The 144,179-nt window shown below is 41.3% G+C and overlaps 2 protein-coding genes across 2 annotated transcripts; both read right to left on the bottom strand.

The window, feature by feature from the left end:
* Nucleotides 1-14,288: 14,288 nt before the first annotated feature.
* Nucleotides 14,289-17,182, bottom strand: VENTX (VENT homeobox; the record flags this gene model as incomplete). Its single annotated transcript, XM_081954078.1, has 3 exons — nucleotides 14,289-14,606; nucleotides 15,279-15,514; nucleotides 16,684-17,182. 3 exons carry the CDS (start codon nucleotides 17,180-17,182, stop codon nucleotides 14,289-14,291), a joined length of 1,053 nt encoding a protein of 350 aa, XP_081810204.1.
* Nucleotides 17,183-28,358: 11,176 nt separating this feature from the next.
* On the bottom strand, nucleotides 28,359-119,551 carry KNDC1 (kinase non-catalytic C-lobe domain containing 1). Its single transcript, XM_081955335.1, has 30 exons — nucleotides 119,159-119,551; nucleotides 108,103-108,301; nucleotides 97,855-97,913; nucleotides 87,082-87,228; nucleotides 83,070-83,187; nucleotides 80,297-81,243; nucleotides 74,849-74,963; nucleotides 73,364-73,435; nucleotides 73,213-73,274; nucleotides 71,293-71,451; nucleotides 70,942-71,019; nucleotides 67,356-67,431; nucleotides 67,020-67,182; nucleotides 65,385-66,289; nucleotides 64,881-65,025; nucleotides 61,029-61,108; nucleotides 59,926-60,260; nucleotides 57,025-57,118; nucleotides 56,831-56,928; nucleotides 52,401-52,621; nucleotides 50,347-50,460; nucleotides 47,902-48,049; nucleotides 47,527-47,709; nucleotides 44,629-44,790; nucleotides 40,741-40,823; nucleotides 39,835-39,985; nucleotides 38,130-38,252; nucleotides 37,940-37,999; nucleotides 32,181-32,338; nucleotides 28,359-31,529 (listed from the first exon to the last, which is right to left on the bottom strand). Exons 1-30 carry the CDS (start codon nucleotides 119,222-119,224, stop codon nucleotides 31,301-31,303), a joined length of 5,550 nt encoding a protein of 1,849 aa, XP_081811461.1. The 5' UTR covers nucleotides 119,225-119,551; the 3' UTR covers nucleotides 28,359-31,300.
* Nucleotides 119,552-144,179: the final 24,628 nt, after the last annotated feature.

Below are 144,179 nucleotides of genomic sequence, written 5' to 3'. Positions count from 1 at the left end.
GGCACTTTGTCCCACTAAAGGACTGGACAACACAGAGACCCATTGCCTTTACAATACACTTATCCCCATTTCTTTGCCAATTAGGATTCCTGGCCCACCCATTTCCCTCCTGGTTTGGAAAATTTAAAGCACAGTGAGGGGGCTTTGCTTTGAAGGGGTAATAAGACTGGGGAGTGGAGGGGGCTAAAATTCAGTTGATGAGAGTAAATCTAAATCTCATTAGCTTCTAGCCTGAGATCTGAGTGTCAAAAAGCCAGCATGATAAAATACCCTGGGAAGAGATTTGTAAACAATTTTTTTCCATAATCACACAAGGGCTTAAGGACTGCTTTTCTGATCTCTCTGGCACCAGAACCAAAGGAGAATTCTGCTTAGAGGCATTCCAGCATTGGAGAAGCTGCCACAAAGAGGAAGGGAGGGGGTCAATTTATTTTTCCAAAGCAGGTAGGACAAGAAACAATGGATGGAAATTAATCAAGGAGAGAAGCAACCTGGAATTGAGGAGAAACTTCCTAACAGTGAGAACAATTCACCAGTGGAATGGCTGGCCTTCAGAAGTTGTGGATGCTTCATCCCTAGGGGGGGAGGTTTTTAAGAAGTGACTGGACAGCCACATGTCTGAAATGGTATAGGATCTCCTGCTTGAGCAGGGGGTCCGACTAGAAGACCTCCAAGGTCCTTCCAGCTCTATTCCAATTGACTTTTGGGGCATGGCTATACTGATGATGACTTTGGTGGGGTTTACAGGATTGCTGCTGTTTAACTGCTCAAGTCACTCCCCCAGTTGTATGCGAATGTTTTTTCCCTTACAGTTGGCTTCAGATTTTCCCATGATGGTTTGCCACTTATTTTGGCCATGCTTTTTGATCTTATGTCGTGGCTGGAAGACTGTTTCATTTCATGGTGGTGGAGATTTAGTTGTTGCTATTTCTCTCTCCCATCCTGCAGTCTGTCTCATTCCTGAACTAATAAAACATCCCAATGGTAAGCCATAAGTTATGGACATCTTGAACTGCTCCATCCCAATGTAGCTCAACATGCAAAAGCAGAGGTGCTATATCTAAAATGTCCCAAAGTAAAGCATTCTCCACTTTTCAATTGATCCGTCTATTCTCAATTTACTGGATGAAAGATACCACAGACAAGCTATAATATGGTGGTCGTATTTGGAGAGTGAAAATGGCTCTTACAACTTTTTAGCTGCATAGCATAATTGTTTTTTTAGAATAGAATTCTTCATTGGCCAAGTGTGATTGGACACTCAAGGAATTTGTCTTTGGTGCATATGCTGTCAGTGTACATAAAAGAAAAGATACATTCATCACGAATCATAAGGTACAACACTTAATGATAGTCATGGAGTACAAATAAGCAACCAGGAAACTATCAATATCAATATAAATCATAAAGATACAAGTAACAAAGTTACAGTCATACAGTCATAAGTGGGAGGAGGTGGATGATAGGAGCGATGAGAAGATTAATAGTAATAGTAATGCAGACTTAGTAAATAGTTTGACCCTGGTGGGGGAATTATTTCTTTAGCAGAGTGATGGCGTTCGGGGGGGAAAAACCTGTTCTTGTGTCTTCTTGTCTTAGTGTGCAGTGCTCTATAGCGTCGTTTTGAGGGTAGGAGTTGAAACAATTTATGTCCAGGATGCGAGGGGTCTGTAGTTATTTTCACAGCCCTCTTTTTGACCCGTACAGTATACAGGTCCTCAATGGAAGGCAGGTTGGGTGTAACAGTTTTTTTCTGCAGTTCTAATTACCCTCTGAAGTCTGTGTCTGTCTTGTTGGGTTTCAGAACCAAACCAGACAGTTATAGAGGTGCAGATGACAGACTCAATGATTCCCCTGTATAAGGTTCCCCTGATGTTTATCCACACACCTATAGATCTGTCACATATCATCCATGTATGCGATGACTGAAACCGAGGAATGTTTTGGCCCTTATAAATGCAATGGGTGTGAAGGGTCCCACTCTTTGGACTTTGTGGTTCATTCAGTGCTTCTTCAGTTTTTCCATAATTTACGGTTTGACAAGGTATCTCCATTGTAGCACAATCCTGGGACTGTCCTTTTCCTGTCAGTTCCTTCCACCCTCCTTTTGCCACCCCTTTTCACAACCGGCTGTCCCTTGACAGCTTCCCTTCCTTTTCACATGTTGTTGCCTCCATGCTGAAGCCAACTGGATGAGATCCAGATCCTTTCCTCCCCTCCCTCCCCACTTTTCTACCTTTTCCAATTGCACAATGGCTGCCTATCAATACTTAAAAAGTCTCTCCAGCTCCTTGGAAAAGGGGAAGGGGTTTTCCTGGTTAATAGACAGTTAATTGCACATCAAAGGAAGCGATAATATATGTCAATTAGGCCTAATGACTTGTAGGGTGAGAACTCCCCAGGTACCACTGGATCTAAAATGGATTCACAAGACTGTGGCAGAGCTCCAGGGTTGGCTCCAGTGTGTCTGGGGACATCAGGGTTTGGCTTAAACAGCTCAACTCCCTGCTGGCTTGTCTGGACAAATGGTAGCAAAAAGCTACTAATTCACAGGAGACCCAAGTCAAGGATTGCAGTCTTCTATTCCACTCACCGCCATCTTCTTTTCTTGGTCCTCAATTTTTCTTTCATTTGACCTTTTTTTGTTATGAAGTCATATTAATCGCCGGTCAATGACAGTAATGGATTTGCTTGATTGACTGAAAACCCAAGTGGCCTGCCTGATTTCACTGTATTTCCAGGAGGTTGGTTTTTTTAGTCAAGTGGCAATCAAGGATGGAGAGAAGGGGCAAGGATCCAGGGAGCAGATCTAAATGTAAATGACATGCCATGCTTTCATTGGGAGTGTTAGGTGCCATTTCATTTGGGAAACTTTTATCGCATCCTCCCAAATCAAATCAATCTTTATTGCTGCCATTAACCAGCACAAAGCATCTACAACAATAGCTCTTAAAGTGAAACTAAAAGGATTAAAAGAAATGATAGAGAGAGGAGGTATAAAACAGTCACTTTAATTCTAAAGAAAATAAAGAGCTTAAAATGCAACGGGGTTGCATTAAGAAGCAAGCCAATTCTAAACTTAAGGCTAGGAGTAAGCCATATCCAGTAGGACGCAATCAAGCCAGGTTTGACTATTGTTACTCATTGCGTGCCTAATTTAAATGCAGCCTGAACATGTCACATATTGTGTCAGGTACGATGTGAGATTGTTAGAAGAAATGTCCTTCTGGGTTCGGCTCCAAGTGGGGAAAAAGACAATGGAGACATGGAGGCTGCTTGGAAAGATTTAGGTTTAATGGTTTAATGGTGGACAGGACTGCATGGCTTGAGTCCTGAACAGAAAAGGTGATCACATGCTTCAATGTTGGTGGAGAAGAAGAGAAGGGAAGAGAAGGGAGGGGAAGAGCCTTGCAGGGCTTTTTATAATCTGTTCTGCCCCACCTATCTGTTTCCTGTTCCTGTGCAAGAAATGCACTCCGATTGGCTGCCAGACTCCCATGGGCCCGTGCAAGGGCAACCCTCTAGGCTGAGTTTGAATCCAGGTTTGATTGAGTTTAGACGCCATGTGGTCAGTTGAGTAAAGGCTTATTATCCTGCCTTAATCCCATCACTCTGGAGTTGAAGAGGAGAACTCTTTATTATGTAAAGTGGAGTAGCTTGGCCTTCTTAATGGCCCATTGACAAAGTGGGGATGGGCAGGAAGCTGCAGGAATTTACCTTGTGTTTAAAATGTGTTTCTCCCTTTTTCAGATCCAGGAAAATATAATATTCTGCCTTATCAACACTTCCCAGGATATTTCATTCTTCTGGGAAAGGGCTGGGTGACAACTTCCAACAAGATATTCAAAACTGTATGCATTGTTGGGTGGTAAAAACTTGCAACATTATTGAGAAGTGAAGTAACTGTACAAGGTTGCTAAAAATTAACAATACAGTGGGATGTGCCCCGTAGTGTCTCTCTGCTCTCCCTCATAGAGACTTATTCATAGATATTCATTACTTAATGTCAGCCAGGAAGAAAAGTATGAGGCTTAAACTCCCACAGAGGTGTTGTTCTAGTGAAAGAATTCAGTAAGATAAGATTCGCATGGCTAATAGATAAACTGGATGCAGGATTTAAGTTTGACACCATGTGCCATACGTTTTGTGCTACCACCAACAATTAAGAGTTTGCCACTGTTTCACTCCCACTTCCAAAGAGACTCTTTTGATCCTCATATCATTAGCATTGCTTTTATATACTTGATATAGAGATTTAGATATAGAGACAAGAGAGATCGATAGATCGATGATAGATAGATAGATAGATAGATAGATAGATAGATAGATAGATAGATAGATAGATGATAGATAGATAGATAGATAGATAGATAGATAGATAGATAGATAGATAGATAGATAGATATGGGTGGGTGGGATGGATGGATGGATGGATGGATGGGGGAATGGATGGATGGGTGGATGGATAGATAAATAGATAGAGAATGACAGAGAGAGAGAGAGACATAGAGATAATAGAAATAGATGTATGTATGTATATGTCTGTGTGCATACATATATATACTAAATGTGTGTGTGTGATATAGTTTTATAGACTTTTATATAGTATACCTACATACTATAGTAATGCTGTAGTAGGAAGGAGCCCCAGGATTGTTGCAGACATCAGCTGAAATATTCCCAAAACAGCATTCCTTGACCCATCAGTCTCCAGAGGTGATGTCTTTCAACTCCTAGGAAAGAGCTGAAGTCTCCTATAGCCAGAGGCTACCAGGCTGGAAAAATCTTCAGTGAATTAAATATCCCCTTTGTGTTCTTTCAAATTTGAAAGCATCTGAGGAATTGGCTTTGGGGAAATGCATCTGTTAATCTGGTTAACCAGAAATCTGGTACTGGAATATAGTCCCACATTGTTTCTTTGTTAGGAACTTTAACATAAAGCCAGAGGCTATAATTTATCTACCTTTCTCATCAACTTCAAGATTTTCTCTTTTTCTCATGATCCAAGATTTAAAGATAACAGTGATCAGTGACAAAGCTAAGGCATTTAGTCTCTGCTTGACAATGAATCAAGGGAGGAGATGACTATCTGTGAAAGTTATTGAAGTTTCCTAGTAAACACAATAGGGAATTAATAGTTCCCTTTTAGTTTAACACTTTCCATTTCTTTTCAAAAAGAGGGGGACACCAATAGGGATGATTGGATGGATGGATGGATAGATAAAGTTAAGTTGTATATCTACTGTAAGTTGACACAATTGCCAGTTCTCATAGCATTCAATTGAAAATTGGAGACTGGAAATATGAGTAACCCATCTCAGAGGAAATCCACACATCGGAAAGTTTGTGGACCCTTTTAAAAAGACAGTCCTAGCCTCTAGGGAAATAACTTAATTCATAATGATCAAGTTATGCCTTTCAAATACCATTGATCAACATATAAGGTTCCAGAAAGCAATCTAGACTTTTTTGTAAAAAAATATATATATTAGCGTAATAATCTTAATGAGTTGGTTTGACTGGTTCTTCTCCATCTGGTACTTATAAGTAGACTTAGCCCTAGAGAGGAAGAAATTCAGTGTGACACATATTGACACGAAGCAAAAAGCTGGCCTAATTTCTAAATTAATATGAGCATCGAGAATTATGAATCAACATAGGCTGGGGTGGCATAATAACCTGAGCAAAAATACAGTTCACCTGTTTGTGCTTCAGTGTATTTTATTTTACACATTTGAGTTGGCGGATCTCAGTTGTGGGCTATTTTTGGCCTCCAGAGCCATATCTTTAGGTTGCAAACTATACATGTACCGTATTTATTCGAGTATAACGCGCACACGTGTATAATGCGCACCCCCTAATTTTCGATTAAAAATCGGTATAAAATTTTGTTTCACACCATTTTTGATTGAATACATGTATAGAATAGAAATTTGGAAAATGTCTAGCTTTTTAAAGCTTAGAAGGAAGATGGGTTATTAAGGAAATAGGTTATTAAGGAAAAAATCCCACTGACAATGTAGTGAAGCAGAGGCACATGGAGAAGAGAAAATATGACATCAGTATAATGGGGGGAAATTATCTTTTACCATAAGTTCTAATAAGTTCTAAGAATCACTGTACCTGCTACTCCCAGTAAAATATCTGCGTGCATTTATGCTATAAGTAGAAATTCTGTTGCAATTGCCCCAGTTGGTTCACATTTAAGGGAAATAGGACCCATTCACAGGACCCGCCTCTCACCCTCTTCCTCCTGCCGACTGGAGGAAGAGGGTGAGAGGCGGGTCCTGTGAACGGCGGCAGCAGTGGCGGCAATAGTCGCAACTCAGCTGCCTGCCGCCTTTCCCCTCCTTTGTCTCCCTGCTATTGCCGCCGCTGCTGCCGCCGTTCACAGGACCCGCCTCTCACCCTCTTCGCGGGTCCTGTGAATGGCGGCAGCAGCGGCGGCAATAGCTGGGAGACAAAGGAGGGGAAAGGCGGCAGGCAGCTGAGTTGCGACTATTGAGCACGACGCGGCGCCGCCTGAGGCCGGGATCGAGGCTGCAGTCCGGAAATTTACAATTTCTGCCACTGCCACCCCACCCCAGCCCTCGTTTATAACGCGCACCCACACTTTGATTCCTTTTTTTGGTACAAAATTTTGCACGTTATACTCGAATAAATACGGTACATGCACGCCCACCGATTTGTATATCTACAGGTAGTCCTCCACTTACAAAAGTTCACTTAGTTTCAGCATCCCCATGGTCACTTGATTTACACTCAGTTGCTTATCAACTGACTTAGATTTATGATGGTTGCAGTGCCCTGGGGTCATGTGATCAGCCTCTGCAACCTTCTGAAAAGCAAAGTCAAAGGGGAAGCCAGATTCATTTAGCAACCGGGTTGCTAACTTAACAATGGCAATGATTCACTTAACAACCGGGGCAGGAAAAGTTGTAAAACGGGGCAAAATTCACGTAACAAATATCTCACTTAGCAACATAAATGTTGGGCTCAATAGTGCTCGCAGGTTGAGGTTTTCATGTATTTATGCACAGATCATGCATATATTCAGCAGAGTATCACAATGAATCTATTGCTTGTTGCTGATTTTTTCAGCAGGGTTGTCAATTTTTTTAATGTCATTACCAGCACAAAACAGCAAAATTACACTGAAATTGGATGGTTGAAAAAAAGTAAATGAGATGCTGCTAAGTCCATGGGTTGTTAAAAAAAATAGGTCAAAGGTTACAAGCAGCTCAAGAGTTGTCTATATTTGGCCTTGGGCTATGTACTTTATTAATGTAGAAATAAATTAAACTATGATTTCATTCTTCCTGAAGAAGGGCTCTGTATTATTGTAAATCTTGTGTACAGGTAGTCCTCAACCAGGGGTGGGTTCCTGCCAGTTCTAACCTCTTCTATAGGAGAGGTTCCACAAATCTACAGTGTTGTTTAGAACCGGTTCCAGCTCCCTCCCCCTGCCCGTCCACACATCATCAAGATGAAGAGCGAGAGGAGGAATTCTGGGAGTTGAAGTCCACAAGTCTTAAAGCTGTCAAGTATGAACACCCCTGGGTTTTTTTTCTAAAGGATTAGGGATGCAAGGGTCTTCTAACTTGACAGCTTTAAGACTTGCATGCTTCAAATGCCAGAGTTTCTGAGCCAACATTTTGGTTGCTAAGCAAGAGCGTTGTTAAGTGAGTTTCACCACATTTTACAAGCTGGCCACACCCACCCAGTCACATGGCTGGCAAGCCACTCCCACCCAGTCACATGGCCAGCAAGCCACTCCCACCCAGTCACATGGCTGGCAAACCACTCCCACAAAGCAGGCCACACCTACAGAAGAGGTTCTAAAAAATTTTGAAACCCACCACTGTCCTCGACTTACGACCACATTGAGCCCAAAATTTCTTTTGCTAAGTGAGACAGTTGTTCAGTGAGTTTTGCTCCATTTTACAAACCTGCGTGCCACCATTGTTAAGTGAATCACCACATTGAAGCTAGTAGCACAGTTGTGAAGAGAATCTGGTTTCCCCATTGATTTTCCTTGTCAGGAGGTTACAAAAGGGGATCCCCTGATCCTGGGACACTCACTGCAACCGTCATAAATATGAATCAGTGGTCAAGCATCCCAATTTTGATCATTTAACCATGGGAATGCTGCAATGGTCATCTGAAAGACAGTCATAAGTCCCTATTTTCAGTGCCGTTGTAACTTCAAATGGTCACTAAACGAACTGCTGTAAGTTGAGGACGACCTGTACTTGCATTGAAAGAGCAAAATATTCTCTCTAATAATGGCTCTGCCAACTTATTTGGTGGTTCATTGTTTTGATAGCCGTATTAATTCAGTTGCCATCCAAAGAATTGAAGTCCAGGGAAAACATTGCAATATACAGATATTTCTATAACAGGTCTGAACCTGTATCAATATTTCTGGATCAGAGCTGGCGTGTGTCATTCATGCTCCTATAATGGTTGGCTTCCAAATATGGGCATCCATAGTAAGTAGCTCTTATTGGCAAAGACAGGAGTGAATTCAATTTTTCAATCCACCTGGTTTTTCTCTCCTTTTTCTTTCCTCTTGCCTGACCGTTCTCACCTCTTCCTTTCCTGTTTTCAGTTCAAGCCCTGGCATCTTAGATTGTTTCAGGCCCATTTGTCATCTGCCCTAACGGTAAAACAATTGAGTGAAGCATCCTTGAGCAGTTTTGAGGTGTCACGTTTGAATGAAGTTATATGGCAAAGGAAAAGGATTTGGAAAAGCAAGGCGTGTGCGATTATTAATGACATTTACAAATGTCATTTGCATTTGATTTATTTCTTCTGAAGGCAGGTATGAAAGATCCCTCAATCCACTTCCATCGTTTGTTTACATGGATTTGGAAGTGCCTTTGTGCTTTGTTTGGATTACAATGGAGAAGAAAGCATTTTGAAGAGCTTTTTTTCCTTGGTTAATTCGCCTTCACTGAAGGAAAAAGGTACCCTCCACCATCCTCCCCCAGGAAATTTTATAGGGTCCTTCCTAAATCCACTTCTGAACATTTTTTCAATACTTCAGATAATCCATAAAATAATTCAATCAACCATTTGTCTAACCTGGATACATTGCCTGTAGGAACTTAGAAGTACCTATTATCTTCAGCCAGGCATGAAGATATGATGTGAGATAACGGGCTGGTATTTGCTTTACAATCAACCAAGATTTCTATCTTACAATTTCTCCTTTATGTCAGGATAGATAAAAGAAGATAGCTTGAGCTCAGCCTTAAAAAAAGAGAGACTTTAATCTGACTGATAAAACTGATTTCTATTGCTAGGTGTTATATTCTTTTTTGCATTTGTCTGCTCTTAGGGTCCAAATTTCAACTTCTTCATTCTTTGGATCAAAAGATTGGCCATGGGTCTCACCTGGTAATTCTTTCATATCAAGAGTGGAGTCTCCATTCTTTTAGGCACTGAAAGCTTTCTTTCATTGCTGTTGTCTACAACATGCCATTGCTATAAGATAGGGGTCATTCTTGTGTATCAAGGATAAACAATATATTGTTTTCTAGGTTTTTTTACCTCCGCCCCCATCAGCGTCAAGGGGCAGAGTTTATGACAGGAGTTTGTTGAGATGGTTGTCCAACATGCTATAAGACAAGTTTTAGAAGTGCACTATTGGCATGTGGAAAGTAAACTTCAACTATATAGTGCAGCGATGGTGAACCTTTTTTGGTTCACGTGCTATAAGCGAGGAGAGCACAGGGGGGTCATGCGCGGGCGTGCCACATCCATAATGCAATGTGTGACCCCCCAGTGCACATGCATGCATGACAGGCATGACCCCCCCCCCCATTTTTTGTATGCTTTTTTCGCCCTCCCCAGGCTCCAGAGACTTTATAGGAGCCTGGGGAGGGTGAAAACAGCCTCGCCCGCAGGCCCTCCGGAGGCTTCAGGAGCTTCCCTGAAGCCTCCGGAGTGCAAAAAAACCGGCCCTATGGGCAAACCAGAGGTTTGGGAACGGACTTCCGGTTTGCTCGTAGGGCCGTTTTTAGTCCTACGGAGCCTTCAGGGACCCCCTTCAGGGACAGGGCAACACCTCGCATGCCGTAGGTTCGCCATCCACAATATAGTGTGTTTCTGTCACTGGTTGTCCCTTCTAGTATGAATTGTATATAAGATTTCTGTTGCCAAATCTTGAAATACTACAATGTTGAATGTATTCCATTTTTTTTTGTTAAAAATCAAGAGATGGTATGCAATTATCATAGTTTTGTTGATTAAAAATCAAGTGATAATATCTGCCTTGCATTAGCAATTCCATTATTATAAGAAGAACCCAGTCCCAAAGGTTTATTCAGTTTGTAAAAGTTGGCAATAAAAGCATGGAAGCATATCCATTTTTGTAGAACTCTTTGGGAATAATAGATCATTACAGATGACTTGGAAAATTACTGGACACATTAGGATTTTCCAAATCATTACCTTTAACTTTTTTTTCTCTTTTTTTTAGACATTATCATGACTTCTTTTTGATTTTCAGGTTTACTCCAACCCACTTAGTTGTTTCTAGAATCTCATTGACCTATTACTCTCTATATCAAGGTATTATCTTCAATTGTTCCTTGCTCTCATGTCTGACTCTATAGTAAAATCTGGAGAAATACCTGGAATATGTAATAGCCTATGTTGTGTATTCATCATGTCATCTCTTCTGGCCATCTACCATGCTGCATAGAAGCAAGTATATACTGGTATGTAGGCATATGGAATTGGGGTTAATTTAAGGAATACAGGATGCAGACTGAATTCATAGTCATGGGTGAGAGAAGCTCAAATGCTATATATTTGTGTTAGGTATTCCTAAATATTAAATGCAATTGGAGAAAGGCAATGCTTGTGCAATTCCTATTTTAATATACTGGACTCAGATCAGTTTTATCAGAATGAGAGTAGGTAACCCAGCAACAAGGAAAAGGTTGAAACATATGATTAGGTTTGCACTAAAGTAGAATATTCCAGGTGAAGAGAAATTTCAGCTTGGCAGCAACAGAATAACAGCATTGAATTTGGGGGATTTGTTCACATTTCTTCCTATAATGTGATCAGGTTCCTGAGTATATCATAGATCTTGTTTCCAGATATTCCCAAAGTTGCATTATCCAAGTTGTTTTTAATTTGCTATTGAAGGTTATCTGGGTAAGACATACATTTTAGTATGTCTGAAAGTAGGCTTTGCATGTGATTATATGGGCCATAGTTTAGCCCAGATCTGAATGGAATAATTTTTAGGGAAACCCTTATTTTTCCATTCCAATCCCCAGGGGGAAGAACAAAACCCAAATGTATCCAGAACATTTTATCAAAAGGTGAAAACCCACGAATGACTAAAGCAGATCAAATAAAAATAGAATTTTTATTAGGTAGAAATCAACATCATGAAAAAATGCAAGTAGAATTCTAAAATATAATCTAACCCCGAGTTCATCTGTATCTTTTATTCAACATTTATTTGTTTAAAAGTATTAATTATCTGTATTTAGCCCATGATATTAAACAAATGCAGAGCAAGCACCATATAATCAATCTTACTCCTGGAACATATTTTCAAGATTCAAAGTGAAATGACAGTTTTAAAGCCACTTTGTTTAAAGTGCTAATGTTTTATCATTAGGTGGCTGACTTCGATGTACATTTTTTTAAAAAAGGCTAAAAGCAGAATCAAAGCTTGGTAGCATTTTAATAGCATGGAAGGAGAAAAATTGTTAGTGTAACAATACACAGTATATCACTGTAATTAGAGGTAGCAGAGTGAAATGCATTACATTTTTATCCTGACCCTGCCAACTCTTTGGGCTGGTAGGGGCAAGGCTATTATTGGAGCAGATCACTTAAAAGTGAGAAACAATCTTTTCCCCAAGATAAAAAAATAGTAAACCCCTAAGCCTAAGGTATTTGGCAGAGAGTCTGGTGTAGTGGTTAAAGGCATTGAATTAAAGTCAAAAGAACAATGAATTCTAGTCCAAGCTCAATAATGGAGCTAATCATTCTCAGCCCTAGGAAGAAGGTAAAGCAAACCCCTTCCAAAATATTGCCAAAAACACTGCACGGAATTGTCCAAGGCTGATTCATAGCAACTCATTTACATTTAAGGTAATTGGCAGGGATAAACCTGCCCTAGTTTGCAAGTTCCTTGTAGGTCTCTCAACAGGCTTGATAAATAAATAAAATGCATTGTACAGGAATTCCTCAACTTACAACAGTTCATTTAGGGACTGTTCAAAGTTACAACAGCACTGAAAAATGTGACTTATGACCATTTTTTCACAGTTACAACTGTTGCAGCATCCCCATGGTCACATGATCAAAATTTAGGTACTTGGCAATTGGTTCATATTTATGACAGTTTCAGTGTCCCAGGTCATATGAGCACTTTCTGAGACCTTCTTACAAGCAAAGTCAATGGGGAAGCCAGATTCAATCGTGTTACTAACTTCATAACTGCAGAGATTCACTTAACAACGGTGGCATGAAAAGTTGTGAAAGGGGACAAAATTCACTTAACAAATGTTTCATTTAGCCACCGAAATTTTGGGCTCAATTGTGGTCATATGTTGAGGAGTAGCTGTATAACCTTGTGACTTTTACCTCTATAACTGCCCCTTTTTCTATTTTTCCTGGTAAAAAGTGTTAGAGGCCCCAAAAACTTTTTTTCCCAGAAACTTTTTTTTAAAACTTTCTATTAACCAATAAAAATATTAAGTCAATATGTGGGAAGAGGTGGGTTTTACTAGCAGGTATTTGGGGGGAGGGTTAAAATAATAATGCTATATACTATGAGAGAGAGAGAGGGTGTGTGTAAAATCCTGGCTTTGTGCCTAGATGGTATTCAAAAGATAAAACAAAAATCTATCAGAAAACCAAATTGGATTAAAAACAATTAAAAACATCACAAACTAGTTTAATGTAGAAAACCTGGCTAAAGTGAAGATATTTGACTTATTTTTTAAAAGAAGAATTGGATACAGTTCTTGTGGGAGAATTCTACAGCTTGAAATAACTCAAGAAAGAAGAGAATGGGGTCATTTTTAAAGGAGATTTGCCTTGCTATCCAGATTGATTTCTCTCAAGTTTACCAGCCAGTTTGGATATTTATGAGTTATCTGGCATCCAAATGTAACCTTAGGGAGCGTGTAAAAATTTATTATCTCAGCTTCACTAACTCAGCTCTGGTTTATCACAACTCTGACCTAGAAAATACAGCTGAAACAAGTATTATCCCAATAATGCATATGGCTGAGGAAATAAAGCACATAATAACTATTACAATTTTAGTTCTCTCTCTCCATGCCATCTAATGTTTGCATAGCTACAAACGCAAGTGGTTCCCACACAGATCCCTGAGAAAAATATATAGTTCATTGAGCACTTATGCTGCATGTAGAAGGGCCCATATTTAAATTGCAGCATTTTTAACAGAAGGCTGGAAAAGTTAATAATTTAAAACTTGAAGAAATGCTGCCAGGCAGGATAACAATAATCGCAAGGAGACTCCAATGGTCTGATTCAATATATGTTTGTTTCAGAAATTCATATTATTTTCAGCATCTGCTCAATAGACCTCAAATTAACAATACTTAACAATAAATTAAGCTTTGTATCATGTCAGTAACGCTAATGAAAAATTAAAAGATCGGGGAGAGCCTATGACTAACATATATTGTGTATGTATGTTTGTGTGTGTGTACACACACACACACACACACACATTATATATGAATATATAATGCATACATTACTTGCCAACATAGCCAACATTGTTATTGGTTGTGAATAAGGGGCATTTTTTAAAAAACAGAACTAAATATAACTTGCTTCTTATTGTTTCTGCAGTGTTAAAAACACATGGCTTATAACTTACTTGTGATGTCTTTATTGCACAACTCTTATAATAAAATATTCTTTAACTCCTTATCAAAATTAGCTAATTTGAGAAACCCATTCAAGATCAGTTTCCCCCAACAACAGCTGCCTTTGATGCATCCAGGAAAGAAATCTTAGCCTGTATACTTCCAGATTAAGTCATCATTTGTATGACAAAGATTCTCTTGAGATCTTCTTGAAGCTATTACCAATACTGCACACATTGTCTTTACATAAGTATCACTTTCCCTCTCACTCAATATGTAAATGTCTGTGCAAAAAATAGCTCTTCGCAGCATATCTGCCCAGGACCAAAAATTTATATAGCTCTTGGTAATCATTTGATGAAAACAAAATAGTGCAAATTAACTGTTACTGGTCATTAAAATCCTTCATAGAGTCATGAACATCGTTCTTGGGTCTTGGTATCCCACAAAATAGGGAATAGGCATTGGCCAGATAGCACCTGGCTGTCCTCCAGAGGTGTTTCTGGGATCCAGGTTGGGAGGGGGCAGTGGCGGGAAAGGAATGCCAGAAGAATCCCTCCTGGTGAAAGTCTGTTGAGGTGAATAAACATAGGATAAGGGACCACTCTGAGGTCCGAAAGGAAGGTGACTATAAAATGGTAGGCCATGGAAGGATGATTCTGGCCTCATCTCCTGCAGCTGACGCTTCAGCTTCATCCGTCGGTTCTGGAACCAGGTCTTGATCTGCAGAAATAGGAAGAAACCAGAGGTAAATCAGTATCCTTCATTAGCACATGTGGAGAGTCCCATTCTGCTGCCTTTATATTCCAATAAAGTGAAGAAACAATATAATGGCATCTCTGATCAAGTTTTGAAATGAATATTGTGTAATGCTATTATCAAACTTGGTGCCTTCCAGATACACAAAGAAAACAAAGCATGCCTAGAATTCCTAACCATCATAGCTGAAGACAAACTAGGCATGGCTTTTGTAATACATTGGGAGGTCACCAGCTGGAGAATGAATGTGGTAAGGAATGAATATCCCTCTCTATAAATTAAATCACAACCCATTAGGCCAATAAAGTAAGCCTACCTATCAAAGAAGAAGTTTCAACTCTGGTTAAAATTAAGTTCATACTCATCTGGATGAAGGTCCTGCAAAATTGGCTTAGCCTATCTTAAAGACCAAACATCTGTCCTTAAACCTTGTTGAAAACCCCCATTTCCAGATCTCTTTTTCCCTTTCCACAGAAAGGGTGATAGGCCAAGGAATTCTGGAAAAACTAGATTAGGGTTCAGAATGCTAATGAGAAGGCCACAGATTATGGAAAGATCTATTTTCTTACATCTTGGAAATAGAAGTGGGCCCACCCACCCCACCCCAAAAATCTTTCGACCGGCTTCTCATATTACCTGGACTTCAGAGAGTTGCATTTTGCTAGCCAATTTGCGCCTTTCCGCTGCTCCCAAATATTTGTGCCGTTTGAAAGAGCTTTCCAGGGTGCTGATCTGCTCCAAGCTAAAAGCGGTGCGCAAACGGCGCGTATTCGCGTTTCGGCTTCCACCGTCGTCTGTAGTCTGGCACTCGGAGAAGTTTCCTTCGCCATCGGACCCGCACTCGGTGGTGCTCCAAGGCATTTTGGAAGCAGCTAATCATACCGAAGAAAAATAGGGGTAAGGGTCCGGGGTCAGAGGGGCAAAACGTTTCCCGTTTTTCCTTCCCCAAGAAAAAGTGGCTGCGTTCCCCCGATCTATTGCCTAGAAATGGAATGGATTGCGGCCATCCCGAAATAGACCGGCCTATGACTTCGCTTGACCAATAATGAACATTACAGACCCACGAATCTGGGGCGCATCTAACTGAGGAAGGCTGGAAACGCGCATTTCAGAAACGTTTATGTATTAAGAAAAATATGGAAAGGCAGCGTTCACGAACGTGGCGTAAGGGGGTCCCAAGTATGCCCAACTCCTTCATCCAATTTAGAACCTATTCAGATTTATTAACCATTATCTTGGGACGGGAAATAAATGGAACTACTCCTTCCTTAAAGTGAACTTTTGGATTATCATTTTTAAAGGAGTCTTTATCCTTGCCCATTCCTATCTCTGAAAGCGCGAAGAGAGACTCCCAAGCCTCGAGTTTCATTCCTCTTCCGCTTAGGCTGCCCTGTAGTAAGCGTAGAAGGGAAGAAATTACCCCGAGCTCAGCGGGACTGGTGCTTGTTCTAGCTAATAAGCCCAAGAACAGGCAACAAAGTTGACTCAATTCCCTTTCTACATGCAGCAAAGTTCGCGAAGTTGTAGCCACCGATTTAATCTGACCCAGGCCCTACTCAATCGTTATGCAAAGAAGCAATTTCTTCTCTGGAAAAAGGCAAGGCTCCAAGGCTGAAGTACATCACTCGGCTCCTTTCTTTCTTTCTCTTTCTCTTTCTTTCCATCTCCCCCCGCCCCCCAAATCCAATTTATTTTAGTTAAAACGCGACAACCGAAAGTCTCCAACTTGGGGCTCCCATTTTACTCTGGAGTGGAATCCAGTCGCCCTAAGAGTAATGGAAGCTGCCTATCATGCTTCCAGTGGGAGCCACGTTGAGTTGGAGCACCCAACCGCCTCTGTTTGCAATCGTATTCTCTGCCTACCGCCTGATCTAAAACACAACACACCGAAGCCTGGATCTTAGCCAGTCCTGCGCCCGATGCCTTCATCGGTCAATCCCGGGGCTCTTCCCCAGTTCTAGCCCTATCTTTGCTCTCGGGTGCCGCGGCAAGAGAATTCAGCAGGAAATCCCACTCGCGATCTGCACTAGGGAAGAGGTACCTGTGGACGAGGAAGGCAAGGGCGGCCTGCTCTTCTGGAGAGGCCCCGGAGGCGGCTCCTGGGAACTGGGGACCGGCTTGATCTCACTCGGGATCTTCTCCCTGGCCGGAGAATCCTCCTGCTGGGCCTGGCCGCCTTCGGATGGGGCGGCCTCCTTGGCTTCTGGCCTGCTTTGAGCGTGCCTGCTGCTGGGCCGGCTGCTTTGGGAGAGCCATTCTACGGAGAAAGGAGCTTTGGTCATGGCGCGCTGGCTTCGGGCTGTGTGTCCAGGCTGGGCGTGCCCGCCCGCGTCCCTTCCCTTATGAGCCGCGGCCCCGAGGCAAGCGCCGCTGGAGTAAACAAACATCAAAGGGGCAGATAAGCGCCGTCTAATTATCATCGGGCCTCCCGACAAAAGAGGCTCTTCACACATTTTCCAAAAGCCGGCCGGGCCTGGCTCCAAGGTGTCTGCCGAGGGCTCAGGTCGCTCGGTGGTTAAGCGATTTACAGGCCCCGTCATATCCTTTGCCGCTCGGTCTCAACTCCACCGATTACCCCGGCCTTATGGGAGGGGGTGCTTCAAAAGGCCATGGGGACAGTAAATAGTCGCCCAGGCTCAAGAAGAGATTTGGTTGGGGCCAATTGTCCACATTTCGCAACCCTCTTGCTTGCTTAAGGAGTTTTATGGAATGGGGGCATGATTAGCTTCCACCCCTCCTGGTTGCCTTGTTTTAAAAGAGCTGTCAAACCCATTTGGTGGGTTTGGAGACACCATATACACAGAGAGAGGGGGGGTGGAGAATTAAGAGAGAGAGAAAGAAAGAGTGGGGAGAGAGAAAGAGAGAATTTAGAGAAGGGGGGAGAATTGAGAGAAAGAGAGAGAGAGAAACAAAGAGAGAGGGGGAGAGAGAGAGAGAAAGAGAGAGAGGAGAGTGGCAGAGTGACTGCCTGTGGTCCTGAAGTCATTGGAAATGGTTTTACAGAACTTTTCTCTGCTCTCTTCCTCCTCAGTTTACTTCAGAGGTCCCCAAACTTGGCAACTTTAAGACTTGTAGACTTCAACTCCCAGAATTCTCCAGCCAGCCGAGCTTTGGGACCTCTGGTTTACTTCATCCTTCCTCACAATATGTACCAGTCGCTTCCCCTTCCCTCCACATGTCAACTCTATGGAGTTAGATGGAGCCAATGTCAGTGCCTCTCTCACTCTCTCTCTCTCTTCCTCCCAACTAGCTGGTAATTTATTATTTACTTAACAAATAAGACAGGAGATGTAGTCATTCTCTACCTCTCCTTTCTCAGAGGACTTCAGGTGCATCTGTAGCTGCTGCTTGTGATGGATTTGATCCTCCCAAATGGCTTCTGAGAGAGGTGGGGAGCTGTCAAAAGCAATCGCCTCCAGGTTATCTCATGTATTTTTGGCTAAATGACTGGACAGCCTAGTAGTCCAATTATAGAGACAGGGAGGGAAGAGAGAGGTTGAAAAATGAGCTTGATTCACACATTTATCTGTTTTATGGAAGGATATGAAACTGGGTCAATTCATCTGTTTGTAGTGTTATTTCCACCATAGGGGGAAAAAAAGCCTAGTTCTCTCTCCTTCCCCCCAGATGCTTTTATCTTATGCTCCTGATCAGTATAAATATTTGTAAGGATAACTTTTAAAAGGATAATTCTATAACAAACCTTGATGCTCACAGTTTCCATGGACGGTTAAAAGAACTACATTAATTCAAGTTCCTTTGAGTGCAGCTTAAGTGACAGACTTCGTTTATTAAGAAAGGATTTCCCATGGCCTCAAAATCTATGCAGCTTTTGTGTTTATGTTTCTTAAGCTTATTCATTTTTATAAAACAGGATGCAAGCTTTTGAATTACAAGCATATGGGGATGTTAAAGAATGAAAGAAAGGGTGCTGGAACTGAGTGCAAGCAGTAGCCAAGCTACATTTGCACACTCAATTATTATTTTTTTAAACCAAGTTTTATTGGGTTTTTTTGGTGTTTTACAAAGGGAAAAGGTAAAGGAAAGGTTACAAATTTTGCCAGTTGCGATATGCGGTAGGTGCACCCCCCTCCATACTCATAGTATACATTTACACAAAATTCAGTATTAAGTAGTAACATATAGTCAGCATATAAATTCAGTTGGTAATTTCGATCAGTTTATATCAAGTGGATTTTCTTACTCATTTTTGTGATCTGAGCTTTCTTGGTATCGCCCCATCTCCCCCCGCTGACAGAGCTCCGGCCCCTCCCGTGTCCTGTATGTCTGTTGAAGAATCATCTGGTTTTTCTAGGAGTACTTTGTTTTTTTCCATAAAGGCCTGCACCTCTATGGGTGTATTAATTCTAACTCTTGTCTCCTCCCAGAATATTAGCATACCTTCAGGCATCAACCATCTAAACAACACCCCCTTCTGGTATAATTTATTCGCTAATTGTGAATAATTGTTTCTTTTTTCCCTCACTTTCTTGGGGATCTGTTTCAGAATGGTTATCTCCTTATCTTCGTATGTCAAGGCTTGCCCCTTTGTGCACTCAGAATTTCATCTCTTGTACTTTTCCTAAGGAATTTAATGTGTACCTCCCTGGGAACATTGTGTGTTCTAGCATAAGCTGAATTCACTCTATAAACCAGGTCTATTTCCCACCCCATCTGTTGTTTCTCTTTCTGGATGTACTCAGCCAAAATGATTGCACACTTAATTATTGTGTTACCTTAAAGCTGAATGTGGGAACAATGTATGATCTTTTCTATCAAGTGCAGAAGCACCTTTCAGGAATCCTTTCCCTCTCAAATTTTGGAAACATAAATACCAAATCAAGCAGTTCCAAGCCAGATGTGTGTGGGGTTGTTGTTGTTGTTTTTGAGATGCATAAACTCCACTCATTATACCCAAACTTATACCCAAACTTTTGGTGGCCTCAAACCATGTCTAATTCTGAATGAATTCTCACAAGTTTGTTTTAGCTACTACCAGTATATGATTAAATATGTGTTTGGACAATGCACAAAACCATAAACATATAAGAAGTCTGCCAATTATAATGGTGATTTGTGTTTGTAATGTATTTATAGGTTTCAATCTGATGGAGAGCCAGTGAAGTATAAATTAACTGTACTTCTTATTGGAAACTAACCAAGGAGAGAAGGAACCTAGAACTAAGGAGTAAATTCTTAAAAATGAGAGCAAGCTTGCCTTCAGAAGTGTGGGTGCTCTGTCACCGAATGCTTTCAAAGAGACTGGACATTTGTCTGAAATGGGATAGGGCAGTGAGGGCGCGCACACGCGTGATAGCATGCACATGCGTGCCCATACCCATAATGCAATGCCCTCCCTCCATGCATGTGCATTCAATCCTCAAGCCTTCCTGAAGCCTCCGGAGGGCAAAAAATGGCCCAACAGGCCTACAGGAAGTTCATTTCCAAACTTCCAGTAGACCTGTTGGTCCCGTTTTTCACCATCCACAGGCTCCGGAGGCCCTCGCCCGGCCCTCCAGAAGGCTGAAAATAAGATGGGCAGCACACTGGAGCTGACATAGGACAATGCGCTGTGTGCCCTCAGATATGGCTCTGCATGCCACCTGTGGCACGTATGCCATAGGTTCGCCATCATGGGGATAGGGTCTCCTGCTTGAGCAGGGGGTTGAACTAGAAGACCTTCAAGTCCCCTTCCAACTCTGATATTCTATGCTCTATGTTATGGGTGTTTGAGTTGGACCAGAGAACTCCAGAACATTTGCATGGCATTATAAAACCTACTGGATAATTAGGCCAGTCACACACCATAGCCACCCTAGCATATCTCATAAAGGTAGTAATCATAGAGATATAATTAGGAACACCTCTTTCCTTGAACTATCATAGAAAATGCAAGATATATAAACAAATTCATAAAAGAATGCCCAGAACAAACTAAACATGAAACAAATCAGAGTTCAGATACTGTGTGCAGTAATATCAAATCCAGTGATGTGGGCCACTCTCTGCGTTGCTCAACATTGGAAGGAAATTGTTGATGTGCCCTTTTTCTTGTTCTCCTGCCCTGCATGCCAGGTCACCTCCAACCACCAGAAGATTATTCTATACCCTGCACTGCAATAATGGTAATATCATGTAATAACAGTAATATCATGTTGTGGATTTTCTAAAACAAGTGTCAAAACCAACACTTGAGCACCAAAAAGTGCTGCTGAAAGCATTTTCCTTCACTTCCAACAATGTTCCCACAAGCTATTCCCATCACAAAGTTGTTGCTTTTTCCTTGGAAAAGGGACATAATTCAATGCTAGATGTCTTCTTTGAACAAGGAAGTCCCCCACTCAGACCCCTAGAATATTTTTCCCAATCCTTTTTCCTGCCCTTCCAATTGTGTTAGGATTAGAATTACCATAATTGTTATTCCAATATTCCAATACAATTGGAAAGCATAACTTAGAGAAAACCATGTAGCATCTTCAGGATAGAGGGGTCAAGAAGGGAATTACAAGATGACCTTAGCTAATTTGAAATTTGAAATGAAGTCAGAGTTATTCAGAAAAACCTAAGATTGGAAAGTAGAGTGGAGTGGAAAAATCTCCAAAGAAAGGAATTCCAAATGACTTTTGTTTTGTTGTTAAAGGAAGAATCCTGACATATTCATGAGGTCATCCAGGAACTGAGACTGACCTTACTTGGTGATGAAAAGGCTGTTTCTTAAGGTCTTTTGTTGTCTATTCAGAATACAGCATAAAGATGAACAAATAGCCTAATTTTAAGTTTGTTTTGCATGCTTTCAACTGATTATTCGTAAATCAATACAAATAGGAACTGCATTAGTAAAACTGATATATTTCTGGATCTCCCAGTGGAAAACCTGGATCTGAGAGCATCTATGAGTGGTTCATATATGTGTTGAGTCTCCTGGAATGCTTACCTTCTTGGTCTTGGCAAACCTGAGAGGCAAAGATCAATAATACTGGCAGCAAAGTTTAATGGCTACATTAACCTTGAAACAAAGGTGCTTTGTCCAGATGTGGATTTTGTATGTTGGATCGCCATCTCTTTGCTCTCTCTTGCAATACAAATAAAGGAAGACTAGACAGATAGAACTTTGTCATGATCATCTTAACACCATTCATCTGATTAGAAAGGAATTTCCCTTCAGGTTATGCATTATAGATCAGATCAATGAATTTTGCTTGGGATTTTTCCAAAATAGATGAGTTTCACAAGTGTGGAAATTTAGTTTTTATTTATTGGCTGTTTTTCTCCCGGGCAAGATTAACTGGAGATTTTTTAAGCACTTTTCTCATCCCCACCCCACCCCCAAACAAAACACAACTCACCTGAGTTGAATGTAGCAATATCATTTATGGCCAACGTTCTCTGTAGTAACATATCTTTCTGCCCAAGTTGTCCAATAATCTCTACTCCTATATACATGATGGTGATCTTGGTGCCTAATCCTTCATCTAGATTTCCTGACAACTATACTTTATAGGCACACATGCAGTATAATTGAAATTGCATAAGAGCTCACAAATAGGAGCACATGAGCAATGAGTAACAAACAAGCCATAAAGACATGCTGTGACACACACAAAAATTAGACACAAAATGTTACCTTATGATATTCAAAGTGTGATAAGGCAGTATGGCTTTAAAGTTACGATCAATTCAACACAAACACTATTTCTTCTGTTTGATATTTTTGGGGTTTTTAAGGAAAAGCAATTAGTGAGTTCAGCTCACTGTGGGATATTTAATATCAAAACACAACAGTAGTTCATGAAAAGTAAGTAATTTGTCACAAAAGGTTTTCTTGGACAGAAATTATTTTATGTGATAACTCTGTTCTGGACTCATTATACAAAGATGCTTATATAATGGTTTGATGAATTCTTCACACACAAACACACATGCACACACATGCACAAGCTTTCCTTGAAGAACTATTTAGACCAGTTGATGAGGTTGAGAAATATTGATATTAGACCACTGGATTGCATATGTTAGCAAATTTGCTTAATCTCTTTCTCTATTGTCAATTAAACATTAATAATGTAATGATACTGGTATATAACATGCTTTATTAATGTGAGAGGAGATGAAAGTTGAAAATCTTAGATGAAAATCTAAGAGATTTTTGTTGAGGTTTTCCTCTTTCTTTGGTAAATCAAGGTGATGATAACAACTTTTCAGAAAAACTAAGCACAGGTAAATGGCTAAAATGCAAAAGTGCAAGTGGTGTTTTCTCTTAGTAAGGAGCCAAGTAATCTTTGTATAGGTAGTCCTTGACTTACAACAGTTCATTTAGTGACCATTCAAAGTTACAACAGCAGTGAGAGAAGTGACTTATGACTGTTTTACACTTTACACTTATGAAATGCACCATGGGATGCATTGCAACATCTCCGTGGTGACGTGACTCAAATTTGGATGTTTGGCAACTGACTTATATTTATAACCGTTGCAGTGTCCCGGGGTCATGTGATCCCCTTTTGCGACCTTCTGACAAGCAAAGTCAATGGGGAGCCCTGGTTCACTTACAGTAACAACAGTGTTGCTAACTTAACAGCTGCAGTGATTCACTTAACCATTGTGGCACAGCAGGAGCCGTTGCCGCTGCCACCAGACTCCGAGAGTGAGGGTCCCTATGAGTCAGCTCAGGAGGATGTGGAGGACTCTGGACAGGGTTCCGACTCTGAGCAGGGATAGGAGAGTCTGGTCGGCCACCAGGAGGCGCCTGAGGCATGGAGCAGTGGTGAGAGCCAGAGGAGGGGGGCTCCTGATGTCATGCCTTGGAGCAGTGGGGAGGAGGCACGAGACAGTGAGTCAGAGATTAACAGGGAGTTTCTGGACGCTCGTTATCGCCGCGCCCATAGACGGAAGGAGCGTGGGCGTGATTATTGGCGGTAAGGGCTCTCAGCTGTTGATCAGGAGACTCCTCTTCAGGCTATAAAAGGGTTGACTGTGGATACGCCCTTTGCAGCAGTCAACAAAGGACTCCTGCAAGAAGTTTTGGTCTTGAAACATAGCAAGCTGGATAGCTGCTTTCGTGTCTTGTATTTGTGAGCTTTGTCGTGGTGGTTTACTGCCACGGAACTTTCTGTCTGTCTGTGAAATAAACCTTGTTCATTTGTATTATTCCGGAGCGTGTTCTGTGTGGGCGAAGGAGGAAGGGGGGGTCAGAACACTTAACCATTGTGGCAAGTAAGGTCCTAAAATGGGGCAAGATTCACTTAACAACCATCTCATTTAACAACAGAAATTTTGGGCTCACTTGTGGTCATAAGTCAAGGATCACCTGTGTTAACCCACTTTGTGTTGGCTCTTTCATTCATCTGTGATTCAATAGGCTCTGTAGGATATAATGGAAAGGCTTTATATTTTTTTTAAAATATAAAAATATCTTTTAACCAATTATCAGAGCAGGACCGACAGTTTCTCAAATAGAAGTTTCCATAAAATCTTGAAATGAGTGAAGCACGATGCCACAAGTTATTAATACACAAAACAGGCCTTTGATCTCTAGACTTTAAGGTGCCTATTTCTGCAGTAAATTATGGCATTATGTTGAAACATAGCCAGATCTCATTTTCAACGGTGGGACCTGATGGCTATGTTATAAACAGACCTGCTTTAACACTGGTGGCTCAGTGGCTAAGACACAGAGCTTGTTGATCAGAAAGGTCGGCAGTTCGGCGGTTCGAATCCCTAGCGCCACGTAACGACGTGAACTCCCATTACTTGTCCCAGCTTCTGCCAACCTAGCAGTTCAAAAGCATGTAAAAATGCCAGTAGAAAAATAGAAACCACTTTGGTGGAAGGTAACAGCGTTCCGTGCGCCTTCAGCATTTAGTCAGATTCGGCATTTAGTCATGCCAGCCACATAACCATGGAGATGTCTTCGGACAGTTCTGGCTCTTCGGCTTTGAAACAGAGATGAGCACCGCCCCCTAGAGTTGGGAACAACTAGCACATATGTATGAGGGGAACCTTTACCTTTACCATGTATTATATCTAATCCTGTATCATCCCATTTGCCAAGAACCAACAGAGTTCACTCAATAATTGTATATTGATTTGCAGCCAATGATTTTTATTCATGTGTTGAAATACACACTTCTTAGATAAGCAAAGGCAATTGGGCTATAACCAGGCTAACCTTGCTTTTTTTAAAAAATGCTCAGAGGGCAATTTTTGTAGCATATTTAATTGGGGGGAGGAGTTGCTGAGGATATGTAGGTCATTCCATAAATTGAGTGTGTCAAACCTGTGGCACTCCGAAGAAGATTGTTAAGATTGACAGTCTGGCATGGTAATTTGGATCTGGAATACACCACTAAGGATCTTCAGAGTCTCAGCTCCTGCTGTAAAGTCATTTCTTTCTGACACCTTCAACTTTTGCCTCAATGGATTTGAGCAGATCTTATTCCAATAAATAGAAGGTCTCTGGAACCGATAGGAATATAAATGCCTTTCTTTTTTCCCCAGTAGATTTATTTAAACAATGGAATACCAGGATATGTTTTATTGCACAGTTTGATGTATCTTTTATGACTTCTTCAAAACAGCAACTAATAAAGAATAATGAAGGTGGCACTTTAAAAGACTAATAGAGATGTATTAAGTTTTCACTGGAAAAAGCTTAAACCGCAATACACTTGTTAACTTTTAAGCACAATACTCACATTCTCCCTCCCCCTGAATAGTATTTGTGTTTGATGAAACTGAATCTCAGGTTATCCCTGAGGGATATTTTCCAAAACTACAATCCTAGGTTTCCAGTGCCACCTTCTGGAAAAATAAGCAATTACAAAGGGGAAAAAATGCTGTATATGATGCAGTTATCATCATTCCTCTAAAAGGATTTTTTAAGTAACTTTCAAAATGAGAAAAAATGTATTTTTAAAAGAAATAACATATACTTGTAACTAGCATTTATACTACATTAGCATTTCTATTCCTTTATGGTTTTAATTGTACTTTTTTCTCATCCCTTTATTCCATGCTTTGCCCTAAACCACTAGTTAACCTGAAACTTTTTTTTCTGATTTCATTAATTATTTTATTCAGTTCTTGTAAAAAAAAAATGAATAGACCATATTTCCCATCTTCCATCTTTGTTCTTTCTTCTAAAGTCAGCATAAACTAAATATTATGGATAAATTAATTTTATCCAAGAGAAAAGCAAATAAACATGGAAGGACACATATAAAAGTGGTATTTTTGCTCAGCCTTACAGTTACAATAGCACTTAGACTTATATACTGCTTTACAGCCCTCTCTTTAAGCAGTTTACAGAGTCAGCATATTGCCCCCAACAATCTGGCTCTTCATTTTATCCATCTCAGAAGGATGGAAGGCTCAGTCAGCAATGACCTCACAAGCAATACATTCATCTGTCTAGAGCAGAGGCCTCCAACAGTTGGGCACCAGGGACCAGTTCTGTAGATAAGTTGTTCCATGGACCAGAGAGGGAAGGTTTTCTTGTGCTGCCTGCATCCCATGGATGGGTCTTAGCTTGTTTTCCCAGCCCGGTTTCTGGAATGCTGCGGACCAGTGCCGGTCCATGCAGTGGGAATTGGGGACCCCGATCTAGAGTTATGTCTAGAAATAGATTGGGATGGTAATTCTTAGTCAAAGTAATTTGCAAACATGCTCAAATTCAGAAAGCCTTCTCTGATGTATCTCTTAAAAACGTCAGGTTATTCGACCTGAAAGCTACAATAGTGAGATAAGGCAGAAGGAAGCAAGAGAGAATAATATATAATTTATGGCTCTGATTAGATGAGAATAATCTCATCTGTCCCCGACATTTTAAAAAAAAACTCCTTTTTCTCTTCTTTTGATTTTGTTCATGACTCGGAGATGAGTGAAATATTATTGCTAAAATGCCATAGTTAATATTTGATTATATTCGCTCAAGTGCTTGTTTTACATTTACAATTATTTTTAAATTATTAAAATAGCTTTAAGTCCTCCAACAAAAAGTTCTATAAATTTCAGCCCTACTAACTTGATAAGCCATATGAGCTTATGCTCTTGAACAGGGCAGAAAGTTATAGCATGGATTACAGACTAAAAAATTCTGGCTCTTTCTGTAGATTATATACATTTCAGTGGTTTAGAGCCAGAGCATCTCTGCTGCCGCCACCACCACCACCGCCATCCCAGCATGGCTTTTTCAGCGGCTTCCAAACCGAGTCTTCTGGCAGTGGCTGCTCTGGGTGTATGCTCTATGGTTGTGGGCCAACCATAGAGGGTACAGCAGGGATGCCCTGGCCCAGCTCTGAAGGGAGAGCTGGGCCAGGGCATCATGAGGGTGGGAGGCGCATGAGCGAGAGCGGAACAGCTGCTTGTGCAACCACCCTCTCCAGCTGTGCAGAGCACCATTCACTGCCATTTCGAAGGTGCCAAGCTGCGGGAGCCGGGCGGTGGCGAACAGGCACTCACGCAGCTTGGCGATAACCCTAGGTCAGTGAATGGAGCTGTGCCCGGCTGGAAAGGGGGTTTGCCGGGTGGTTGCTCGTGGGTGGGCGCTTCATGGCTGTTGTGTGGCGCTTCTGCGACAGCACAACACAGCCATTCGCCCTTGAGGTTCTGCCTGGCTCTTTGGGAGCCCACTTGGAAGAGAGCAGCCGCCTGGCAACCCCAAAACAATTTTGTGGGTAAAAACAAAATAAGACCCTGTCTTATTTTCTGGGAAACACAGTAGTATAAACTCTAAAAATAGTTTCACACAAATTCTCAAACTTTATTGAAAATAATTTGGAGTGGGACAAGAGGTTGCTGCAGGTATATTAATACAAGGTTTCAATTTGTATTACTAATGTATTAAAAATGCCTGTTTCTCCCTATGTTCAAGTCAACATCAAAATAAATCAGAAAATTCAATACAAATAGCAAGTTAGACAAGAAGTTTCCTATAGACTCAAACATTTATTTTCACATCATATCGTGAGATATTCTTAAAAGCAATAAAAGCTTGAAAATACTGACTGCTTCATATAAAAATATAAGGACAGTTTAAAAAGTAACTTACATGTTGACTTCTGAGAACAGATTTTAGAACATTTTAAGTCAATTATTGGAAAGTACTTCAGGTCATCAGCAAAAGAGCATAGCACAGAATGACACAATCATGAAAAGAAGTTCTTTAAAATAATTTTGACACTGTAATTTACAGAGAAATATTTGCTCAAATTTTCTCATGATTAAACAATTTTCACAGACCACAGCTTAAAAGACTTTTGAAAAATAATTTCATATAAAAATTCAAAAACATAGATTCGACTGAACTGAAAATGAAAAAAGTTTTCAAACAAAATATAACATATCACTATGATTAATCTTCTTCAGATTCAATAGGAAAATTACTTCTAGGTGATATAATAAATACTTCCTTAAATGAAGGATTTAAATCCTTTGAAACAAATCAGTGCGCAACAGTAAAATTGTTACCAACTAATTGTTTAACAGGTGCTCTGTTTTAATAGGAAATTACAGAAAAAGTAATAAAAGTTAAGCACATGCATACAAAACGTCATGCCAATCAAATACATAGCACGTATAGAAACGCATCATGTTTGCAAATTTGTATGAAAATTATTCTTGAAAAGGAGTCATATTCTGCCTTAGAACCATAAGCTAGAAATAGCAGAGCTGGTATAAGAAAAAGAAGAGATACTGAACATGATTTTTTTTAAAAAAAAAAAAATAAGTGTTTATGATTTGAAATTAAGTCTCTGCTTTCAGTTTAGCTAATCTGACTCAAGAAACCAAATTCAGGTCTAATCATTTCTGTATGTTGAGAATTCAATCTTAGAAGGCCATGCCAACCCCCAAAACCTAATAGATCTGGAAGAACGTTAGGAGCAAATGGGCAACTAAACATTTTCTTTTCTTATTACCTGTGGAGGCTGATACTATATGAGCACTCAGATAGCATTAGGTAATTGAGAGCAGAAAATATTTTGTCTCTAGAGGGATACATTCCCTTGGAGGCACTTACTAGAAGTGGTAGGACCACCTCTTGTTGATGCATCTTTTTCTCTTCGATACCTTCTACTCTTTCCTAAGCAACAAGCAGAGCTCTCAACGGATCTTGTGCAAGTTGTCAGATGGGAGACTTTAATTGATACTTAGTTTTGATTAAGGGCCTTAGCCATATGGCCATTGTGGGGTTTTGTTTTGAATTTGATATGTCCACTCCTCGATTGAAGCAAGTTACTCAAATAATCAGGGTGACACCTGTCAGGTCACCATTGAGCTAAACTAGTGGTTGGTAATGGGTTGCCTATGGGTTACATCCAGTATGTCAGCTCTGAAGCGAGCCTGGCTGAAGCCATCTTTTCCTGCCTCATAGTTGCCACGGACTTTGGAAAGGGGAAGGGAGAGGGGAAAGTAGATAGAAGGGTTACTAGTCAAAACAAAAAAGTTTTCTTATGGGAACCAAGGTCATCCCAACAGAAGAATAAACAAGCAGTCTCCCCAGCTACTTTCATTGGGCAATGTGACCAGTGACATCTGGGGAAGGAAATATTCAATCTTTTAATTAGGGGGGAAAACCATGGGAACTTTCAGAGTTGGTTTTCACTAGCTGTGCCGATATGATGTATCCAATAAACATGTTCCTTGAGGAATCTACCTGCCTTGGAGTTTTGCTTTTGACAGATGCATTACTTGGAATGCTAACACAGTACTTGTCTTTTTTTTAATGTCAACTTCTGTCTCCACTTTCTCCTTTGGCCACATAGTAATAGATGTTGGCTCAGGATACGTTCAATGCTCTTATTCCAGTGGCAGTTTTTCTGCACTAGACTTTTTATGTCCGAAGAGAATATGCAGCAGAATTTTTTAGCTCGTCCTGTCCTCTGTGGTTTGTTCCTCATGACAAGATTCTTGGGAAAGAACCTGCTGAATGCAGCAGCTAAAATGGGGAAACCTGAACCAGCAGCAAAAAACTTCTGATAGCACAACTAAAGAGATACATGGGGACTTTCTCTTCCTCTCTCTCTGCCGCTCAGGAATAAGAAATTAATGGTGGGTTCTAAAATAGTTAACACGCTCCCTTTGGCTAGGGAAGGGCTGCCTTTCTGTATTTAAACAAAGGAAAGAAAAGCTCTCTCAAAGCAAACACCAAACGAAAGACCAGCATTTTCAAAATGTCTTTCTCCTTATGGAGGAGCTCTGTTTCTTCTCATCTAAGCACCAGTGGGGCAACCTACTGTATGCGAGGCCCTTATGAAATTCGAGGAATCAAGCTTTACTGGAGAAAACCATGGCAGGACCAGTTCCAATTTTGAACTTGCTTAATCTGGTGACCAATTAATTAGCAACAAAATGAGTTTCTGGGCAGAAATCTCCAAAGGGAAGTTAAGAAACTCAGGTTGGCAGACACAACCAGACAATTCAAGCCTGCCCCCTTCTGTGTATCATGAATGCATCACACATTAAAAAGGAGCAAGGCTTTGATTGTGCGGTTCTAATCACCCCCCTTGACTTTGTAGATCCATCCTTACGGAGGCCACTGTTTCTCCAAATGTCATTGTACAGATGTTTTGTTGTTGTTGTTAAAGATGGTGAAATATTTGTGAAAAGCTGGGTCTTCTGACAAGTTATACTCAGATTTAATCTTTATCTCTAATCTCTATCTTCAAGACAAAATAAAGGTGGGGAAATATTTAGTATTCATCTCTTTACACACCTTTGATATGTTCTTCCAAAGCTAACTTCTTATTAAATGAAGAAACTAACAGCAGGAATCTTGCAAATGCCTCCAAAGCAGGGGTGAAATTCAGCAGGTTCTGGAGAACCTGTAGCGGAAATTTTGAGTAGTTCAGAGAACTGGCAAATACCACCTCTGGCTGGCCCCAGAGTGGAGTGGGAATGGAGATTTTGCAGTATCCTTCCCCTGCCACGCCCACCACAGAACCGGTAGTCAAAAATTTGAATTTCATCACTGCTCCAAAGGATTGGTAGTTCCAAACCGAAACAGAGCCGAATGCTAATCTCAATCAACATTACTTTCAAAATGGTGATGATTCATCATCATCATCTTAGCCATTGTTTATCCACTGCAGGATGAAGGCCTCTTCTGCATGTTTCCAACCAATATAATCCTGAGCTTCCTTTTACCAATTCTGCCTGCCATATCTGATGATGTCATCGATCCTTCTTGTTTTAGGTCGCTTTTGTGGACACTTTTTATCAAGTGGGGATCCATTCCAGGACTGCCTTGGTCCACCTGCCACCAGTTCTTCTTGCTATGTGACCAGCCCCTTTCCATTTCAATTTCTTTTGCTCCTTTGACAGCATCGTATATTTTCGTTTGTTCCCTAAATGGGAATTATTAACCCTTATTTTTTGTATCCATTTCAAGAAATAAACTCAAATGAAAATAATGAAAATAGTCAATGGGGGAAACCAGTTTTGCTTAATGATTCTCTTAGCAACCGTAGCGATTTGCTTAACCATGGCAAAAAATGCCATAAAATGGGGCATGGCTCACTGAACAACTGCCTTGCTTGGCAATGGAAATTTTGGGCTCAATTGTGATTGGTAAATCGAGGACTACCTGTACAGCTATTTTAGTAACTGATCCAGGAAGATGTTTCTTGAAATAAAAATTGCTGGATAGATGTATATAAACCTTACTGAAACATTGCTTTCATCCTGTGTAATGCATCTTGGATTTTTCGAGATTGCTTTTCAGGTTTCTGATGAAAGTTGGCATAATTATCAGCTGCTAATGTGAAGATGTCTGCATCGTTAAGAAAAGTTATTCGTTGTCTTAAGAAATCTTGTAATTGGCAATCTGGTGGGAACATGTAGGGGTTTTCTTGAAATGCTTGAACTTGGCTTACAACTTTCGCAATATTTCTTAAAAAGAGAAAAGATGAAAGAATCCAGTCAGGCTGGGGTTTTTCCCCCCCATGTTTGATAAAATAGGGAAATAAACACTGTGTTAGGCGCTTAATATTCCATTTTTTAAAAACAAATTTATATAAAGCATTCTACAATAAATAATCAAAATGTTCAATTTATAATACAATACAATAGCAGAGTTGGAAGGGACCTTGGAGGTCTTCTAGTCCAACCCCCTGCCTAGGCAGGAAACCCTATACCGTTTCAGACAAATGGCTATCCAACATCTTCTTAAAGACTTCCAGTGTTGGGGCATTCACAACTTCTGGAGGCTAGTTGTTCCACTGATTAATTGTTCTAACTGTCTGGAAGTTTCTCCTCAGTTCTAAGTTGCTTCTCTCCTTGATTAGTTTCCACCCATTGCTTCTTGTTCTACCCTCAGGTGGCTTGGGAAATAGTTTGACTCCCTCTTCTTTGTGGCAACCCCTGAGATATTGGAACACTGCTATCATGTCTCCCCTAGTCCTTCCTTCTATCTAATTTATCTTGCCTTTAATTATTTCATAAATTAATATACAGATTATGTTTTTTAAACATTATTGTTCAGCTATATTAAGCTGCAAGACTGTATTCCATTTTAATACATTCCATGCCATAAAACATTACCTAAGTTTGGTCCACTTGTATGTGCCATTTCGCATCGTAAATCCTCCAGTTTCAAGTTGCTGTATGTGCATAGCTAGTATGTGAGCTGATGGAATTGTTGGCGATGTTTTAAATCTCTCCCCTTCCATTAAGCACAAGCTGTCACTTTTTAAAAATACCTGAAATAAGACACACAGACATGCAGGCAGACGTCTTAGAACAGGGCATGACGATTGATGGGATATCAATTTTTGTATAATATGTAAAGAGAAAAGACTTAAAATTGGGAACTATAATGTAAAGGTTAAGGTTCCCCTCACACATATGTGTTAGTCGTTCCCGACTCTAGGGAGCGGTGTTCATCTCCATTTCAAAGCCAAAGAGCCAGCGCTGTCTGAAGACGTCTCCGTGGTCATGTGGCTGGCATGACTAAATGCTGAAGGCGCATGGAACGCTGTTACCTTCCCACCAAAGGTGGTTCCTATTTTTCTACTTGCCTTTTTTACGTGCTTTCGAACTGCTAGGTTGGCAGAATCTGAGAGTTCACTCTGTTATGCAGCACTAGGGATTCAACTCACCAAACTGCCGACCTTTCTGATCAACAAGCTCAGCGTATTAGCCACTGAGCCACTGCGTCCCCTTACACTGTGTAATATATACTGTAAATAATGTATAATAATGTCTTATATCTGGACATGGATTTTTATGCCAGATTTCAGTCCTGGAGGATATAAAGAGCAATTGCAAAATGTTCTCTTTTGTTTGCAAAATGTTATCCCTTCAAGGAAAGACAAGTGATCCAGATCTTTGGAGGAGCAAATACTGCCAAATATCACATATACGTATATACTTTCACTAGTCCTAACAATTGTTTTATTTTGGCTAAAAGCAGAAGACATTGGGAGAGATTTACTTTGAATAAAAAGGTATTGTACTTCTCAAAGTCAGTGTTTAAAATGTTCCCATCCCGCAATGCAGGAGCTAAGAGGAAAAATAATTCAATATTCTTTTGCAACCAAATCTGAAATGTTACAACTGCATCTAAAAAAAAAAAAAACCCAAGGCAGAATGCGAGAGAAATAGAAATCAGCGACTGGATTGTTCAATTTGTGTTTATCCTTCTGTTTATAACAGAACAGTTTTTAAAACAAAAACAAGTTCCCGGTAGCCTTCCAATTCACTCACTGTCAGAAAGGCTGCAATTATGACATTTACAAGGAACACTTTGGAGCTTAGCTGGCCTGAGGGAGTGATAAACCATTAAGCGGAGCAGATGGGGACAAGATTTCCAGCAAAGGGAGAGCCAGCATATAGACTTGCCACAATGTCAGCCCTGGATCAGAAAGACCTTGTTTAATTTTTCTGCTCAGCCTTAAATTTGTCTCTGCTTTGGGAATTGTTTCTCTAAAGGCTGCCCTCAAATCCTAGGAAGAAGCGTTGGATACAAACGTTGACAATATAAAGTACAGTAAGCTCCCCTCCTCCAAATTTTCAAGTTTCTTGAGGACAGACTCACAGATGTATTCATTCCAGCTAGTTTTGCATGGAAGGGGAATGCAGGTAATCTTCAATTTTAGACAGTTCGTTTAGTAATTGGTTGAAGTTACAAAGTTATGACCCTTTTCCCCATGAATGTTGCAGCATTCCCATGGTCACATGATCATAATGCAGATGTCAACTCCTAACGTTGCCATAGCAAGAGAAGGGGGGTAGCGCATTTCACACATACTGTCAGATGAAGTCGGATCTCAGATTACTGCAGCAGGCTTGGGAGGGATGCACTTCATTTGGGAATTTGATTTATGACACAGACTGAGGGGAGGGAAGGAACAGGGGTAAAGTTCAGATATAGCTCAAACAAAGCTTAGATCTGACTGTGAAAAGATCTTGCCTATGGTACTCCTAATAAATGACAAGTTTTGAACTGAAACTTGGCTCAATGCTCGTGAATCAATTAGGGAATTTTTAGAAAACCCAACAGCAGATACTTGGCAACTGACTCATATTTATGAGTGTTCCAGGGTCATGTCATCAACTTTTGTGAACTTCTGACAAGCAAAGTCAATGGGATAGCCAGATTCACTTAACAACTGTGTTACTAACTTAACAACTGCAGTGATTTACTTAACAACTATGGCAGGAACAGTCATAAAATGGGGCAAAACGCACTCAACAAATGTCTCACTTAACAAGTGAACTTTTGGGCTCAATTGTGATCATAAGTTGAGGACTGCCTGTAATGTGGTGGGCAAGAGAAGCACATGTATAAAGGAAGGCCCAGATCATGTGCTCTTTTTTCCCATCTCCAGTCCAGTCCAAGCTGGGATGACTGGAAATGGTCTCTAATATTATTGTCTCACACCTGATGAAGGAAAACATTGACCTAGAGTAGTGGAGGCTATGGTTTTCCCAGTTGCAATGTATGGCTGTGAAAGTTGGACCATAAGAAAGGCTGAGCACCAAAGATTTGAGGTCTTTGAACTATGGTGCTGAAGAAGACTCCTGCGAGTCCCTTGGACTGGTCAGTCCTAGAGGAGATCAACCCTGACTGCTCTTTAGAAAGCCAGATCCTGAGGATGAAAGTCAAATACTTTGGCCACCTAATGAGAAGGAAGGACTCACTGGAGAACAGTGACGTGCGGTGAGGGTTATGGCTGGTGAGACTGGTGACGTCATCAGGAAGGCGGAGCCTCAGCCTCCTGCTCACGTGGTCCCTGCCTTCCTGAGTGAACATTAAGGGGACCGCAGAGTGCACTGTAGCATTGCTTCCTCCACCGGCCCCAGTCCCTCCCCCCCCCCTCCTTCAAGGTCTCCTACCAACCCAAAGCCCGATCCCCAGCTCTCTCGGGCAAGTCTTGAGCGGGGTGAATGGGAAAGCAACGAAAGGGGCTGCGCTTTCACCCCGCTCAAGCCTTGCCGCCTGCAGCCACCGCCCGCTCTCGCTGCCTCTTTCCTTGCTTTCCCGTGCCCGCTCTCGCTGCCTCTTTCCTTGCTTTCCCACCCGCCCTCCCTTTCGTTGCTTTCCCACCCGCCCTCGCTGCCTCTTTCGTTGCTTTCCCGTGCCCACTCTCGCTGCCTCTTTCGTTGCTTCCCCCACCCGCTCACGCTGCCTCTTTCGTTTCTTTCCCGTGCCCGCTCTCGCTGCCTCTCGCTGCCTCTTTCGTTGCTTCCCCCACCCGCTCACGCTGCCTCTTTCCTTGCTTTCCCGTGCCCGCTCTCGCTGCCTCTTTCCTTGCTTTCCCGTGCCCGCTCTCGCTGCCTCTCGCTGCCTCTTTCGTTGCTTCCCCCACCCGCTCACGCTGCCTCTTTCCTTGCTTTCCCGTGCCCGCTCTCGCTGCCTCTTTCGTTGCTTCCCCCACCCGCTCACGCTGCCTCTTTCCTTGCTTTCCCGTGCCCGCTCTCGCTGCCTCTTTCCTTGCTTTCCCGTGCCCGCTCTCGCTGCCTCTCGCTGCCTCTTTCGTTGCTTCCCCCACCCGATCACGCTGCCTCTTTCGTTGCTTCCCCCACCCGCTCACGCTGCCTCTTTCGTTGCTTTCCCGTGCCCGCTCTCGCTGCCTCTCGCTGCCTCTTTCGTTGCTTCCCCCACTTGCTCACGCTGCCTTTCCTTGCTTTCCCGTGCCCGCTCTCGCTGCCTCTCGCTGCCTCTTTCGTTGCTTCCCCCACCCGATCACGCTGCCTCTTTCGTTGCTTCCCCCACCCGCTCACGCTGCCTCTTTCCTTGCTTTCCCGTGCCCGCTCTCGCTGCCTCTTTCGTTGCTTCCCCCACTTGCTCACGCTGCCTCTTTCCTTGCTTTCCCGTGCCCGCTCTCGCTGCCTCTTTCGTTGCTTCCCCCACCCGATCACGCTGCCTCTTTCGTTGCTTCCCCCACCCGCTCACGCTGCCTCTTTCGTTGCTTTCCCGTGCCCGCTCTCGCTGCCTTTCGCTGCCTCTTTCGTTGCTTCCCCCACTTGCTCACGCTGCCTCTTTCCTTGCTTTCCCGTGCCCGCTCTCGCTGCCTCTCGCTGCCTCTTTCGTTGCTTCCCCCACCCGATCACGCTGCCTCTTTCGTTGCTTCCCCCACCCGCTCACGCTGCCTCTTTCCTTGCTTTCCCGTGCCCGCTCTCGCTGCCTCTCGCTGCCTCTTTCGTTGCTTCTCCCACTTGCTCACGCTGCCTCTTTCCTTGCTTTCCCGTGCCCGCTCTCGCTGCCTCTTTCGTTGCTTCCCCCACCCGATCACGCTGCCTCTTTCGTTGCTTCCCCCACCCGCTCACGCTGCCTCTTTCGTTGCTTTCCCGTGCCCGCTCTCGCTGCCTCTCGCTGCCTCTTTCGTTGCTTCCCCCACTTGCTCACACTGCCTATTTCCTTGCTTTCCCGTGCCCGCTCTCGCTGCCTCTTTCGTTGCTTCCCCCACCCGATCACGCTGCCTCTTTCGTTGCTTCCCCCACTTGCTCACGCTGCGTCTTTCCTTGCTTTCCCGTGCCCGCTCTCGCTGCCTCTCGCTGCCTCTTTCGTTGCTTCCCCCACCCGATCACGCTGCCTCTTTCCTTGCTTTCCCGTGCCCGTTGTCCATTGGGTCATGATGGGTCGGGCACAACTTTGCAACTAACAACAAGAGTAGTGATGGTGAGCCTTTAAAAAATGCCCATCTTGACTCTGCTTATCTCGTTCTTGTATAACTTCTAGAGAAGTGGCCCCAGGGACTGGTTCCATGGAGAGAGTTTTTTCTGCAGACTGGAGGGGGCATGGTTTCGTGTGCTGCCTGTTTCCTGCAGATGGGACTTTGCTTGTTTGCGTGGCCCGGTTTCTGGCATGCTGTGGCCCAGTTCCACTCACAGACCAGTGGTTGGGGACCACTTTTCCAGAGGATCCAGAGAGTCCAGCAAAAAATGGTGTAATACCTGGGATACATACAGTATGTCATAGGTTCACCATCACTGGCCTAGAGCTCCCATGCCTGTTCAGATGCACCACTATACAATCTGCTTATCCATTTAGTGCCTATTCCTATAGATCAAGGTGGGGTGGGGCCACAGGCAAATCATTCATGGTCAACTTTATAGTCGTACGACATAGGCCCACAAACTGAGAATATGCTTGTAGTGCCTCAGCCTGTAGGGGGTGCTGTGTTAAGCAAAGATGACAACAGTTTGTCTAATATCCGTCTGAAAATACAACAGCATTGAAAAAAGTGACTCATGGCCATTTTTCACATTGATGACCGTTGCAGCATCCTCATCATCGTGCGATTAAAATTCAGATTTTTGGCAACTGACTCAAATTTATGACCATGGCATCATGTGATCAACATCTGCGACCTTCTGACAAGCAAAGTCCATGGGGAAGCCAGATTCACTTAACAACCATGTTACTAACTTAACAAGTGCAGTGATTCACTTAACAACGGTGGCAATAAAGGTTGCAACATGGGGCAAAACTCACTTGGGAAATTTTTCAATTAGCAACAGAAATTTTGGGCTCAATTGTGATCATAAGCTGAGGACTACCTCTTAATATTAATTGGGTTTGTTTTGGGACAATTTCCTATCTAATTTCCTTTTTAACTTTTGTAATATGTTTTTTTTTTTAATGTTGTACACCGCCCTGAGTCCTTTGGGAGAAGGGCAGCATATAAATCCAATAAACAAACAAACAAACAAACAAAGCATGACAGGCATTTGATCATCTCCTGCAGAAAAAACACAAAATCACCCTGAAGCTGTGCCTGCCAGCAAAAATTTCTGAGGATCAGCCCAGATTTCCATTCATGATAGAGAGAAAAGAACTTATTTTTTTACTGTACCTCTACAGCCTTCAGTTCTTCCAGTATATCAGAAACTTTAGAAGGCATGCTTTTCCAAATCTGAACAGAAATCAAAATAAATGTTAGTCTTCTGAATATTACAAGTGGAACGCATCCTTCGCATGCTCCAGATATTATTTTAAAAGTATACTGCCTGTATAAACAACTAATAATTAGGCATAGCACTCACAGGCAATTGTCTGACAATGAGATTTTCCAGACCTCTCAGGATTTGCATGGCAGTGGAAAAATTTCTTTGCTTGTAGCAACACTTGGCAGTGAAGAGAAATTTTGATACCCAATTCATCTGTACCTGGAGAACAATCAGAAAACAGTTTAAACAAAATGCATCAGTATTCTCTGCCAATGTGTACAACCCCTGTTTCAAATGCCCAGCCCTCCATGTCAAAAAATACATTTCCAGCTCTATTTTTTCGCTACACAGTCAGGGAGAACATCATCATTATATGAAAATAGCTAAATGCTTTCAATTCCAGCTAGCTAAATGTGATAAAATTCATTACCCATTGGCAACCAAAGCAAAATGCTCACCAAAAAGAAGAGATTTGGTGTCAGATTAAATAAATTACTCTAATTGTTTTGTTTGCTGAAACCACAAAGCACATTGTATATGTTTTTCCCCATGAAACACTTCTTCATTAGATTTATTATGCAACTACAAAAAATCTGGTTTCCAAGTAGCTTTTGGTTACTAATAATCGTGTATTTTTGAGAAGGGACGAGAGGGAAAGACTTTATTTTAGTTAATGATCAGACTACAGCAAGATAAAATATAATCAAACACAATAAAGCACCCAGGCAAATTACATCTATAAACTCTATAAAACTAAATAAACTATAAAATCTATTGATGCTTATGAAAACAAAACAAAAAAAAACAAAGAACCAAGAACAATCATCCTGGTGCATTAAAATTAGCTTATCCTCATGCAAATCATAATACCTAATGATAGATTATTTAATAGGTATAAAGATCAGAATTCATAGACTATATTCTTTTTTAATACAACTTCATTGAATTTCAAAAACTGATAAAATATAGGAAATAAGAAAAAAGTAATAAAAAAGAAAAAGAATTAAAAGTGTAAACAATTAAGCAATTGTTCCCTTTCGATATCTGCAAGGAATGTTGTTATATTATTCAAAGAAATTACGCCAGACAATAGATACTAAAGATGAACTACGTTTTGTTGCCCTGGACCATTTATTGATCATGCTATTAAATGAACTGTCAGTTTAGTGCAGTGGTTAAGGCACCAAGCTAGAAACCAGCCCACCGTAGGCAGAAAGCCAACTGGGTGGCCTTGTGTCAGTCATTATCTCCCAAACCTAGAAGGACATCAAGCAAAAACCACTTCTAAAATGCTGCCAAGAAACTTGCAGCGACTTGTCCAGGAGTTAACACTAACTTGAAGACACATATGCACACAGATGTGTTAAACAGCACTTACAAATTTCCCCATGCTAGCTGGGGAATTCTGGGAGCTGGGTTACAGTTTTTTTTATGTAGTTCAGAGAAAACAAAAGATTTCTCTGACAACAAAAGAGCTGTGGTGGCACAGTGGCTAGAAAGCAGTATTGCAGGCTAACGCTGTTGACTGCCAGTTCAATCCTGACTGGGTCAAGGTTGACTCAGCCTTCCATCCTTCCGAAATGGGTAAAATGAGGATCTAGAGATTATTGAGGGAAATTTGCTGACTCTGCAAACCACTTAGAAAGATCTGTAAAGCACTATGAAGCGATATATAACTCCAAGTGCTATTGCTATTCTATTCAGAGAAGAAATAGTCATTAATCACATAAATAAAATCACAGTAACGAATCGTGTGCCCAGGCACACATTCACACCCAATTCATGAAACAGGAATTCGTACCTTAGAGCTGCAACTGGTGACAATCTCAGCAGCCACCCAGGTACTGACATTATCTGCATATTTTAAAAGCTGCAGGAGGTAATCATCTTGGACACAGTTTTTGGCAAAAAGGTTATAAGTCGGAGTAGATAGCAATTCAGAGGAAGAAGCCCTGTAAAATAAAATGAAAAAATTTATAACACTTACAGCTTAAGTCTATGCAAAAGCTAACGCAACTCACTGCAAGGAAAGCAACGAATTGGATTGCATTTATTTCCAACCCCAAGGGATATAAGATCAAAGCTCAAAGACGCGAATAACCTAGATCTTCAGCAAAAGACATTATTTTCAGAATGTATCGTAACTGGCAAGTACAAAGCTAAGCACCAAGTAAATGCCTTGGATAATTTATCCACAATTCTGCAGTCTTTGATTTGCCTTCCTTAATAGTCCAGATGATGCCAGGAATAAAACTAGACTTCTAAAATTGTTCCTATCTCACCCCACCTTATGCAGATCCTGATCCTCAACCTCAGAGGTGTTGCAATGAACTCACAGGAGCCCTGAAATATCCTTTACTACAATATTTAACATATGGAACAGTTAGCAAGCTTGTTAATGAGCCCCAAGGGAGCATGGTCCACAGTTTAGGAATAGCTGGATGCTTCTTTAACTGAGAAAGTTTGGGAGCATCTGCCTTAGAGGTAAACTTGTTCCAATGGTTCACATTAAATGAACTGCCTTCAATTCTGTCATTTTATAGCCACCTAAGAAAGAAAAAGCATCAAAGGGTTTCTGCAGAAACAATAGAAGGAGCTACTAAATAACAGCTTTCGCCTGTTATTAAAGCTAAGCAGAAGCTAAATATTCTGGCATGTCAGTAGTTTTCCGCTTTCATCAGCAGGGTTGGCTAAATAGCAAACTTACTTTGGGAGAGGCACAGTTTTATCTTTGACTCCGAGCAATCTTGAATTTAGAAAATGCACTGGATGGCATTTATGGAATAATTCCTAAACAGATGGAAGAAAATGGTCATGTGTCATATATTCTGTTTTGCATGCCTCCATTATTGTGTTTTCTAATCCAAACTCACAAACTGTAGTCTGTTAGGAAATGACCCAGAAAGACACCAATTATACCAATAAATCAAGGAGGTATTTCTTTACATTCCATCCATGTCTCACTCATTAAAAGCCATTGTACAAGACAATCACAGCAATTTTAGCATAAAAAAACCTAATCCTGAGCCCAACTGAAATACATTCTTATCAGTTTCATTCTAAAGTGTGAGTCACCTGATAGAGGTCAATTTTAGTTCAGCTTTAAAACTGCCATTCAGGTTCAGATCTAATGAATGCATACATGACAGACCATCAGAAACTAGTAGAGCTTCTAGTTAGATTGGAAAATAACAAACCAACAAATCTCCAAGAGGAATGGTAAACAACCCCTGTCTGATTGCCAAAGAAAACATAGTGAATTTAGTCTACAGAAGCCAGATGGAGATTCTACTTTCAATCACTGTTCGTATCTTTCAAGTCCAATATGAGCTTCTTACAGATATACCATTCATCTTTGAGGAGATCAGGGAACATTGCTTCTCATAAGGTATTGTAATAATACCATATGAGGTCCAGGTAGGGCTGAAAAGTTGCTTGCTATGCAGTATTGTGGTCATTGAATCTACTGTATTTTTTGGAGCATAATGTAGGAAGTTAGCATCCACCCCCCTCCTAGGAAAATGAAATATCCTAGGAAATATTGAAAAAGCAGAATATTATATTTCCCTGGATCAGAAATGGAGAAACATGTTTTAGGCAGGAAACAGACTCACTCTTAATAGCCCCCACTTTCCTTAATGCCCCATTAAAATGACCAAGCCAGTCTCTTCTACATAATAAAGAGTTCTCCCTTTCAGCTCCAGAGTGATGGGATTAAGGCATGATAATATTAGCCTTCCATAGAAACTCACCACATGGCATCTGGAAACTCAAGCTTGGCCCCATGGGAGTCTGACAACCAATCAGAAAACATTTCTTACACAGGAACAGGAAACAGAGAAGTGAGGCCAAACAGAGTATAAAGCTAGGAACTTTCATCCCATTGCTCTTCTCTTCTTCTTCACCCAACATTGAACCATGTGATCACCTTTTCTATTCAGGACTCAAGCAGTGTGGTCCTGTCCACCATTAAACCATCTTTCCAAGCAGCCTCCATGTCTCCAGTGTCTTTTCCCCCACTTGGAGCTGAATACAGAAGGACATCTTCCAACAATAAGACACACCTTTATCCCCTCAAAAAAGAGGCTGAAAATCTGGGTGCGTCTTATACACTGAACACAGCATTTTTGCAAAAATGGCTGTGCAGAGCCTTTAGGAGGCTTCCAGAGTGCGCCTGGGGGTTGGGGAGAAACAAATGAGCAAAACTCAGGCCCTTTTTTGCTCCCCAGCCCCCAGGAGCACTCTGGAAGCCTCCTAAAGGCTATGCATGCCCCTTTTTTGACAAAAATGGGCCCGTTTTCGTGCAAAATGGGCCGTTTTTGGGAGGTCTGCAGTGTGCAAAAACTTTTTTTTTAATTTGCCTCTCCAAAATCTTTTTGTGCCTTATACTCCGGTGCGTCTTATACTCTGAAAAATATGGTATTTATGCATCAATTGGCAGGGGAAATTGCAGTGTGTAGCAATGAGGTTGGCCAGAGATCTGAAAGTGCATCATCTTATTTATAATTAGAAATTTAGGAATTGTAGTGTAGCAATATTACTGTACATATTTTTATTGTAGAATATGCTACAACAAACAATTTTTCCCCAAGCAAATATAACTTTTCCTAAAGTTCAACAAACCTTAACTTTATGCCACCCAAAGTTTTTGTAAATTTAATGAATAATTAAGTTGATTTGGGGAAGAGATTTGTGTTGAAAATGGCTAAGGCTATAATTTCATTAGTTCATTAATTTTTAAAAAAACAATAAGCAGAAATTTGATTTTCTTGACCAGGATCTAGTTCTGGAATTCTAACCCTATCATACTATCTAGAGTGTCTTCTGCTGTGTTCTTATACCAATTCTGTAGTGTAAAAAGCCAGAAAAGGAAGGAGAGAAAGCAGTGACAGGGGTACGCTTTGTAGACGTTGTCTGATGGGACAAGTTCACACCATATCTTTCACAACAAATTTTATTCAGAACAAGGAAGTTGTTAAAGCCATTAGAAAATTTTCAATACAAGAACTGTGCCTATAGTTATTTTAAATATTTAACAAACTTATATGCTGCTAATTGTAATTCACTCACTACATTTTCACCAAATCAAAATAAACAATGAATAAAATGCCCCACCAATTAAATAGCAATAGCACTTAGACTTATATACCACTTCACAGTGCTTTACATCTCTCTCTAAGCAGTTTACAGAGCCAGCATATCACCCCCGACAATCTGGGTCCTCATTTTACCCACCTCGGAAGGATGGAAGGCTGAGTCAACCCTTGAGCCTGGTGAGCTCCGAACTGCAAACTGCTTGGTAATCAGCAGTCAGCAGACGTTGCCTGCAATACTGCAATCTAACCACTGTGCCACCAATAATTGCCATTATTAATTATAATAAAGTAAATAATTAACAATATTATAATTATTAATTTAATATTATTAAATTAAAACAAAACAAATGAAATCCAGTTCTGGATGATGCTCAGTCAGTTCCCAAATTGCCTTAGGTCAGGGGTGTCCAAACTTGGCAACTTTAAGACTTGTGGACTTCAACTCCCAGAATTCCCCAGCCAGCAGTTGGCTGGGGAATTCTGGGAGTTGAAGTCCACAAGTCTTAAAGTTGCCAAGTTTGGACACCCCTGCCTTAGGTGATTCTAATTGACAGCAATATTGCTATTATTATAAATATGAAAAAAAAATACTGCCTAGGGACTTCTAGATCAGTGTTTCTCAACATTGTGCAATATTAAGGCAGGCAGACTTCCCCTCTCAGAATTCCCCAGCCAGCCATGTTGCCTGGGGAATTCTGGGAGTTGAACTCCACCTGTGTTAATGTTGCCAAGATTGAGAGACACAGTTCTAGATCCTTGAGTTTCACATTGCTTGTTGTGAGGGAAAGATGCTCATATCTATTTCCTGATACAAAACTCCTCCTTCAGAGACAAAGCACAGCAGCATGGGTAAGAAGAATAGTGCCCACTGGCATCAACATGATCTGAGACATCAACCATGGTGCTTACCAGGTTCCCTGCTCTGATTTAAACAAAATCGTTCAAAGAAGTGAATTAAATAGGAAGTTGACATTTTGCAACGGGAAAGTATCAGCATTTAGAGCAATTTCTCGGGGTCCCACAAAGGGCTCTTTTGGCTTCTGCTAAATGCTTCTTGATACCAACATGATTATTTTAGGGTCACTTTTAAATTGTACACAAAACACACTTTTTATCGACTGAAAGCTGGAAATTCAAAGTATGTAAAGAACTTTTTTTTCAGTTGGAATGAAAACCGGTACGACTTGTCTGTTAACAATACTCTAGCTTGCCTACACATTTCATTCCATTCTAGAGAAAAAAACTAATAGAATTTACCTTAATTTATATGAGGTGAAGAGGTTTTCCCCTTGGGAGTCAGTGAGTCAGCTCAGACAACTGAGGCAAACCAGCACAGATTAAGCTATTGACACACACACAGCTCTACTTTGGTCTTTCAAAATGAATTCAGTGCTTTCACCACATTCTGAATATATTGTTATATACAGCTGGAGTGTTAAAGCATAGCAATATTTAAAGAGCACGGTGCTAAAACCATGGTGACAGAAAATCCATTTTACCTGTTCTAATAATGTCAGCTGAGAACAAAGTTGTTGCGCAGTATATTCGTTTAAGAAATATGGAGCCTCGGCTATTTTGATGTAGAAGCCAGATAATTCTTCTGTTGTGGGTCTATGACACACCTGGGGTTCAGTGCCTTTTGAAAATCTCCAGCTAAGATGCTATTTGAGAAGGACAAGAGCCATTAGCCACATCTTTCATAACGAAAATTGAAACCAGTCTTACATAAGATATAGAATTTAAATATATATTCTTATATAAGATATCTCTCTATATAAAAATGGCATGTGTATGTTCTAGAATAATTCTGGAACGCCTCAAGCAATTTCAACCAAACTTGGTGCACAGATTACTTATACTCTGGAAACAAATACTGGGGTGGATGCGTGGGTAAGACACCCCTAACATCCCTCGGTGTGCGTGTTCTGTTAAGATACGGTCTGTTGTGCCTTAAATGGCTTCTACATTACTGCCTTAAAATGGCTTCTACTGTATAGCGCTGTGGAGTTGCTATGGTAACAGCTTCACAGTACTCCACAAGGAGGCTCCAATAAAGGAGAATTATTTAGGGGTCCTTGGTGCTCTCTGAGCTTGCTTGTTTTCTTGCAGACATTTCATTACCCTAATTAGGCAACATCATCAGTGCTAGTCAGGAAGATTCTTAGATTTTCCTTAAATAATAATTTCTCATAATTTTCTTAACTTCAGCACTAATTTATTCCATAACAAATTCTACAAATATGACCAAACAGGAATCCCTACTAGAACTTTATCTTTTCTAGATTTATTTGATTTATTTATTTCTATCCCATCTTTATTATATTTACAATAATAATTTTTCCCACAACACAAGCCTAAAAGGTGGGTTGGGCTCAGGGGTGGGTTCCTGCTGGTTCTAACCGGTTCAGTAGAAGAGGTTCCACAAATCTACCATACCGGTTAGAACCTGTTCCAGCTGTGGAAGGAAGAAAGGGAGGGAGGGAGGGAGGGAGGGAGGGAGGAAGGAAGGAAGGAAGGAAGGAAGGAAGGAAGGAAGGAAGGAAGGAAGGAAGGAAGGAAAGAAAGAAGGGGCTTCTTCAGAGGATTCGAGGCAAGAGCAGCATTGAAGCCCTCTCTGAAGCAGCTGGAAAAGGTATAGGTGGGTCGGAGGAAGGGGGAGGAATTCAAACTTCATCCTCCTGGTGCTGTTCGGGGCTTTGGCCAAAGGCTGGAGGGAAGGACCCTGGCTCGCTTGTGCTCTCCCTCCCCAAGTGGAGTGACTTCCTCCCCAGGCCCCCATCCATTTCACACACACACACACACACACACACACACACACCTGAATAAAGCTATGCAAAAATCCTGCCCAGCTTCATTGATTACAAGTTTGAAAAGGCAATGTGTCTCTGCCTGCAATCAAACTACACTTGAGGAGGGAGAGCACACACGAGCACTGAGGAGACCACAGGAGGTGAGTGGGTGGGCTTTATTGCGTTCCAGGCATTTCCCACCCAGACAGCAGGCTGCATTTGCAATGGGGGAGGTGTTTGGGGAAGGCAGCAGGGGAATGGAGGGCGGTGGCAAAGGATCTGCTTTCAAGCTATTGGAAAAAATATCCAATCCAACTTGTAATCAGGGAAGAGCTGTGTGTGTGTGTGTTTGTGTGTATTTGTTTGAGAGACAGTGAGTGAGAGAGGGAAGGGGGTAGGAGAGATAATCCAATCCAACTTGTGTGTGTGTGTGTGTGTTTGAGAGAGGAGGGAGGGAGGGAGGCGGGGAAGTGAGGAGAAAAAGAAAGAAAGAAGAAAACTTCATTCCCAAAGGAGAAAACAGTCGCTTTAAATCGGAACTGAGCATGCTTGGCTGTGGAATTCTGGGAGTTGAAGTCCACAAGTCTTAATAACTTTAAATTGAAAAGGTGCAGGAAAGAACAAATTGGTTATATTGTTATATATGGTTATATGTTATATGGTTTTATGTTTTTGAAGTTTTGGGGTTTGTGCAATATGAGCATTGTGTTTCTAAAAGGGTTTGGATGATTCCCTGCTTGTGAATGGAACCAAACTTTCTCTAGGGTCATTATCTCATTATCTCTATCTGGCAGGCATGTGGAATGAGCCTTAGGCAGGTTTCTTTGTTAGCAGAAAGAAAAACAGCACAGCAATTTAGGGCTAGAAGGCTACTAGGTCATCTAGTCCAACCCCCTGCTGCAGCAGGAAACCTTACATTGTATGGATTATTTTGGTGTTTACTAGGACAAGGCTGCCATGCAGAGGAAGGTAAAGATAGTCCTTGACTTATGACTACAATTGAGCCCAAAATTTTGGTTGCTAAGCAAGAGTGTTGTTAAGTGAGCTTCACCACATTTTACCCAATCCATGACATCTCCTGGTGAGTGACATCAAGTTGGCCACTCCCACTCAATCACATGACTGCCAAGCCACTCCCACAAAACAGGCCACACCTACAAAATAGGTTCTAAAAAAATTTGAAACCCACCATTGGTTGGGCTGAGAAAAAGTGACTGGCCCAAAGTTACCCAGCTAGTGTTCATGGCCACAACAGGACTTGAACTCAAAGTCTCCTGCTTTCTAGCCTGGTGTCTTAACCACTAGATTTATGAAAATAAATCATACATCTCAATTATTTCATGCAATTAACTGCTGTTTGATTTTGTCCAGCTAAAAACTAGATTAGAAGATGTAACCAGTGGAGGACTAGCTTTCATAGCATCTGATAGTTGTATCCTACTCAAAATCATGATTCACCTCTTAATTTAGATGTAAACTTTCCATGATAACTTAGCTAAGGCACTCTTTCAAATAGACTAGATAAGGCTACTAAGTACAGTGACAAAGAATAACAATTGGATATAGTTACCATAAGTGAATATAAAGCAAGTTAGGGAAATGACATACCTTTTGTAAAACATTTCCCGAGTCCCTCTTACATGAAAAAAGTAATGATTGTGTTTCATGGATCTCCATCCCTTGTTCCCATTCTTCCTTCTTGCAGAACTGAGAAACTTTTCTCTCTTTCTCGCTAGCAATGTTATTAAGTAATGACAGCAACTGTCTGCCACAACCATTGAGTGGAACCACCTGCAAAAAGTCAGTAATTATATTCCTCTGCTTCAAAATGTGTCTTAATTTATCCGAAATAAATTTTATTTTCATTCCCCCACATCCTCAACCAATTATATTTAGAATAATGTATTGGAATATTGTACGCTGTAACTTAGAGGTGATTTAGAAGACATTTACATTAAGCTATCTGTCAAAGCAGTGAATTACCTGGGAAATGATAAAGTCTTTTAGTATTCGCATGAAATTAGGGTTTATGCTAAAGTCTACGGTATAACAGTCTTCGATCCAAGCTTGAAGAATGGAGAAACTACGGTGGTATATTTTGCTGAACAATGAAGAAGATTCTGGGCTGGAACTAAGAAAATTAAAAAAGAAAAAGATGAAGAGGAGTTTTCACCTGGCATAAGCATTCCAAAAGATTATCTGTTTCAGCTTATTACATCACACATAAAAAATGTAATTTTTAAAAGCAAGAAAAAACCATGTTGAAATCCAATTATATATTTTGGCTTACAGAAGAATGTGCAATCAGTGAAAGAATTGACCAAATCTAAACAGATACCCTTGGAAATTTCTTCAGATCCCCTCTGGTCTAAAAAATCTAACCGTACGGTAACTATATTGGCCACTTTAGGCGTGGAATAATCACTTTCTGAAGTACTTATTAAGTCTTCTTTAAACATGGTTTAGTACTGCTCTGAAAGAGCTCGAGAGATGTGCTTAAAATGTTTTACTAATGCTGTTCCTGTAGTGTATTGATTTCAACCACTAAAGAGAGCTAGATTCTACCAGTTTGTGTTGGAGGTTCAGATATAATAGACAAAATGATAAGAGTTGGAAGGGACCGTGGAGGTCTTCTAGTCCAAACCCCTGCTCAGCCCTATACCTTTTCAGACAAATGGTTTTCCAAACTCTTCTTAAAAACTTCCAGTGTTAGAGCATCCACAACTTCTGGAGACAAGTTGTTCCACTGATTAATTGTTCTGTCAGGAAATTTTTCCTTCGTTCTAGGTTGCTTTTCTCCTTGATTAGTTTCCACCCATTGCTTCTTGTCCTGCCTTCAGGTGCCTTGGAGAATAGTTTGACTCCCTCTTCTTTGTGGCAGCCCCTGAGATATTGGAACACTGCTATCATGTCTCCCCTAGTCCTTCTTTCTCTTAAGCTAAACATACCCAGTTCCTGCAACCGTTCTTCATATGTTTTAGTCTCCAGTCCCCTAATCATCCTTGTTGCTCTTCTCTGCACTTTTTTTTACTGTCTCATTGTGGCAATCAAAACTGGATGCAGTATTCAAAGTGAGGCCTTACAAAGGCATTATAAAGTGGTATTAACACTTCACATGATCTTGAATTTATCCCTCAAGGACTGTGTTGGCTTTTTTGGCAGCTGCAGCACACTGCTGGTTCATATTTAAGTGATTGTCCACTAGGACTCCAAGATCCCTCTTGCAGTTACTACTGTGGAGCCAGGTACCACCTATATTATATCTGTGCATTTGATTTTTCTTGCCTAAATGTAGAACTTTACTTGTTTCACCATTGAATGTCATTTTATTCGATAGTGCCCAATGTTCAAGTCTGTCAAGATCCTTCTGTATCTTAAGCCTGTCTTCTGGAGTGTTGGCTATTCCTGCCAGCTTGGTGTCGTCTGCAAATTTGATGAGTTACTCATCTATCCCCTCATCTAAGCCATTGATGACACCGGAGAAGTTGCTTTTGTCAATGAGAGTTTTCATGGGGGTGTCATTTTCATTGTTTTTATTACTTAAAATAGAGAAAGTGACTCTATTTGGCTTGCTTCATTCTGGCTCCATGGGTAGGAGATGACCAGGCGGAGCCCAAGGGAGGGGTCAAACGCATCATCAGTCATGAGTTCCACCCACAAGAGATCTAAGTTCAGCACACCTTGAATTCCTTTCTTAATTCCCACTAATTTCCCTTGACCGTTAGTAGTTCAGATTCTTGTAGAGAGTTTCAGTTTACAATAAATCTGCCTGAATCTCCTGATTTCCCCGGCTCTTGATACCATGGCCACATATTAGCTATTTCTACTGATGCTGGCTATTAAGTGGAGTGGGTGCCAGGACCACCATTCCTTAGCAACATTAAAGAAGGATAGAGTTCATTCCTTACTGATCACTCCCTACTTCCCTCTTCTCATAATCTCTCAACTAGGTTGATGCTCATTTGGAAGAGTGCTAAACTTATCTTTAAAATGGGTATGGCACTATTCCAGAAGACTGTTAAACTCACATTATAACTCAACTAATAGAGCACAGTTAGCTAAATGGCCCATTTCAAGTACCCATCAACAATCACCCGATCCTATCCATGTTAGAAAGACATTTGTTGTAAGAGGTAATGAAGGTAAGAAAATCTGCCAATCACTTTCCTTACTTTGTTCTTCATCGAAATTCTAAGGACAGCACCATTGCTAATCTTGTTATTATGAGCAAAAAACAGTCTTGGTAATCCAGATAGAAAAATCTAAAGGTTGCAAAAACTTCAACTGGCATAAGAACTATTTTTTTGCCGATGCCCTCTGACTACAAAGTAAGCAATACTTTATAATTATGAAAAGGTACATAATAAAGGCCACTCAAATACTAATGAACTCAAATATACCTGATTTCAGTGGGATTTCATTACCTACCTGGGCAAGGTAATTCTGATTCTATCTAGAAGGAATTGTAACAGTTCCTCTTGTGAGCAGAAATACCGAAAAGTGAATAGAAACTGTTGAACATAGCCTTTTAAAAATGCGTTTCTGAAGAATACAAAGGAAAACAATAATGCAAGCTAAAATTTGCTTTATTGGTCTCAAGAGTGACAAAAAAATAGGAAGCAAAAGAAAATTATTCAGTTAGATATCAGTTAATATTGCAATTTCTGTTTACTGTTCTTTTTGAAATAGATTTTTTTAAAATGTATGATAACAAGTAACGTATTTCTTGACATTATTATGAGCCGAAAATACTTTTAAGGTACAATCTACCAATTTTAAAAATCAATTCTGTTTCTAAAAGCTGCAGAATGAAGCATTTACCTAAGAAACGGACAAAGCTACTATAGTTTCTAGTTAGTCTGGATGATTAAAAAATGCAGTAAGAAAGGCTTACTACAATTTTAAGTTCAGAAGTAACAATTTAACTTGCTTTCCTAAGCTTTTACATGGCAGGGACCATTTCACTAGACTGTAGACCAGGGGTGTCAAACAGGAGGCCCCACAGGGCGGATGCATCACACCCAGGCCACGCCCACCCCAGCTTCATGAATGGGGGGAAAAGTCGCAAAACATCATGTGATGGCATAATGATGCCACAAGTTTGACACCCGTGTTCTAGGCCAAAGAACATGCGAAAAACAAATCAACAGGCTTCTTCTCCCCCACTTCCCATGCTAGACTTTTTAAAGGTTTGCCAAAAAATGGTGAGAATTCTAGCCTAGCCATCATTCTTTTCTTCTCTTGTTTTTGCAAATGATGCAGTGGTCACTGAAATATGTTTGATACTCGTTCCTCTTTTCTAGTCTAGATTCTTGCACAAATTAACTATTTACAGATAGTCCTTGACTTATGGCCACAATTGGGACCAGAAGTTTGCTTGCTAAACTTAAATGAATCATGCCTGATGTTACAACCTTTTTTTTGCAATGGTTGTTAAGAGATCACAACCAAATCACTGCAGTTGTTAAGCGATCATGCAGTTATTAAGCCAATCCACCTTCCCCCCATTAATTTTGCTTTGATCGCGTGACAATGGGGATGCTGCAATGGTTGAAAATGCAAGGACTGGTTGTAAGTTACTTTTTTCAGTGCCATTGCAATTTTGAATGGTTGCTAAATGAATGGATGTAAGTCGAGGATGACCTATCTATGGAGATTCTCTGTCATCCAGGTCATGGTTGTCCGAAATACGCTTTTTCAAGGGGCAACTGGATTTTCTGGTTTTTCTTTGAAGACGTTTTGCTTCTCCTCCAAGAAGCTCTCATCCAGAGTTGAAGAATCTTCTTGGATGAGAAGTGAAACATCTTCAAAGAAAAACAAGCAAGTCCAATTGCCTCTTGACACACCACCTTTGGGCCGAGGACTACCTGTATATTCAGGAATACAGTAATGCTTTTATTTACATAGCAATTAATTTGGGATAAGAAGACCTAAAGATCTTGAAGATTTTTGATTCCAACTCCAGAATGAATGGAAATCATTTCACTCCATTACTGAAAAAAAAAGAAAAAAAGGTCTCGTAACCTAACAACTCCTTTAATTGTAGATGTATATTTTCTCCATCTGCCCTTCCAATAAACATATCCTCCCAAGGAGCCATATGGTGGCGCAGTGGTTAGATGCAGTATTGCAGGCTGACTCTGCTCACTGCCAGGGGTTCCATCCTTACTGGCTCAAGGTCGACTCAGCCTTCCATCCTTACGAGTTTGGTAAAACCCAGATTGTTGGGGGCAATATGCTGCCTTTGTAAACTGCTTATAGAAGGCTGAAAAGCACTGTAAAGTGGTATATGAGTTAGTGCTATTGCTATATTTCCACAAATAGGAAAACTGTGCTGTATCTAATGAAGCAACACCAAGCTAGATGGACCAATATCACATTTTCAGATTTTTCTGGGGAAAACATGAAGTGTCTTAAGATTAGAATTGATACTCAATTTTATTGTACTATAATTTCTGGTGGAATTGTACAAGAGGCTGTACCTAGAATACAGACATGCCATTAATCCAAGTGGAGTTCCAGCTTGAAGATTTCTTAGGCAATTTTGATTGTCATTATACTGAGCTTCGCTTGTAGTTTTGTTTATGTGATAAAAAAGTAGCACATCATCTAAGGCACTGATGTCCAGCATTTCATTTTGTCCCATATTAACCACTGTAAGAAAGTTGCATGGTTCAACACCCCATTTTTCTGCATGCATAATCTGCAGCAAAAGGAGACAAGAAAGAAACAAACAGAAAAGATACAGAGGAAAAAAATGCTTCCAAAAGATGTGGAGTAAGTGTTAGAATACAGTGTTCATGTATTTTATACAACAACTACGGCAGTATATTCTTCAACCAGTAGATGGCAGCGTTTATAGGTTTGCAGTTGCACCTAAGGTATATACTAGGTCATGGGTGTCAAACACATGGCCCGCAGGCCAGATGTGTCACGCACTCTCCCCTGCCCGTTTAACGAAGGGGAAGAAAGTTGTGATACGTCACATGACAACGTGTCATTGCAAGTTTGACACCCCTGCTCTATATCTTTGTATAAAGGTTTCCGATTTCCTTCTGCAGTTAAGCAGAAAAGCACATGTTCACTGTGCGCTGTTTGTTCTGTAGGGCTATATATAAGGATTTCTAACAGTTAGAAAGGGTAAATGCAGTACTAATAAGCAGGGGGGGACTAGTTCCTACAGTTGTCTTGACAAGAGTGAAGTACTTTGCCCTTGCCTCCTTCCTAAGGCTGAGAGAGTATGATTGGCACAAGGTTACCCAACTGGCTTTGTGCCTCAGGTTGAACTAAAATTCACCATCTCCCAGTTTCTAACACAATGTCTTAACCACTACACTAAACTGACTCACAGATATGATCTGACGCACACAAATTGTGTGTTCAAGCTATGCTGCACCTGCAGAGTTTCCACAAAAATCTGGCGCAGCTCCTTATTAAGGTAGGAAATCATGGGGGGAGGAGCTTCCAATGATGATGGCGGGCGTCTCTTGAGCTCCAAGAACACCATGGAGCTCCCGCCCAGTTAAGGGTTGCTGCCGGCCCCCGTATCATCCGAGGGGGCCGAGAGTTCGATAGCCCGACCATCCAGGCATGTTTCGGGCTTGTTTTGGCCCGCCAGGGTGGTCGGTGAAGACCGGAGGGAGGAGAGGACTGGAGGGCTGCAAACGGCCACCGGAAAGGAAAAATCAATGGTGACGGCGCGGTGAGGCTGCGCCAGCGGTGCTGGCACTGAGAAACGCCGAGAAACACCGAAAAACCTCAAAAGAGCCGGAAAAGAGCCGGAAAAGCTGAAGGAGAGTGAGAAGAAGGGGGTGAGAGGCTCCGGAGGCATTGGAGGCACCGGAGAGATCCCTGAGACATCGAAGGACCCGAGGGAGAGAAACAGGAAAACATCTGATAGGTGAGAAGGACTGGGAGGCAGCCAGAGGCTGCTGGAAGAGACAAGGGGAGATGGCTGCGACGATGGTTGAATGGAGGAAGCTGCAACCAGGGACCCCTTGGGATATTTTGTCATCTTGTCATTCCTGGCTACTTGTTCCTGGCTACTCCCATTCCCCTCCCGGGCCCCTGCTGGCTCGAGCGGACTAACACTGGGAGCCAAGCAGCTGGGCCAGGAATGCCCCCCCCATCCATCGGGGGGGCCACATCCACCATGAAACAGATGAATGGAACTATCACCTATCCTTTACCACCATTTACCACCTTTGCCTTTCCCCCACCATCTGGGATATCTAATCATAGCTTGCTCTCCCCCCCCCCCTTTTCTCCAAGTTCTAAGTACCACCTGGACATTGAAAAACCCTCCGCCCTCCATTGAGACTCTAGCCCACTGGTTTTTAACTATTAACTTTTATATCATCTGCACCCCTACCCTATCGGGATGGTCAACAACCTACCAATTTACTCGAGGACAGACCTGCTTCGCCTGCGGGAGGCCCCTCTCTCGCAGGTATGGCCCTTGGCTCTCTCAAGGGCCAGCCTTGATGACGGGTTCGTGAACCCCGAGAGGTGGAAGAAGAGGAAGCTGAGGGGCTTTTTAGCAAAATGTTTTATACTGTTTTTAGGGGGTTCTGGGAAGGGAGGGGGGGATAACCAGGCCAGGAGGGAAGCCAGTGCCACACGAACAGGTGAGTCCAGGAGGGAAGTGAGCGGAGTGGGGGGGGAGAGGGAACAAACTATTCCAGTAGAGGGTTGTTTTATTACAACGGTCGCGGGGAGGGGGGGATGCGAGGACAAGAGAAGATCACAAGGTCGGTTGGGAGACCGTGGCTGCTGGCTACGCCTGGTTGTTTGTACCAACCCCCGCAACCTAGGTGGTCGGGATCTACAGAGACAGAGATCTTCACATCGACCATGGTATCCTTCTGCGCCGGCTGGAGGGGATGGGAGTCGGGGGCACCGTGTTACGGTGGTTCGACTCTTACCTCTCCGGCCGGATGCAATATGTGTTGACAGGGGGGCAGAGATCGACCCCGAGGTCACTCTTGTGGGGTGCCGCAGGGGTCGGTCCTCTCGCCCCTTCTGTTCAATGCATATGTGAAGCCGCTGGGCGAGATCATCCGTGGTTTTGGGGTTGAATACCATCTGTACGCTGATGACACGCAGCTGTACATTTCAACCCCAAACCACCCCAACGAGGCTGTCGCAGTGATGTCCCAGTGTTTGGAAGCCGTCGGGGTCTGGATGGGGGACAACAGACTCAAACTCAACCCCTCCAAGACTGAGTGGCTGTGACTTCCGGCACCTCGGTTCAGCCAGCTGATTCCATCGCTGGCCATAGGGGACGAGCTACTGCCCCCTGTGGAACGGGCGCGCAATTTGGGCGTCCTCCTAGATGCCCGGCTGTCAATGGATGACCATGTGGCAGCCGTGGCAAGGGGGGCGTTCCACCAGGTTCGCCTGGTGCACCAATTGTGCCCCCTACTGGACCGGGATGCCCTACGCACAGTCACTCATGCGCTGGTGACGTCTCGCCTAGACTACTATAATGCTCTCTACATGGGGCTTCCCTTGGGACGCGCCCGGAGACTGCAGCTAGTCCAGAACGTGGCCGCGCGGGTTTTATCATGGGGAGGTCTAGATACTCCCACGTAACACCGCTCCTGCGCGAGCTGCACTGGCTACCTGTGGTTTTTTGGGTGCGTTTCAAGGTCCTGATTACTATCTTTAAAGCGCTCCATGGCTCAGGACCTAGTTACTTGCAGGATCGCATCCTCCCACATACATCCCTGCGGCCAATCCGCTCTCGCAGGGAGGGCCTTCTCCAGGTGCCGTCCACTAGGCAATGCCAGCGGGCGGCGCCAAGGAGTAGAGCCTTCTCTGTGATGGGCCCAACCCTCTGGAATGACCTCCCCCCCGACATTAGAACCACCTTGGACTTCCGCTCCTTCCGACAAAAATTGAAGACTCACCTGTTCCGATTAGCTGGCCTGGCATAATTATAAATGTTACATCTACGAACTCCTGGTAGTATACTCTCATCTGGTTATTTTAAGGGTAATTGCTTTAGTTTTAATTGTTTTTAGGGCTTTTAGCCTTATATTTATTCTTCTGTACAGTACTCTTAATTTTAACCTCCTCCACATATATACGTATATTTATAGTTCTATTTATATTTGTATTTTATCTGTTGTGGACTGTACACCGCCCCGAGTCCCTTTTTGGGAGAGGGGGCGGTTTAGAAATGCGAAGAATAAATAAAGAAAATAAATAAATAATGGCAGAAATGTTTGGTTTCTTTAAAGTTGCTAAAGTTGCATTGTCACTATCCATAACCATTGATTGGCTGGTTAGGGAGATAAGAATCCACACCTCCTAATGAGCCAGAGATTCTCCATTGCTGTGACAGATAACCCAGGAAGGCCATCAATGCTTCAAAGGGGAAGCAACGCATCTCCCATTCTAAAAAGGGAACTAAACTGCCTGGCAATAGCCATCCAAAGTCCATTTTTGTGTGTGCCCCAAAACCAGAAATCAAAGTGGGGTTCGAAAGATAAGTGTTTTTAAAATGGATAGGGATATATCCAGCAGAACACAAATTAGTCATTAGCTTAATAGGATTGTGAAAGGGGTTTTATTTATTTTTCCTTGTATTCCAAATTTGAATATTTTTTACTGAATGAATACTGCTTCCCACAGAAAACAATGGATGGCATCAGGAAATACAAACAGCGTTCCAAAAATACCACCTGCACTACATAATGACTTTCATTAGTATGTGGCCTGTTTGAATGGCCTGTTTGAAATAGCGTAGATGAGAAAGACTCCAACGTTGCAGCTTTAGCTAATTAGAGCAATTATTTTGGACAACTGCAGTTGTCACCTTAACAGGGTGTCAATGCATGGGAGTCTGGGCATTCCCTGATACAGTAATAGACGTCCACACCCAATTTTTGAAAACTCACATAGTTACCTGGAGATACTTCTTCACAAGCTCAAGAAACCGTGTCTTTGATTTCATTTCTTCTATCTGTCTCTCCAGCTTTGGCAACAAAGCTTTTATTTCTCCACCTCAAGATTTGAAAAGTGTAATCAGGACCAGGTTGCATCAGCACAGGTGAACAATTGCTACAAGACAGTTGTTAACATTTCATTTCCCAAATATACCTTTGCTGCTTCTCTCTTTATACAACAGCCGCTGGTAGAAGGTTATGCTCTTTCTGTAATTTTTTGCCTCAATCATTATCAGCTGGTCAAGTTCCTGGTGGAAGAGGCAGAACAAAATGAAAATGGTGCCATTTCTCTGCGGACTTCTCATAAGGGAAGCTGAGTAGCATAAAAACCAATCTAAGAGCACGCTCATCAGGATATTTAATAGTGCTTCTTGCTGTGGTGGCTAGAATAGTGGTTAGAGTGGTTAGTATACAGTATTGTAAGCAAACTCTGCCCACAACCTAGAGTTCAATCCTGACAAGGCTCAAGGTTCATTCATCCTTTCATCCTTCCAAGGTCGGTAAAATGAGGACCCAGATTGTTGGGGGAAATATACTGACTCTGTGAACTGTTTAGAGAGGGCTGTAAAGCACTGTGAAGCAGTATGCAAGTCTAAGTGCTATTGCTATTGCTGTGCTTCATATTAGATCTTCCCAGTTCCTAGACAATCTTCTCTATGACACCTGAACCTGGATATCATTTATGATTTGTTGCAGGTAAAGATGTGATCCTCCCTATTCTTTTTTCAGCAACCTTTAGACCGACCTTTTGGTTTGCCTGGACTGCGCTGAAGAGGAATTGTCTTGGGTCACATATAAAATATAGCTTATACATACATACATACGTACGTGTGTACATACCAGTGATGTGCGGTGAGGTTTATGGCTGGTGAGGCACTGACACAGTGGTGGGTTTCAAATTTTTTTAGACTTGTGGACTTCAACTCCCAGAATTCCACAGCCAGGCATGCTCAGTTCTGATTTAAAGCAACAGTATTTGTTTTTCTCCTTTGCGCCCTCTACTATGTGGCAGGAGAACTGTGTGCCTCGCCTATGTCAGGAATTTTTAGGCTTTTAACCCTTGTTTAACTCTGCTTGAGTGATCATAAAACGCCTAAAGTCAGACTAGATGAGGCATGCAGTTCTCCTGCCTCATAGTAGACGGCGCTTTTTAGAGGCTTTTTTAAACAGTTAAGCAAAGTCATCCACGGTGAGGCAGCAACTAGCTCAGCCTGACCTCAGCTCTCACCTTTTTTCCTTTTACATTTTTTTTTCTTTTCATGATGACAGTGGTGAGGCTGTGCCTCCCCTGCCTCACCTAGCTGCACGTCGCTGATACATACATACATACATACATACATACATACATACATACATAATAATGTTAAATGTTTATGATCTTGTGGTATCACATTACTAGCTGTCCAGGACTGTGTGTGGCCTGTGAGCTGTGGATTGGACACGCCTGTTCTAGATCATATCCAATGCAACACGTGAAAGGGAATACAGAAAATATAAGAAGCCATACTGTACTTATCTCAACAGTTTCATATAAGCTCTGACCATTCTGTCTGAAGTAACATAGTTAAGCTGGTAAGTCAGATTTATTTTAGCCTATCTCTGCATTTTATGTGAAATACTTAAAAAATACACGAGTAAACAAAATATTAATATGTTAATGTTTCTTCATCAAGATAATTTAACATTTCAGTTACTCATCCACCTTCAGAATACTGAAAAACTGTCTGATGCTTTGACTGCTCTGACAGAAAAATCAGCAAGTAAATAAAAATAAGTATAAAGATACTGAGAGACAATCAGGTGCTGGTCACATGGCTCAACATCTTGTGTTATTAAAATCATTTATACCCCAGTTTTCTATTATGCGATATACAAACTGGTTGCTCATATAAATTTTTTTACTTTACTTCTTGTTTTCCTGAGTGCCTTTTGCCTAAAGTACAATATTAGTTATTATCTTTTTTTTCCTCTTTGAAAACTAAAAGCTTAATAAAAATTCTGAGAGTTCCTTAAGAATGAATTTATATTCTGTATAAATATTAACCAGCCCTACTGATGTTCGTAAAATCATTCTTGCCTAGGGCTTTGTAAATATTTGATTGGGAGAGCCAATTCAATCAGTTCAAGGGAACCTCTAAATCAAATCTGTTTTCTAAATTGAAAATAAATTCAGAATGCTTCTCAGTGGATTAGAAATGTTTGAGTACTCCTGTGCATGAACAGAAGATGTTTTATCCTTTACAGAAATATGAATAAAATCTACCTGATTTGACAATTTAATTGGAATTTCTGAACCAAATCATTTCAAAATCCCAAATCAATTCAAGGTGACAAATCAAACTGGTGATTTGAATCTGATTTACTTGATTTACACAGCCCTAATCAAAAGTACATTTACACCACTGCAACAAAGATTTACATGTGAAAACAATATGAATATAAATAAGGCAATACTTCCAATCCCTTTTAAATATTCAACAGAGATGGCGAATACACAGTTTCTTTTGGGATCACCAATTTATTGCAATAGACAATAAATCCATCGGGATTATAGTTCCTATTTCAGTAATTTTGAAGTTATTGGGGGTAGGGGGAGGAGGAGGTTTAACTGCATATTGAAAAATATTTAGTAAAAGTAATAATAGGAATCAAATAATCCAAACAGTTTCTCTTTGTGTTAGGAAAAAACCTTAAATACAGTTCAACATGGGTTTATAATATGTTGAAATAAAATCCATCTCTTGCCTGCCTAACAAACATCTTCCTGAAGGTAGAGATTCTTGAGGGTTACAAGGGTAATTTATCTGATAAGAACACTAGAAGGCAAACGAACTGGTTTTATCCGTATACTACTAAAACTCTTTTTCTTTAACTGGACAAAACAGTGCATTCATATGGCAACAATTTCTGAACCAAGGGAAATGGGCTAACTTATAGAATGCATCCAAAATCCACAACCATGACTCCCTCTAATGCATTGCTCTATATTACATTCTATCCAAAGTGAACACATAGGGTTTTTTTTTTTCAGTTTTGAGGAAACAGGATGACTTACCATTTTTTTAGCATCAATATTTTGAGTTCCATGAGCTTTTTGTTTTCCAAGTTTTCTAAAATAATTGTGTACATCTAGACTGAACCATTCTGAACCATAGAATGCACTGCTCCAACCAGGACAAAATCCAGGCAATTCAGAAGGAGAGGAAGAGCTGGAGCACATATCTTCTTCCATCCTTTCTAGAATTTCTTCTTGCTTTTGTTCTGTTTCTGTAACACTTGGCCCGCTGCAACATTTTTCAGTCTGCAAACATTCTCTCTCTCTCTGTATTTCAACTAGGAGAGTTTGTGATTCAACTTCCTTCTCCTCTGAATCCATACCAGCAACATGATCTGCGTTTGTATGGAAAATTAAAAAGCAAAGAAAGGACACTGTAATACCTTACATTAGTTTTGTTACTCTAGTGGTTGTTTGTTTTCAAGCTGATTGTCCTGAGAAGATTTATGAATAATATTTGCTATGTTTAATAGCATTAGCAAATTAACATCTTTATAGGCCAAGTCCATATTTAAAGATCAGCATTCTTCCCATGACCACAAATATAAGGAGTATTATAGCTTTTCTTCTGTCTGCTTGAGTTGTGTGAAGACAGACTCTACTTGCCCATACATTCCAGATAGTCAAATGTTTGGCAACAGAGGTATCTTCATAAGAACCTCAACTGTTAATCTGAATAGCTGAGCAGATCCATAATTGAACATTATTCTGACCAATATATCTAATACTTTACTGTTTTAGGTCAAACCATATCAATGTCAGGATTACTATATATTAGACTCTTTCATCTCATGAAGAGAAACATTAGAAGCATCATGAATTTAAATGACCTGAGATAAATGGCCCTTCAACTAAAGGAAAGCTAAATCTTAAATCTGGTTGCTGTGTACAACCCAGTAATAACATTAGCACAACCTTCTCCAGCAGTCTCACTTCTGAGCCAGTTTTCCAAGGATATAAATCTTTATTTGAAAATCCCCATTGCTGCTGCTTCTCCTTGTATCTAGTAGGACATAAAGGTTATTACTTCACAGCTTAACTGCTGCAGGTTTTTAGATATTAGTATGATTGAATGTAAGGCATGCCCACTAACTGTTTCATACCTTTTGCTTCCTCACTGCCACTCAGAAAGGTATTTGGTTCGCTTTGGAAAGTCTTGCTCAAATATTGTGGTTCATTAATTCTGAAAATGAGGGAGAGTGCAAGAGATGAACATCTGAATACATATTCATAAATGAAGTACTTTGGGAGATGGAAAACTTCAAAGATTAGTTAAAGTATTTGCATCTTCCACCAGGTGTACTGTATGAGTGCATTTCAGTCAAAAATGGAAAAGCTTCAAAGCCTTTAGACATTCAAAATACATGGGACTTTCTCCAGTGGAACAACTCTCATACGGTGGCTAGCCAAGGCTCAGATAAAACATTAAACAGGTAGAATCTCATCAAGCTGTGAATGATAAAACTTTAAATGCATGTGGCCAATTTTGCCACCTGTTTTCTCCAGGCACCTTTACTACAAGGCTATTAAAGAAAAAAAAAACATACCCCAGCCTATCTTTATGTTGATCCAGGCTTTCAAATATTTATCTGCTCCCTGATCTAGCTACTTTCTTCTCTATATTTGGGAAGGTAGGAGTCATCCAAAGAAAAATGAGTTTGTCTTTTGCGCTACACTTGCTACTCCCAAATGATTGCGCCAAAGAAATTCCCAGTCATTCAGCGTTTGTATTTTTTGAAGTCTCCCCTTACTTTCTTGTCAGAGCACAATTGCAACAAAAATGTCCTAAATGAAAATAGAAGTCAGCAGCATTCAGAAAGTCATTTTGGACATTAATAACATATGGTGGAAAGAGGTCTGAGGAAGTATATAAGCTTTGTAATGTGTGCATCAGAGACGCAGTGGCTCAGTGGCTAAGATGCTGAGCTTGTCGATCAGAAAGGTCAGCAGTTTGGCGGTTCAAATCCCTAGTGCCATGTAACTGAGTGAGCTCCCGTTACTTGTCCCAGCTTCTGCCAACCTAGCAGTTCAAAAGCATATAAAAATGCAAGTAGAAAAATAGGAACCACCTTTGGTGGGGAGGTAGCAGCATTCCATGCACTTACAGCATTTAGTCATGCCGGCCACCTGACCACAGAGTCATCTTCGGACAGCACTGGCCCTTTAACTTGAAATTCCCGGCCCCCTAGAGTCTGGAACAACTAGCACATATGTGCGAGGGGAACCTTTACCCTTTTAATGTGTGCATCAAATGCTGCATTATTTCTAGCAAACCTATAAGCAAAGTCTCGTTCCATTATAAGTATATAGCTGAGACATATACCGGAAATTACCTATCACTGCCCAACCCTTCCATTTATTTACAGATAGCCCTCAAATTATGACCATAATGAAGCCTGCCCATTACAGTTGTAACTCATAATGGTTATAAAACCTATCTTATGTTTTAGTTTGCAACGATCATTAAACAAATACCACCATTGCTTTGACCAAAAGCAGAAGTGTTGGTTTTCAGCAAAGCCATCATAAAATGTGGTCACTGACTGTAGGATTCTGCAAATAGTTGTTAATGTGCCATGTTGCCAAGTGCCCAAAGTGTGATTGTGTGTGAGAGAGAATTTCAGATCTAGGTTGTAAGTCCCCTTTTCCAGGTAAGTTGAAACTTCAAACAGTTGCTAAGTGACTACTTGTAAGTCTGTACATGTTTTTTTACTGTCTTAATCTTCCTGTTTTATTCTTCCTTCATTGCTTTGAAAATGTTGGTTTTAAAATAAAAACCATTGTTTTGTGTTTGGCTTTTAGAAACTTTATCTTGAGGTTTAAATAATTTTGTAAAAAATGCAGGTATTACTCAGGTATATTCTTGAGGTGAGGAATCTCAATGACAAGGTAAAATAAAATATGGGGGAAACGTCTAGTTGTCCTTACAAGGGTAGAGAAAAATGGGGAAACAGAGGAAGATTAGTGGTATTCTGAAATATTCTCTATCTTCCTGGAGGGGAAAATGAGCCCATCTGACCTAACAACAACCATGTCACACATATTGATCTTCAACACCAACAATTCTTCAGCATAGAAATCAATGTTAAGGGCAGTAGAATTAGAATCAACACAGTTGAGGAAGCAGAGGCTTTCATTAAAAAACACAAGTGCCCTCTTAGGAGATATGGGGGAGGCTACACAAGAAACAAAGCAGGGAGGGCGGAGGCTCTGCCAGTGGACGGGGGGGGGGGGGGGGGGGGAGGGAGCGACAACAAGAAGACTCAGATCACAAAAGTGAATTGAAACATCATTGCAATTGTTGTTATAATGTACCTTTATGGAAATGATAAAAAGCAAAACGATTGAAACATATTGAAGATGTTGTGTTAAACTTAAAACTGCTAATATCTATATAAATGTTCATAATTTTCTACCTTTTTTTGGTAAAAGTTGCGAGACCTGGGGGGGGCTTCTCCCCCCCCCCGCATGATGTAGCTGTCAAAATGTTCCATAACCTTTTAACCCCCTTTTTTCCTGTAAAACTTTTAAAACCAATAAAACTTGGACAATATAAAAAAAAAGAAACCAATGTTAAATTGATTGATTGAAAGCCACCCCTCTAGTATTCTATCCTGACCTTTTGATAAACAATGTATGTACCTAGCCAATAACCCGGCATTTATTTATAGGGGGAAAATGTCCAGGCCAAATGTAATTTCTAATGTTGGATTTTCCCCTTACCAGAGGGGAAAACTCATAATCTTCCCCTTACCTTATCATGGCAACTCCACTGCACTGCACAGTAGAAGCCATTTTAAAGCAGTACAGTAGAAGCCATTTTAAAGCAAAACAGGCTGTATCTTAACAGAACACATACCCGGAGTGGTTTTAGGGGTGTCCTACCCCCACAACATTTTTTTCCAGAGAGTAGGTCATCTGTGTATCAAGTTTGGTTGAAATTGCTTGAGGCATTCCAGAGTTAAGCTGGAACATACACACACATACACACAGCCATTTTTTTATATATAGAAACAAACAATTTAACTCTTCCCGTCTTTTCTGTCTCTAAAGTTGCCCTGTATGTAAACAATATTTGGTGTATATGCTAATGAACCATTTGGCAACTTAATCAGAGAACATGCAAGGATGTTCTTTGTCACCAAATTAGTCATGAGAAACACTGCCAAAAAAACCTAGGCGTTTGTGATATAAGCTGTTATAAAAAAAAAAACAACCCAGCCATATGGTTTGAGTCTGTCTTGCACTTAATGCTGAAATTAAAAAGCCAGACAACTTTATTATGTGCTCAATGAAGTTTTGGAGTTAATATATTTGTATCTAACTAGTCTCCAGAGAACATACTGCATAGCTGGAACAAAAGAGATTCCAGTTTGATTGCAAAGCAGTTTGCACTCACAAGTGAGTGTTTTATAGTCTCTCCCGAGTCTCTTTATGTTCACGTCTGTGTATTCATGTTTATGCCTATACAGATGTGCCTATCAATTTAGGCTCCTACACAATTCTTAAATGCCACAGTACATGTCTTCTCACTGACTTTCTCAAGTATTTGTTCCCCCTTTTTTTAATCACAAAGATTAAACAATGGGCTGGTATTCAGGGATTGTGGTACTGACAAGGTTGTGAAAAGTGTAGGAATTCAGAAGAATGGAACACGCCAGATTGCAACTGGACGTTCGTCCAATGTCCATTCTGAACTGCCAATGAAAACAGTAGCCAGTATACCCTGTTCCCTGAAAGTAAGACCTCCCCAAATAATAAGCCCAATCGGGCTTTTGAGCGCATGCGCTAAAATAAGCCCTTCCCCTTATTTTTGGGGAAATACGATGTATATTCAAAAATCCACTTGGTTAGATGGGTGCGGGGAATGGTGGAGGAGTTAAAATGACAAACGAAACAGTAAGGTAAGCAAAAGCAAAATTGGTGTTAAAAGGTAAAATGAAAACGTCACTTGCCTTTCAGGGACAGGAATTCTACCGTTCGCTGCACCATAAAGATTTGCTAGCAATTTTTCTTCCCAGTAAAGTTCACAAAATTTCTCAGAAACTGCATTACAGAACGTATTGTATTGGAGATCCTTTAAAGTGAAAATATATTTACCTGATTTAAAAAAAAATAATGGGTTATGCAAAAAAATGGTTAGATTATTAGGGTTTATTTCTCCCCCACCCCCTCACTCCCATTTCTTTCCAGTGTTAGTTGAAAATAAAAAAAAAAGTTCTATTTTCTTAGGAAGACAATGCAAACAACAGTAAGTCAAACAATAACAGCAGAGGTCAACATTTTTATCCTATATATGCGACTTGCATACTAAAAAGACATAGCAAAATTTTTGGAAGTACCCATCTGATAACTGTAAAAAAGAATCCTGTCTAAATTACAACCACTTTTATTGACATGTCTTATTTTGCTTTCTTTTTTTAATATTTGCAGGCTGTTATGAAAATATTAAAGCCTACCTATAGCCAGGGCTTCAGTAATGTCTTGAGATTTATCAAATGCAAACTCTTGTTGGATAAGTTGCACAATGCTCTCCAAGGCAACATTCTGCGTTACTTTATTCTGCTGAGAAGTTTTTAGGAAGAGAGAACCAGTAGGATTTTGATCGAGCGAGGGATCCTGTGTGTGATTTGAGAAAAGGAACCTCTTCTCTGTATCTGTGTTGGGTTCCTTACAGGATACAAGACTTGGATTACTTTCATAGCACTTGGTTTGTGTCTCTTTATTAATTGTCATTGGTGTTAAATCGCCCATCTTGGCTTTGATGTCCCAACGTTTATTTTGTACTTCACCAAATTGATCTTTAATCACATTACTTAAGGATGAATTTGTTGGCAAGGCTCTGTTAGCATCATAGGTCATTGCAGGTTCTGAAAGGAGCAGGTGTAAACTTGGGCAACAGCTGTAAGTTGCTTTTGAACGGAGAGGTTTATTGGGTATTTGTTCTGATACCGCTATCTGCACGGGTACGAGGGTCAACACCCTTGTCTCTGGGTCCTGTTTTAAAAGAAAATTGTTTACAAAAGTCATACTAGATGGGACGGTAGAGTTGGGATTAGCCGAGGGGGATGTTTCCAAAATGCATTTCTCTTGAGACACATATAAAGAGTCAGAAAGTGGTAAGTTAGGGTCAGGGGAACTACTATTGCTTGGAGATTGCTCTTCGGAATCCTTCTGTTGTAGCATTTTCTGTTCTTCTTCATTCTGCTCCAGAGTACCAGGCATTGTACAAGTAATAGACAAATTCGAAGTTTCCTCTGTCTTGTTTTCATTGTCATTACTTGAAGGTATTGGATTTCTGCTACTCACAGATGCTATTCTTGTCATGGTTTCACAGTCTACCACGGGAGTTGCAATCGCATCTCTGGAAAGTAAGAAGATGGTTTGTAAGATTTACTTTGCTAAAGTGGCTGCTTTATTCTACAAGGTCTTGGGACAGTTACATCAATGTGATTTTTCATACCAATTGTCCATCTATTAATGGTAGTAATTATTGCTAAAGCAACTTCAAGAGCTGAAAGCTTATCAGTGTGAAAAATCAGTAGTGGTGAAACAAAACAGTAGTGGTTTATGGGTAATGAAGGCACATGCTGTACAACATTTTTGCCGAAAACTGGTGTTTACTTTTTTTCCCCGCTATATGTTGCTTTTTTCTTTTTTGCTGTTAAGAAAAATATGATTAAAGAATGTAATGCACAGCATTCTAAATGATCTGATTTACATATAATACATGGCAGCATAATGCGTTAAATGAATTTTATTTTATTTTGTAAACTTATATTCTTTTACCATGATTTGAAGCGGATTTGTTTGAAAAGAACTGTCATTAAGATTAACCAGACTCAATTGTGGCAAATTAAAGACAGCACTGAAAACATCCAAATTTCTCTGTTGATTTTAAAAAAAAAAAAAAAAGGAATAAAGGAACAGACTCGGGAGGAATTTAAATTTGTTTCTCTCTGCAAAAATCAGAAGATCTTTATGATGTGATTAGCTTCATCCCAGTGCAAAAGATCATAATACATACCATAATACTGTATATATTGGATGCCATGGAATTAATCATTGCCTGGAGAACACACAACCAGACTTACATTTTATGGTTTATATTCTGATGCAGAACAATAGGCTTAAAATGAGTTGCTGAAGAAGTGAAGGCATTTGGTAATGTGATCCTTTCTCTGTTTAAAGGTGACTGGCAAGGAACCGGTCCTTTTACCGCTATCAGTTTACTTTCATTGCTCATAGGCAAAAATCCTGAAAGTGGGGACACAATTAACAAGAGATAGATGCCCGCTGTTCAAAGAAAAGTGAAAACAGTTGACCACACACACACAAAAAAGGTCTCTAACATGTTTGGGTACATTACTTAGTTTTTTCTTATTAAAAAGGAATCAGGAACAGCAAGGTATTTAGAATAAAATACTCACCTAAGTTAGTATTTCCTGAGCAACTTTCTTTTTGAAAAGGCCAGCTAACATTAAAAGAATCCACTTCTCTGAAGTCCTATCAGCAGAATAATGAAGGATGAGAAAAGAAAAGTCTTAGAAATACTGTTTTCAGCATACGTGCACACACAATCGTCGGCACCCTCCCAACACCAAGAGAAATAGAAATGTTTCCTCTTCTCTGCCTAAGGGCCTAAATTCTTTATACTTCCAATTTCAAGGAAGTCAGAAGAATAAAAGATAGAAGGAAGTCCTGGAGCTAAATGCCAGTTCTAAATCTAAGCTATTTAGAATGGTTTTCCTATTGTGAATGATAGTTGAAGCTTCTCTGTCTATTATCTAGATTTTTGTATAGCCTGCTTTTAACCTCTTTCACCTCAAAGATCCCAATGCATATAAAAAATAATGAAGTTAAGTTAGTTTTTCCCAAAGCAGAGGGAAAAGAAAAATCAGGTTATAGGAACAAGAAATGTTAGGTTACTGGAATACTTATTTTCTGGTGCTTGAATAAATTGGCAGTCCAGAGGGCCTTTGAAAAGGTCCAAGGTCACCATAAAACTATCAAAAGAAGGAAGGATGGAAGAAAGGAAATACACACACACACACACACACGGGGGGGGAGGGGGGGATATTCATTGAAAAGTTGCAAGCAATAGGCCTAGGAGTGAGCTTGCAGGCCTTACTGAACCAAAGTTTTAAACTAAAATAATTGCAAAATGTACCAGACTAATATTTCCAAATGTGCTGATTTGTGCAAAGTCTGTACTTGATGTGGATATATTTAGAACAGAGATGGTGGAAAATGAAGAACTGAAAGGTACAGGTGTCTGAGAACTTCAAATGTATGAGATGGTGGAAAATGAAGAACTGAAAGGTACAGGTGTCTGAGAACTTCAAATGTACACCGGGAGTATGTGGAGACTGTCTGGAACATCAAGTAAACGAGGAAGTGAAAAGGCAGGGGGCAGGAAATCTCAGCTGGGCACATTGAAGTACGGTAAAAAGAAGGGCCCTGCAAAAAGAGGAAGTTAACTCTGGTAATATTCCAAGGGAACAATGGAGGTGAGAAAAGGGTATAAAAATGAAGGCTTGTGATCATGTCAATGCCATCGATGGTAGCTGTTGCTCACTGACATAGCTGCTATCTCTGACCCGTGCTGCAACTCGAAACTAAAAGTACAATTTTACTGAAGTACTAATGCAAATCTCTGGCATTTTTCATGTTTGAACTAACCATGAAAAAATAAACTTTTGATTCAAAGCTGAATTGTGGTTGCATGTTTTGCATCTCTATTTTTAGTGTTTCAAATTTTACAACACATATAAATGTAAAGATTCCCCTCGCACATATATGCTAGTGGTTCCTGACTCTAGAGGTCTGTTTCAAAGCCGAAGAGACAGCACTGTCCAAAGATGTCTCCATGGTCATTTGGCCGGCATGACTAAATGCTGAAGGTGCACGGAACGTTGTTTCCTTCCCACCAAAGGTGGTTCCTATTTTTCTACTTGCATTTTTACATGCTTTCGAACTGCTAGGTTGGCAGAAGCTGGGACAAGTTACGGGAGCTCACTCAGTTACACGGCACTAGGGATTCAAACTGCCGACCATTCTGATCAACAAGCTCAGCGTCTTAGCCACTGCATGTATATGTATATCAGGGGTGAAATGCTACTGTTTCGGGCCAGTTTGCCCGAACTGGTAGTAAAAAATGCTACTGTTTGCCTGAACCAGTAGTAAAAAAATGCTTAACAAAGTAAAAAAAGTTCCAACAATCAGCTATGCTGCACAATGGTAGGGACTTTTTAAAACTTTTTTTTAGCATTTGGGGTCCTTTTTTGTTCCGAGGAGGCTTCCATGAAGCCTGGTAGGCCAAAAACAGGAGGGTTTGGTGGCTGAGAAAGAAAGAAAGAAAGAAAGAAAGAGGGGTGGGAGGAAAAAAGGGAGGGAGGGAAGGAAGTAAGGAAGAGAGAGGGAGGGAGGGAGGAACGGAGGGAAATAGGACCATAAACTTGGCACTAGATGCAGCTTCAAAGAATACCTTGAAAAAGCACAGCAATCCAGGGCTAGAAGGGACCTAGAGGTCATCTAGTCCAATCCCCTGCTCCAGCAGGACATTGCTAAAGTGAGTTTCTGTTTTTTTACACACACACCATCACATTACTACCTAGCCATGCCCACCTAGTCACATGACCACCATCCCCATCAAGCGACTCCCACAGAACTGGTAGGGAAGAAAATTAGATTTCACCATTGACGTACTTGTATATATTCATATTCTCTCCTGCTCCAGTTCTGGTTCCATAGCAACAGCAAAATAGGGGGAGGGAGGGTTGGATTTGTTCACCAAGTCCCTCCTCTCACACCACAATATTGCCATGTTTATGAAGGATGTAATTTTAACAGGAAAGATACAAGCCATTGAAGCAGGGGTGTTCAACCTTGGCAACTTTAAGACTTGTGGACTTCAACTCCCAGAATTCCCCAGCCATCTGTTATGAAGATTGGACATCCCTGCATTAGAGTATTTTCCTTAAACAAGACAGATCCTTCTGTGCATTTCTGATTGTAATGAATGCCATTCTTTCCTACTGGAGACACCTGAAGTTATTGAATTCCAAATATATGCTCTGAGTATACAGTTTCTGCTAATGATTAAAATGTTGGCATGTTTGAAGTATGGTTCTCAAATTTTTCACCCATTCTCTCCCACAGATTTTTTCGTGAGGAAATGAAATTAAGGGATATACCTCATATACTTCTTTGGACTCTCTGAGAAAAGCCAGATTATAAAAAGTTTAGAATATATAAACTGTCTCACAAGATGCTATATATTTCTTACTCATTCATTGGCCTAGAATAACATACGAGCAAGAATGATAAGGAAAGGCTCAATTTACTATGAGCATGCAAATCAGGCAAGATCTAACTTGTGATTTGATTTGAACATTCAATATGATCTGAATATGCAGTGTGATAATGCAGTTTGAAAAGTTGAATCAAATCTATCAAAGTTACAGTGAAATAAAATGTATATTTGCATGCACAGAAATCTGCGGATTTTTTCCAAGTCAATTCAAATATCTGATTCAATTCAACTCAATGGTCAAATGACCTTCAATTCTAACATCTGACCTGAAGCTGTAATGCTATTTATGGCATTTTATTGTAATTACAATATTATACCTGTTGGAGTAATGATCATTACTGAGTTGTACTCTAAAGTCCAAATAGAGTTTAGGTATTTCACAACACAAACATGCGATGTTATTGTTTTTATAGTATTTGGATTCTGTTAATTTGGAATCATTGTTAAGATAAGGTAGTGAAAATGTGAATGGGTTCTATAATTATGGTTTATAAGAAGACTTTTTAAAAATAAGTCTTGAAAACAGTTTAATTATTCTGTGGTTTATTTAAACAAAACTTGCATATGGAGTATTAAAACTGTGGTACTGAACTGAAATGAGATTAAAAGAATAGATGAGGAAAAGTTAATTTTAGTCTGAATAGTCTGAACTTTACTGGAATAAAATGGAGACACATACACACTCCACCAAAAATACGTACCTGAAATGCCACTTTTGCTAAAACTTCTAGAATCATCCTGCTGCTGATATTTTGTTCAAGGAGATAACTACGACAAATCTAGAAATGTGAAAGTATAGACACTAAGAGAAGGAGGTGGGTATTTAAAAAAATCTAGGCATTTTTGAAATAATTTGAATGTATGGAGAAACTTTATTACAATTAAGTCAAAGTTGCTCAAAATTAATAAAATCCCATGAAAGTGTGTTGAAAACAGCCATTAGGGCAACCCACACAAATTGGATGGATTACAACCCAATAGAAAATTTTATTTGCTCCTTAAGATGGTTTAGGGAAATAAAAATGAAAATTAAGTGGCTGAATTTAATTCACCTTGATTGCATCTGCTAAAGAAGGCCGGTCTTCTGGCTTGCTTCTTGCCATGCTCAGAAGAAAATGTTTCAGTTTCCCTGGCAACACCAATTTGTGATCAGGTGGAAAATTGCTTCTTGCTGCTCTCCACAAAATTGCAGCCATACCGTAAATACAGGCCTGTGGGAAATGGCACAGTGAAAAGGCAGCTTAGTCACCTAGAAGGCCTCACTTTATGTTCTCCTTGTTCTTGAATGCACATGGTTGAACATCCAAATCAACATCAAACTGGGGTGTTTGTTAAAACCATAACTGTCCAACAGATGAATTGCAAGGTTCAGATCAAGTATCTATGGAGATTCTCAGTCATCTAGGTCATCGATGTCCCAAGGATGCTTTTTCAAAAGGCAACAGGAAGCAACTGGACTCTTGTTTTTCCTTGAAGATGTTTTGCTTCTCATCCAAGAAGCACATCAAAGACTCTTCTTAAATGAGAAGCGAAACGTCTTCAAGGAAAAACAAAGTCTTTTGTGCCTTTCGAAAAGCACCTTTGGATTCAGATCAAGTAAACAAGTCTATTCTAAGGATATCTAAGGATGGAATAATGGGCTTTCCTTCATCACCCAACCAAGTCATAAACACATATTAATGAGTTGATCTCCAAATAAATCATTCAAGGATTGTAATATGGAATAAAGTTGAAAATTGCATTCTTGCCTTTCAGGGCTTGACATTAAGGAAGCTCTTTACATGAAACTCAGCCTTATCAATACTTGATAAGCTCTCCAATTACTGGAGGAATATATGGATGTTTGATATCCAATGATTAATCCCAAGACATCTGAACAATCCTGTGTACATCAAGTAAAAAAATGGCAAAAATGGGATAAAGATCAAATCATGTAAATGTCAGCCTCACCAAGTAGTCCACAAATTAATTCCACAGGTAAAATAAGACTTCTGGATTGAGAGTGACTACACAGACTCATGCAAGTGTGATTGTTCTGTACCGCCTCCTTCTTACACCCACGTGAATTAGGGAGGTATCTGTCCAAGCCACTTTGCCATTGCTTGTTTTGGACTTAAGCCATGATTTTCTCCTTTGTCACTTTGGTAACGGGTTTGACCTAACTCTGACAAAGTCATCATCTTTACTGTTTACTTTAAGTTAATGTTCCAATTCCTGAGACGCATCTTTAACATTCTTTAAGACGTCTCTCTGTAGCTATATTGTTTGAACATTCCCACATAATTTATGACTGACTTATTAATTTTTTTCCCAGCATTAATTTTTATTCCATCATTTCATTCCATTCCTTCACATATTGGCCTCCTTCATACCCACTTTTCACAGATTTTTAAATCTTATTCATTTCTTGTTTTTGTCAACTACATTATTTGCAACTATATTTTTCTTCTCTGTATATGTGAATGAAGTTGTATGAAAAATAAGGCCATCAATCTCATAAGTTACCAGCAAATAGCAAAGACATACGTACCAGCGTGCAATTTATCTTCTATGTTGGAGTGGTAGGTTACTATCGATTCGGACTGGTTCGGCCGAGGAGGTAGTAACTTGGCCACCCACGCCCCCAAACTGGTTTTATCAGCGGCACCTTAGGCAGTGCCATCTTGCTTTTTGCTTCTGCGCATAAGCATTTTTTTCACTACTGCGCATGCGCGCCTAGCGCAATTCAAGCATGCACATGCCCCAAGCATGCGCACACCCAAAGCACGTCCATGAGCGAACCGGCAGTAAAAGAATCTGGAACCCACCCCTGTATGTATGTGTTTTATAATTAAGGCCTCTAAGCAGAACCTCCACTTTAAAGAAACTATGTACAGATAGTATAAATCTGGATAGAATTTGTCTTGGAGTATAGCCCTTTTTAAAGATGGATCTTCATTGACATATAACACAAAGATCATATATTTTAATACCTTTTCAGTAACAAAACCCTCTTCTGCTGCCTCAGGTGCCAAGTAAAACCCATCCAATGATTCTAAAAATAAACAAAATGCAATACCACTTTTAATTTTGGAAACCAAATGAAATGAAACTTAGAAACATTTACAGCAGCATGGATTTTACCTTCATTTCCATATGAAACAAAAGAAATCCTTCCATCAGGGTTGATTACTACAGAATCCAAACATAAATATGCTGGAAAATAGACAATAGCATTATCAATATTAACAATGCTTATAATATCACTGACATCTATTTTGATTATTTGGTTATAAGACAGAATAATTGAATTATGAAATGTTGAATTCTGACAGACTAAAGTAGACTGGCAACTGGCCATAGGTCCATTAGAAGCTTATGCAGCCACTAAGAGATAAAGCAGAAGTCTTCAATCTTAGCAACTTTAAGACTTATGGACTTTAACTCCTTCTCCAGAATTCTAGGAGTTGAAATCCACAAGTCTTAAAGTTGCCAAGTTTGGGGACCCCTGAGATAGTGTCCTTGATACATTTTGCTGGCTGTGGAATTCTGGCAGTTGAAGTCCACACATGTCAAAGTTGCTGAGAAACACGGCTCCATTTAATACCTAGAAAATTTTCTTGTAATCCGGAGTTTATGTGGGAGTTAAAGTAAGATGGCCCAAATCTCTCAGCCCTTGAGGTAAACCTAAGGAGTAGGGAAGTTTTGCTCTACAAAATTGGCATGTTGGGGCATTGTAGGACCTTCGGGTGGATATACTGTAGTTGATTGCATAGTGGCTAGCACCTTGGTCGGATTATCCAAAACCCCAGGGAATTTGAATATATATCATATGGTGCCTTAGGCAATTTGTCAATTTATATTAGTTTGGTTTTTAAAAATAAAAACAAACAAACATAAAGGTAGATTTCTTCAAAATGTCAAAGCTGCAAATAAGATCATTGTCTGTGGCAAAGTTTATGAAGTGCTAAACAAGCATTAAGAAGATTCATGCAAGCCCAGAATTCTGAAATAAATAAAGAAGGACCTATTAACTTTTTTACCTGCCAGATGAATACACAGATGCTCAGCTGCGCTATTATTACAGAAATAAGCATCTTAAGATATTAAATAGCTATGTTAAAACCTCTCAAATTATGTCTTTACTTTATCATTCCTTTGTGGTATTTAGTGGCATGGAGACAATGACTTTATAGTCGTAATAAAATAGAAATGCGATGAAATATTAACTGTGTATTCATGTGTCATTACACACAGTTTAAGATTCTTGTTCAAGAGTGCCTTAAAGATATATCAATCTATGAAAAGGAAGGTGTGGAATATTCTAGCAACTGAGGCTCCTACAAGTTTCCACTACATAGGTATTAAATAATATCCGAGTTATTGTCAACATTAAAATATGAGAAGTTTATTTTATAATCCATCTTTTTATTGTAAGGATCAAATAGTCCCTCATCCTTTCATGGCCACTTTTTATTGGCTGATTGGCTACGAGGTACAAGAGGAATCTAAAATGCATGTATCCTAAAGTATCAATTCACTCCATATTGAGAGCATTGAAAATGATGCATGTGTAAATATTAAAATAGCAAAATACATTAGTTAAAGACAAAATAGCAAAGGTCATACCTGGATAATCTGTATATGTCTCCAAAGTGAGCAAACATTCATGGCATAAAGCCCAGAGTTCATAATCTTTCAAGGGTTTACCGTACTGTATTAAGAGATGTTTCAGAAAAACACACTGAAAGCAAAATGTTAAGGACAGTTGAGAAACAGAAAGTGTTTTTGAAGCCATACTCATTACAATATGCGTTACATTTCAATTACAGTATATGCATGTTAATCTATGAACATAAGTTATTGCATTTATGATATAGGTCAGAGGTGTCAAACTTGGCCAGGGTGGGTGTGGCCAGGGTGGGTGTGGCCAGGGTGGGCGTGGTCAGCTCAATGTCACTCCTGTCGGGGCACTTGTGGTGTCTCAAGAGCTCTGCCAGCGAAACAGGCTCCCGAGCTCTGTTTTCGGCTGCCAGGGCCTCCTGCAACCCTCTGCCAGTGAAAATGGAGCTCAGGAGCCTGTTTTCGCTGGCAGAAACACTGCCGACTGGTTCTTCGCTGTTTCCAGGGTGGCACTGGGATCTAACAGCCAGATCTAAGTACCCCGTGGGCCAGATCCGGCCCCCAGGCCTTGAGTTTGACACCCCTGATACAGGTGATACCTCTTCTCAAAATACTTGCATTTTTGTCACTTTCTCCAAAAATGTATATAGTAATGCCTTCGATATAGATAAATATGCAAAAGAATTACTTTTATTTCTTCTTCTAGCACACAGAGAAATATATTTCTCTTGGACAAAATTGAAACAATCATAGCTTTCATATATATATAAATATCCAAATATAATACAATATTATACGGTTATAATACTAGAATTAGAATATGGAACTTTACAAGTATACAATTGTAAAGTTTCATGTTCTTCTCTAACAAAAAATGTGAATAAAGTGATTGAAAATGCATAGAAAAGTTATTTTGAGGCTTACTTTTTTCCACCTTGATTGACCAGTGAAATAGGACAGAATCCTATTAAAAGCACTAATATTTATCCGGCCTTTATTATTTTTATAAATAACTCAAGGTATGGAATATATCTTTTACTCCTTCCTCCTCCTACTTGAGTTGCAACGACCCCCTTGTGATGTGAGTTGGTTGAAAGAAAGTGATTAGACAAACCCAGTTGGCTTTGAACCCACCATGGTGAGACTAGAACTCATAATCTCCCTGTTTCTAGCCTGACGCCTTAACCACTAGTTCAAACTGGCTCATATTAAAGATTGATTTGGCCTAGAAGTAGTTTTAAAAATCAGGGTCAAACTATGCAACAAAGCCAGCAGAAAAATAAAACTTTTTCTTGGACTACAGATTGATAGTTTTGCTATAAGAACAACAGCAAGCACAGTCAACACAAAAGGACCTTGCAACCAGGAATGACAAAGACCGGGAACAGCACAAGAAGAAGAAATGAATTGAGTAGGATTGTAGTTGAGTAATATGAGAAGACTGAGACAACTCTTCCCTAGGGTTCCTGGCTGTGTTCTTTAAATCAGGGGTCTCCAACCTTGGCAACTTTAAGACTTGTGGACTTCAACTCCCAGAGTTGAAGTCCACAAGCCTTAAAGTTGCCAAGGTTGGAGACTCCTGCTTTACATCATAAGTAACATTTTCTGATATGAGATGGTCTCCCAGTGTCCTTGCCCTTTCTGGTTGAGACAGCTAGCCTGAAACCTGGTTAGGTAGAGGAAGCCCTCTGTGCTTACCTACCCAAGTCTTGGTGATACACACCAGGGACCTCTTCCTCATCACTATTACGCTGTGGAGGAGCATGGTCTTATAAACAGGGCTGGGATTCAGCAGAATTAATTGGAATCCAAGGACTCCAGTCATCTAGCATCCAGAATCCTGGGTTGAGGTAGGTGGGGAAGGGTAGAATAAGGAATTGGAATTTAGAACATAGACTCATAGGTCTGGAAGGGACCTCAGAGGTCTTCTAGTTCAACCCCCTGCTCAAGATAGGAAACCTTCTATACCATCCCAATCAAATGGCTGTCCAGTCTATTTTTGAAAACTTCCAGTGACAGAACACCCACAACTCCAGGAGAAAAGCTATTCCATTAATTGTTCTCACTGTCAGAAAAGTTCTCTTTACTTCTAGGTTGGATCTCTCTTTAACAAGCTTCCACCCATTACTTGTCCCGCCCTCTGGGGAATAGGTCAATCCTCCACTTTCTGTGACAGTCCCTCAAGTACTGGAGACAATCCTTTCTCTATGATCCTCTCCTGGCCTGCCACCCCTTTCGCTTGTCACACCCACGCACGCACACACACACTCACAAACACCCATTCTCCAGTCCCCTGATGCCTATGCAGGCCCTTTCCCTGCCTATTGCTGATTTCTCTGCTGTCTACCATTTCTTCAGAATGGGGTACAGGAGATTGACTTACCACCCTGTCCCCAAGGGCTCTTCTCATTAGATGTCTCTCCTTCTCCATGTCTCTCCCTCCTGGGGACAGGGCTGTTCCCTCCCACCTCCGGTATTTTTTTTTAAAGCTTATTTCCTTTGCTCCTTGAATAAAAATGAATCATCATTCCAATGAGCAGATTTGAATTTTGAAGGCACTCTCTCTATAACTATATCCAACATTCAAGACACTTGGAGGCCAGGCGAAATTTAAGCACCATATAGTTGAACAAAGAAGATCAATGATAAAAAGAAGGACTTTAGGGAACCAGTGAAGGAGCATATTTAGCATGAAAAAAAATCCATGTTATTTTTGTTACTGAGCATTAAAGGAAGCCAGTCAACTTACAATTTTGTTTATGGGGCACAATAGAAAATGATGTTTAGGCAGGAAAAACTCCTTCCTAAAATTCTGGCATCTCTAGTACCAAGACCAAATCAATATTGATATCAAATGTAGTCATGATCTAGTGCAACTGTTCTGAAGTTTTATTATGCATGGACCACCCAGGGGCGGTGGTGATTCCGGCAGGCACTACTGCTGGTTCTCCCATGTGCGTGCTTTGCACATGTGCATGCACAGTGCAATTAAAATTGTTCTGCACATGCGCAGAATTGAAAAACAAGATGGTGCCACTGACAGGGAACCGGTTCAGGGGCGTAGCAGAACCAGCAGCGACCCAGGCCACCAAAACATTACCGGTTCAGCCGAACTGGGCCAAACCGGTAGGAACCCCCCCCCCCCCCACTGGACCATCCCATCATCATCAAAAGCATTGAGGACCATTTGATAAGCCAACGCTTAGGAACATGGCACTTATGGACCCCATGCTATATGTCTTCCTTCTAGCTGACCCAAGACATCCCTCTCAATTAATTAGAAGATTTTAAAATTAAACTGGACAGCTTCTGAGAAGACTTGCAACATCTTGTCAGATTTGGCAAACTTCTAAGATTTTGACTTTTTTAAGTTAGGGTTTTTTTTTCTGGCACCTGCAGTGTCCTGTTAGAGCAGGGGTGTCCAAACTTGGCAACTTTAAGACTTGTGGACTTCAACTCCCAGAATTCCCCAGGGAATTCTGGGAGTTGAAGTCCACAAGTCTTAAAGTTGCCAAGTTTGGACACCCCTGTGTTAGAGTAACTACCAATAGTCAGGAACCAATGTTTTACTAAGAGTTTTATCTTATTTATAAATATTAAGAACAACATTTTTTAATACTTAATGCTCATGTGTAGTAGAAAAGGAAGGAAAATTCTAAGTTTATTTTTGCATCCGCATCCACTCTACTTCATTTATAGGGAACATTCTTTCTCTGGACAAAAGTTGGATTTTTTTTTAGTTTTCTTAGGAAAAAGAAATAATTTCCTATTTCTAAGAGATAAAAGGACTTATTCCTAAAAACTGCATCCAGCTTCTGAACAGGTTTATCTAGGGATCGGGATAATAGTAACTCTGTGAAAATTATATATTATCCACCAGCAACTTGATTTTCACTTCTATGATGGTCTGAGGTTGAAATTATCAGAAGAAACCAAGAGAACAATGCATACAAAAGTTTTATACTGCAGTTCAAAAGCCATGGCAACTGCATGAAAAAGAGACAAGGCAACGAGGTTAAAATTAAGGTTAGAGAAAAAGACTCCTCACTCACACTTGAATTGATTTATTTATGAATTGCAAAGGAAAAGCCATTTTTAAAAAATCTGAAGATACAGTTATGAAGTTGGCAGGCAGCAGGTTTGGCAATATAATTTTGACATAAAGCAAAGGCGAGCATAGAAGCATAAAGGGTGACATTAAAGTTGACCGATCGAGCATCAAAGAAATTTATGTTATTTCTGAGACAAAAGGCAACATTAAAACGAAGAGAGCTGGAATCTGAGGAGCGTATCACGATTTGTACAGTGTTGCTATTTCCAAAATGAATACTACCTAATGCAAGCAGAAAGCATTCAAGTCATTCCTGAACACTCAACCAAACTGCAAATTTTATTCCTCTATTGCTACCTCTTTATTTTTACTGTGTATCTTATTTTACCGCATGAATGGGACTTCTTATGTATATCCCAGGCATCATATTTTAAAACCTCAGTGTACATGGTAAACTAAGGGATCCTGGTTTAGACCATAGCAGCCTCAGACATAAAATCACTTCTAATTCTCCAACCACAGATTGCTATCAAAAAAACAAGTCACCCGCTGCCAGTGGCATACTTCTCCAATACACTTTCTCCAGCATTTTATTACATCAAGAATTGACGAAAATATCCAATTGCTGAGAAAAGCTGAGGAGTCTGATATGCCACATGTATCAACTTAAAGCAAAAGTGAATCAGAACCTTGATCTTTATAAAATTGGCCGTAAAGTGGTTCAAAATAAACTTTGCATGCAGATTTTAACTTAGTATGATCAAGCAGAAATTTACTTTATTTATATTTCAGTTGCATTCAATTTAACCATTTGCATTTTCAAACCCAAATGTTTATTAACAATTTCCAGTTCACACTTTCCTTTTTAAAGCGCTGGTAATCAAACGTTGCCCCACTAACTCACCACAGCATATAAGTGTTAAAAGAGTTTAATTGTATGGCCACACTCTCCCATCTCCACAAAGAAAGTGCTTTATGCCAGACTACCGTATTTTTCAGACTATAAGACTCACTGGTGTATAAGACGCACCAAGATTTCAAAAGAGGTAAGTAAGAAAAAAAAAGTTTTTGCCTTCCCTCAGTCCCCAGCAGCTCTCTGCAGGATTCAGCAGGGCTGGAGCAAGGCAAAAATGCCCCCGTTTTCGCCTTGCCCCAGCCCTGCTGAAGCCTGCAGAGGGCTGCTGGGGACTAAGGGAAGGCAAAATAGCCTCCATCTTTGTGAAAAACAGCCCGTTTTTCACAAAAATGGGACGCAGGGGCGGGGCTTCGGGAGGCCAAAAATGGCTGTATTCGGTGTATAAGACGCATCAACATTTCCACACTGTTTTTTGGAAGGTGCATCTTATACTCCGAAAAATATGGTAATTAAAAGAGTTTTTAAATGAAGGAATTGTTTTTGCTACCTCATTGTTTCTCAATTCTGAGTCCCCGTCGTCATATTGTCTGTCTTCAGTCCCACGGTCTGTTCTCTCACTGTGTTTCTCTTCAGGAGAACTTAGCATGCTTGAGTTACATCCGTCTTCCTTAGATGCCATAAATGTGGGAGACATTTTGTTAATATAAAACAAACAGTTTTGACCTGATTTTAGAGGAGCTTCGCTGCGGAATTCTCTTATACGACAGTTTTCTAAGGCATTGCATTCAGGACTTGTTTCATCTGTTGCATCTGCTGGATTATTTTGGTCTGAAGTTTCAGAAATGGCGTAACGATATGGAAAAATATCCACTGCTTCTTTGTCATCACTGGATGTCATGTGGTTTGGATACCCTGATGATGTATTTGGGCTCAGGCAAAGTTCTCCGAAATCGTTATGCGGAAGAGATGCTGATTTTGATCCAGGATGATCACACTGAATTAATGGTCCTTCTAAGATAGTATCCTCAGTACAACCAGGTTGTAACTGACATGGCTTCCGTGTCGGTGAAGCATGATGCCCTATAAAAGATAAACATGCTCTTGAGTGTGTCTCAGAGTTAAATGGTACATTTGGAAAAGTTCTAATTTTCCTTAAACAGTATCTCTCAAACGAATCTCTGTCCGCTCCGGATGCATATGGCTTAGCATCTAACTCTTTGTTGCATTTCGTAAAACTGTTCCTCTCTTGACTTTTTGTAACCCAGGTTGAAATACTTTGGCAGCAAACTCTTTCCTCCTTCTTGTTGATTTTCATGGTCTTTAGTTCACTGTTTCCATCATTGGGCGCGTACGGGCCACAAGAACTTTCACTTCTAGCAAAAGTCGAGTCCTCTGGTGACGCTGTCCTAGTCTTAGCCACGTTATCATCTGAGCGCTCTTCATTCGGCGAAGGGCTCTCATAGAAGGTTCCTTCCCAGATGTCATCACAACTGCCTAGATACAAAGAGAGAGGATTTTATTAAAAGCATTTTTTTCTCCTGCCTCCTCATCCCATCCTGAATTTGTTGGTGCTATGTAGTAGTGGGATTCCAAATCTTTTCCTACTGGTTCTATGAGAGAATACTGCGCATGCGCACGCTCACTCATGCGCAGCACTCAAAGACCGCCCTCAGTGTCAGCGCTGGTGAGCTGAGCTGTTTTTTAACTCAGCTGAGGCGCGAGAATCTGCTCTGCCGCGCAAATCAGCTGAGGTAAAAAAACAAGGGAATATAGGACAGGGAACGATAGAGGTGGGAGGGAGGAGAGAGTATTTGCTGGTTCTCTGAACTACTCAAAATTTCCGCTACTGATTCTCCTGAACCAGTCCGAACCGGCTGAATACCACCTTTGGTGCCATGAAAATTAGAAATTAAATACGGAGTACTATTATCAAAAGTTGAATAAGAAAGGGTCATTTGAAAAAAATACAAAACTATTGATGGCTTCCCATGATATTTTGTACACCAATAAACTTCTTATCATCTCACAGCCTGGAAGTAGTATCTGGATAAGATTAGGTTACATAGATCATTGCCAACCACCGCTTATATGCTTGCTTGAAAACTTCAACAAGTCCAAAGTGCAAAGCTGGAGGCTTGGAAATTCACACTTCCTTATTAAAAGAGAAGATTATTTCAAAGTACAGTAGGATTACAATCTAGGATTGGTTGTTTAATGACCATTTGAAGTTATGACAAGCTTTCCCATGGCTATTTGTGTCCTAGATTTGAAGGTTTGACTGCCTTCTGCAACATGAATGCTTTTTGGGTGCTTGGCAACAGGCCTGCATTTACGTCCATTTGCAGCATCCTGGGGTCACATGACTGTGATTTACAGTGTTTCTTGCCAAAAGCTGGCATTTACTTCGGGTTTCTGGGGGGGAAATGTTCACTCGTAAAACTGATCCGCTTTATGACCAAAGTGATGCACCTAACAACTGCTGCATAAAATGTCATAAAACTGAGTGTGACTCACTTAACATCCAACATGATTTATGATTAATTTTCGACTGAATTATAGTCATAAGTCAAGGACTATCTATATCTAGAATATAGAATAACACAGTTGGAAGGGACCTTGGAGGTCTTCCAGCCCAACCCCCTGCTCAGGCAGGAAACCATATACCATTTCAGATAAATGGTTGTCCAATTTCTTTTTTAAAACTTCCAGTATTGGAGAATTCACAACTTCTGGAGGCAAGTTGTTCCACTGACTAATTGTTCTCACTGTCAGGAAATTTCTCCTTAGTTCTAGGCTGCTTCTCTCCTTGATTAGTTTCCACCCATTGCTTCTTGTCCTGCCCTCAGCTGCTTTGCAGAATAGCTTGACTCCCTCTTCTTTGTGGCAACCCCTGAGATATTGGAACACTGCTATGATATCTCCCCTAGTCCTTCTTTTCATTAAACTAGACATACCCAGTTCCTGCAACTGTTTTTCATGTGTTTTAGTCTCCAGTCCCCTAATCATCTTTGTTGCTCTTCTCTGCACTCTTTCTAGAGTCTCCACATCTTTTTTATATCATGGCAACCAAAACTGGATGCAGTATTCCAAGTGTCTTACCAAGGCATTATAAAGTAGTATTAACACTTTATGTGATCTTGATTCTGTCCCTCTGTTAATGCAGCCTAGAACTGTGTTGCCTTTTTAAAAATCCTGTACATAAATACCTAGACCTCACTTCAGCTCATATGTTTTTGGATTTCAATTCATGAGCTACAAACATTATTTTATTATTATTACTCCAAGGTCCATGATATGCTTCAAAAATACAAAAATTATACCTTGAAAGGTGCCATATGATTCAATTGAAAGCATTTTTCTTCCAGTAGCTGAAAGGGCCTGGCAAATATCACTTGGGGAGGAAAGCTTGAGTTTCTCTTTGCATAATGATATAACAACCTACAATGACAATTATATCCAAAGATATTATAAGTTATCTAGCTATGTTTTCATATGATTCAACAGATTAACACTACCTTGGAAACTTCAGCATTTTGCATTAAAGAGGGCCTATATGCTGTGTATATCATCTCTTTTCAGCTGTCAATTTATTACATGTATACAATTTACTATGTAGCATAACAGTTGAAAGTATTTTATTAAGGTGACCAACTTTTTTACAATGAAAAGGAGGACAAATAAATTGGAAAAAATATATCGTAAATAAAAGAAATATTTTATTCATTGCAACAATAATACACTAAAATATGATATATGCATAATTAAAACATTTGCAACATTTTATATTGTAATTATGCTTACATGCCTGTTAATTATTATTTAAATGAACACTTTTCCATTGAATTAATATTTTTTGTCAATGTATCATCTTCTAACAATATCTGAACAAGAAATATCCTTCATATTGAATTTTACGGCAAGTGCTGCAGCTAGAGTATTAACATTCAATCTCGATTTCTCACTTGTCGAAAAATCATTGGCAATTGAAAAAAACTCTTTCAACTGCTGCATTAGTTCCAGGGCAGCACAACGTAAATTGAACAAGTATAAATAAATGTTCACATGGAATATGTTCATTTTTGAAATGGCTGAAAATATCCACCCATCTTTTATCAATTTCAACATGTTGATTTTCCCATTGTATTAATTTTTCAGAATTTACATTCAGTCTTCTAATTTCTTCAAAGAGACAATTGTCATCTATTTTAATGTCTAGCATTTCTTTAGATAAAAATTCAACACAAGATTCAATATCTGTTCAATATACTTGTGATGAAGTAAAAAAAAACACCATTAAAAACTGTTTAATAAAATACGTCACATAACGCGCAACACATTAGCCTTCAAATATCAAAAAGGAGGACATGTAGGAGGACACTTTTCAAGGGAGGACAGAACTTACAAAAGAAGGACTGTCCTCCCTAAAGGAGGACGGTTGGTCACCTTAATTTTATGCTGTTTTAAATATAAATATGATAATAAAATATAATATAGTTTATATTGGGGAAATATCTTTTGTGTACCTAAATTTTAGTTTAAATTCCATCCTTCATTCATTTTTTTGGTGGTGGATTAATAATAAATAATTAAATGAATAAAAAGGCTTTGAATTAGGTTTGTTAATACATTATAGCAGTAAATCAAGTTTCAATGGTAAACCTGCAGTATCTCCTAGAAACTAAAACAGACATTTCCAGGAAACAGAAATGTAATTAAAAATGCAACTCAAGTTGAAGCATTGCACTTTGCTCTTCAGAGATTTATACTTTGTACATGAAAATGAGGAAAATGAGTATAGGTAAACCCAACGGGGTTCACCCATTCACAAGTTTATGACTGTGATGAAAATGGTGAATGAAAAGATCATTGTTGGGTTGTTTTCATTCAGAAGCTTTGTTCAAGGTTGCTCAAGATTTATTCTGGGGAAGAGCTGGATTGATGACTTTCTGGAAGGCTGTTGTGATCTACTTGAAATGGATTATCTGGATCCCTTCCAGTCTGTGTTTAGACCACAGCTGCACAGATTGGTCAGAAAGATGACCTGGGTTGAAATGTGGAAGAAGGGTGTATGTTCCTTTGCTTCTACCCTGTCTTCCCCAAAATAAGACCTCCCTGGATAATAAGCCCAATCGGGCTTTTAAGCGCAGGTGCTAAAATAAGCCCTCCCCAAAAAATAAGCCCTCCCAAAAATATTGCACCATAGCAGCAGCCACGAGGTGACCACACTCGCCATCTTCTGCACCTCAAAAATAATAAGACCTCCATGAAAATAAGGCCAAGTGCTTATTTCAGGGGTCAAAAGAAAATAAAACCCTGTCTTATTTTGAGGGAAACACGATATAATCTCTTAGTAGCATTTAATAGCATCCATCATTCTATTCTTCAAATGGTGAAGAAACACCATGTATGGAGGATCTTTCTGGAGTGTGTCTGATTCTAACCGGTGATCATGAAGGTCAGATGTGCAGCATGTGGTTGCTCTAATGCAGGGGTGTCCAAACTTGGAAACTTTAAGACTTGTGGACTTCAACTCCCAGAATTCCCCAGCCAGCATGGCTGGCTGGGGAATTCTGGGAGTTGAAGTCCACAAGTCTTAATGTTCCCAAGTTTGGACACCCCTGCTCTAATGTATGGTACACCAGATCACAAGGAGAAATGTCCCTCTGTGCTCTACTCACCCATGATATTTAAAATCTGTATGAAGCAGCTTTGGTAGATCAAATATTAGTTTGGGATGAGATATCATAAGAATGCTGCAAAATCTCAGTTACACAGCATCACCCGAGGCCAGATGTGCAGTAGCAATTGTTATTTAGCATCTGGAGGCCTGGGAGGGACTGCATGGGCCAAAACAACTTGAAATTGAAGGAGTAGATTTGGAGGGCTCTCCTGGGCTCCTGGCTGTTACTGCAGCAACAGACAGAAGTCATAGGCAAGGAAGCCTTTATCCAGGTCCAATTGGTTTCTGTGTTTAATTTAAAATGCTGGACTCAGCTTACAAAGCTAATGTGGGTTGGTTCCTGTCTACCTTTTAGGCCTAGGTGATTGTCTCCTTTTATCCTGTCCATGTCTTCATCTTTGGATAGAAGGCTTAGGTTGCCCACCACAAGGGAGTAACCTCGAAGTGCTTGTCCCTTGGGGTACATTTGCCCTCCCACAATCTTGTCCTTCTACAAAGCCCAGGATTTTACTGGCACGTTTAGGACATTACCCTCTGGGGAGGGAGTGTGAGGAATTGAGAATGCTTTACATTGGATTTGTGTTTTGATTTATTTATTTTTAAATTGAGTTAGTGCAATGTTATCTATTATTGTGGGGTTTGGGATTTGTTAGAGAGTTTGTTGTTCTGCTTTGTAAGATGCCTTGAATCTTTGGGAGCTAGCACAGTATACATTTTTGCAATAAACAAACAAATAAAATGTACTGTATTTTTCAGAATATAAGATGCACTTCCCCCCTCTTCTAAAAGAGACTGAAAATTTGGGTGCGTCTTATACTCCAAATGTAGCTTTTTCGAAGCTTTTTTTCAGCCCCAATGAGGTGCCAACGAGTGAAGTGATCTTCCATGCTTTGCCTGCTTTTCTCATTGCTGCTCCCTCCAATGATCAGCTGCGCTTTAGCTGCTTTTTATCCCCAACCGGGGGATAGAAAGCATGTGTGCGCGCGTTTTAAACCAGCAAACTTATGTGCTGAAGCTGATCAGACTAAGGGCTAGCCAGATGAATACCTGGCAGGCAGAATTTTTTTCCCCTATTTTCCTCCCCAAAACCTAAGGTGCATCTTATTCTCCGGTGTGTCTTATACTCCAAAAAATACGGTACATATGAGCAATGTCAAAGTATTTAAGCCAAACAAACCAAGTAAGTTGCCAAGTCTAAAGTGAAGTATTCTGATTAACAAACATTGCATACAATCCTAGCTTCTTATGTTAGCACACATGATATTATAAGTTATTATTGTTTGCATCATAGCTGCTATGATCTATAATTCATTTCCTTGGAATGCATTATTTTAAAAATAAAATTGAGTATATTTATTTAGAATGTTTGGCTCCTATAAACTCAGCATTAATAAGGGAAATGAGTATTTCCAAATTGTTACCCTTTTGTTAAAGACGAATAGTAACTCCTATGCGGAAATGACAAATTATATTAATGCCAAACAATGTGTACTATCTGCACTTCCTTATATAACAATAATGCTTATATTTCTAGCTAAGTTTCTTACCCACACTTCAGTCAATTATCTTCTAATGAAACAGGGAAAGGAAGATTGGATAATTGTTTCTATTCAAGACGTCAAATCAAGATCAGCTGACAAAATAATCTTTACCTCAATATCTGGCCTTTCTTTAGGATTTTCTTTCTGCATTTGTCCAAGCAGAGCATACAGATCTTGGCTAAATTCTGGATCCGTTTCAGTTTCCATTGTATACTCTACTGCTGCTGTTAAAGTAGCTCCTAAGGAATACAGATGGGCCTGCAGAAATTAAAAACAAAAGCAAGGCACTTTACCAAGTACCACTTTGTATTTAAATCCAACTTAGCTTCATTAAAGCCAGTGAGTTATAATTAACATTATCAGGAAGCTTCAGCTGATGCAGAATGCACTACTTGGGCAGTTTTCTGTGAGCTGCACTAGTTGCCAGTTTTGCTTCTGGGTCCAATTTATGGTGTTGGTTATCACCTTTAAAGTCCTTCATGGTGTGACTCCAGGCTATCTGAGGAACTGTCTCACCTATGCCGGCAGAAGGACCCCATCTGTCAAATAATTTTGTTCGACGGGGTCTAGAAGAGGAGCCTTTTCTGTCATGGGTCCCACCCTCTGGAACATCGTGTCCCCTGAGGTGAGATCCATGCCCTTCCTTTTGGCCTTCCAAAAGGGCTGTGCCAACAGGCCTTGATGTTGCATTCTGAAGATGGTTAATGAATTAGGTAACAGCTCATCTCCTCCCACCCTCCCAAAGTGTCTACTTTGCTCCCTTCCTCTCTATCTGGGTCAATTTAATTTTCACTGAATTTTATATTTAAGATCTCTATTGCTTTAAAAAAAATGGACATTGTAATGGAATGATTGTAAGCAGCCTAGAATCACCCTTGGGAGATGGGCAGCATATAAGTTGAATGAATGAATGAATGAATGAATGAATGAATGAATGAATGAATGAATGAATGAATGAATATCATTATTGTGTCCAACATAGAAGGACCCTTACTGACATGCCAGTATAGAATATTTAAAATATCTTTAAATGTATCCTTTCATATTTAATAACACAAATGCTGCTTCTTTCCTTGACTAAATACTTGAAGGAAAAAACTCTGTATTAAGCTAACATGGAGGCTGGGGTTAGAGTATATATCAGGAAAATATTTACCCATTTCCCCGATACCCCAGTCATATCTTTGCCCTAAAACATGAAGCAAACACTCACAAATACAATATAAGTAATGAACCTATGTTCTACAATGTCTCAAATGAAACATTATATCAGGATCGCATAGTTCTGGGAAGGAGCAAACATGGCAGAGTTAATTATACTGAATAATGCAATTATAGATTTATGCATCACGCCAAGTTGCAATATGATATGTTTATTTTTTTATTTATACACGCAATCATCAGCAGGATGGAAAATAGTATCTGAAACAACTCTGACATATTGCCAACATGGATGATTCTTTTAAGTTCAGGTAAAAACAAAGCCAGTAGTTTATCAGATTTCCACTAGGTGGAGCTTTCAAGTCAGTTCAAACTATTCATTGCAAGTTTAACAGAACAGATACCTCTGCCAAATATTCCTCAGAACAATATCAGGAGTTATACTTTTAACATTTTTAAAGAATTATAAATTTAACTTCATTAAAACTAATGAGTTAATAGTTCTTAAGGGCTCTTTTAATGAAATACAAGGTACAAGTAAGAAAGGATCAAAGTAGAAATTTCAACAAGGTGAAAATACAATTTTTACTTATACATAAACTTAATGAAGACTGGAAATCTCTATTGCCAGGTTTCATAAAAAGCACAAGAGATGGGTAAAGGCACATCTTAAAAGATGTGGTGGCCCAGTGGCTAAGATGCTGAGCTTGTCAACCAGAAATTTCAGCAGTTCAGCGGTTCGAATCCCTAGCGTCGTGTAATGGAGTGAGCTTCCATTACTTGTCCCAGCTTCTGCCAACCTAGCAGTTCGAAAGCTTGTAAAAATGCAAGTAGAAAAATAGGAACCACCTTTGGTGGGAAGGTAAACAGCGTTCCATGTGCCTTCAGCGTTTAATCATGCCGGTCACATGACCAGTGAGACGTCTTCGGACAGCTCTGGCTCTTTGGCTTTGAAATGGAAATGAGCAGCGCCACCTTGAGTTGGGAACGACTAGCACATATGTGCGATGGGAAACTTCACCTTTACCAAGCAAACCTGACAGTTGCAATCTAAGAAATTCAGATATTAATTGGCAAAATGTCTCCTTTGAGTTTTGTTGGACAATTCTTCAGTGAATCTGGCTTCCCCCATTGATTTTGCTCGTCAGAAGGTCACAAAAGAAGGTCCCATGACCCCAGGACAGTGCAACCATCATAAATGTGAGTCAGTTGCCAGGCATCTGAATTTAGTGCCATGACCATGGGAAGGCTGCAATGGTTGTGTGAAAAATGATCCCCCCCCCCAGTGCTGTTGTAACTTTGAACATTTATTAAATAAACTGTGGCAAGTCAAGAATTACTTGTTTTTGGTAACGTAACCGAGATCAATTATCAGAAACTATTTTCAAATCATTTTGGAGGGCAACAAAAAATGAAAAAGGGGGGTGATTGGCTCACCTCTATTGGACATGCTTAAATAAACCCTCCCAATTCTATGAAAGTTATAGACAAAATGCATATTAGTGCAATGAATACAAATGATCACAGTTTCATTTTTTAAAAAATCATGGATGAAAAAAACAGAACTGAATAGCTCAATACATGCAAAAATGAATTTTTGAAACGTGAAATTTCCAGCAAGCATCTAATTATCCACAATAGGCTTCTCATGTAGGTTGACTCAGCCTTCCATCCTTCTGAGGTCAGGAAAATGAGCATCCAGATTGTTGGGGACAATATGCTGACTTTGTAAACTGCATAGAGAAGGCTGTAAAGCACCGTGAAGCTGTATATAAGTCTAGGTGCTATTGCTATTGCTACTCTGTGAATTAACATGCTGATAAAATCATACGTATTTTGCAATATGAACAAAATTGGATTTGGGAGAAATCAAGAGGGCTGATGGAATATAGTGATGGGGAAAACTTTACGTTAACATTTGGGACCAGATATAATATATTAAACATATGTTGTACAATATATTGTGAGTCAAAAAACCTATACAGTACTCAGAAATGCAGCATATGTTTTTGTCACCGCTTTAAAAGCAAACTTTTCTGAGACCAAATCTTGGCTGAAAAGTAAGTTATAAATATGTTAAATGCAATCAAGCAATAATTATGCTAATATATTTGGCTATTTAGCAGATAAAGTAAGCAAGTTGAGCTCAACACAGAGTTTTGTATATTCTTTGAAGTGATGAGTTTCTGAGAATGATTATTATTGGGGTCTATAATCTTTTGGCTCCAAGGGGCTCCAAGTCGTGAACTGTTTAAAAAGCAATCAGTTATACCGTATTTTTCACACTATAAGGTATACCAGACCATAAGCTTTAGAGGAGGAAAACAGGGGGTGAAAATTGCCTCTGCCTCTCAGCATCCATCCAGTATTCACCTAGCTAGCATCCTTGCATCAAACAGCAAACTGCTTGGTCAGCTTTAGCATGTTATCGCAGTACCAGCATGCGGCTTGTCAGGGCTCCGCTCTGTTGCACACACCACAGGTCAACTGAATTGAGCTGCTGCCGCCTGCAGGGAACGTTGGAGCCTTCACTGCCGAGCATTTGATTGGTGGCTGGATTGGCCTCCGGGAATACCGCTGACCAGCTGTTCTAGGTGGCGGGGATGCCCCCTGTCCGTGCCCCCGCCAATTGCTGCCGCCTATTGCCCCCAATCTCCACCGCTGCTGATTGTCACTGATTACCGCCACCACCGACTGGCACCGCCTAGAACAGCTGACCGCAAGGCCAATCCAACTGCCAATCAGCTGCTCTGCAGCGAAAGCTCCATTGTTCCCTGGTGGCAGCAAATGGCGGCAGCGGTGACAGGTGGCATATTCATGCTATAAGACGCATAGACATTTCCACCCATTTTTTTGGGGGGGGAAGTGCATCTTATAGTGTGAAAAATATGGTACATTCAACAAAATATCATTCAGCACTCCAAGGGAAAGATAGGTAGTTTGGTGTAGTGGAAAAACCTTGCCAAGAAAACCGCAGAGGCTTTCCAGGAGACAGCACTTATTCAAAAGTGCACATATACACAAACACACACACAAACTTCAAGATACAAGCTAGTTTCAGATGCGGCTGCTTGACAGAAACTTCCAGCAATCATGGAAAACCAAAGTGGGAGAAATGTATCTATCGAGAAAATAGGAAAGAAGCAGATAGCGGTTATCTGAAATAGAGGTGTTGAACTTCTGTGTGACAAAACCAAGAAAGAAATGGATAGGATGTTTTAAATCACAAGTAGGAAATTAATATAGATTTTTATCTTATAGCCATTATTCCCCCTTAACTTTCTTCATTTTTGCCTTCAAGTGGCATTTAAAATATACAAACTTCTCAACTGAAGTATGGGATGAGATTCCTTGCCATTTTCTGGACGACAAACAACCGTTCCAAATCCAAATGGCAGAAATATTCCCAAACATGGGGTGAAAATTATTTTAGCATGTGTATGTGTATAATTGTTTTTTTCTATTTAGCTTTAATAAACTAATCCATTTATCATATTACATTTCATAAAACCTATCTCAGCAAAGAACACCTTTAAAAGAGTATGGCAAACTTCTGATTCTGATTACATTTGAGAGTTATTCAGTGAAACCCAATCATGTATTCTGTTTCACGTACTTTTAGCAATGAAAATTTTAAGCAGGACCTTTGAAAATATGCAAACCTCAACAGAGGACTAAAGGAACACATGAGGGAAGAGGCCCTGAAAGCTTGCACACTATTTCTGTGAGAGTGTATTAGTTTAAAGGCACTACCTTTATTGGATCAGGAAAAGAATATAAACACACAGTCATAGTTTATAATCTCCCTTCCTTAAGTCAAAGGAAAATACCTTAAGCCCCCCAAAAAGAAAAGGTTAGATGGAGCTAAGCAATATCATTTACAGAAATCTGCCCATAAGCACTGAAACTAAAAGTTGCGACTGTATATACACAGACAGAGTTAGGGTGAGCTTAAACTTAAGGAAAAGCACAAAAAGCGGAGTAGTTTTTTAAAACAAGGTTTTAAAGACACAAGCTGCTACAAAGCTGTTTAGAATAACGTAATTATTATATGGCTAAAAGGTTGCCAAAGAAGGGGAAAAGAGCTGTTCCTATAGTTAAATAAATGAATTACATTTTAAAAGCCTGTATGATACAATAGCTTAGAGGCTTAGATGTTTTTAACACTGGGCACTCACATACCAGGCGAACAAGGGAAATCCATATTTGCAATCTGCTGTATCAGTTTGAATGGTAGCTTTGTAATATGGACAAATGCCCATTTGAGGCTGAGCTGACACGAGCCACACTGCTTAGGCCCAGCAGAAGCCTACTGTTGTGCCAGTGAATAGAATGAACCTATTAAAGAAATCTCAGATGGGAATTTGTGTAGCAAGCCTTATTGGAAATGTACTGTCATCTCTTTTCGGTTTGAGTGCAACTTAGGGAGAAAAGGAAGCAAATGGAATTCCCATGGGGAGAATGAAAGCCCGTAAAGATGGAAGTTTTTAAAAACTAAGCATTTCATTAAAATGCTCAGTGTTGGTCCATTGCAAAAAAAATATGTTTTAATTGCAAATTTGAGGCAGAAACTAAATTTTTTAAAAAGCAATATACAGTCTGAGGCAGGGGTGTCAAACTCAAGGCTCGTGGACTGGATGTGGCCCACGGGGTTCTTAAATCTGGCCCAATGGGCCAACCTGGAAATAGCAAAGCACCGCTCCCGGTGCCTCTGGCAGCCGAAACGGGCCATGGGAGCATACGCAGCCCGTCTGGCCCATTTTTGGCCTGGACAGCTTCCTGCAGCACTTTTCTGGCAAAAATGGGGCACCGGGGACGTGTGCATAGCACTCCTGTGGCCCGTTTTGGCCGGAAAAGTGCTGTAGGAGGCAGCCATCCCATGTCTCCCTCCCTCCCCCCCCCATCTGGCTTGCAGAGAACTACAATGCTGATCCAGCCCTCAAAGAAATCCACTTGGACACCCTTGGTCTAAGGCAGTGATGGCAAACCTATGGCACGCATGCCACAGGTGGCACGCAGAGCCATTTGTCAGGGCACGCGAGGCGTTGCCCTGTCAGCAGGCCAGCACGTATGTGCGTGCTAGTCAGCTGAATTCACCCTTTTTTAAAGCCATTTTTCACCCTCCCCAGGCTCCAGAGGCTTTATAGGAGGCTGGGGAGAGCGAAAAGAGCCTCCCCCTCCCCCCCGAAGGCTTCATAAGCTTCCCTGAAGCCTCCGGAGTGCAAAAAACCGGCCCTACGGGCAAACCAGAAGTTCAGGAACAGACCTCCGGTTTGCTCAGAGGGTCATTTTGACTGCTCCGGAGGCTTCAGGGAAACGTCCTGAAGGTCCCTCAACCCTTCGGAGCACTCAAAACGACCCTCCGAGCAAACCAGAAGTCACTTCCGGTTTGCTCGGTGGTTCGTTTTGACTGCTCCGGAGGCTTCAGGGAAGCGTCCTGAAGGTCCCTCAAGCCTCCGGGGGGCGCAGGGGAAGCTGTTTTCGCCCTCCCCAGGCTCCTATAAAGCCTCTGGAGTCTGGGGAGGGCAAAAAAAGCATGCAAAAAATGGGGGAGTGCCTGTAGTGCATGCATGCACACTGGGGGGGTCGCGCATTGCATTATGGGTGCAGCATGCTACCCCCCTGCGCTCCCCCCACTTATGGCACGCGAGCCAAAAAAGGTTCGCCATCGCTGGTCTAAGGCTTTCATTCTTTTTTAAAAAATATGTACTTATAGGTTAAGGTGACCAGACGTCCCGCTTTTGGCAGGAAAGTCCCGATTTTTAACAATTTGTCCCATGTCCCGCGGCGTTTTTAAAAAGTTCTGATTTTTGGTAAGGTGCGCAGCCACGCATGTGGCAACAAAGCACTGTGCAGCAGTTTGCAACTGCCGCGCAGTGATTTCTACTGTCACAGGCTCCGGAAGCAGGAGAGGTCCTTTGCAGGCGGCTAGAACTGGCCGCCCGCAAAGGACCTCCCTGGACTTGTTTTGATGAGCGCAAGGCGACTGACGGTAGTTTGCGCCAGCCACGCCCGCTCAAACTATTGTCAGTCGCCCCGTGTTCAGCAAAGCAGTCACTCTCTCAGCCCAACCCACCTCACAGGGTTGTTGTGGAGAAAACAGGAGGAAGTCATGTTGAATACGTTCCTCACCTTGAGTTATTTTGTAAAAATAAAGACAGGATACAAGCAAGCAAACAAATATATGTCTTATAGATGTAATGGAATTATGAAAGCAGATATCCTGGACAGGACAGCAGAGAATATAATGGAATGTGAATAGAATGGAATGGTTAAATAAAAATCGGGTATATTGTTTTTAAAAAATTCGATGGATGAGACAGAGAAGGCAGAAATAAAGGATAGGCAGCTAGGATATTTGCTGGAAAAGTCAGCTGTGTTGGATTGTGTGATTAAACAAATTGCATTTTTAAAGAGAATTCTTACTCCGTCAAAATGGCCACATAGGAGATGACCAGGCTGAGCCCGAGGGAGGGATCAAGTGTGTCACCAGGCTTGAGTCCCTTCCCACCCACAAGAGACCTAAGTCCAGCCCTCATTCAATTCGTTAACGCTTATCTACTGCTAATTTGCCTTGACCATTAGTAGTTCAGATTTTTGTAGACGATAAACTCATGCTTATTTGAACAGCCTTGGTCCTTATTTCTTGCGCCTGATAGGCCATTTCTTCTCACTTTTATCTTCTCTAAATACATCTAAGTTTACAAATTTTGCAACCTACATTTCCATTTGGATGGAATTTAAGAACAACTCACCTCATCTCATTTGATGACTAAATTATTATTGCTAAGTCTATGAAAAATGAAATTCTAATGTTTTCTATAACTTAGAAAGCACAGGAGAACATTGGAAGAAGTCTTAGAATCTGGATCACAGAATAGTTTCGTCAGTCTGTTCTAGGAGTCGACATCTTATAGAGAACTCCCGGATTAATCTTTAGCCCAAGGAGAACTCAGTGATATATGGCCTGTAAAGCTGTTTGCAATAATTGCATTTTGGTGATTTTTTCAAATACTGGGACTTCCAGTTTTCAGCAACATTGCACCCACTGGTTCACTTAGCAATCCCAGCATTCACTTTAAGACCTCCACATTCACTTAACAACCTGTTTTTGGACCATCATAACATTTGATCATAATTGGCAGGCTCCATTACAGTTATATCAAGGACTATCTGCATTGTAAAGTCTGAGAACCTTTTAATTTATGAGATTGTGCAGAAGTGGTCATCAGCCAGATTAAGAATATGGTGTCATGTTCTATTGCACTATTATATTTGACTCAAGAGAGCCTATTCTGGTCCTGGGTCAAGGTTTGGATGCAATGCAGGATACAAACTGATCTGATGCTGATCAGTTGATGCTGAATCTATATAACAGCCTATGGATTGCTTCCAGGTGTAGAAAACACTTGCAGATCTGCATTCCCATAGGAATCGATACATCACTTAGCTATATTCATGGATCTAGCAGAGTCACTAAAAGCCTAATTGACAAAGTCCTTCAGTTGATAAAACAATTATGTCTCCCCCTGGATAGGGGACAGCTTAGGCAATTGATACATGCCCTGATAACCTCAGTTTTTAATTACCGCAATTTATTCTGTGCAGGGCTGTCAATATGATGGAAAGCTATGCTAATGCAACATTGAGCAAGTTACTGCCACTGCAATATAATGGTTTTTTAAAAGAATTTTACTGACTGCCACTTTGCCACCAGGCCATGTTTAAGGTTGTAGTATTAACCTATTTGAAGCTAAATATGCTTAGTCTGCCCAATGCGATCATCCTCAGATGATGCCTGTAGCTATTTCATCTGATGCCATGCAGAAAAATACATTATCAGAGGTAGCTCTCGTTTTTAGAATGTTGGTTGGTCAGAAATAAAGCAAATAATTCAGGCTAAGTTGTTTAAGTATAAGTTTTAAAAAAAAATCAATATGAAACTTACAATTACATAACTGTATTCTTGTGCAACCTGTGACCATTTTCGCAAAACAAAATATATTTTAGAATGTATTGAATTTATTTTAAAATGCTATACACCGGGAAGAATTTTTTAAAGTCATAAGTCCTCTTGATCTTTAGTTCACCATTCTGCTCATCTGAGTTCTCAAGTAAGCGTACAATAATTTTTAAAAATGCAAAAAGTTTAAAAATAGACTGAAGTTAATATTGAAGTAAATTAACAATTAAAAAATGCTTTGTGACATTACTGAGCAGATGTGAGAAAGCTACAATGATACGATTTTACTTGACCTTTTATGATAATAAAGTATCCCTTGAAGACCTGTTCAGTTCTACCAGCCAAGATTTCAGAAACAATCACTAATAATTAGAACTACATCAATGCATATGATATAATATCTAATAGTCCCCTTCAACTTTACCTTGGTTCCTGATAATCTTAAGGGTGTTTGTGGATTTTTCTTGGCAGAAGTATGGAAGTGGTTTTTAATTCTTCCAGGATGTTTTTTAGATTTCTCAGTCTAAGCCACAATCCTGGAACTTCTTAGCAATTTCGCTTCCATAAAATTAGCTGGGGGGACAAATACCACACCTGCTCAGATATCACATTTTAGCACAGGGGTGTCAAACTTGATTTCATTGAGGACCTCATCAGGGTTGTGCTTGACCTTGGGGAGGGGCAGGGGGGTATGGCTGGGGGCGTGGCCAGTTCCCCATCACTCCTGACGGGTCAACTGTGGTGGCTCCCGAGCGCCGTTTTCAGCTGCCACCGCCTCTTGCAACTCTCTACCAGTGAAACTGGAGCTTGGGAGGGCTGGGTTTTATCTGGCAGAAGCACCCCAGGCCGGTCCTTCACTGTTTCATGGTTGGCCCCACGAGCTAGAGTACCCCGCAGGCCAGATCTGGTCCCCGGACCTTGAGTTTGACACCCCTGTTCTAGCAAGACCCAGCCTAAGAGAGAATTCATCTTAACATTCCCAAACATATGGCGTCTTTGGTACTCTCTGAACTCCGTTGCTTGCTTACCAATGTTTCATTACCCAATTCGGCAATATCATCAGTTATCAGAGTCACTTTGATAATATACCTAGTTGAATATTGAAACATTGGCAAGGAACAACTAACTCAGAGAGCACCAAGGACTCCAGAGTTCAACCCTGAGCTACACATATTCTCTTCTACTAAGTCCCACACAAACTGGACTTACTTTTTTAAATAATAGAACTTAAATAACAGAATTTTGAGTAGAAAACCAACACTGATGAAGCCTTTAGATATCTTATCTTGGAAGCTAATGAATTGGTGGGCATAATTAAGATTCTAATACAATTCAACCCTAAATAATATTTAAGAATCATTAGACTAGGAAGATTCATGTGTTAATTATTCAGAAAATATTCCAACATTATTTTCAGAGGCAATACCAAATAATGTTACAGCTTGCTACAATCTTTATAGTTAGCCCATGAACAAATACATACAAAGAAACACACAAAACATGTAAGTATGTTTACTATAAATGAATGCATTTATCAAACATTTTCTTCCATTATATCATTATGGAGTAATTACTTAACAGTCATTGTCCACAAATAAAAATGGCAACAGAGGATTTATATAATACGTTCTGACTAAATTCTAGTGGAGAAACCACACAGATATTCATATTTTGGAACCATACCAAGCATTCAACATTTTAAGAACATTTCTTTACAATTAAAGATGTTCTGAGATGTACAAGAAGAGTTCATTACTTACCTCAAATGTGTTACCAGTTTCATCAATCTCTGGTGGGACAAAAGCTCCTTCTGGATCATCTTTAAAAAGAATTTCATATTAAAACATTAAAATCAATCCAAGACAGATAAAAAAATCAACAAATGGTAATATTTTAGCTTAAGTTTAAAGATGTTGGTTTTTCTTAAGAGCGAGGAGTATTCGGATTTTCCTCTTTGTATTGTAATCTGCTTTTGTAAACCACCTGGAGTCTTTACAATTTTGCAAAAATATAAATGTATGTGAGAGATAAATTAAATACAATGCTGCAAATCATTTAAAGATAGGCTGGGTCTAATTTCATGTTAAAAATATCTTTACATTAGTGAGCAAAGCGAAGTTTTTCAAACATACAATCTACAACATTTTCTATGTAATACATTATACAGCTTGAGTGGAGTGGCATCAAATTTTTAAATGGAGCATTGGAGAAAGAACTTGCTGTCAATGTGTTGATCAAAGAATGTATTTGCATATCAAGTGTCTCAATTATTTTGTTTTAAACATTCAAGTACAATGAAGAGACTATTCATAGCCTTTCAAATCTGCTCAGTTCATGCTTTTACACATCACAATCGAAGCCATTGCCTCATTAGTAAGAGAGACAATTCTATCAGAACATTTTCCACAGAATGTGTTCCCTTGTCACTTCAACAATTACATTGGGGTGAAACGAAACATAAAAATGTACTGTTAATGCACTTATGAGATTTATCAGCCTCAGTAATGCTGGTATTATTATAAAATAAGTGTATGTGTGTGCATTTGTGTGCATTTGTGTGCATTTGTGTGCGTGGGTTAAAAAGCACAGAACAATCTAGTTGAAGATCTCTGGGGCTGTTCCATTTGTTTAATGTTTAACAAATACTGTCAATCATGTATCAATATATTTCAGAAGAACACTGAGGAATTTATTTACATTTAACTTCATATCCTTAACATTTATAATGAAATACTTTCGAGAAGATGTCAAGATCTATAAAGTTGAGAAGGGGGTGGGGGAATCTTCCATAGTTCTAATTCCACTCTGCAGAAATAAATGTCTTGAGATTTAAGAAAATAACAGCATGACACACCAACATTCTCTGCCCTCCTCAAATATCCCTAAGAATTACTTAATTAACTACATAAATCTTGAAATACAAAGCTCATGAAAGGATAAATGGAAAAATTAGGGAAAGTTTCATTGTTTTGGTTCCTGTACTACACCACACCAAGATCATGCCCCAAAGCAGGACAAACTAGGAATCAACTTCCCAAAATGGGCAGGTCAGAAACTTGCCAGTGTAAGGATCCAATCAAGAACCAACACCATCAAAACAATCAATCAAGCACAAGCTAACCCTAACCCACCAATCCTCAAAGTACGGTCTGTGGGCCACATATGGCCCACCAATGCAAAATATCCAGCTTGCTGAGTGGTGGGATTCAGCCCTGCCCCTTGCCCCGCCCCTCAGTCTTATCTTCCAGTGAGCACCCATTCCAGCTGTACTTCTGGTTAGTTATTTCACCAGTTGAGTGATTTCACCACTTCTGATCGCACTGCTGCTGTTAAAGGTAAGGCCGAAGGGTGCTGGGGAGGACCAGCTGACCGAGGGGTGATCTCACCAGTGCAGCCACGTGATTCAGGGCCAGTGGGTGAGTAGGGGAGGGGCAAGTACAGCAAGGACAAAGGCAAAATGGACTGCTAAATTGGCCACACCCACTCAGTCACATGTCTACCTATCCACGCCCACCCCACCAGTCTGCCCCCCCAACAGTCTGCGGGACCATGACTCATCCCCCTGTTTAAAGAGTTTGAGGACCCCTGCCCTAACCAATCAGAAATCAGCCCTCTCCTGGCTGCAAAGACAGACTCCTAATCAGTCCCTGTTTGCAGACCACCATGACTCTGAAAATGCCAGTCGTAGTTGCTGGGGGAACCTCAGAAAGTCTATTTTCTGGATTATAGTCATTAATCCCTGAAGCTCAACGCTGCCCAACAGATACAAATAGTCCTTATTACCACAATTGGGATCAGCGATCTCAACGACTGCAATTCCAGCTCTCTCAGCTGCAGTTGTTAGCCAATCACAAAGTGCCTCAGGAGGTAGTGGAAGCCTGGTACCCGCCATCATACATAAACCTGTCATGGACCTCAGACAGCTACAGGGCCCACTGATGTTCAGAAACATATCACAGGTCGTGGCCTGCTTCCTGCCCCACCACACCCAGGTCCATTTACCTTTGCCTCTTTTCTGCAGCTGCAGAAAAAACCTTCAGAACAATCACCTTCCCTAGCTTTCTGGTCAGAACAATAGAAGATACTCCTGGAAAAATCTGGTTGCTAAACTGGCACACTCTAATAACACATAATCATCATTTTAGCCATTGTCTATCCATTGCAGGATGAAGGCCTCTTCTGCATGTTTCCAACCCATATGGTCCTAAGCTTTCTTTTGCCAATTGGGCCTGCAATACTTGCTGATCGCTCCATCTTGTTTTAGGTCTCTTTCATTGACTTTTTTTTTAATCAAGTGGGATCCATTCTACGACTGCCTTAGTCCATCTGGCATCAGTTCTTCTTGCTGTGTGACCAGCCCATTTCCATTTCAATTCTTTTACTCTCTTCATGGTATCATATACTTTTGTTTGTCCTCTAATCCATATGCAGATCCTTCTATCTTGTCTTGCGATGCTGAGAATGTATCTTTCCATGGCTCTTTGTGCTACTCATAGCTTTTGTATAAAATTTTGAAGTCATTGTCCATTTTTCAGTGTCATATGTTAGAGCAGGTAGCACACACTGATTGAAGACGTCTTTCTTCAGATGTAGGGGGAGGTTGTTCTTGACAAGTACGCCTAGCTTGCCAAATGCTTGCCAACCACGTTTAACACACCTTTCAATATCCTTTATTGTACCACCTTCCATTGAGATCCATTGGCCAATATGTGTGTCAGACCTGGAAGCCATTTTTTTACATTGGGCCTTTAGGCCTGCCACAATTTCTTCTGTGGGAAAAAGGAAGGGGGAATTGTATGGATTATGGGTGATATGTAGTCAAAATAACATTCTTTTCTCAGAGAGTCAAGGACACTTTGCCCTGCAACTGCAGTGGTGTGACTGGGAGGCAGCTCCAGTTTTGGATGGTGTCTGATTGGACCATGTGATGGACATGTGGGTGCTGGGCAGGGACTTGAACTTTCATTTGTGTAGAGAAAACCTGGAACCTTTCAGATTCGGGTTTTCCCAGGTGTGCCAATATGACATCTCTGATAAAATGGAACTTTGAGGAAACTCAAGCCTCGGAGTCTTCTTTCGTTGGAGGTAATTCTTGGAAATACCTTATAATGTGATCTCCTGCATCTACTCCAGATACAAAATATTTTCTTAAGGCAAATAATATAATACCATCATACTATACACAGATATGTTATAATTCCCCATTATATAAAGGCCTTGATTATATGAAGAACGGTTGCAGGAACTGGGTATGTTTAGCTTAAGGTTGCAGGAACTGGGTATGTTTAGCTTAAGAGAAAGAAGGACTAGGGGAGACATGATAGCATTGTTCCAATATCTCAGAGGTTGCCACAAAGAAGAGGGAGGCAAACTATTCTCCAAAACACCTGAGGGTAGAACAAGAAGCAATGGGTGGAAACTAATCAAGGAGAGAAGCAACTTAGAACTGAGGAGAAATTTCCTGACAGTTAGAACAATTAATCAGTGGAACAGCTTGCCTCCAGAAGTTGTGAATGCCCCAACACTGGAAGTCTTTAAGAAGATGTTGGATAGCTATTTGTCTGAAACGGTATAGGGTTTCCTGCCTAGGCAGGGGGTTGGACTAGAAGACCTGCAAGGTCCCTTCCAACTCTACTATTGTATTGTATTGTATTGTATTGTATTGTATTGTATTGTATTGTATTGTATTGTATAAGTAGAGTCAGGTGATAGAATAAAATAAATTACAGATGCTAAACCTTTACCAGATAGACAATAAACGGGAATAATATACATTCCTCTGAAGGTAATCATATCTCAATAAACAATTACACTAAATCTGTGATGGCAAACCCGTGGCACAAGTGGCACAGGTGGCACGCGGAGCCCTCTCTGCAGGCACGCAAACTGTCGCCCCAGCTCAGCTTCACCACACATGTGTGCGCTTCCCACCAGCCAGCTGATTTTTGGGTCTCTGCCATGCATGCATGTGGGTGGTGGGATACCCGCACACATGGGGGGTGGCGAGGGGAGTGCGGGAGGGGCATTTTTTGGTCCCAGGAGACTTCAGAGAGACCTGCTAGGCCCAAAAAGGGGTGGAGGGGGTATCATACGCGCATGTGGGGGAGGGAGGGGGAGCGCAGGGGGTTCACACATGTGTGTGCAGGGGCGAGGCACACGAGGGAACATGCGCATTGCATTATGGGTGTGGGAACTTGCAGCACACGAGGACAGAAAGGTTAGCCATCACTGCCCTAAATGATGTTGGAAAAACAGTCTTCACACAATCTGTTGGCATCAGTTTCTTTAATGATAACAGTAAGTATTTCCAATTTTTTGACAAATTCTGGATGTATGAAAAAAAAAAGTTTCCATTAAGGGTCTTGCTCATGAGATATCATCTTGGCTTGGATTTTTGAAATCACATAATCTTCTAATGATCCATCAACCTACAGGAGGTAACACGCTACCATTTCTTAGACCGGTGGGTCTCAACCTTCCTAATGCCGCAACCCTTTAATCCAGTTCCTCATGTTGTGGTGACCCCCAACCATAAAATTATTTTATGTTTTCCATATTTTTTTGAAAATATGTGTTTTCCGAAGGTCTTGGGCGACCCCTGTGAATGGGTCGTTCGACCCCCAAAGGAGTCCCTGCCCACAGGTTGAGAACCACTGTGTTAAACACTGGGGGGGGGATCTAGTTCACATAGAATGCTCTGCCTGATCTTATTAAAGAGATGTTAATACCAGCATAGGCCCCATGTAACATCCTAGAAAAAAATTATGCATATCCTTCGGAAGTTAATCAGCATACTCTTAACTGAACAAACACTAGCATTAATGAGGACAAGTAAACAAGAAGCTATCTGTGTAGAGGAACTGTGGAAGGAACTTCAACATAACATATTCATGACAAATTATTCATGTCTTCACACACTCATTTTTTTCATCAGTCAAGTGAGGCTTTAAAAACACTAAATTTTCCAAGCTACAACATGAGGACACTTCTTAATAAAATGGAAATCCAAAGGCAGAGCTTCAGAATTATGAATGTTCCCAATATGGTTGTTCAGTTGTGCATTTGTATTCCAGTCTATTAATTTAAATGATTTTGGAATGAAGTAGAACATGGTATTAACTTAAAAATGAGCAGGGTTTTAAAATTGGGAGGAAGAAATCCATCGATAATTTGTGCTGTGCTGATGACACTGCTCTGACACCTGCGATACAAATTTTCTGCAAACTCTAGGAATAAAAATCGAGGAATATGACGGAAAAATGAGGTAGATTAAATGTAAAGACGACTTAATTAATGATAACAGGTTCAGCAAACAGCCTAAGAAAAGGCAGTGAAGATACTAAAGCGATGGATAACCTTTGCCTCTTAGAGTCAAATATTAACAGCAATCAAGAAATATGCCACAGACCTATACTTGACAAGAATGAAAGCTTTAGAAAAGTTATTCAGATGGGGGGATGTGTCTACTGGAATCATACAGGAAATAGTTTCTCTGTTGCACTCTATGGAAGCAAAAAGTGGACTTTGAAGTACTAAAGGTAAAGGTAAAGTTTCCTCTCCCACATATGTACTAATCGTTCCTGACTCTAGGGGGCAGTGCTCATCTCCATTTCAAAACCGAAGATCCAGCGTTGTCCAAAGACATCTCCATGGTCATGTGGCTAGCATGACTAAATGCCGAAGGCGCATGGAACACTGTTTCCTTCCCACCAAAGGTGGTTCCTATTTTTCTACTTGCATTTTTACATTCTTTCAAACTGCTAGGTTGGCAGAAGCTGGGACAAGTAACAGGAGCTCATTCCATTACATGGCGCTAGGGATTCGAACTGCCGAACCACCGACCTTTCTGATCAACAAGCTCAGCATCTTAGCCGCTGAGCCACCACGTCCCTTTTTGAAATACTAGAATAGAAATAATTTTAGTATTAGTAGAAGTACTAGAATTTGGAATGCTTCTTTTGGGGGAAGACTCCTAAGAATACCATGGATAGCCAAGAAAACAAACAAATGGATCATCAAACAAATACAACCCAAATGAGCAGGGTCAAATTATCCCATTCAGATACATTATGTGAAGATTTCTCCGTTAGTTCTCTGGAGAAGTCTGTAATGCTGGGGAAATTGGAAAGAAAGAGAAAAAGTGGACAACCAACAAGATGGGTGGACTTGGTTATAGAAGCGAGGGGTGTGCTCCTAGAAGATGAAATGGATCAGGAGCAGACAGATTCTATCTATGTGGTTGCCAAGAGTTGACACTGTCTGAATGACACACAATCAATCACTCAATCCTTACAGCGGTAAACTTGAGACTTCTTTTCAACTATCTGTGGCTGAAAGTATAGAATAAAGTAGCTGTTCAAAAGATATCGAAGTATGTGTAAAAGTACCCAGTTACAAGTCTTCAAAATAGTGAGCACTGTTTACAAAAATGCCAAGAATCACCAGGAAACTGACAGGTATTAACTGCTAAATTCAAGCATAATATTAAATCAGCATCTCATACAGCTTGTTGTGCAAGCCAGTCTGGTTTATCTATCATACTAAGGCAAAAAAGAAACTAATTGCACTGATATTTTTAGTAATATGTCAGAAGAGTGTTTTTAGGTCATCAGGACTATGGCCATGGATCTCCTATTTTGTTCTCCCTATATTGGCTGCATTTTCCTATCACTGCTGCAAGAATAGCTTGAAAACATTTCTTAAATCCACATTTGATTATTAATCACAATTTACTATGCTATTTCAAGTACAAGTTATGGCTGATCTTATCAATAGTCAGAGAGGTAGGTTGCACCAGATTCAGCCCAGATCAGGAGAATCGATAGTAGCGGGAGCGGGAGGCTTTGCACACCTGCACCTGCGCAGAAGCGTCACACGCAGATGCACACCTGAACCAGTAGTAAAAAAAATTGGCTGACTAACCAACCACTGACAATAATTCATAGAAGAAGAAAAAACTAATGGGACAGGAGAGATTATAAAATCTGTACCCTGTTAAATTCAATGTCATTTAAGAGTTCACACAACATTTTACAAAGTTAGGTTGTTGGTTTGAGCTCCGAGCTTGGCAATTTAGTTGCAAATATTTTGTCACCTTTCAAGGAGACATTATCAGTGAGTTTTGAATTGTACTCATCTGTCAGAACCCTGGTCTTTAAATACCTTGAATCCTAGTCTGGATTCGGATTGTTTGATTGGCTGGTTGTTGTTTTGGTCTGATTTCTTGTGAGCTGAAGTCGGTCCACAACAACAACAGCCAGCCAATCAAATGGTCCAAATCCAGACCATGACTCAGAAGTATCCGAACAAACAACACCAATTTACATCACAGAGACAGTACTTAAAACCTAAGACCATGCCTTGGTAACATCAGCCAGTCAATCAAATAGTCCAAAGGCAGATCATGACTCAGAAGTAGTGGAATAAACAACATCCATACTAATTTGCATCACATAAAAAGGTATTTAAATACCAGTGTTCTCACAGACAAGCACAATTCAAAACGCACTGACAATGTCTCCTCGAATGGTGATGAAACATTTGCAAACATATCGCCAAGCTTGGAGCTCAAACCAACAATGTAACTACCAACCCAATCTACAAATATTCAAATACATTTCGTTTTACAATGTAGCTAACCTGCAGAAGAAGACAAACTGGCGTTGCAAATATGCAAAACAATGGGGCTGGAGAAAAGGCAATGAGGATGTAAGTTCATTATAGTCTTAAGTCAGGGGTCTCCAACCTTGTCAATTCTAAGACGTGTGAGCTTCAACTCCCAGAATTCCCCAATTCCCAGAATTTCTCAATTATGTGAATTGAAATACACAAGTCTTAACATTGCCAAAGTTGAAGAGCCCTGATTTAAACTAAGACTCAAAGACAGAAGGCATATCTTAAGTCAGTAGTGTACAGACAAATGTGTGGACAAAGTTACTCTAGCCATATTTGGGCTAAGTGGGTTTTTCCAATAAAGTTAGAGGAGGTATTTAGTCAGATACCACTATGTATTACATTGTAGTCTACTGGAAGTAATATAATTGCATTGGTAAAATAGGAATTTAAAAGTTAACATGAAACATGGTAAAATTTGTCAGGCTGGCATGACAGAAGTGAGCACATAGACAAAATTATCTGCTCCATTTATTTTGGGTCACATAGGGAGCTTGAGCAATTTAATATCTTCCAAAGAATATAATGGAAATATTTAAGGGGAAAATAATATATCATACCTGCAATAGGCCCATTGAGACATTCCACTTTGTTTTAATCTCAAGTTTCCTCTGACTCCTAAGGAATTTACAAGATCCTTCTACTATCAAGACAGTATGGGCATCTCTATTTTTCCCCCCTGTTGCTCTCTTTTCAATATTATCTGTGAGGTCTTGTTTACCAATTGCTTATATCAGTATTCCCCAACCTTCCCATTTCTGTGGACTGGTCGGTGGCAGCCAGGAGAGGGGCTAGTTTTGCCCAAGTGGTGGATGCGTCTGCACAACTCCATTTACACAAATGGAGCGTGCGCACACACCACTTGCACAAATGGAGTTTTACACACTCTTCCGCTCGCCCGACCAGATAATCTGAAGCACAGCTTCTCCCAGAGAATATCCATCTCATCAGAATAGAGGGACACACTCCAGCTCCTTTAGGAGGCACAATGGCTCAGTGACTTAATGATGCCGTAGAGGGCCTTTGGTCCAGCGGTTCCAGTCCTAGCACTGCATGGCCGGATGAGCTCCCATCACTTGCCTCAGATTCTGGAGTTTGAAAGCATGTTATACGTGAGTAGATAAATAGGTACACTTCAGTGGGGAGATGAGCTGGCACTTCTTGGGGATGGTTAGAATCCTGCTGCCATTGGACCTTTCCAGTTGCGGCACGCATTTGCAAGGTGGCTTTGGTTGAGGGAGAGGACCTCAGATGACGCAGCAGAAAAGCCGCCCATGTTTCTTTCTTTCCTCATCCCTTGTGGTGCATCTTGGGATGCACACGAGCATGAATCAACTAGATCTAGCAATGTTAGGCAGCCAAATTACTACTCTACATTAGCATTGTCCTTTTCTGGCTAATATAACTTCGCCCTACACTAAAAAGAAAAAGAAACTCCAGATTCTTTCATTTAAATGTCGCCATCTTATGGGAATTTTCAAACATACTTTTTTTATGCAGCTCCTGTCCTATGGAACAACCTCTTCCCTGTGACTGACAGGTCTCTACCCTTCTATCCTTCCAGAGATCACTTAATAACTGGACCTTAAAGCCTGGTGAACCCATGAGAATGCGGGTGAATCAGAGGCTGTCGCACCAGGCTTTTCTGTTTTTAGTTTTATCACTGTTGATTTTTATACCGTTTGTATCATTTCATCCTATTTTTATAGTGCATTATTAGTTTCAAGCCACCCAAAGTTGTTTTAAGAGGGGGCAGCTATATAAAAGTTTTAAATGAATAAATAAAATAAATTCACAAAACACACATAAAATCTGTTCAGTAAAGGAAGGGAGGGAAGTTATTTTTGCTAGCTTTAGCTTTTTATATATTAAATAATGTATGTTACCACTAGAGCTAGTTAATGTCAGCTTTTCTCCAGTTAGAATATATAATGAACACTAAATATATAATCTATCTATATATCCTCTCTTGGCTCTCAGATGCTGTTTTTGTTTAAAAACATTCATACAAAAGCATGGTAGCATTTATTGCATAAAATCCTCTGGAAAATACAGATTAGATCGAAGAAATAAATTTAGAACCACATTAAATTTAATCTGGTAATCTTTGTTCAATACCACAACACCTAAATGAACATACATTTTTAATAGATATAACCTAATTTAGCTTGATGTGAGCCGACATTCATTGTTGCATTTAAGAAATTATGGTTCACACTCTAATTAAAATCCATGTAGAAATCTGACAGAGAGAATATAATGTTTCACCACATTCTCTCAGTATGATTTTTTTTTTTTTACTTTTCAACAAATCGCCTACCAGCCTGCATACTTACCACTGATCTGTTCCATGAAGCATACATTGCCATTGGTGTTAAAAGCCAGAGTGTCAGGAGTAATGCAAAGAGTCTGGAAGACTGTAGAGTGGACAACATTCTTCAAAGACTGACTACACTCCAGGCAAATAGCCCAAATATCCTGCTCAGTAAGGCAGCTATCTTGCAGTGAAAGAATATCAGCGAGCGACACATTCTCCTGCCAAGACAAAAATTCACAATTACTCCACATTTCAGCACAGTGAACTTGATGAAGCTAGATCCAAGTAATGCAAAATCCACCAACCCAAAGGTTGTCAGGGTTCCAAATAGCATCCAAAATTAAATCAGAGTCCAAGGCAAAGTATTGCTCAAAGTTCCGATTTATTAAGAGAGCCATGTTGGCACATGTGGGAAAACCCGAATCTGAAAGTTTCCCAGTTTTCCCCACCCAATAGAAAGTTCACAATCTTGTACCTACACCCACAAGTCCATCACATGGCCCAATCTTCCACTGCCATGCTGGCAATTCCACCCATCCAGTTCCGGTCAGGTGCAGAGGCTCAGAAACAAAGGGTGACCTTGGCTTCCTAGAAATGAATATTTTTTGACTACCTAGCATCTAACTCCGTGCAATCCCCCCTCCCATTTTCCCACAATAGAGAAGACATAGTAGAATAATAGAAAGTGTGGCAGACCAAAGATCCAAAAGGAAGATGGCTGCAGGCCTGACACAAGAATTCACAATTACTCCACATTTCAGCATAGTGAACTTGATGAAGTTAGCTCCAAGTAATGCATAATCCACCAACCCTACACATTTCCAAAATGTTCAAAGCTTTCTAAGACAAAAACCTACAAGGTACTTGTATTTCAGGTTGTACCTTCGTGATCAACTGTACTAAACCTGCGTACTTAATTTTGTGTTGCTGTTTTAGATTTCTTTCCTCGCTCTCAGTATTTTTCTAATTTGCAGCTGCAACCCTCTCTAAACTTCCAAGTGCATCTTATCCGGAAAAGTGGATTTGATAAATTATATCAAGCATCACAGTAGCGCGCCAGCGTGCTTACTGTCCCTGTCCTATTGTCCCCATTTATTCGTACCCGTTTCCTGCGTTCATGTCCATGTTTATCCTTATATCTGTTATCTCGTTCATGTTTGACAAACCAAATAAATAGAAATAAAGTATCAGACCACGGAAGGTTCATAGAACAAAGATCTCATGATCAACACTAGAAACTGACTTCATACTCTCTCCTTCTTTCTTCCCTTCAAATATCTTCTTACCAATGTAAATATTATTTTTGTACAGGCAAGTGGGAAGAAAAACACATAATCTGCCATGGAAATCTAAAGAGAAACCCTAGAGAAAAATTGTCTATGACATTTTATTGATTTTTATATCACTTCATTTAATTTCCCTGTGCAGAATCCAGCAGGTTCTTTGATTATTGAGAAGCTGCGGGAAACGAAGCAAATGAAGGGATGCTTGGAGCAATGACGAAGAAAAACAACGTGAATGAATATGCTTGCATGCTATATTTGACAGTGTTTCATGGTGGTAAGAGCAGTGAAACATGTGCATTTCACTATGTTTCCTGCATGTTGAGATTTGTATTTAGAGGCTCTATCTAAGGTTACACTTTGCCTTTTGGGTAAGAATGAAGATCCATTGCAGAACACATAATAGAATTGCTCGCATTCACTCAGAGATGGATACCAGCTAGGCAAAGTCTAATAAGAATAACTCAGACAATGTCTTGTGAGACCATCTGAGACTTTTGAGTTCTTTTGGGAAGACTCGGGATTTACACAGAGCTCTCTGTGGCATGAACTCTGCCTTCTATAGGCTGGAGTTATAGCCTACCCATATCCCATTTTGGCTCTGGATAACCTCACTCTCCCACAAATGGATTGGGTTCATGGCTTGGGGATCTTCTTGAACTCATGATTCCCACTAGAAAGGTAGAAGGAGATCATGGCAAGGGGAAGTGTGCCTCGAGCTTCAATTGGTACTCCAGGCCTCCTTGTATGCCGCTAACGAGTAGGCTGACTTGGTCGCTCAACAGCAAGACATTGGTGAAGTGTGCACAGCAGCGCCTGCATTTTCTGCATCACATAAGAAAAGTACATCTTCCTCCTGCTGTCCTTGCCACTTTCTATAGAGCAGGGTGTCAAACTTGATTTCATTGAGGGCTGCATCAATTGTGTTTCACCTCGGGTCAGATGCGTGGCCTCCATGAGCTCCGTTTTAGCTGGCAGATGGTTGCAGGAGGCTGTCACAGCTGAAAACGGAGCATGGGAGGACCATGCACAGCCCTCCTGAGCTCCATTTTCGCTTGCAGAGACACTGTGGGCCAGTCCTTCACTGTTTCCAGGATGGGCTCACGGGCCATATATAAGCACCCTGTGGGCCATATCCAGCCTGTGGGCCTCGAGTTTGACACCCCCACTATAGAGGGACGATATGTCATATTGCATTACAATCTGGTTTGGAAGCATTACTGCTTCAGATGGGAAGGCGACGCAAAGAGTGGCAAGGATGGCAGAAAAGATCATTGGCAGTTCACTCCCTTCCATCCAGAAGAGGCATATCAGCGATGCCTGAACTGGGTCTGCAGGATTGTCTGGGACACTACACATCCTCTTCACGACCTGTTTTCCTTGTTACCTTCCGGGAGGAAGCTTCGTGCTATCCGCAACAGAACATTCAGATTCAGTCACAGTTTTCCATAACAGTATCAACCGTGTGAACTCTCAACCTTCCCCTTTCTGCTATGAATCCAAGATGAATGGTGATTCATATTTATATGCATTTATATGTTAGGCTGTAGGTATATATATATATATATGTATGTATGTATTTGTGTTACAACCCCTGGTATGCCTAAATATGGGAGGAAGGTCACTACTCCCTCTTTCTGTCCTTCAGCTTATCACAGAAGACCATGCAGGCAGAAAACCATATTTTTATTTTTAATGTTGCCTTTTTATATTTGTGTTGTATTTGTACTGATAAATAAATAAAGGGAGACTAGTATAGATCTATTTCGAGCTAATTAGCTCTCATCAGCTAGCCATACCCTTACTGGGATTCGAACCTGGGCTAAGACTCCTGCCTAAGATATAATACAGGTTCGAATCCCAGTAAGGGTATGGCTAGCTGATGAGAGCTAATTAGCTCGAAATAGATCTATACTAGTCTCCCTTTATTTATTTATCAGTACAAATACAACATGTGTGTGTGTGTGTGTGTGTGTGTGTGTGTGTGTGTATAGCATATCTGTAAGTGTGTTATGTAGATGTACACTTTTGAGACCAGGCCCAGATTTTCATTTTTAATGTGTGCCAGAGTGCCCACGGGAAAAAAATGACAATACAGGTTACCTTAATCCTTAGTCTAAAAGGACTTCACAACAGTGGCATATGTCTCATCATCTTGCAACACATATTACATGGGGCTGCCTTTTAAAACAAAGGTTTTGATTGGGCCAAAGGTTAAGGTTTAGCAAAGTTGAGATCAATGTTACATAGACGAATCATGTATATTAACACAATTACATTGCTGCATTGATTAGTAGTTTAATTCTAAAATCAAGGTTATTTCCTATACACTTTTACATAGTACAGACTCAATTTATAGGAATTCCTCCAGCAAAGGCCATTCCATTCCATATATTCTTTTAGAGGAGAGATGTGGAGGATCTCCACCTTACAAGAATGCCCCGTGATGCCCCTTCTCAGAGGCTGCTTTCACACCTTTGGAGCACTTCACCTCTTGAGTACATATTACCCCAATCATCAATTCTTTAGAAAATCTCTTAAGACCTCATTATTCCCGAGGGCAGTTTGGTGCTTATCGTGATGGTGCTCAGCTTGATTAGCTAAGTTTCCTTCACATTTTAATATCTTTTTTTCTTGGACTTTATATTATTTTGCTACAATTGGAAATCACCTTGAAATCCAAGAAACAGCTATTACATAAAACCTTGTACACATAGCTAAATAAAAATAACCACAGTTCTTCTCAGAAAAAAATGTTTTAAACTTTTGTGGCAAGGTAATTATAAACCTACTTAGAAAAAACATAGCATCTTTTGACAGAAATGCCTAAAAAGTTTTATATATTATATAGAACTCATCATATAGCAGGTCCTATCCTATCCTATTATGTCCTGTTCTATTCTGTCCTGTTCTGTTCTGTTCTGGGCCTAAATGTCTACAAAATATTGACATAGATGTATAAAAAGAGGACAGTTATAAACCCAATAGTTCCTTTTTAAAAAAAGGAAATTTCCCCTCTTTTCCCTTTCTCTCTCTCTTTTCTTTCCACTCTTTGATATTGTTAAATTTGCTTCATTTATCTATTTTTATTAATGAGTGTGTATGTATGTGTGTATTTATATATAAAGTGTGTATTTAAGGTATGTATTTATATAAAGTAATAGTATAGTAGAGATTTTAATACTAATTAGCTTAAGATCAAAACCGTTATCATATAACAACCCAATGCAATTTGCAGTGGGCGTTTTTCAATGTTATACTCAACTTTGTATGAAACATTCAAATAATTTTATGGATGTAATATTGTCATTTTAAATTATAATTAATAGTGAAAGAAAAGTGTCTATGGAGGTTCTCAGTCATCCAGGTCATGGTTGTCCCAAAGATGCTTTTTCAAGAGGGAACTGGACTTTGCTTTTTCTTGGAAGAAGTTTCACTTCTCATCCAAGAAGCTTTTTCAAAGCCAAAGAAGCTTCTTGGATAAGAAGCAAAGAAAAACCAGAAAGTCCAGTTATCTCTTGAAAAGGCACCTTTGGGGCAGTGAAAGAAAAGGGTTTTTTTAGTCTTCTTTATTTTCAATACTCTAAGTTATCTAAATATAATGTTAACAATCTTCAATTAATATTGCATAAAGTGTGCTGTACTGAAACAAAATGTATCCAGGTTTATAAAAACATAATAAAAAGGAAAAAGAAAAAGAAAAAGTCTAAAGCTTAAACTTATACCACATTGGACCACCCTCGTTCCAAAACCAAAACGGTTGTCTGTGAAATCAGTTAATCAGTAGGAAAAGAAGTGGCCCCATGGGGGTAGTGTTAAAAGAGGGATTAGCCTAGAATGCCTATGTAGTCACAAACAGACTAAGTCCTAGCTCCTTGAATTGAATTGACTTTTATCCAACGCCTAGCAGGTGCTAACCATTAGGTGAGAAGATTATGGGTGGGCTGTGTTTAGCAATAAATAAATTTAATTGGAACCTCACATGTAGACCTCTTTTTTCTATGCCTGACAGTTAATATCTTATTGCTTATTAGAATTTCATTATTATACTCTAGAGCAGTGTTTCTCAAACTTGGCGACTTTAAGTCCTGTGGACTTCAACTCCCAGAATTCCCCAGCCAGCTATGCTGGCTGGGGGATTCTGGGAGTTGAAGTCCACAGGACTTAAAGTCGCCAAGTTTGAGAAACACTGCTCTAGAGTTATGTACATACTTGACTCACTTCTGTGTGTTCTTAATTTATTCTATTTGTTCTGTACACTTTTTTTAATTATCTCTAATTGTAAATAAAACAAAATCATAATATTATGGTCCCAATGGAACGTTCAAATAAAGAGTCCACACTGTGTCCCTAAACACCTGCAAGCGTATTTTTATTAGCAGCCCAATGAATGGAACAATTAGCTCAATCCTCAGTGTGCTTGTAAAACATTCTTGCTCCAGTACTACATTTCCTGGTAAGCTTATTTAAGAATGGGAGACATACTCTCTTGCTAAAAGAATACTGTGGTGCTACAAAGCCCCATGGCAAATGCTTTCCCCCTGGTTACGATCCAACTGCTGTAAATACAAATGTTCTTACCATGTGGCAAAGGTACAAACATAAAAATTCTGCACAGACCATGAAAAAGTAACATTCTCTCCAGTTGAGCGTGGCCATATTCATGGGAAAGCATTTTAAGCATTAACGGAAGGATAAAATCAGGCCAGAGTTCCTCTGCTTTTCTGCCCTCAGAAAAAATAATTCTAATTATTTTATAATTAGAAACAAATATTCTAACTTAAAAGGGTTAACTTAATTGTATAGGTTGCCATCAAGGAACTATATCACTTTTCCAGAAGTGTATTAGCTGAAATGTTTTACTGCTGGATTTTTATATCCTGAACTGAATTTCAAAGGGAAGAAGTTCCACTGAGCATCCAAATTGAGTAGAAAAATGGGATACAAATTTGTTCAATAAATAAAATGGATTTAATTTTCTATATTGGTTAGGTTAGCAGTTCTGTTTGATAGTTCTTGGTTTTGATTTTTAAATGTTGATGTTTTTATTTTCTTGTTTTGCTTTTATTTATGTGAAGTTTTGGCAGCATTCCTTCTGTGGAACAGCTTGAGTACAAATATTTTTTTAAAAGCCTCTTTTTGATCAAGCTTCTGAAAAGTAGTAAAAAACCTGGCTCTGAAATAACATTTGGAGGATGTCAGATTTTCTTTTCTGATTTATATCAGCTGGTTAGTGCTATTGTAATTTATATTACTTGTGATTTCTTTGCTTTCTTTAATCTTGTCTTCTAGTCTCTGTTTTGAAGCACAGCAGCATAGAAACACTAGCAATAAATAAAAATAAATACTACACATTCATTATGGCATCTGGCCATAAATAAATGAATAAACAAAAGACACATAGCTCTTTCTAGGTTAAGTGGAAAACAAAAGGTACGTCTCCAGGTGGTTTTTCAGGCGAAATTTAAAGTTACAATGGAATATTTTGAAAGAGTAATGTAATACTTCCCAAAGGGTTACATTTTGGACTAAAGGCCAACCTTGTTCAATCTTCCATTTTCAAAGCGACCAACCAGATTTCTACAGAGAGCATACAAGCAGGAGATTAAAGTCCCACAGCAACTACTACGTGTTCCCGTTCTCATAAGCATGCTGTCTGCAAAGCTGGGGGTACCGAGTCCCTTCGGGGAGAGGGGGTGGTCTAGAAATCAAATCAAATAAATAAAATAATAAATACTACGGGTAGTTCTCAACTTACAACTGGTTACTTAGTGACCATTTGAAAGTACGACAGTCACACACACCCAAACGCTACTTACAACCCAATTCCGAAGTAATGGCCATTGCAGCGCCCCTTTAGTCATCTGTTCTTAAGACCAACTGCAGCAATGCCGCAGTAGGACACATATACACACACCATTCATCTCCTTCCCCATCTCCTCCCACCAGTACTTGCAGGTCTTGTGCCTGCTTCAAACTCCCCTGGGCTCCACACCGTCCTCCTCACCCCACATCCCCCAATCCAATGCAGAATGTCCAGAAAATGGCAGCCCCTTCTGGAAAAGTGCCATATGTCCCAGTAAAGGAGTGATCTTCCCTTCTTCCTTAACCCTAGCTCCAGATATCTTTGAAAGATAAATGGCCAATGGGTAACACAGGGTGACACGAGTGTGGGGCGCAGTGGGGTGGGAAGCAAGCCTCAGGGGAAGATAGCAGAGCCCGAAGTGCCTCAAGGGATGGGGGAGGCCCCCGAGGCCCCCCATGTTTTCTTTAATAACTGCATCAGGAAGAACAGGGATGGGGGGGGAGAGCTCTAAGTGGTGATCACACTTAGATCACTTATGATTGCCACTTTATATCCCTTAACACCTATCACAATTTCCAACCGTAATGGGGCAGCTCCATGACGGTCATTGGTTGAAGACTGCCTGTATATTATTTCAACCGTGTTACACTCAGTTAAGAATTTAATGATACTTGTAAAGAGACTTTCATTAAGAGAAATATTGCCATGGTACTGAAGTTATTGTAAATACAGAGCACATTCTTCAGCAGAACATGCCTCAATATTAGGATGAATCAGAAACATATACACAATGCCACTTCAGTCTACTTAATTAGAAGTGGCTTTTGATAAATACCATATTTTTCGGAGTATAAGACGCACCCTTCCCCCCCCCCCAAAAAAAGAGGGAGAAAATCCGGGTGCGTCTTGTACACTGAATACAGCATTTTTGGCTTCCGGAAACCCCGTCCCCTTTACAAAAATGGACGTGCATAGCCTTTAGGAGCCTTGGAGGGTGCTCCTGAGGGCTGGGAATAGGCAAAAACAAGCGAAAAATGGGCTGGCTTTTTGCTCATTTTTGCCCCCTTCCCAGCCCCCAGGAGCACTCTAGGAGCCTCCTAAAGACTATGTATGCCCTGTTTTTGGCAAAAAAATGGGCCCGTTTTCATGAAAAATAGGCTGCTTTTTACTCGCTTTCCCCCGCCCCCAACCCCCAGGAGCACTTTGCAGGTCTCTCAAACTCTCTGCATGCCACTTTTTTCAGAAAACACAAGGCGTGCAGAGGGTTTGGGAGGCCTGCAGAGTGCAAAAACGTTTTTTTAAAAATTTACCTCTTCAAAATCTTAGTGTGTCTTATACTCCGAAAAATACGGTACTTGTTTCAACCAGATACTAGTGAATGCAGCACAGAATTCACTTGCGCTGGCAATTAGTAATGGATCAGATAGGACACTGACAAGCAGGGCCGGATTTAGATTCTTCGGCCGATTCGCTCACACAGAGAGGGACTCCTCCGGGTGCCGTCCACTAGGCTGTGCCAGCGGGCGGCGCCCAGGGGAAGGGCCTTCTCTGTGATGGGCCCGACCCTCTGGAATGACCTTCCCCCTGATATTAGAACAACCACAGACCTCCGCTCCTTCCGTAAGAAGCTAAAAACCCACCTGTTTAATCTAGCCGGCTTGGCCTAATTCCAGCTCTCCCACCTCAGTCTGTATTTTTAAATTTCGTGGGTGGTCTTAGGCTAAGTTTTTAATTTTTATAAATTTGTACAGGGGTTTAAAGTTTAATTCGATTTTAACTATATTTATGATTATTTGTATAGTTTTTAATTTGGTACCTGTACACCGCCCCGAGTCCCTTCGGGGAGAGGGGGCGGTCTAGAAATAAAATAAAATAAATAAAATAAATAAATAGGCTATTCCACTTATGGGGCCCTTTCACCTCCCATTTTTAAGTTTGTAAATTACATGAGAGATAATAAAATACATCATTACTGTGATATATATCAATATATTAAATGAAACATGTTGTAATTGGTACTAACCTTTATAAAAAATATGGCACGGATTATAAATAAAAATAAAAGGCCCCTCTTGATCTTGAGGCCCTAGGCTGAAGCCTAGTTAGCCTATAGGAAAATCCGGCCCTGCTGACAAGTTAAGGAAACACTGAAGGGTGAATGGATTCAACCCTGGGAGCATGAAGGACACCTTTTTTCTTTTCTTCCACTCCATTCATGTCATTGATTCTAATGAGAGGCGTTCCAAAGTCCGGCTGGACAGTCGAAAGTGTTGCTTGAAAACAGCCCCTTTCTTAAAACATTTTGCTAACGTTCCATGGGAAAGACAGTACAGCTGAATCATGCCTTTTCCAGTTGTAGGTTTGCAGTCCCTTTACCCACCTGTCCCGCAAGGGCAATTCATGCAATTGCAGTTAGTCCTCAACTTACAACATTCAACTAGTGACCGCTCAAAGTTACAGCACTGAAAAAAGTGACCTAGGACCATTTTACACCCTTGCAACCATTGCAGCATCCCCGTGGTCACGGGATCAAAATTCAGACTATTGGCAACTGCCTCACATTTATGACCGTTGCAGTGTTCCGGGATCATGTAATCACTTTTTGTGATCTTCCGACAAGCAAAGTGAATGGATAAACCAGATTCACTTAGCAACCATGTTACTAACTTAACTGCAATGATTCGCTGAACAACTGTGGCGAAGTAGGTCGTAAAATGGGACAAAGCTCACTTAATTTTAGGCTCAGTTGGGGGTCATAAGTCAAGGACTACCTGTACTGCATCTTTTATGACTTAGGCCAGTGTGGATTTCTACCCCCAGAATTCCCCAGCCAGCCAGAATTCTGGGAGTCGAAGTCCACACATCTTAAAAGTTGTCAAGGATGAGAAACTCTGATTTAGAGATCACTTTTATGACTTGTTTCCTAGTTAGGAAGGATCTGGGGGGGGGGGATGTTGTTCCAAGAGACACCTTGACCGGTTTATATGCCCTCCCTCTCAGCAGCTCCACACCTAGAATACGGCATCCACTTTTGGTCACCACACTACAAAAAAGATGTCGAGACTCTAGAAAGCGTGCTGAGAAGAGCAACCAAGATGATTAGGGGAGACTAAAACATAAGATGAACAGTTGTAGGAACTGGGCATGGCTAGTCTATGAAGAGAAGGACCAGGGGGGAGACATGATAGCAGCATTCCAATATTTGAGGGACTGCCACAGAGAGTGGGACAATGAGAAGACATTGTGCTACACGTCTGTGAACAGCTTGCCTCCAGAAATTGTGGGTGCTTCATCACAGCATGTTTCTAAAAAGAGTCTAGAAGGTCACTTATCTAAAATGATATAGGTTTTCCTGCTTGAGCAGGGGGTTGGACTAGAAGACCTCCAAGGTCCTTTCCAGCTCTATTCTATTCTATGCTCCAAAGCACCTGAAGGCCATATGAGGAATAATGGATGGAAACTCACCAAGGAGAGATTCAACCTGGAAATAAGGAGACATTTTCTGACAATGAGAACAATCCACCAATGGAAGAGTAGTTGCCTTCAGAAGTTGTGGGAGCTTCATCTCTGGAAGCTTTCATGAAGAGACCATCTGTCAGAAATGGTGAAGGGTCTCCTGCTTGGGGCGGGGAGGGGGAGTTTGACTAGATGACCTCCAAGGTGCCTTCCAACTCTATTCTATTCTATTCTCTAAAGCACCAGAAGGCCAGACAAGGAATAATGGTTGGAAACCGAACAAGGAGAGATTCAACCTGGAAATAAGGAGACATTTTCTGACAGTGAGGACAATCCACTGTTCTCAATAGTAGTTGCCTTCAGTGGAAGAGTTAGTTGCCTTCAGAAGTTGTGGGAGCTTCATCCCTGGAAGTTTTCAAGAAGAGGCTGGCTGCCATCTATCATAAATGGTGAAGGGTCTCCTGCTTGGAGAGGGGGGGAGTTGGATTAGATGACCTCTAAGGTCCCTTCCAACCGCCGGAGCTGCTCACCTCGTCCTCCGAGAGCGCCGGCAGGGGATCGAAGTCGCAGCACTCTTCCTCCGCAAACTCCTCCATCGCGGCTGCTTGCGAGGGTCCTTTCAGGCCCGACCGGGAAAAGAAGCGACCCGAGAGGACTCGACTTCCAACGGCCAGCCGGACTCTCTCCGGGATCCAACGCCGCCGGCGCCCCTTCCCCTGCCCAGCCTCGCCCCGTCCCCTCGTTCTCCTCCTGTAGCTGGTTGGGGTCCGTCTCTTCTCCTTCCCCGACGGTTTGGCTCGCCGCGCCTCCCTCCCGGCGCCGTCCGACAAATGTGTTTGCTGAGCGAGGCAGCGCCCCTGGCAACCGAGCCGCCTCGCCCTCGGCCGGGCTGGAGCCAAGAAGGGAGGCTCCGCCTTGTTCCGGGCCGGTGGCCGAAAAACGGGGGAGGCATCGCCAGCTCTCCTTTAAAGAGTAACTCCGCTACAAGCGGAGACGAAGTTTCGTCGCTGCAGCTGCTCATTGGCTGGTTTTGGCCTTCGCCGGCGGCTCCTGAAACCCTGAGCCTTCCCACCTTTAAAAAAAAAATAAGGATAAATAGCGGAGCCCTTTGGTGACCTAAGTCAATGGCGACCAGATGCAGGAATACAGGATAAGAGAGTTGGATGGGACCTTGGAGATCTTCTAGACCAGGAGTGTCCAAATTTGGGAACTTTAAGATAGCTGGCTGGGGAATTCTGGGAGTTGAAGTCCACAAGTCTTTAAAGTTCCCAAGTTTGGACACCCCTGGTCTAGACCAGTGGTGGGCAACCCGTGGCTCGCGAGCCACATGCGGCTCTTTACACCCTTTAATGCGGCTCTTCTGTGTGCCGGGTGCCCGCTCCCCTCCCTCCTCTCGGGCTTCGGAGGGAAGCTTCTGCAAAAGCCCGAGCGAGTGACAACCAATTTTGGTCCTATGACTGCAGAATGCTGCAAAATACTATAAATGCAGGCCAGTTGTTGAGTGTTTCAAATGTGATTGGAACACTCAACAAGGTGACCACAGTGTGTGTGTGTGTGTGTGTGTGTGTGTGTGTGTGTGTGAGTGAGACAGACAGACAGACAGACAGAAGAGGAACAGAGAGGGAGTGAGGGAGGGAATCAGAGAGAGACTGACAGACAGACACACACACAGACACACACAGAGAGACAGAGAGGGGGAGGGAGGGAGAGAAAGATAGACAGACAGAGAGAGAGACACACACAGAGTGAGTGATTAAGTGAATGAGTGAGAGACAGACACACCCACATACACAGAGTGACAGAGAGAGAGGAAGGGAGGGGAGAGAGACAGAGGGAGAGACAGAGACAGACACACACACACACAGAGTGACAGAGATGGGGGAGGGAGGGAGAGAGAGACAAAGAGCCAGAGAGAGAGAGAGAAAGAAAAAGAAAAAAAGAAAGAAAGTGGGAGAGAGAGATGAAATTAAAAACAACAACATACAAACCTGACTTACTCAAACTATCCAAGGAAATGCAAGGCCAATGTTCACATTAGTGGTTGTGACTTTGTCAGTCAATGTCAGGATGTAATTTTCTCTACATTGTAAGGCAAATTTTACGGAATTTAACGTTATCGATAAATAATATCGTTCTAAAGTTTTTGTTTTATTAGTTGTGTTATTTGTATCCTCCCGACCTATGTGGATACTTGCATGCAGAATATTCTCAATAAAAAGTTATTGAAACTAAAAACAGTGTATTTTCGGTTTTAAAAATGTGGCTCTCAAAGTAAATTTCAATCGTGGTTTTGGCGAGATTTGGCTCAGTTGAAAAAAAAGGTTGCCCACCACTGGTCTAGACCAATCCCCTGCTCAACCAGAAGACCTTATACCAATTCAGATAATGGTTACCCAATCTCTTCTTTAAAAGCTCCCACAACTTCTGAATGCAAGCCTTCCACTGATTGTTCTAACCCTCAGGAAATGTCTCTTTAATTCTAGGCTGCTTCTCTCCTTGATTAGTTTCCATCTGTTGCTTCTTGTCCTGCCTTCAGGTGCTTTGGAGAATAGGTTGAACTTGAGCCCCTCTTCTTTGTGGCAGCTCCTCAAATATTGCAAATAGTGGCCATCATGTCACTCCTAGTCCTTTTTTTAGTCCAGAGATACCCAACTCCTGCAACTGTTCTTCACATTTTTTAGCCTCCAGTCCCCTAATCATCTTGGTTGCTCTCCTCTGCATGCTTACTAGAGTCTCAACATCTTTTTTATATCGTGGCGGCCAAAACTGGGCTCAATATTCCAAGTGCGGTCTTACAAAATGGCATTAGCACTTGAACTAAAAAGTGGAATCCAGAAAAATTGTCTCGGGAATATGTGGTTGGAGGGGATCAAGATTTAAGATGTGGGTCTTACAAATCGTGGTAGCCTCAAGTGGCCCAGGCTAAGCCTTTGGCATTATGAGGGCTCCTTGGTGCTCTCTGAGCATGCTGGTTTTCTCACAGATGCTTCATTACCCAGACTAGGTAACAACATCAGTGCTAGAAGCTGTTGGGCTTTAAACCATCATGCTAGCACTGATAATGTTATCAAGTTTGGTTAATGAAACGTCTGTGAAAAAAACAGCAAGCGCAGAGAGCACCATTTCAACCCTGGGCTACAAATATTCTCCTTTGGACTATCTCCATTACAGATAGTCCTTGACTTGCAACAGTTCATTTAGTGACCGTTCAAAGTTACACCGGCACTGAAAAAAGTGACTGATGAGCATTTTTCACACTTACAACCTTTGAAGCATCCCCATGATCATGTGATCAAAATTCAGATGCTTGGCAACTGGTTCATACTTATGAATGTTGCTATGTCCTGAGGTCATGTGGTCACCTTTTGTGACTTTCTGATAAGCAAAGTCAATGGGGGAATCAGATTCACTTAACAACCAGGTTACTAACTTACCAACTGCAGTGGTTCACTTAACTGTGGCAAGGAAGATCATAGTAAAATGGGGTAAAACTCACTTAATAAATGTATCACTTGACAATAGAAATGTTGGACTCAATTGTAGTCGTAAGCTGAGGACTTCCTGTATTTCTCAAGCTAGACAACTTTAAGAGATGTGGACTTCATCTCCCAGATTCCCTTTTGCAGGTTGAGGAACACTGCATTAAGGACTGCCTTTGCCTGATGTTCTTGCATTTACTCCAGAGGTGGTATGCAGCAGGTTTTGACCAGTTCTGGAGAACTGGTAGCGGAAATGTTGAGTAGTTCGGAGAACTATTCAAGCACTAAGTCTCTTAGAGACTAATCATAGGTACATTTTCCTGGAGAAGAAACTATGCCAACAGAAGCACATAACAAGACTTTCCTTTTGCCAAAAAAAACAAAACAAAACCTCTTGCATTACAATCAATGTGATTAGACCACCACAAGCACATGCTACACTGAGAAGTTGTGTCACTGCAACATTGAAACATTGTGTACACATTCAACTGAAATCGCAACTGGCATTGGGTAACAATATAGAATAAACAATAGCCAGTTTTTCAGTCTTATTATTCTTAAAATATTATGTTTACTGCCTAGTTTCTGCTCCAATATAATATTGTAGCAGGGTAATCCACGACATGTCTAATATTTGTACTTGGAAAATGGCAAATATTCATAGGATTTTTAGTAGCCTTCACCTATATAATCTGTATTTTGGAGCTAAGTCCCAAACTTTAGCTGTGATCATAAGTCATATACATACGTATGTGTGTGTGTGAGAGAGGGGGGGGGAGGGAGGGAGGGAGGGAGGGAGGGAGGGAGAATCAGAGATTAAAGCCCATAGAATAGAATACTGAGCAATGTCTCTTCAGGTTTCACCAAATCTAGACACAAATACTCAAAAGTATAGGAAATAAGACAACCTTGAACTTTTGGAGTAAAAAGACACACAAAACCTGAGTGGAATGATGTCATATAGTTTGCTCAAAAGAAGCAAAAGCAATAGAAAAGGACTTGTGAGATAAATTAAACTATTCTTGCTCAGAAGAAGGACTAAAAGCAATACTATTATTGCTAGGCTTCCCACTACGGCTTGGCAATAAATCTCAGTTCTCCAGACTCTTGTTTAGGAATTGCCCTGGAAGCGACTCCTCAGGTATAATCTGGTGGTTTTTTTGAAATTGCAGATAAGATTGCAGCCAAATGCACAAAAATGTTTGGTGCTCCCATATGTAAAATCTAGGCTTTTTCTTTCTACTTTCCATAATTCACAAATATTATTTATGTTCTCTTGATGGCTGGATTATACTTTCATAATGATTTTCACTAGCCTGATAACCTTGGACTGGCAACTCAGCTGTCCATCTGTCCATACTCACATTGGTTGGTTATCAGGGTAGTTCAAACACATTACACACACACACAATTGGAGCTTTGATGGCCTTATTACGACTCTCATCTTTTTTGGATTACACCCTATGGACACTATTGGTTGGGTAATGAGTATATACCAGGGATGTCCAACTTTAAGACCTGTGGACTTCAATTCTGGAAGTTGAAGTCCTGAAGTCCTAAAGTTCCCAAGGTTGGACATCCCTGGTGCATCGCATCATCTACACAACCGTGAAGATATAGATGATGGTTTCCACAAGCAAAAGTGTCTATTTATATGCTGCGTCGTTGTTGTTGTTGTCTTGGCTTCCTTCAAGTCAGTTTGGATCCTGGTAACTTCCTGGACAAGTTCCTGCAGTTTTCTTAGCAAGGTTTTTCCAAAATGGCTTGGACTTGACTTCTTCCTAGGGCTGAGGAAAAAGTGACTGGCCCAAGGTCACCCAGTTGATTTTCCTGCCTTAGGGGGAACTAGTTTCCTATGAGTTTTTTGTGCTTGGTGCTCCCCCCCCCCAATATCAAATTAGTTCTCATATGCCTTGGTTATTGAAATGTGTTCAGTGTAGTGTAGTGGTTAAGGTAGTGGCTTAGAAACTGAAAGACTCTGAGTTCTAGTCCCACTTTAGGCATAAAAGCCAGTGAGTGACTTTGAGTCAGTCACTCTCTCTTAGCTCTACTCACCTCGTAAGGTTGCTGTCATTGGGAAAATAAGAAGGAAGGAAGGAAGGAAGGAAGGAAGGAAGGAAGGAAGGAAGGAAGGAAGGAAGGAAGGAAGGAAGGAAGGAAGGAGAAAGCATGATGGGTGTTCACTGCCTTGAGTTACTTATAAAAAGAATAAAGGCAGGATAAAAATCTAATAAATAAACACATGTTTTGAATGGTAAGTGATGCTTTTCTAGCCATTCTTTAGCCGATCCTTGTTTACTATCCCCCTCCTAAATTTGAACTCATTAAAAAAAATCAGAACCAAAAAACTATTACAGCCACTGGAAAAGCCAGAGATCCTTCATTTCAGAATCGAAGAACTGCCTTTTGTTCTTTTGTGAAATGTTGCAAGATGTCTTATCATTCATTAAATTAAAATTTTATGGGGTGTCAGTGCTTTATTGTCTTTATCCCATTTATAACTCTTAACACAGTCTAGCAAATACATAAAAATATAGATGAATACTGAACAGAAACTGCCCATTCACTATCATGCTACTATACTTACTTTTTGTGGGTCAAAATGGCTTGAGTTATACAGGAGGGTCAAGTTAAATGAGAACTTACCATTTCATGAAAAGAATAATAGTAGGTAGATGAGGGATTTTCTTAAGTCCAGGGTTGAACATGCCTTGGGCATCACAATCACTTTGGAGAATGTCAAGGAACTATCAGAAAAGGAATTTAAAACAAGTTAAATTAAAAATGACTGAAATATGGAATCCACTTGAAGTAAATATCTCCAATCTCTTCAAACACCGATATTATAATGGCATGGGTTCACTCTTGCCTTGCCCTCTGTAAATTGATAAAAGGCATAATAGCAGCTCCAAATAAGCCATGATGCCAAGTTTAGACATAATGACATAATATGCTATACTGCCACATCATCGGCTAAGTTGGTTAATGTCAGAAGTTCTATTTTCACAAGTACAACCTAAAACGAGGAGAAGAAGATCTAAGGGTAGGATGTCAGTAGAATGGTACATTTTCTCACTAACTAGCTATAGTTTTAATTATCAAGGATTTCTCTTCTGCTTTATCAAAGGAGATTAGCTATTTTTCTTCATAGCCTTATCATAAAGGACTACTGAGCATTGGTGGTGCAGTGATTAGAGTGCAGAAATAGCTTGCAGTACTGCAAGCTATTTCTGCTGTCTGCCTGCAATTTGGCAGTTCAAATCCCACTAGGCTCAAGGTTGACAGCCTTCCATCCTTCCAAGTTGGGTAAAATGAGGACCCAGATTGTTGGGGTAAAAGGCTGACTCTGTAAACCACTTAGAGAGGGCTGTAAAGCACTGTGAAGTGGTATATAAGTCTAAGTGCTATTGCTACTGTATGCAAATTTTTAGAAGCTGCTGCTGTAGAAGGAATTACACATTTATTACATTTTAATTTGAAGTATATTCCATTTTTAAGAGCTTTGCTTATTGTCAGCTTGCCAAAGGAATTCCTTCTAGTTTAAATAAAACCCTCTAGGACAAAAGGGCTGCTAGACAAAAGCAGTTTCAGTAAGGTCTATGTTACTACTTTCTGTTTTTAATTGTCCCCCACCCTGCAGTTTCATCATTAAGTAAGCTGGGGGGAAACAGCCTTACTATGACTGTCTTCTGCACGAGGGAGCAGTGGGAACGCAATTGAGAGGAAAGCAATTAATATCTTGCTACACTATGAACTTTCTCTGTTAAATGTGCCTCCTTACAAGAACTGGAGGGGGGAGGTAGAGTCAACCACTGTTAGATATTAGCATATATCGTAGGAAGTCTCCTCTCTGGTCCGCTGCTACAGCGGGAAACAGGTATCGTTCTGATTGGTCGAGGGGCGTACCCGATCCCTATAAAAGGGGAACCCTCCGACCACAGAGTAAGCTGGATCACTACTACTACTAATAAAGAGCTGTTAAGTCACTTCGTGTCCGCAGTCTGTTCTCTCGTTGCCCAGATCTAACATTGGCGACGAGGATGGGATCGAGAGACAGATAGGACGAAGAACGCTACCTCCAGAATCTCCGGATTTGATCCAGCCTAGGAATTCGGCAGAAATTCCGGCAGCCATCTCAGGTCACCACAGCGCGGCAAATTCAAACGAGAGAAGATGGCGATGCACGCTCCCCCCGCTCCATTCGACCCAGCGAACGACGAATGGGAAGCCTTCATGATTCGTTTCGAGTGTTTTCTTGAAGCGAACGAATACACGGGGATCACCGACGCCCGGAAGAAAAACATCTTCCTCGGCTACTGCGGAAAAGAAGTCTTCAACACGGCCAGAGACCTCACCGCGCCTACTCCAATACAGGCAGTATCATGGACGGCGTTGCAACAGGCTCTACAGACTCATTACGCGCCAAAACCTTCCCGCCATGTTTGCCGCCAAGCATTCAACACGAGGAACCAGAAGGTGGGAGAATCTATCAACCAGTACGTTGCAGCCCTACGAAAAGCAGCCACACATTGTGGATTCAGAGACCTGGATGAGCAGATCATGGATCGACTCGTTAGCGGGCTGAGAGACATTTCCCTACAAAAACGGCTGTTAGCCAAAACCAATTTAAGCCTACAGATTGTACTCGACGAGGCAAGAGCTTCAGAAGCAGCAGACAGATCAGCGGAGACAATTCAACGCGGATTCAACACAGGCCAGCCAGCGCCAAGACACACCAGAGTCCACTACGAGGACACCATTCCAGATTTCGAGGATCCCGAGCTCGAGGAAAGTCACCTGATGAAGAGCAGTCACGTGAGACCTGGGGGGAGGCCCGGATTCCGTTTGCCGCCCTGCGCAAGCTGCGGAGGGAATCACCCCCGGTCTACCTGCAGGTTCAGGAACGTTGTTTGTTCGCACTGCAACAAACTTGGGCACATCGCACGAGTGTGCCGGAGCGAAGTCCCTGCCTCAAGGCAGCCACCCATGTACCGCCAACAGAAGCCCAACCCAGGGGCTTGGCAAAATCAAAAAGGGCGCCCAGAGAGAAATCCACAAGTGTTTACCCAGAGAGAAAATTCCCAAAGAGCTGAGCGGGCGTATCCCCAGAGAGATTACACACAAAGAGCTGAAAGAGCGTTCTATCAAGACGCTCAACGAGAGTATTTTCAGGATACAGATGCTGAGATAGAGTTGACCCAGAGAGAGGAGTTGCGAACGTATCTCACCACGATAAGTCAGGTCCGCACCAAGCGGCCAAAAAAGCTGAAAGTCACAGTCCTCTTGGAGGGCTCACCTTGCGAGCTAGAAGTTGACACAGGATCGTCCCTGACGATCATTTCATGGGCATCCATGAAACAGGCTATCCCTAGCCTCAAAAAGAGCCAACTACGTGTTCCAGACATCCTGCTGCGAGACTACCAGGGGAACCAAGTCCCCATCGTGGGCCAGGGCACATTCCAGATCCGTTCCAAGGACATCGTAGCCCAGCTGCCCGTGACCGTCGCCACCGCACCATTACAGAACCTTCTAGGACTAGATTGGTTTGAAGCCTTGGGGCTGGAAGTCACCGGGATCAACAGCGTGGAGAACAGCAGCGCTGAGCAGATCTTTAAGGAGTTCGAGGATGTGTTCAGCCCCGGTCTTGGTAAGTATGTGGGTAAACCAATCTCATTCAACTTAGACCCCAAAGTGGCGCCAATCCGACTTAAACCGAGACGAGTGCCTTTTGCACTCCGCCCAAAAATAGATAAGGAAATAGATAAGCTAGTGGAACAAGGAATCCTTGAGCCGGTGGATCACGCGCGCTGGGAAACGCCCATTGTGACCCCAGTTAAGCCAGACGGGTCAGTCCGCATCTGCGTGGACTATAAATGCACAATTAATGTCGCACTACAACAGAGCGCATATCCTGTGCCAGTAGTTCAGCACTTATTGCACTCGTTGGGGCCAGGAAAGATATTTGCAAAGTTAGACATGGCACAAGCTTACCAGCAATTGCCCGTGGACAGCGCCACAGCGGAGGCCCAAACTATAGTGACGCATAGAGGGGCATTCAAATGCAACCGGCTGCAATTCGGTGTGAGCATTGCTCCAGGTTTGTTCCAGAGCGTCATGGAACGGCTTTTGCAAGGGATACCGGGAGTCGTCCCCTATTTCGACGACATCTTGGTGTCCGCTGCAAACGAGGAGCAATTAAATAAAAGAGTCAGAACTGTTTTGGCCAGAATCAGAGAGAAGGGTCTCCGCCTTAAAAAAGAAAAATGCCAAATTAACGTGCCTAGCGTAGAATTCCTGGGATATAGAATCGATGGTCAGGGAATACACCCCACTTCAAAGAAAATTAAGGCGATCCAGGACGCCCCCACACCACGTAACCAGACCGAGCTGCAGGCCTTCCTCGGACTACTTAACTTCTACAGCGTTTTCCTGAGACAGAAGGCGACCGTTGCTGAGCCGCTACATCGACTACTCCAGTGAAACGCACCATGGAGATGGGGACGATCCGAAGCAGCAGCTTTTGCCGGGGTAAAGCGCCTGCTCACCACTGACTCGCTGTTAGTCCAATACAGCCAGACACTACTGCTAGTATTGACCTGCGACGCATCACCCTTTGGAGTCGGCGCAGTCCTTAGCCACAGGATGCCAGATGGAAAAGAAGCACCCATCGCTTTCTACTCTAGAACTCTTTCATCGGCCGAGAGGAACTACAGCCAGATGGACAGGGAAGCGTTAGCTGCGGTAGCTGGAGTAAAACGTTTCCATGAATACCTCTACGGCCGCGATTTTGAACTAATTACTGATCACAAACCGCTGTTGGGACTTTTGGCGGGAAACCGCCCCACCCCGGTCTCCCTCTCTCCACGCATGACCAGGTGGACTGTTTTCCTGGCTGCGTACTCCTACAAGTTAATTCATCGACCGGGCTCCACTCTAGGACACGCAGATGCACTCAGCCGTTGCCCACTACCGGACCTTTTGCCAGACCCCACTCCCGAAGTACCGGTGTTGCTCATTGACTGTTTGGACTCTGGACCGGTTTCTTCCTGCGACGTTGCAAGGTTCTCCTCTAAAGACAGTTTAATAAAGCAAGTTCAAACTTGGGTTTGGAGGGGGTGGCCGAAGGGAAACGTGGGCCCAGAATTCAAAGTGTTTTGGTCAAAACAGGATGAACTCTCAGTGTTACAAGGTTGTTTATTGTGGGGGGATCGAGTTGTTATTCCTTATGCTTTACGTAAAAATGTGTTAGATGCATTACATGTTGGGCATCCGGGGATCGTTAGGATGAAGGCTTTAGCGAGAAGTTACGTTTGGTGGCCAAACATGGACAAAGAGATAGAGGAGTGGGTGGCCACTTGTGATCCATGCCAAGAATCGAGACCAGCACCCCCGGAAGCGCCCGCCACGGAATGGGAAAAGCCGAAAGCACCCTGGTCGAGAATACACATCGACTTCGCAGGGCCAGTTCAAGGTCAGACTTTCCTTATAGTTGTGGATGCATATTCCAAATGGCTAGAAGTAGTCCTAATGACTTCAACCATGGCAGAGGCAGTCATTAAGGTTCTACGGCGACTTTTCGCCACTCATGGCCTGCCCGACCTCCTGGTCTCCAATAACGGGCCCCAATTCACGGCCATGCATTTCGAAACGTTTTTAGCAGGTCAGGGAATTCGGCATGCCCTCGTCGCGCCATTCCATCCGGCATCAAACGGACAGGCAGAGAGAATGGTGCGATCCGCAAAAGAGGCCCTCGCTAGGATGGGTCCAGGTGATTGGCAAACACGCATAGACCATTACCTCCTCATTCAGCACATTACCCCCAGTGCAACGACGGGAAGGAGCCCCGCTGAAATGCTCATGGGCCGCCGTCTACGGTCTCACCTGGACCGTCTTCACCCCAACTACTCTGCCACAGCACCCCCAGACTCCACAAGCAAAATTCGGAGTTTCAGCATAGGGGATTCGGTATACGCCCACAACTATGCAGGAGGAACATTGTGGATGCCGGCAACGGTCATTGGCATCACGGGTCCACGATCGTATCTGTTAGAACTGGAAGATGGGCGGAATTGGAAGAGGCACATCGATCAACTTCGGGGTCGCCTGGCGCACTCAGACCTACGAGCCGAGGATGAGAGCTACCTACCAATGCAAAGTCAGCCACTCGAGAGGCCCAACACAGAGAACTGCGACACCTGCGAGCCCAGGACAGAGCAAGAGGTCGAGCGCGAAACAGAACAACCCCCAAGCAACGTAAGCGAGCAGACTCCCGAACGCCCAAGCAACGAAAGTCTGAAAACACCAGAACTCGAAGCAAAGAAAGCAACTGATCCTGCAACTACTCCTGACCAACCCGAACTGCGACGCTCCACTCGAGTAAGGCAAACTCCAACATACCTTAAGGACTACATAACCAACCGCAATGTTCCGTCTAAGAGGGGAGGGGTGTTAGATATTAGCATATATCGTAGGAAGTCTCCTCTCTGGTCCGCTGCTACAGCGGGAAACAGGTATCGTTCTGATTGGTCGAGGGGCGTACCCGATCCCTATAAAAGGGGAACCCTCCGACCACAGAGTAAGCTGGATCACTACTACTACTAATAAAGAGCTGTTAAGTCACTTCGTGTCCGCAGTCTGTTCTCTCGTTGCCCAGATCTAACAACCACCATTTTAAAAAGATTTCCATTTACCATGACATATAATTAGCTTTCTATCCATTATTTTTAATATGAGAGATGATTCCCTACCAGAACACCAAGCAAATTTCCTCTGAATGCCACTACCCTTGATGGCACTTGGGTCTCTGAATAAATTCTCATTGCCCTTGATTTTTTTCAGAGACTCGATTCCAAAAATCCTCTATATTGGTGAAGTAAATGATGGAGGTGGGAAGATTCCTGTGTTTTACATTATACATCAGTGCTAAAGTCTGGCCTGGTGCTTCTGATTCATTTCCAGCTTGTCAAACACATCTTTATGGCGGGAATGTAGTCTGGAGTCCCAAGAGGGAGGGGCTGCAACAGAAGCAACAGAGTTTGGAAAGTTTGGTAGGCAGGAAGAGGATTGAGATGGCCCCTCCCTAGCAGTTCATACAGTATATTCATAGTGATGCGGATAGCTGTTTAATCTGGCAAGAATCTGCCTCTAGGCGAAAGACAATAAAGAAAGCTACTCAGAAGCAACTCCATGCGTTATTCTTGAGACCAGACAACCTTTTACTAATCAGGAGCACTCCGTTAAGTGAGCTATCTCCCCAACTATAATTGTTTCATAAGAAATTGGCAAGTTCTCTGATTGAAAAATGGATGACGACTCTCATCTCTTCATTGCTTCACACCCCTACCTTAGCATCTTTCAACCTGAAAAATTTAGACATTTTAGACTTAATAGCCTTGGTAGTATTTTTCACTGAGGTCTCCAACACTAATGCTTGTTGTTTGGAACTGGAGCAAAACCCATGTTATAAGTAAAGATTTGTGTGAGCTAATAGTATATGTGTTGCTCTGTTTTGAATCAGAACCACAGTGCACAGAAAGATACATATCACTTTTTAAAATTCTATATTCTACCCTTTCTACGTAGGTCCTTTTGTGGCTGATTTTGTGCTACAGTTCCCGCCTATGGACTATAAACACGACAACTATAATATGATTGTGATTTACAAAAACTTTTAGCTGGGATGCATAATATAATCTTTCTTTTCTCTTTCTTTTCTCTTTCTTTTCTCTTTCTTTTCTCTTTCTTTCTTTCTTTCTTTCTTTCTTTCTTTCTTTCTTTCTTTCTTTCTTTCTTTCTTTCTTTCTTTCTTAAACATGTACAAGATAACAAGTATAGGTATGAACATAAAAATGAACAAAGGAAGTAACTACAGATAAATGGGGACAGTAAGTTAGGGACGGCAGGCACTCTGGTGCGGTATGCACGCCCCCTTCCTACCTTCTCTCTTTTTCCCCATCTCCATGGAGATCAAATGAAAATATACAATCCCTGCCAAAACCAGAAGCTTCAGATTGCTGGACCATCTGGAATATTATTTGCTATGAATGGTGAAATGTGGCTCCAAAGATTTTAGAGTATCTCCTTGAATCATTGTCTATGGCCTCATTTTGTGGAGCCAGAGATCACATCAAAACTCTGTCAAACTACCTGCCACAAGATTCCAAAAATATTTAAACGAAATTCTATGATCCTACCACTGAAGCTTCAGGCTTATAATCAATTTATTTTGTTAAGTTGACAGGTTCAAGTTATAATAGTCTTGCTCAGTGGTGGGCGTGGCTTGGCAGGCGTGGCTTGGCTTGGCAGGCGTGGCTTGGTGGTTGTGGCAGGGGAAGGTTGCTGCAAAATCCCCATTTCCTCCTGATCAGCTGGGACTTGGGAGGCAGAGAATAGATGGGGGCGGGGCCAGTCAGAGGTGGTATTGACTGGTTCTCCGAACTACTCAAAATTTCCGCTACTGGCTCTCCAGAACTGGTCAGAACCTGCTGAATACCACCTCTGGTCTTCTTGTAGTAGAAAGGGTACCACATGAAGAAAAGAATCTAGAGGAGGAGGAGCTAAACAAGGGGTCCTTGGTGCTCTCTGAGGTTGGTTGTTCTCTTGGAGACGTTTCATTACCCAGACTAGGTAAGATCATCAGTGCTGGTAAGGAGTGGAGTTTGGTCTCAGTTTATATTTTAGTGGCTTGCCCTGAGGTGGTCTTAGAAGTTCTTTGATTGAGCTATTTACTGTTGGCTTGTTTGTCATGGTGGCACAATGGTTAAAATGCAGTACTGCAGGCTACTTCTGCTGACTGCTGGTTGCCAGCAGTTCAATTCTGACCAGCTCAAAATTGACTCATCCTTCCGAGGTCAGTAAAATGAGGACCCAGATTGTTGGGGGCAATAGGCTGACTCTGTAAACTGCTTAGAGGGGGCTATAAAGCACTGTAAAGTGGTATATAAATCTAAGTGCTATTGCTATTGGCAGTTCCTTGTTGGGGTATTATTTACCTGATTGTTGGTCTGATATTAATCTTGGAATTGATTTATGCTCATCTGGATGCTGATTGCTAGTAGGGAGGTCCTTTGGTCCTTTTGTTTCCTTTTTGGCTTGTTGATTGTCTCTTTTGCATAGTATATATGCCATGTTTTGGCAGGACCAAATCACCTCTATACCAGCAATCATTACCTAGATGAGTATGGATGAACTCCAAATTTAACTCTAAGGGTAGATTAACAATCAAGTAAACAATACCCCAATTGAGGAACTGCCAAACAAGCCAAAAGTAAACAGCCCCACCAAAGAATTTCTAAGACCACCCCAGGGCAAGACACTAGAAGATAAACTGAGAGCAAACACCACTCCTTACCAGCACTGATGATGTTACCTAGTTAGACTAATGAAATGTCTGCAAGAAAACAACCAACTTCAGAGAGCACCAAAGATCCCTCATTCAAACCCTGAGCTATAAATATTCACCTTTATTGGAGCTAAATAAACTGTTCAGGAAAAGTTATTCCAGAACACAAATTCCACACCTATAGATATTTGCTTTTAAAAAAACAAACCTATCTCTTGTACTCACAAAATGGATTTATAAGCAAGGATAGAAGACAGAAGTTAGCCATTCTGTAATATCCAACGTGTAGCAAGTAATAGAGAAGCCAGAAATTCATCCATTATCATAAAACCTAGAAAAGAAGATGATTTTTTTTTTGAGGATCAAAGGGGTATCAACAGCATTTTTGGTACATTTTGTTCAAACAGAGCCAGATCTCAATTGGGGGAACCTATGGTTGATAGTATGGAAACTACTGAGACACAACAGGTGCAACGTCTCTCCCTGTTGGTAGTTTATTTTTAGTTGCAATCAGGTTTTTCCCCACAAATAAACAGACATTTTTCTTGTTTAACCTTTTCATGCTGCTTATTCAGGAAATTAATTACTGACTGATTCTCCTCCTTTGCTTGGAAAAAATATATATAAACCAGCTTAACATTATAAACATTTGGCAATGCATCCTTCCACTTCCTGTGCCAAGTTCTTCTTGTACTTGACGCACACTAAATATTATTAATGTTAAATATTAATGAGATAAAAATGGGCTGTGTTTCAGGTGAAACCACCCTTGTCTAGTCATACACAAGCCTATCTGTTATTCTCCTTAATAGAGCCTGCGTCAAATACCATCCACCCTTGATAATCAGTTTTTAATACCCTGACCGAGAGCCTATTAATTGTGTCCATATTTCTAAAAAGAGAGTCCAAAGCCAAAAGTAATTTAAACATTTGAAGCTTTTGAAAGAAAGATAACAGGACACATGCCCTATCAGCTTGATGGTTTTATAATTTTCTTTGCAATGGCAATTACCGTTAGTACTTTGTACCTTTCTACAAATGGCTTAAAATCAATAGCAAATATAATGCTATGTGTTAGCTATTTAAAAGCAACTTCTATTGGGTTTAATGAAACTGATTTCCACTTATACTATGTGTGTGTAGGACTGTAGCCAGATTGTTTCAAGTTTAATTTCACAATTAATCATATATAGAAGCCGCTTGCTGTTTTCCAATCTTACATACCAGCTGAAAAAAATGCTTCCCTTAAAAACCTTTTTAAAAATAATACTGCAGGCTGGGACATGCTACTGTGCCAATCTGGTTCACATTTTCGATACATCAACACATTGCACAATATACTAAACAAAAAGTAATGTTTAGTGATTTTATCACATTATATCAACTGGGATGGTACACTCATTTTTCAGAGGCACCTTTGACTTTCATAGCTGCTGGAAGAACAGAAGCCTCATACAGTGAATCAAAATAAATATTTTTTTCCTTGGTAATGAAGCACTTGGTGGTTTTTCCATACACTTGTGTTTCTAGTTTGCCATTGTGTGGTTGCTGCTGATCAGGATGTCCATGTAGGGTAGTGCGTTGTTGTTTTCTTCTTTTCTGGTAAACTGGATTTTTTGGGGGGGAAATGTTCATGGATCTCTGGGTGTTCTCTAATTGGTCCTTTTTTATTATGAGGAAGGTGTTGTCTACATTTCTGATCCATAGTTTGGGTTCTCTTTGTGCAAATGGTAAGGCCTCTAGACATTGCATAACAGCCTCCACTCTAAGTCCTGAAAGTGATGATCCCATGGATGTACGTTTAAATTTGGTAAATTTGGTAAATTTGTCCATCAGGTAATATGATTTTCATATTTCGCCAGGAAAAGTTGGTATAAAAGAATAATATAAATTTTCCCCAAAGGAGTCTCCATTCAAATTGAATCAAAATGTACTTTCCATCCCAAACATGTCCCAAAACTATTTCATATGTGGGGAAAAAACTGACTGACTCCGCTCACATCAAATTAATATGGAAGTTGACTATCTTCTAAAAAGACATACATTGTTCTTGTTTATAGGTGGATCAATGGAGTTCATTTGACAATTAAAATCAATCATACATAGGAGGTACAGTTGAAGTAAAGGTTACTATAACCTAGGCCTATCCACTGCTCTGTCATTTGCCTTAGGTTTAGATTACTTTAAACAATGATTTAAACTTTATGAATGCATTGTAGCAAAACAGCTGGGAAGTTTTCAAAGAGAGATTAAAAATTATTTTATGCAGCATGTGCTCTCTTCTTTGAATACATATATCCACATACCATATGAAAAGAGTCATGTCCAGATCCCTCTGCTCTTGCCCAGATACTTTCTGTTCTCAACCCAAGAACAGTGTGAGTCATGTTTCATTTCCAGCACGTGTGAAGAATTAAATTAGGCAATTAGTCACTGTCTTAAAATTCAGAAACAAAAGCTCAGTAAGCATTTAAAAGAGAGAAAAGGCCATGAACCCAAAATGAAGATTCTATTCTACGTAGCATAACCGTTGTTGAGGTGGCCATTTTTATCCTCTCTTTGCCTAGGGCTTTTATATTTGTTTATAGTATTGATTTCTTAATAAATAGACTTATTATTAATTTTTATATATGTCATTTTTATATTTGTGCTTTTATAAGGAGGAGGGGCTTCTGGCAATGGCGGTCGCCTCTTGAGCTCCGGGAGACGCCACAGAGCTCCAACGGGGCAATGGGTGCTGTTCCCGGCCCTCATTCCATCGGAGGGCCGAGAGTCGGACTCATAGACCACCCAGGCTGGTTTTGGACGTATTTTGGTCCGCCAGGGTGGTCGCGGCGATCGAGGGGAGGTCACAGAAGATCGACGTAAGGCAGGAAGAGGCTGGGGAGGCGAGCAGGAGAGGAATGGCGGCGGCGGCGTAACAGCGTTCGGCGTTTGGCATGCGCGCCGGCAGAGGAGACAAGCAGAGCGACAGAGCGGCCGGTAGAGAGGCGAGGCAGCCGATTAGGAAAGGCTGAAAGAAGACCTGCTTGTAAAATGCCTCCCCGTCCTTCCTGGACTCACCTGTCTGTCCGGCGCTGGCTCTCCAAGGGCCTTGCCAAGGCTTTTCGCTGAGGCTTCTCAACATCCTCTGGCGGCTCCCGGTGACTCCTGGAGGCCGGCGCTGTTGGGAAGATGCCGGAAGACCAACGCCTGGAACATAGGAACGCTGGGTGAGCACTGGGTGAGAGCCTGGACTACTGGACCCTTCAGGTGGGAGCCAGGACAGAGTGGGAGAAGATGGTGGTTATGGTGGTTGAGGGGGCCTGGATCATCTGAGGCCTCTGGAAGATCTGGCCTAGGGCCATGGACTGGGCCTATGACCATGGAGAGGCTGGAAGGCTGCCTGGGAGTATGGTTATCTGGATACCTGGGCCAAGACTGCCCCCCCACCCACCCACCAAGGACCCTGAACCTCTGTTCCTGAACTTATCCCCACCTAGGACCATCTAAGACCACGGAGGGTTATCACCAACTTTATAGCTGGGGCTATCACCCATTTCTCTACTATTTTTACCATCATCGCCACATCCGTCTAATCTTATCATCAGGACATCTGCTCCCCCCCCCCACTCTTTACTCTTTACTGAAGAATTATCCAGGACAATGCCTCTTACCCCCCACACTGACTTATGGGTCTAATGCCTTCCACCTCCCCCCCATACCGACTTATTTTGACCATCTACAGCACCTTAACCCCTACTGGAATTTTGATAATAACTTATTCGAGGTTAGATTTGCTCCGCCTGCGGGAGGCCCCTCTCTCGCAGGTTTGGCCCTTGGCTCTTTCAAGGGCCCGCCTCGAGGACGGGTTCGTGGACCCCGAGAGGTGCAGGAACCGGAAGCTAAGGGGATTTTTAGTAAAATGTTTTTTATCTTTTTTAGGGGGTTCCAGGGTGGGGGGGAGGGCTAATCAGACCGGGAGGAGAGCCAGCACCGGACAGACAGGTGAGTCCAGGAAGGACGGGGATGCGGTGGAGGGGGGGAAAATAAAGGTCACTCGAGCAGAGGGTTGTCCTATTACAACGGTCGTGGGGAGGAGGGGATGCGAGGACAGGATAAGATCCCAAGGTCGGTTGGGAGACCGTGGCTGCTGGTTACGCCCGGTCGTTTGTAGCAACCCCTGCAGTCTAGGTGGACAGGTGCTACAGAGCCAGGGCCTGCGGCTGATGCTTTGCAACGCAAGGTCTGTTACCAACAAGGCCCCCCTCATTAATGAGTTGATCTCAGAGGGGGAGCTAGACCTTGCAGGGATAATGGAGACCTGGTTGGGCCACGAGGGTGGTTTACCCCTCGTGGAAATGTGCCCACCAGGTTTCCGGGCATTCCATCAGCCCCGGGCCCTGGGTAAGGGTGGTGGGGTGGCGGTGGTTATTCGGGAATGTTTAGAGCCGAGGGAGTTCACTGTCCCTCAGATACCCGGGTGTGAGTCCCTTGGTGTGAATTGGGGCCCAGGGAGGCAGTGGGGCTTGCTGATTGTATACTTGGCTCCTCGCTATGCATCAGCAGCCCTGCCCGAGCTCCTCGAGCTAATCTCAGCGACGGCAGTTGAGACTCCCAGACTTTTGGTCATGGGGGACTTCAACTTGCCGTCAACGGGAGCGGCTTCCGAGGTGGCTTGGGAGTTCATGGCTTCCATGATAGCCATGGACCTGACCCAATTAGTGCAGGGCCCCACTCACGAAGGGGGCCACACACTGGACCTCATTTTTGTATCTGAACAGTGGACGAGTGATCTGGGAATAGGGGACTTAGTCATCACACCCCTGTCATGGTCAGACCACTCATCCCTCCGGCTGGACTTCCCTGGCGCTATCCCCCACCGCGAGGAGGCGGAACCAGACTCTACAAGCTGGTACCGCCCCAGGCACCTGATGGAATCGGATAGATTCCAGACGGAGCTTGGGCCAATACCTGTAGCCTTGTCCCGCTCCCGTTCCGAGGACCTAGTGACTGCCTGGAATAGGGCGACGACTGGGGCCTTGGACCGGGTTGCGCCTTTGCGACCTCTCCTGCGGCATTGACCCACCCGGGCTCCTTGGTTTACTGAGGAGCTAAGGGTGATGAAGCGCCACAGGAGACGTCTAGAGAGCAGGTGGAGGTCCTCACGCTCCGAATCTGACCGAACACAGGTAAGAGCCTATTTGCGGACTTACCTTGTGGCAATAAGAGCGGCCAAGCGTAGACATTGTGCTGCCCTTATTGCGTCCGCGGATAACCGCCCTGCCGCCCTGTTTCGGGTGACCCGCTCCCTTTTATCGCAGGGGACGCGGGAGACACCCTTACAGGGAAAAGCAGAGGAGTTTGGGGAATATCTTCAGGACAAAATCGATCAGATCCGGAGCGGATGGACCTCCGTCAGTGGACCAGACGAGCCGTCAACAGCGAGTCTTGAGAGACCATTCTGGGAGGAGTTTGACTCTGTTGCCCCCGAGGATCTGGACAGGTTGCGTGGACGGCTGCGATCCACCACATGTTTAATGGACCCGTGCCCCTCCTGGCTGGTACTGGCAGCCTGGGAGGTGACACGAGGCTGGCTTCTGGGCCTGGTGAACGCCTCATTGGGTGAGGGATACTTACCAACCGCCTTGAAAGAGGCGGTGGTGAGACCCTTGCTCAAGAGACCTTCGCTCGACCCAATGGAGCTAGCTAATTACCGTCCAGTCTCCAACCTCCCCTTTTTGGCGAAGGTTGTTGAGAATGTGGTGGCGCAGCAGTTTCCACGACACCTGGACGAATCCGACTATCTAGACCCACGCCAGTCCGGCTTCTGACCCGGGCACAGCACTGAGACAGCCTTGGTCGCGTTGGTTGATGATCTCTGGAGGGCCAGAGATAGGGGTTGTTCCTCTATCCTGGTCCTATTAGACCTCTCGGCGGCTTTTGATACCATCGACCATGGTATCCTATTGCGCCGGTTGGAGGGGATGGGAGTCGGAGGCACCGTTTTGCGGTGGTTCGGCTCCTACCTCTCCGACCGGAAGCAATGTGTGTTGACAGGGAGGCAGAGGTCGTCCCTGAGGCCACTCACTTGTGGGGTGCCACAGGGGTCGGTCCTCTCGCCTCTCCTGTTCAACGCATATGTGAAGCCGCTGGGTGAGATCATCCGTGGTTTTGGGGTTGAGTACCACCTGTACGCTGATGACACTCAGCTGTACATTTCAACCCCAAACCACCCCAACGAGGCTGTCGAAGTGATGTCCCGGTGTTTGGAAGCCGTCGGGGTCTGGATGGGGGACAACAGACTCAAGCTCAACCCCTCCAAGACCGAGTGGCTGTGGGTACCGGCACCTCGGTTCAGCCAGCTGACACCATTGCTGGCCATAGGGGGCGAACAACTGTCCCCTGTGGAGCGGGTGCGCAATTTGGGAGTCCTCCTTGATGCCCGGCTGTCAATGGAGGACCATGTGGCAGCTGTGGCAAGGGGGGCGTTCCACCAGGTTCGCCTGGTGCACCAATTGTGCTCCCTACTGGACCGGAGTGCCCTGCGCACGGTCACTCATGCGCTGGTGACGTCTCGCCTCGACTACTGCAATGCCCTCTACATGGGGCTTCCCTTGGGACGCACCCAGAGACTGCAGCTAGTTCAGAACGCAGCCGCGCAGGTTATCATGGGGAGTACACGTTACTCCCACGTAACACCTCTCCTGCGCGAGCTGCACTGGCTACCTGTGGCCTTTCGGGTGCGTTTCAAGGTATTGATTACCATCTTTAAAGCGCTCCATGGCATAGGACCTAGTTATCTGCAGGATCGCATCCTACCACACACGTCCCTGCGACCTATCCGCTCACACAGGGAGGGACTGCTCCTGGTGCCGTCCGCTAGGCAATGCCAGCGGGCGACACCTAGGAGTAGGTCCTTCTCTGTGATGGGCCCAACCCTCTGGAATGACCTCCCCCCCGACATTCGAACTACCACCGACCTCCGTTCCTTCCGTCAAAAGTTAAAGACTCACCTATTTCAATCAGCTGGCCTGGCACTCTCTTAGTTTTATCACCCGGGGATTTATTTTAATGGGGTTTGGGTTTTTAATTGGGGATGTTTTTTAGGGTTTTAGAATATATTTATTTCTTGTACAGCCTATCTCCTCCATCCAAATGTATTTAAGTGTTTTATGATTGTATTTTTATCTGCATTGACTGTACACCGCCCCGAGTCCCTTCTTGGGAGAGGGGGCGGTCTAGAAATCCAATAAATAAATAAATAAATAAATAAATAAATAAATAAATAAATAAATAAATAAATAAATAAATAAATAAATAAATAAATAAATAAATAAATAAATAAATAAATAAATAAATAAATAAATAAATAAATAAATAAATAAATAAATAAATAAATAAATAAATAAATAATAAATAAATAAATAAATAAATAAATAAATAAATAAATAAATAAATAAATAAATAAATAAATAAATAAATAAATAAATAAATAAATAAATAAATAAATAATAAATAAATAAATAATAAATATGATTGTTGTGTGCCATCCAGAATTACGTTTGGTGAGATGGGCAGCTATGTAAGTTTGATTAATAATACCAATAACAGCTGGGACTGCATCTGTTGGATTTAAACACCTGCACTAAGAACCAGTTTGGTATAGTGTTAAAAGCACCAGACTCTAAATTAGGTGACTGGGAATTCTGATCTTTTCTCAAGCATTGGAGCTGGCTGGGTAGTCTTACATCATTCACTCTTGGAAGAAGGCAAAGCCAAATCACTTTCAAAGTCTTGCCAAGAAAATTGTAGGACTAGAGTAAGTAGTCTAACTTTAAGTAGGCACCCAAGCAAAAACTCCTCACTTCTTTGTTGTCTCCTTTTCAGACTTGTCTCCACCATGCTATCCCAGGTGCTACAGTTTTTCTGGCTTCCTAAGGTGGCTCCCCAGGCCACCCCAGCAGTATAATGCCAAGCTGCAGTGGTCTTGAAGCTCCTGCAAGCATTTGTTCAGCCAGCTACCTTTTCTCCTCATTCCCTACACCAACCAGCCTTTTGCCTTTTGCCCCCAACCACTGTGGGAACCTAGCTTCATTAAGGACATTGCAGCTTTTAGAAGTCAGTGTAGACTTACCAAAATAGCACAATGGTGCAAAGTCTCAGGGAGAGAAAGCATTGCCAAGAGAAGCTGGGTCCCTAAAAGCAGACAGCAAAGGAAGCGAGGCACTTCTGCTTCATGTTGTAAGTCTAGAGCTACCTGTACTAATACTTCCATCTTTTTTGTTTCTTTCCGCACACATGAAATCCACCAGGGAAAGATTTATATCAGGGCTAGGCTACTATTCCCCCTTTTAGACCTGTGGACTTCAACTCCCAGAATTCCTGAGCCAGCCTGAGCCATCTTGTGGGAGTTGAAGTCCATGGGTCTTAAAGGGGCCATAGTTGCCCGCCCCTGGTCTAGTTCAGTATTTTTTAAACTTAGCAACTTTAAGTTGTGTGGACTTCACCTTTAAGCTGTAGGGCTGGGGAATTCTGGGAGTTGAAGTCCACACAACTTCAAGATTTGAGATCTTGCCAGATTTGAAAAAAACACTGATCTAGACAGTATCTTCTGGGTAGTAATCATTGGAACCCTTATGCTTGGAAGCTCTCAAAATGTTCTTTTTCATGTCTACCTAGATGGAGCTCTTAATTGGTGCTTCCTGATTCAAAATGCAATCTCTTATCAGATAAGTTCCACTCTACTTTTAAACACACTAAGAGCAAACTTTAATAATTACACATGGAGTGATTTTGGATTCTGTTGTTATAGCAGTGCCTCCTGGCTTCATTATAGTACATTAGTCCTCAAGCAAATACAAATACCCCAAACATTGAAAAAATAAGAGCCAGCAATATTTTAGTACTTTGTTAACTTCTCCTAAGGAAAAAATGTATAATGTTTCATTTTTAAAATGTCCGAAGATGGATGAAAGATTTTATTGTGATTTGATTATAAGGTCAAATATACCATTTAATTATTGTTTTAAGAAGACACTATTCAGGATTTAGGAGACATAGATTTAAATAAGCTTATTCAATTTACACGTTTCACAGCTAAAGCCTGGGTCCCATTTCTACCCCGCCCCCAAACAATTTGATATAATTACAGGAATGAATACTCCCAAGATAGAAATGGGAAGAGACTCTCTGCTTGTCCATTTTTTAAACTTTGACTTAATTCTCCAGAGCAAGAAAAAGAAAAAGGGAAGAAATTTACTCAATGAATTGCAAACATAAGTAGAAAAGGAGTTTTCTTTCTGCATTCCCCAAAGACTCTTGACTAACGATGAAAAAATATATATTCATGAAGCTGAAACAAAGCATTCGTTCTTTTTATGAATCTCAGCCAGCATTCTTTTTAGTACTTTTACAAAGAGCTAACAGAGAAATAAGGAAGCTGGCTGAAGAGAGTGAAAAATGTCAGACACTTTCCATGTTCAGTTAAATTGCTAGGATTACGACAGAAATAACGTTTTATGCATTGCATCCCTGAATAGCTTGTTCACTGATGGCCTATTTGTTTCTTGCTGAAAGAGCGATACATTTGGTTTTCAGGCCTTTTTGTAATTTCCAAGGATACATATGATATCCAAAAGATGCCTCTCCACACAAAAGAGAGATGCTTTTCCATAGATGGTCATAAAATTATAATAACTGCTGCAACATATTACAGTAATGCTCTCATGCTTTGTTTCAGAAAAATATAGATCTAGGGTCTTTTGTTTTTCATGATTTCACAGTATATATGGCTGGCAGAGGGGGATACTACAAACCACAGCATCAGAGGTGGCCTGCTGCTGGTTCGGCCCAGTTCGGCCAAACCTGTAGTACAGGGGTGTCCAAACTTGGGAACATGCTGGCTGGGGAATTCTGGGAGTTGAAGTCCACAAGTCTTAAAGTTCCCAAGTTTGGACACCCCTGCTGTAGTAGAAATCAGGCCTGTGTCGCAGAACTGGCAGCGACCCAGGCCTGCCACGCCCCGAAACCGGTTCCCTCTCCGTCACTGGGCTGCTGCCATTTTGGATTTCAGTGACTTTGCATGCACAGTTCACTGTAAAATGTTTTGCGCATGCGCGCAGAACACTGTACATTGAAAAATGCACACACACGCAGCCTGGCACGCGGGTTGCAAACCAGTAGTAAAACTGGCAGCAACCCACTACTGCACAGCATTGATATTATAAATATGGGGCCGCATCTGTGTATATAAAGTCAAGAAAACACACAATGCCAAAATGTGGCTTGCTGGGTTAGGATTTAATGTGTTGTTTGAATTAGCCACTGGGCTTCAAAAGCTATGGCTTATGACCTATCCTGGTGTGTAAAGCAATCCACTTGTGTTTAATTTACCAGCCCGATTAAACAACCCAGCACAAGTGTAAATATGATCAATGCATAATTCTAACATTTCTTGGAAATAACACATGTAATTCGCATCCCAAAAGTTACAAGCAAAAATCTATGCCAAAGCAAAATACATCATCGAAACAATCTCCCAATCTCGTCTTTTAATGGGGATTCTGAGTATACCCATTGCATGATGTTGGAGCAATTAATGTTTTCCAGAAGTGGAATAATGAGAAGCCATCAAAGCAACATGATATAATGCAATTGTTTGGAAATTTAAGAGTGATCACAAAGGCTAGATGAACAGAGTTACTCCCAGAGTGATCATGAAAGGTTAGAAATGGGCTGAAAGTTATATGA

This window comes from Natrix helvetica, assembly GCF_964273705.1.
Source record: "Natrix helvetica genome assembly, chromosome: 5".
Lineage (NCBI taxonomy): Eukaryota > Metazoa > Chordata > Lepidosauria > Squamata > Natricidae > Natrix > Natrix helvetica.
The sequence above is the reverse complement of the archived record's forward strand: the minus strand, read 5'-3'. Positions and strand labels throughout refer to the sequence as shown.

What these genes read in the sequence shown, in the direction of transcription:
- KNDC1 (XM_081955335.1), bottom strand. Translation starts at nt 119,224, where the DNA reads ATGGAGGAGTTTGCGGAGGAAGAGTGCTGCGACTTCGATCCCCTGCCG. An exon ending in AAGAAAGGCCAGATATTGAG is followed by an intron (nt 83,188 to 87,081) that starts GTAAAGATTATT and finishes TTGTCATTGTAG; the next exon opens with GTTGTTATATCATTATGCAA. An exon ending in CTCAGGAAATACTAACTTAG is followed by an intron (nt 67,183 to 67,355) that starts GTGAGTATTTTA and finishes CCCCACTTTCAG; the next exon opens with GATTTTTGCCTATGAGCAAT.